The sequence below is a fragment of the Prionailurus bengalensis genome, chromosome A1 (assembly GCF_016509475.1).
Source record: "Prionailurus bengalensis isolate Pbe53 chromosome A1, Fcat_Pben_1.1_paternal_pri, whole genome shotgun sequence".
In the NCBI taxonomy this organism is placed as follows: Eukaryota; Metazoa; Chordata; class Mammalia; order Carnivora; family Felidae; genus Prionailurus; species Prionailurus bengalensis.
The window spans coordinates 39,563,544-39,707,722 of NC_057343.1; the positions used below are offsets into that span (position 1 = coordinate 39,563,544).

At 34.6% G+C, this 144,179-nt stretch overlaps 1 long non-coding RNA gene and 1 pseudogene across 1 annotated transcript; both read right to left on the reverse strand.

Moving 5' to 3' along the window:
* Positions 1 to 20,331: 20,331 nt before the first annotated feature.
* Positions 20,332 to 91,012, reverse strand: LOC122483328. Its single transcript, XR_006297388.1, has 2 exons — positions 90,298 to 91,012; positions 20,332 to 20,480 (listed from the first exon to the last, which is right to left on the reverse strand). It is a non-coding gene; the product is annotated as an uncharacterized LOC122483328 (long non-coding RNA).
* LOC122483319 lies at positions 80,984 to 82,041 on the reverse strand (annotated as a pseudogene).
* Positions 91,013 to 144,179: the final 53,167 nt, after the last annotated feature.

Sequence of the window (144,179 nt, forward strand, 5' to 3'; positions counted from 1 at the left end):
TTGAATTGTTGCATTATACACCTGAAACCAACACTGTATGATAACTACACTGGAATTAAAATAAATATTTGTAAATTGGAAAATTTCTAATATGTCATTTTCAACAATCATTTAACATGTAAAATAAATCCATAATGATCTAAAAAAATCACTTTGTAGTTTCCTTTATAAAGCTTGACACTTGATTTTTTGTGCATATATGCAAGCATCTGGGCTGTAAATATCAATATCAAATTTTATTACAGTAAATAAAGGGGAAAAAGTAAAGCACATGTGTCCATTAATGATTTTAACATGTATGCCTGTGTATGACAAGCAATTTCTATATAAGAATTAGAATCTGATGGACCAAGTGCATTGAAATAGCAGAAGAGCTTATTGAAATATTATTAAATTATAATGTATTTATATTTGATATTTTCTAATGCCATTGCATTAATTAGCAATAATACATTATTTTTTGGAATTAAGTTATAGTGTTTTATAGAGTAAAGTTTAAGCTGCATTGAGGCAATATGGACATTTTAATCATTATAATTTTGCAATAGTACATTATATTTCTAATCAGAAGTGCTCCTGTTTAGCGAAGCTAGCTAAGTTCAGAAAGGTCTTTTCTTCTCTGTGCATCCCACAACAGATTGCCACAATCAGTGCAAGCAGTAGTATGCTCCAATGAGGGTGATCTGATTAGAATGACTCGACTCATTTGTAATTGCTAGAAACAGGACTATTCATAGAGGGAGTAAGTGGAAATCACAGAAGCTCAACATCATGCTATTATTTGTATACACTGGAATCAAATAAACAGGTAACATAATCACTTGTTTTATGTATCTGCTGGGGCTTGGTGATGTGCTTTGCTCTTTGTAAAGATTCTGGCTTATTAGAAGTGTAAACACCAGAGTTCTATGTTTCTGCCAAAAATCATGGCTTAGCATCTGCCACAATAATTTACGATGTTGGAACAGGTAGTCTTTATCTTGAAATTTTTGGAGCCACTTTACTTTTAGGTATTTTGGGAACTCTGAGTTTCAAAAGAAATATATTACCTTCAGCATCATTTAGTTTATCATTGCATATTGTGGAAAACTACACTGTTCATTGATATAAACTGTTACCTACATCTCGTCGTCTCTACAATTTATAAAGCCTAATTCTAACAATAAACTTATATATATTTTTATTAGAAAACAACCTATGCGATATATAAACAGTCACTTTAGTGGAAGATAATCAAATTATTTAGTCAAGTATAGATAAAAGCAACATTTACATGAATGTTCCTTATAATGTTATGTTTGCATATGCAGTTATAATATATCATTTTTATATGCAAAAATTGCATATTTTATTCATGGTGTACACAGAGGCATTACTTTTATTTATAAATATCAGGATTTAATTTTTTGGTTTAATACTTTATATTTCTATAAATTGGGTTTTTAGTAGTAAATTACAAGTCCATATTGTGAGCTGATGAAGGGTGGGTGTATATAATAACTACTTTTGTATAACAAATACTGTGAAACTTAGCAACTTAAAATAACAATTTTATTTTTCTCAAGATGTTGTAGGTCAGGAGTTTGGAAAGAGCTTAGATGTTAGATTTTTCTTGGGATCTTCCATGAAATTATAACCAAATCTTAGTGGAAGCTGGTTCACCTGTAGGCTCAGCTAGGGAAATCATTTACATGGCCAGAAGTTGATGCTGGCTGTCAGCCTTCAGCTCATCTGGGGACCTTCATGACTGCCTACACAAGGTACCACCATAAGTCTTGGGCCTCCTTATATCATGGTGGCTTTTTGATAATGAAGCTTCCTGGAGGGAAGCTTAGGGCTCTAGCAAATTTTCCAGTGAACAAAGTGAAAGGCCCATTACCTTTTTTTTTTTTTTTTACTCAGCCTCTGAAGTTACATAGCCCAATTTCCACAGGACTCTAATGATTTAAGAAGTCACAAGTTCACTCAGTCAAGAAGAGGATGTACAGACTTCACCTCTCAATGAGAAAACTCAAAGGCTTTGTGCCTATTATATTTTTAACCATTTCATGGAGAAATGAAAAATGTTACATCAGGAGTATCTAAAAACACAGTAGTTTGCAGAATTTACGGTTGGAGTGAAGCAACTGGGATTTGAGTTTATGTACTCACATTTAAATATAGAGTTAAATCTACAAATCATTCTCTAGAAAGGAATGCCATTTAGCAGTGGCAGTGAGCTCACTATGGCTTTCACCCTAAAAATAGATGAAAATGTCAAAAAAAACCCTGAGCCCATTTAAATTGGAATTTATATGATATTTGGAAACATCAACATATTTAAACATGAAATGATCCAGATTATCATGGTTATAATAAAAGGCCAAAAGTAGTGTGGTGATTGAGCAAATTTACTAAAATCAAAGATCATTTTTTTTTTCTTGAAACTCCAGCCATCAAAGAAAAATGTGGAAGATAGTCCCAAGATAAAAAAAGGTGGATTGGTATAGGATAAAACAGCCAGGCAGAAAGAAGAAAGAAGAAAACAGAGCCCATTCCTTTGGGAAAAGAAGATAAGAGAAATAATCAGTTACTTTTGGGGGAATCTCAAGAACTGTATATAAAGGTATAAGTAATTCTTCATTTGTTGCTTCATTCTCAGGAAAGATTGTAAAATCTAAATATCTGTTTAATACTTTTACTGATTTCCATCCAACTTCAAATCCTTATTTTGAGCACATAGTGAACTACAAGATTTATAGAAATATGGAAAAGCTCTTCTATATAAAACTGATATGTTTCCTACTGGTATATGATTACAACTAAATGCTATTAATCTGAGTGCTTTAGAACTATACCTATTACAGTCAATATTTGAAACTCACTATCAATAAATTTGGAAAATATTTTATTCACAGTATTGCTAAATCTGTCTGTGCATAATGATATTCCTTGAACTATATTACAGTATTTGGCAAATGCATATGTTCCTTCCTGAAGAAAAGCCTCATCATTTATTTCCTTCCACTAAAATCCTCCCTCTTGAGAAAATGTTCATATTTCTTAAAAAGCTTTATAAAACCTTTATGCTTTCACCCCATCCAGCATTACATTGTAGTTTGCAGAAAATTTTATGATTTTGCTTTTTCCTGGTTTTTGAACAAGTTCCATCTGGTCCTTTCCCTTGTGTTCTTTTTCTGAATAACTCTTATTTGTTGCTGAGGTCATAAAAAACCCTCTACACAATTCTTAAACTTTCCTTTATCCTTTAAAGTAGAGGGAAGTGCCACTTTAAATTGTTCCCATGACAACTTCTACAAGTGCCATGGTAACACTGGGATTTCCTAAACCATACTAGCTATGTTAAAATGAAAAGTTCAAATTAATATCAGAGCTCTGACGCAATACCATGAGTACAATGCAACTAGTCATTTACATTTTTTTTTATTTGTTTACTTTTTATTACCTTTATAAGGTAAGGTGATACGTTAGAAAAGCTCTTCAGATGATGTCATAGTCAGTATTCTAATTCCTTGATTGTGCTCATCCAGGTAGATGATATACCTTTGAAGCCTTTCCCTTTATGTTGATTTACACCTTACTTACATAATTCCATATTCTCCAAACCTTTGTTTTTTTTACAACACCTATTACATTTCATATTGCCGTATACATAAATATATTTCATCTCCTTTGGTGGAGGAAATTGTATCTCATTATTTATAATTGTACATTTTACTCACCAACATACTTCCCAAAAGGACTTGTCTAATGCCTTGTACTTGGCATGCAATGAATATTTGTTGAACTGATTCAAATTGAATTAAATATGAGTCAGTCATCAGGATTCATGGCATCACTTTCATCCAGGGCAAGTTAAGTTATTGAGTCACAGATTCATTCAGCTCATCGTCAAAATGGAATGAAGATAAGAAGGTGATGTATTTTTTCTAGATAATGAATTTTTTATAGAAATGCAGGGGTTTTTGTTTTGTTTGTTTTGTTTTGTCTTGGTCTACTTGTTTTATAGTCAGATAGACTTATATGCAGGAGAATGTGTAGAGTTTTTAATCTCAGTCTATTTTTTATTGCCTCCATCATCTGCTGGACAACTTGCACATGATATAGTATTTTATCATGTGATAAAATCCCCAGTTGCCATTACTCGTGATCATGCAGCTCAGAGCAGAAGAATGAGAGACCTACAGAAGGGTCAACCACATTGCAAGGCTTTCAGCAGGAAGCTCTGAAACAAAATACTCTGGAAGAATGAACTTCCAAGAAAGGAAATGGTCTAGAACAGCTTGTAAACATTATTCTTCATGTTTAGACTTTATTCTTCAGAGTATAAATGCTACTCACTAGTGGAAATATTCACTTTCTGTGACTTTAATTCTATCTGTAAATATACCATACTGTCACAAGTTAATATTCCATAATAACTAGCTACATTTTCAATTTTAGTAAATTTTTAAGCCATTATAGGAAAAGAACTTTATTTCATTCACATAACTTCTGATGGCCCGTCCACTGGTTACTGTAATACTGTCAGGAGTTTTCTTCAATATTTTTTTGTAAATGAATTGTATTATCTATTTTTTATCTTATATTTGTAGACTAAGACAGAAAAATAATAGCTTGAATTGGATGTATCTTCTCTTTTGCAAATAAGTTTCCATTTGAAGTCGAGTTTGGTAGTTTAAGCAATTATATTATTTACTTATGATTTATATTAATATTCTTTATATATTATGTGATTCAATAGCACATACTTAAGTTGTTATGTGGTATGCATATAACTCAGTATAAGAAGGATATTAATTTTTAAAAACTAACTTAATTTTGATATGAATTTGATAAAGCTTTTTAAACTGCTAAGCAAAGGTTCCTCTGAGTGGAGAAGATCTGTGATTACATCCACAGTTGTGTTTATTAAGAGGCATATATCAAATAAGTAGTCCCTTGTCTTCTCCTGATTTGTCTTCTGTCCTTGTGCAATGTGAGCTTTTAAGGTCGAAAAGGAATCTAACTTCTAATTAATGATGACAATTTGACATATATATTATTTTCCCTCTTTAAATTCCACTAAATTTAAAATAAAGTTGAAGACATTATTAGTACACAAGGAACAATAGGATTATGAAACAGAGTAAACAAATAATTGCAAAAAATGTTGGATGATAGAAGACAGATGCAATAATATAAATGACTTATAGGCAGCCATCCAAGTGACTGAAGTGAACCAATTAGCTTCTGGCTTCCTACAGTCACAAAACAGGCTTAAAACTTGCAGCGAACAGTCCTGCTGTAGATTCTGATGATATGTAAAGTTCTATATGATGAACAGGAGAAAAAAATCAGTCACTTATACTGAATAACAGCACCTGAGAGATTGGCCTGCAGACATAAGACAGCTGGAATCACAAAGGAAAGCACTCAAAGATGCAGTAGTATTTGGTGGTCTCTTGACAAAAGAACTTCCCTCACTCTATCACGGTACTCTGAAAGTACTTCTCTTTTTCCTCTGAAAGCAGACTTTCAATCAGACATTGAGTTCTGGGTTTTAAATATGAAGTCAGTTAAATGACAACAAGTATCACTAGCATTTCAAAAAATTCTCCAATGAGAAAGGAACAAGAAACCTACTACCATGATAAAAGAAATGTTAGGGGCATTCAGGTGGCTCAGTTGGTTAAGCATCGGACTTCAGCTCAGGTCATGATCTTTCAAGCCCCACAACTGGCTTGCTGCTATCAGCGCAGAGCCTACTTCGAATCCTCTGTCCTCCCTCTCTCTGTGCCCCTCCCCACTTGTGCTGTCTCAAAAATAAACATTAAAAACAAAAAAATGTTAAGGGAGCAGAGACACCATTGAGAGTAAGAAATGTAGCTTCTCAATATTGTACAGTATTTATATAGTCACAATAATAGAAACATAAGAAAATGATTTAATTAATACTGGAATGTAGTCACTCAGGAAATTCAGGGACAAGTAAATGAGAAGTTGAAAAGGATAGGGGCTGACTATTGCAAATTTTTTATAAGCAGTGGACCTCAAAGTCTGAAGTTTTAGAAGACCCCTGCTCCAATTGCTACGGTTGTGTCTGGTGGGTGTAGAGGTGCTCCTGTGGAGAAAGAGGGTAGAGACCCAGGAGCGGGTAGTATGGTCTGAGGATCCCCTGGGTGACACAGGGAGAAACAGTTCTCCTTATTGGTGTGCATTTGGGAGAGGTAGTACTGCCTCTCAGGGGACAAAAGAGAAGGCAGATAACATCGAGTGGACCCATTAATTAGCATAGCAGCAGAGGCGTCTGCTGAAGGCAGCTACCCAGCTTTTGGCTGCACCTTACCACAAACTCCTAGTACCATGCAGTTATGCGACTATTTTTTTTTGGCACAAACCAGCACCAGCTACAGCATTGTCAGACCTTCCCCTTAGAGGATCAGCATGGGTCTGTGCTGCACCTGGTCCCTAAAATTTGGAGCTTTGAAAACCAGTCATGAGCCTGAGTTAAAACACAGGAGTGTTTTGTTATGGCAGAGGGATGGCTTGGACACAGATAGGGTGAAGACAGGGTTCTGACAAAAGCTAGGGACAAAAGAGGGGAAACTGTTTGCTTTTCTGTTAGGGTTTCCTGAACAGTGGTGGGCACGAACTCCTCACTCTGGGGACTAGAGCATGAGGCAACTCAATTTCCCCCCTTGCCCATCAGCACTGACCAACTTCAGTGAGCAACACAATGCCACCCAGAGGAGACTGGAGCCGCTTACACCAAGTCCCGCCCCACTGCAACTGCAGGTGCATTTTTCCTAGGCAAGTCCGCCTGAGAACGTGTGCAGTAGGCCCATCCATCTCTCAGAATACAAACACAACCCCCCCTCCTGCCCTGCACACACCAAGTCTACTGATGATATAGTGCCATAAAGTTTCAGCTCTAGGGGAAATAGGATCTAGCTTTTTCTAACAAGCAGACCAAAACACACCTAATTAAAACTCACCACACACTGGACCAAATCCAAACACTCCACACTGCAGGCAAGGAGAAACTCTGCAGAGATCTGATCTGAGGGAAAGAACAGCCAAAACACAACAGCAGAATACACACAGCATATGCCACCCCCCCAAAAAAAAAACCTCCTGAAGCACCAGATCCTGGACAGTATATGACCTCTTCTTAATATAGCCATTACTTTCAGGAGCAGGAAATGTAACAGGTTTTCCTAACACACCGTAGACAGAGATCTAGGCAAAATGCCAAGACAGAGGAATTCATCCCAAAAGAAAGAACTGGAAGACATCAGGGCTGAGGATCTAATCAGAACAGATATAAGTAATATGTCTGAACCAGAATTAAAAAAAAAACAATCATAAGGATACTAACTAAGCTTGAGAAAAGCATGGAAGACACTAGACCTTTCTGCAGAGATAAATGAACTAAGAGCTAGTAAAGCTGAAATTAAAAAAAAAATGCTATGACCAAAAGGCAAAAAACAACTGGATGCAATGAAAACAAAGATAGACGAAGCAGAGGAAAGAATCAATGATATAGTAGATACAATTATGGAAAATAATGAAGCTGAAAAGGAGAGAGAAAGAAAAGTATTGGATCACAAATGAAGACTTAGGGGACACAACAACTCCATAAAGCATAATAACATATATATCATAGGAGTCCCAGAAGAAAAGAAGGATAAGGGGCAGAATGTTTATTTGAGCAAATTTTAGCTGAAAACTTCTCTAATCTGGGGAAGGAAACAGTCATCTCACTCCAGGTAGCACAGAGAACACACAGCAAATTCAACAAAAGCTAGCCAAACCTGAGACATATCATAGTACAATTTGCAAAATATAGAGATAAGGAAAGAATCCTGAAAGCAGCAAGGGAAAATAAATCCTTAACCTACAGGGAAATACAAATGAGGCTAGCAGTAGATATTCCCACAGAAACCTGGCAGGATGTAAAAGAATGGCAGTATATATTTAACATTTTGAAAGGGGAAAAATATGCAGCCAAGAATACTTTATCCAGCAATGCTATCATTCAGGATAGAAGGAGAAATAAAGAGCTTCCCAGACAAACAAAAACTGAAGGAGTTCATGACCACTAAGCCAACCCTGCAAGAAATATTAAAAGGAACACTTAAGATGGGAAAGACCAAAAACAACAAAGACTAGATAGGAACAGATAAAAATCTCCAGAAACAGCAACTCCACAGGTAATATAATGGTACTAAATTCTTATCTATAAACAATTACTCTGAATGTAAATAGACTGAATGCTCAATCAAAAGATACAAGGTATCAGGATGGATTTAAAAAAAAAAGACCCATCTATATGCTGCCTACAAGAGACTCATTTTATTAAAAAAATAATGTTTATTTATTTTGGGGATAGAGAGAGACACAGAGTGTGAGTGGGGGAGGTTCAGAGAGAGAGGGAGACACAGAATCCGAAGCAGTCTCCGGGCTCTGAGCTGTCAGCACAGAGCCCAATGCGGGGCTCAAACTCACAAACTGTGAGATCAGGACCTGAGCCAAATCAGATGCTTAATCGACTGAGCCACCCAGGTGCCCCCAAGAGACTCATTTTATACATAAAGACAAATGCAGGTTGAAAGTGAGGGGATGGAGCACCATCTATCATGCTAATAGATTTCAAAAAAAAAAAAAAGAAAAAGAAAAAGAAAAGAAAAAGCCAGAGTAGCCATACTTCTATCAGACAAACTAGATTTTAAACCAAAGACTGTAACAAGAGATGAAGAAGGGCAGTATATCATAATTAAGGGGCCTACCCAACAAGAATATCTAACATTTATAAATACTTATGCCCCCAATTTGAGTATCCGGATATATAAATCAATTAGTAACTAGCACAAAGAAACTTATTGGTAATAATACAATAATAGAAAGGGACCTGTTTTTTTAGACGTTTATTTATTTTTGAAAGAAAGAGACAGAGAGTGAGCAGGAGAGGAGCAGAGAGAGAGAGAGGGAGACACAGAACTGAAAGCAGGCTCCAGTCTCTGAGCTGTCAGCACAGAGCCCAAAGCAGGGCTTGAACTAACGAGTGGTGAGACCATGACCTGAGCTGAAGTGAGATGCCCAACTGACTGAGCCACCCAGGCGCCCCAAGGACTTTAACACCCCACCTACAAGCAATGGACAGATCATCTAAGCAGTAAATCGACAAGGAAACTGGCTTTAAATGATATACTGGACCAGGGGGACTTAACAGACATATTCAGAACTTTTCATCCTAAAGTATCAGAATACACATTCTTTTAGAGTACAGATGGAACACTCACTAAAATAGATCACATACTGGGTCACAAATCAGCCCTCAACAAGGACAAAAATATTGAGATCATACCAGGCATATTTTCAGACCATTACACCATGAAACTTGAAGTCAACCACACAAAAAAATTTGGAAAGACCACAAATAAATGGAGGTTAAAGAACATCCTACTTGGGCACCTGAGTGACTCAGTCAGTTAAGCATCCAACTCTTGATTTTGGCTGAGGTCATGATCTCACAGTCGTGGGATGAAGCCCCACATCAGTCTTCGCTCTGGATGCAGAGCCTGCGTGGGATTCTCTCTCTCTTTCTCTCTCTGCCCCTCCCCTGTTGTCTCTCTCTCTCTCTCAAACAAAATAATAATAATAACAATAATAATAATTTAAAAAAGAGAACATCCTACTAAAGAACAAATGGATTAACCAGGAAATTAAAGAATAAATAAAAAAAAAAAAAAACGCATGGAAGCAAATGAAACTAAAAACACGACAGTCCAAAACCTCTGGGATGCAGCAAAGGGGGACATAAGAAGGAAGTATATAGCAATATAGGCCTACCTCAACGAGTAAGAAGACTCTCAAATCAACAATGGATATATTTATATATGATATAATAAATAATATATAGTAGTATATAATGGATATATCTATATCCATTAATCCCTTGAATGCCACACACTTACCTGATACTACTCTCTCGTTATATATATATATATAGAGAGAGAGAGAGAGAGAGAGAGAGTGAAATTTCAGGGTACCTGGGAGCCTCAGTTCAGGTAATGATCTTGTTGTGATATCGAATCAACAATGGATATATATATATATATATATATGGTATAATAAATAATATATACTAATATATAATGGATATATATATCCATTAATCCCCTGAATGTCACACACTTACCTGATACTACTCTCTCTCATATATATATATATATATATATATATATATATATATATATATATGTAAACAATATTACCCAGCCATCAAAAAGAATGAAATTTCAGGGCACCTGGGAACCTCACTCAGTTAAGTGTCCAACTCTTGATTTCAGCTCAGGTCATGATCTCACTGTTGTGATATCAAACCCCACACTGGGCTCCTTGCTGGTGCGCAGTCTGCTTAAGAGTCTCTTTGTTCCTGTCCTTCTGCCCCTCCTTTGCTTGCTTCTTTCTCTCTCTCGAACAAACAAACAAAAAACAGAATGAAATCTTGCCATTTGCAAGGACATGGATGGAGCTATGCTAAGCAAAATGTCAGAGAAAGAAAAATACCATATGATTTCAGTCGTATGTGGAATTTAAGAAACAAAGCAGATGAACATATGGGAAGGAAAAAAGAGAGAGACAGAGGGAAGCAAGCCATAAGAGACTCAACTATAGAGAACAAATGGAGGTTTGATGGAGGTGGGTGGGGATGAGCTAAATGGGTGATGGGTATTAAGGAGGGCACTTATTGTGATAAGCACTGGATGTTAATATATAAGTGATGAATCACTAAATTCTACACCTGAAATCAATTTTACCATATATTTTAACTAACCAGAATTTAAATAAAAACTTGAAAAAAGAAAAAAATGTGTTTGCAAGTGTATGTGTGGAAAAAGAAAAAAAGAAAGAAATATTGAGGCAGGGCCCTCAAGAAGCCAGTAGAAATTGTTAGGAGTAAGACTGAAAGAAACACACTGTTAGTATTGTAATGTTTATTAATAACTTGTTAACAATGTATTCATTAAGTTATATATTCCTTATAGTCATTCATGCTATTGATGGAAATGTAGACTTATTTATTCTAATACAAAATTGAATTAATTGAGTTTCTTAAAATATGACTGGCATTATAATTTAAGAATATGAAATACACATTTTTATTGATGTTTAACCCATAAAAATGACATTACCAAAGTCACAAAGGCTGTAAGTGTTCTCATATATTTCTTAAGTCTGGCTAATAACACTGATCACACTCTAGACTTTGCCTTTTTGTGGTTATGGGGTAGGGAGGAGGAGAAGAATAAGGGAGTAATTTAATAACTATGCACCCTTTGTCAAAATCGAGTAGCTCATCTTGTTATGGGAAGGATCATTAATATTATTATTAACAATTTTAAGAGACCTTTCCAAAAGTATTCCTTTCAATTGATGAGCTGTTGTGGTGGTATAATAAAGATTAAAAAGTCACAAACTGAAGATGAAAACTTTCTACCACTTGAATAAAATGACAAAGATTCAAGAGGCTTTTAACCTCCTACGTGTCCCTGGTACAGTTTAGGTTTTGTCTTTAATATTTTCTTAGTTATCTCTATCTCAGCATTCTCTTGGGTAGAAAAATTAAGGAGACAAAAGTTCCAGTTGTGCTTACTTGTTCTAAGCATAAGAAATAGATAGGCATACTAGTGATTCCACTGAGCAAAAACTATAACCCATTAATCCCCTGAAATGTCTCATACCCGATACTACTCCCTCATTTGTTATGTTGAAATAAGTGTATAGAATAGGTATAATAAATTTAGGAAAGCAATATTTATCTATAGGAACTAATCAGAGACCAACTAATAGCCTTTCAGTGATGAATGGAATCCCAGTTTTTCTCAAGTTAAATTGAAGAGCATATCATCATTTTCTTGTGTAATGTTATTGCCATGAAAATGCATCCAGACCCTCTCAGGGAACTCTTTCAGCATGGTGCTGACTGACTACTTTAGGCAGCCTCCTGTTCATTTGGAGAGTAGATTTATTAGTTAGAAATTCATTAAAAAAAAACTAAGGAGAAGAGTCTCCTTATTGATTATGCCTTCTCTTCTTACTTTTGTCTCTGATGAAATATAGATTAAGTGGATTCCATTATCCCAATGACAGTTTCCCAAAAATTTGAAGAGAGTTATTTGGCCCATTTTAAATATTCAATGTTAACTCTACCCTGTTCTTTCAATCATTTTTTGTGTGTGAAATAAATTTTTAAGAGCGCTTAATATACTGCCTGCATTCCACAGAAAGAATTCTAGTTTATCAATATTCACTTCGAATGTAGTGTACAAAATGAATAATCTTATTTCTACTAACTTCAGAGTCATCACAGAGCATACTAGGGATGTTTCAAATTTTATCCCTTAGTGCATGTATATTTCAACTATTAGATGCTATTATTGTGTTGGATATTTAGCAAAATTATTCTCTAGAAATTTTTAATAAAGAATTTATATTTAATTTCAAATTTAAAACTTTTATTCCACACTAATATATTGTTTAACCTTCTATTTTATATGATTTCATCCAAAAGTCTTAAAAATTTTTAAAAAAGGATTGACATTTATCTCCAGTGATAGGTATTTTCTGTCCCTAACCCTGAATGCATTGGGAATATGAACACTATGTGATAATGGTAGGGTTGATTTGTTTTGGTTTTTCATTGTGGTAATGTTGGATATTGTGTTTTGATGTTCTGTCTTATGCTACATGCAGAGCTCCCAGTTAGTGGTGCCACACTTATCTATATATTCCCAGATATTTATCCCCTAAAATATTGTTTAGTGAATAAATGAAGGGATATGTAAACAAATGAATAAAATTATATGGCAAACTATGCACCAAACTCTATTAATCATTTATAAATAAGCTTTAATTTGATTCATTTTCTATTTGAATTAAGCATTACTTTTCTTATTGTACACATGAATTGAATATGATGTTTATTAAGTAGTTTGGTTAATACTTTAGTTGTCCAGTAGCACATTCATTTAAGCATAAATACATATTTAATGATATTGACTCAAACAATATGTTAAAACTGATACTTCGGTTAAAACTGTCAGTAAATCCATGATAGGGAAGTGGGACGATAAAGACATGGAAATGGAAGCAGGTATAATAAGACCATATGTCTCATGTACTGTATATCCTTTCTTCTATTTCTCTTTGGCAAAAAAAAAAAAATCAATACCAGAAAGTTTAAATTTAACATTCAGAATAATTTGTTCCTCATGAACCATGCTAAATGTCTAGACAATGGTGAAGTCAGAACAGCCAATATCAATTTTCCAGGAGACAATTTCATATTCTTTCATTATAAATAGAACTGAAAGTATCTGTTAATGCAGCTGTTACCTTGCAAGAGGTTTTTTAAGGTTACAAACTTTTTTTTTTTATGTTTTAGAGTGCTAAACTGTATTTTGGCTTTAATGAAACTTAGAGTGAAAAAGAGAGTAAGCCTTAATTTAAAATTCATTTAATTTGTATCACTTATATATTTTAATGATCTTTTAAATATTCTTATATTTTCTAATAGTTTAAATTACTTTTAGTAATGTTATTTTAATCAAATTAAGTCTTTGATAGCCTTGTTGAGCAAAAGAATTAGAGTTCTAATAGTAGTGAAACTACACCCAAGGAAACATGGTATAAACTCTCCAAATCTATTTATGTTTTTAGTCAAGATTTTATGCAAGTTGTTTCCATAAGTATTTGTTAAATATAGTGAATCAATGCAATACAGGGGCTTATTATTTGAGTTTTAATCATTAATGTATAAACCTAAAATTATATTTCACATTGAATTTGTAATTTTACTGAGACTCAAATTTCATTTGCTCATGTGTGGAAAATCAGTTAACTGGAAATTGAGTCTTACAAACTATGTATACATTTTGTATTGTTGCCATAATAGATTTCTACATGCTTAGTGATATAAAACAAGCCAGATTTATCACTGAATAGCTTTGTAGGTTGGAATCCCCCACAAGTCTCACTGGACTAAAATCAAGGTATCGTACAGATGCATTTCTTCAGGAGTCTCTACCAGGGATTTCCTTGCCTTTTCCAGCTTCGAAAGGCTTCCCTCATTCCTTCGTTCATGACCTCTTTCCTCCAACAAGGTAGATTCTTAAAGTCCTTAACCTTAAACTCATCTGTCATTTGTTGCTGTGTTTGGTTTGGTTTGGTATGTTTTGTTTTTGCCATGTTAAGTAACATATTTAAAAATTCCTGGGATTAAGGCATGGATATCTTTGGAAGGTTTGTTATTCTTTCTACCTCACATAAAATCCATTAGAGTTTCTTCTTCTTTTTTTTCTATTATGATTTTAGAGCAAAAAGTGTGTACTTTATTAAAACTTATCTACTTTATTTTAATAAATATATTTTCTTAAAATTTACATTAAGTGAATGGTACAACCTTAAAGTTTAGGTTATGTGAGAAAATGCCTAGAAAGTAGATATAGAAAAAATGAACATAAAGGAACTTCTACATATTTGGGGATTTTCAATCACTTCGGTTTAAACCTCTTCAGGCTATAATGGAGGAGTTATAATTGAAAAAAAAGAAAGCAATAAAAGATAAAAAATAATACTTTGAGAACCTGCTATAAAGTAAACATTAAATTGGAGACTGTATAATTCACAGGACATAAATATTGATTTATTCCTTCATCTAGACAATATTATCTTTGATTTTTTGATGTTGATGCCATGTGTCCACCAATGCAAGTTTCTAGGGGTGCATGTTAAGTAAGTCAAATTTTCTACCTTGGAAACCTCCATAATATTGGGATGTACAGAAAAGTTAATACATATTTGCCAAATTATCTAATAAGTGTTATAACCTAAATATGCATAATTTGCTATTTGAAAAATGAGTACAAATAGTTATCCTTGGGTAGCAGAGAGGATAGAAATTAGAGATACTGTTCAAGGCTATTTGCTGTTGTCAGAAGCTTTTAAGCTTCTTATGAGAAAGGAATAGATCTTGTTAAGATTTGTGTCTTCATGGCCTATCACGGTGCTAAACACACAGTAGATATTCAACATTTGTTTATTATTAAAGGAGATTATGGTTCAGGTTGTAGAGAAGAAACTAACATTAGTTGATTATTTTCCAAGTGTTGACACATATCACATATTGTTGAATCAGTGACCATATATAGAAAAGAAGGGGACACCCATTTATTTTAAGGAAGATTTGGAAGCTCAGAAATTTAGTGACTTTCACTGCTCCTAAAGGTTCATCTAGTAATTAAAAGGTAGAGTCAGAAGTTTTGTAATTGTTTGGCAAATTAAATTACATCTCATCCCAAAAATTATGTTATGCCCATTTTATTAAAGTATAAAATTTTCTTTCTATAAGTAGGCTTCACACCCAGTGCAGACCCTAGTGCTGGGTTTGAACTCATAACTCTGAGATCAAGACCTGAACAGAGATCAACAGTCAGACACTTAACCAATTGAGCCACCCTGGCGCCCCTAGAATATCATAATTTGGTGGTGGTGGGGTCACCTGGGTGGCTCAGTCAATAAAGCATCCAACTCTTGATTTCAGTTCAGGTCATGATCTCATGATCATGAGATCAAGCCCAGCATCGGCTCCACACTGGGTGCGGAGCCTGCTTGAGATTCTCCCGCTCCTTCTCCCTCTACCCCTCCCCCGCTCATGCTCTCTCTTTTTCTCTAACTAAATAAATTTTTAAAAAACTTTAAAAAATAATATTTTTAAAACATGTATTCCTTTATGGTAACTTAAAATGTTGAACTTTCTCAGAATTACATACATTTCTTCTCTTCATGGGAAGAACCCCTCCCTGGTCAAAAATCAATTCCAAGTTTAAAATTGGTGCTTGATATTCAGCTGCTTATCACCAACTGAGAGAAATTTGTTAACCATTGCTCCCTTCAGTTTGCATGAAACAAATATTTTTATTTAAAAATTATGTAATTAAATTCCTATCAAAATCCCTGAAGATTTTGATTTGCCTTTCCTTGGAGTACACTTTCTTATAATTGATAAATTCTGAGGCACGCCTATATACATACTTCAGTGAATCACTGAAAATCATTTTTGTGGCGTTTAGTCACAAAATAAATTATGAACAATTATCTAGGATAAATAATAACAATAAGAAGAAAAGTGTGAAAAATTCCAGATTTGTGAGAAATAGCATATTTTGAGAACTGGATATTAATGAACTTCAGGGAGTAGAAGAAATAAGGGAATGATGCCAACTGATAAATACTTAATTGGTTTCTACCAATAAATGCCAAGCAATTATCTGAGGACCAGAGATCTGGTCAGGTAGTAAAGAGACTATGTACAACCTGCATATGTATATGTATAAATGTATAGGTGCTCATATAAAGATATCAATTTGCACTCAAGCAAGTTAAAATCCATTTCAGAGTTAATTAGAAATTTATTTTGGAAGAATGCTCTTTGGAACAAAACACTAAAGAGTTGAGCAAAATAAATGAGGTGATTCAGAGAAGGCTCCATGGAATGTGAGTTTAGAGCTTGACTTTTTGTTGTCATGATGATAAACTGCCCAAGAAATTGGAAGATCATTACAGTCAAGAACAGTTGTATGACATAAGGTATAAAAAGTAATGTAAAAATTATATAGCAGGGGCAGTGAGATAACTGGCCTAGTTAATTGTGTTGCAAGGTATAATGAATTTAGAAATATATTTTATGTGACACAAAGGTATTTTCTTACGTGTCTATGTAATTTTTAAAGCTAAACATATTCTAGTATTTTTAGTAAAAACAACTAAATAATTAATTCTGGTATGAAGCTATGTCATGGTAAGTATGAGAATGCTCGGTAATTATGTTTCTCTTCACAGAGACCTGTATGCCACATAATATCAACCTTCATTGCAGGGTCTATAAAGCCAGAGTAACAGCTTGGCAATATAAATTTTCTAAAATATAAATTTATAGATTATACCACACACACATGCATGCTTGCCTATATGATATATTTCAATATAGATATTTTAAGGAGATTATTATATTAAAAAGATAAAAAATTCTGCAGTAGCATAGATAAGAACATTATACTTTCAATAATTCTCTATATATCTGCTTCTCTATTTCAATTCTCACTCTGATTCTAATGCCTAACGCCCTAGGTGCTTTCTGCTTTAGCTTTTATTACGTTAGTCATGCCTCAATCAATTTGATGTTATGAAATTAACATTCAGAATGCTGAGTTTTCTGAAAGCATTCTTTTTGATGTGAATAATTTCTGTTTCTCTATGATTCAGAATTATCGTCTTTGTTATAAAATTTTATAATCTAATTTTCTATAATTGTGTGATTAATGCTTTCCTTTGGAGGAAAAGCATTGATTTCTATATTAAAAAAATTGCTTCAACAGTTAGATATATTTTACCCAGCTGCATTATAATTATTTCAGGTTTATAAAATAAAAACCGTGACTTTTTACTTTTAATTGATCTCAAATAGCAAAGGTATCGTTTTGAATTTTAGGGAAAATAATATTCAGTGCATTTCTTTCTGTGTTTGGGTATAGAATTAATTCTTTTCTCTTTGCTGTTAAAGTTATTTCTAGGTTTACAATAATAATCTTAAAGTTTAAATGTTTTTCCTCAAGATGAAAACATTCGGCAATTGTATTGTAAAACCATTTAGGTCTTATTGTCTTTTAGGTTTCTGATAGAAATATATTGTTATTATTTTTGAATCTTGGTAGAGGAATAGAATCTTTTTTTTTTAACTCATTTTCATCTTTGGTTGATGAATTTGTAATCATGTACCAATATTAGAATGAACTTTAACTGATTCTCTTACTTTAGTTTAAGGAACTATGGAAAATAACTGTTTGCAACCCTTTGCATTACAGTTAGGAGAGAGACAGCTTATCATTCATTCTGTTTTGGAAGCATAATAACTCTTCAAGCTAAGTGATATAGTGGGTAAAACTACACTTAGGTTTCAAGATCACTGTACCACAGACTAGCTATGTGACTGTGTGCCTGTGTTTCTTAAATGATATGATAAATGAGATGTACATGGAACTTAATAAGTAATACATGAATATAATTTTCATTTTCCATAAAAATATAAATAAATTAGAGGGGCTGTTTCCTCACTAGTTAATATTATAGGAAGTGAATAAAATTTTACAAATTTGATGTAATGCTTACCACATATCAGGCAATGTGCTGAGATTTTCACATTTTGTTAAAAGGTAGAGAATTCCAAGTCTACCCTTAATTCACTAAAATATCCTGAGTGTGATGCCTTTGCAAAAGGTCTGTTCCTAAATAGCACTGCACACACTCATAGGTTTTTCAGTAAGGCTGTTTTGTTTTGTTCTGTTTTGTTTTATTTAAATCTGCCATTGGCAAGTTTACGGAAAAACAAAAAAACTATATATACACACATATAATTAAATGTGTGCAATTTTAAGAACTGGGATTTATTTTAGTGCTAGTTGTTCTTATAATACTGGGATAATAACAACATGTTCAGTTACTGATACTGAATGGTATATTGTTATTGTTATTTTTTAATATTTTCACATAGGAAAATTAAAACTTGATAGAATTAAATGTATTTAGTCCTCTTCTGTTTTCATTCATTCCTTTCTTCCTTATTTTCTTCTTTTACTCTTTCATTATTACATTTATTCATTTAGAATGAGTAACTGTTCTACATGTTGTGGATAAAGCAGTGAACAACAACATAATAGTTTTCATGAAACTAACACTCTAATAGATGAGTAGTCCAGGTAATTCTGGCTGCTGTAACAGCTAAATCTAAAATACTCAATGGGTTATACAGCTTAAGGTTTGTTTCTTATTTATGTCACTGAACATTGAGTGTATTCCTGGTTGGGGCCTTCCATGTGGTTAAATCAAGCAAACAGTTTTCTTTCATCCAGAGGCATCCCTCAAAGTCATGGGTTACTTTCCATTCATCTGACCAATGGGGAAAGAGAACATCGAGAAAGCACAGCATCCTCTTAACTACTTCAGATTGAAAGAGACAAATCATTTTTGCTCTTGTTCCATCATTGAGAACATGGCTCACGTTCCCAACATGGGGAGCAAGACATGGGAAGAGGACTCCTGACTTTACAACTGATTCCAAGCAAAATTAAACCCTGTGAAGACAGCAAGATGCGTATGATCAACTAACTGTCATTGCCACTGTTCACCATGGTGATAAGCAAATCTGTCTTCTACTTTTCTTCTGAAACACAGAATGTCTTGTACTTTCTCCAAAGAATACAACACAAATTGCCTCTAATAACTGCATCTGATTTAAGGTCCAAGTAGTGAGAAGTCATCTCCATAAGATCTGGATGTGGTTCTTCTTGAACCGGCAAAGTGTGAGCTAGAATAGATACATGTCTGCAGCTCCAAAATTCCAAATATACAGGAGTGGAGCTGAGACAAGGTAAAACTGTAATTAAAACAAAACAAATAACACATTTGAGGAAAGCAAAGAACTGGGACCACGTAGCACTTACTCACAGGGATGATGAAATCTGAGTTGCAAAGGATGACAGCCTTACCTTTTAGAATAGATATTATTTCTTATTTTGGTAGAAATTCTTTAATCCATTTTTCTCTGTGAGTCCTTGCTCTGGATGGCAAGGGGAGCAGTTCTTCCTTTTGCATTATCCTCTTTTGTAACATCTAAAGCTGTAGCAAGAAAGGGTGCCTTCCAAACCAAGAAACAGACTCTTAATTACAGAGAACAATGTGATGGTTACCAGAGGGGAGGAAGTGGGGGATGGGTTAAATGGATGAAGGGGATTAGGGAGTGTACTTGTTGTGATGAGCACCTGGTGTTCTATGGAAGTGCTGAATCACTGATTTGTACACTTGAAACTAGTATAACACTATATGTGAACTAACTGGAACTTACATAAAAACTTTAAAAATAAAAAATAAAACACTTATATTTTAATGAAGTAAATAAAGTGTGCCTTCATGAAGTGCTGCAAACTTTTTCAGCTTCTGGCCTTAGCAAGTTCCATGCTGAGAATTGTTTTAATGCTCAAAAGTCAAAGGTTTATCTTTGAGTAGGATAAACAAGAGACATAACTAGCATTCCACTTTCCAACCTCTTTGCTTAGATCTGTAGTTCAGTGAGTGTGTGTTGAACCTTGAATGTTATATCAGAAACTTTGTTTCATTTCATGTCAAAAACTAAGCCAATGATATGGCTAAACTTTAAGGAACACATTTCATTATTATTCATTATAATTGAGGTAATTCTAGATGTTGTAAAATATAGATTCTAAATCCTCAGCAATTTAACACAGTCAGTCTTTATTTTGTTTTTATGTCACAGTCTACCAAGAATCCTCCTGGTTGAGGGGTCTTCGCTTGGCTATTTTTGGAAAATGATCTTCCATATTGTGGCTCAGTCCTCTTCTTGGTCTTCAGAGTCCTCTCCCCTAACAGGTAAAAAAAAACAAAACAAAACAAAAAAAAGAACAAAAAAACACACCTCTCAGGACAGCACACGTGCTTGTTAATTCAGAAGACACAAAAATATCATGTATGCTTAAATTTCATTTGCTACAAATAATCATCTAGATATAATAGGTGTTTGGGAATATAATCACAAATTAGCACCATCTTTCAATCACCAATCTTATTAATGAGTGGAGTCTGAGTCTGATCAGTTAGTTGCTTTTAACGTTGAATAAAGACATGAAAATTTAAAATACGGGATGCCTGTTTCTCTCAGTTGGTAGAGCATACAACTCTCGATCTCAGGTCATGAATTCTAGCCCCACGTTGGGCATAGATCTTACTTAAAATAAATTTTAAAAATATTAATAAGGATTACATAAGTATGTCAAAATATGAGACATCCTACGAAGCAAAACAGAGTTGGTTAAATGGATAAGTGATAATGAGAAAGGGGGCTGTTATTTTATCTCAGAGGGTAAGGGATCCACTGAGGTACTTCGGGAAATGCCTTCCAGACAGATATAACAGCACAAAGACCTTTAGGCAAGTCAGGCTTGGAATTTTGGAGGAGAAATTTTAAAAAAGGATAGTGTAGTAAAAACTGAGGCGAGTATGAAAGGGGGTTGATCAGATATGTAGCTAGGTCTGGATCGTGTAGCACCTTGTAGACCAGGTAAAAACATTTAATAATTTGCTCTGAGTGAAGTGGAAAGTTATAAGATGATTTTAAGCAGAAAAGTAATATGATCTTACAAAAAAGTTGGAAAAATGATATTCTAAGAATATACATGATATTCCAAGAACCATATATATATGGTATATATATGTATATCTTTCACTCAGTTTCCCTAATTTTACATTTTAAATAATTATAGGACACTTATCAAACTAAGAAATTAACATTGTTACAGTATTATTAACTATTCACAGATATTATTCAGATTTTACCAATTGCTCCAATAATGTACTTTTTCTGATCTAGAGTTTAACTCAGGACTTCACATTGCTCATAGGTGTCACATTTCCTTAGTCCTCTTCAGTGTGGGACAGTTCCTCAGTTTTGTTTGTCTTTCACAGCCTTGACACATTTGAAAAGTACTGGCTGATTATTTCATAGACCATCCCCTGATATGGATCTATATGACGTGTCCTTAGACTAGAATGAATTGTGTAATTTTGGCAGTAATGTAAAGAAATGATGCTTTGCTCTTCTCACAGTATCATATCAGGAAGTACAAAATATTCATACTACCTATCACTTTTTACTGGTAATATTAAATTTTGTTCAGATGGTACCTCTCAAGATTCTCTGCTATAAATTACTGTATTCCATTAGTAATTAATCACTATCCTGTGGGGAGATATTTTGAGACTATGAAAGTATTCTGTTCATCTTTATACATTTTACCCACTTAATTTAACATCCATCAATTATTCTTGCCTTCCAACATTTATAACTGGTATTTGCCAAATTGTGATTGTCTATGTCCATCATTCTTTCTACATTCATTAATTTGAATTCTACTCTAAGGAAGAATGCTTCTTTCTTATTCATTAATTCATTTGCTTCATTATTGGTATCAGTTTTTAGTCATGGATATTTACTTTATTCTATGCATTATAATCCTATAACAGTGTTGTTTATTTTTTTGTTCAAAAAACTCTTATTTGGTCATTGATAGATCCTTCCTAGTGATTCCTGTAATTTTTTGATATGCTTCTGTCATTTATAAAGAAATTTCTTATTTTCTGGTATGCCAAGATGTTCCAGGCTTATCTGGGACTTTCCCAGCCACAGTCCTGGAATTTTGTTCATTTTATTGGGAAATGGTATTTACAAACCAATATTTAAATGCTAGATGTTCTCATTAATTGCAGGATGCCATTTTTTGTAAGGCCCCTTAATGGACAGAGGTAGAAAATAGATGTACAAATACACACACACACACACACACACACACACACATGCACAAAACTGCCTCCATTTCTGTATATATTTAAGAAAAGAAAGACTAGTATAACTGATGTGTTGCCTGTGGACACAAGAGTGAAGTGAAATGAGGTTAAAATAAACAAGGAGCTAGGTAATGTGTGGTCTAATACACCATGACAATTCTAGGTTTTACTGTAACAGTAATGGGAAGCCATTGAAGGGGGTGAAGCAAGTGCAACATGGGATTCATGATAACAAAAGATGATCTGCCTGTGAAAAGAGGATTGGAGTTTGGATCTACTGGGATGTGAGATTTAAAATAAGTAAAGGGCAAAAAAGAATAAGTGATATTAAAAAATAGTAGGAATAGGATGTAGAGGAACTGACGCACCATTATCTCTCTCTAAAAATTTGCATTAATATTATGGTCAGAATTCATAAGCTTTTCTTCTCATGGCAGGAAGGGAAGTAAAAGCAACTTTAGCATAGAGAAGAGATAATGCAGAAATAAATGCCTAGAAGGTTTTTATCATTTTGAGTAAAAGGTTCATGACTGAACTTGTGTTGGAAAAATAGTTCCAATGTCTCATCCTATAGCAATGTAAAATGATTATGTGGAGTAAAGCCTAGCTCAGGAAAGATAGAAGTCTTTTCATCCAATCTCTCTCACACACACACATATACACACATGCACACAAGCACACACACATGTGCTCATGCAGCCTATGAATAATGATTTTTGTTGTCTCAGCTGAGTCCTCTATCTGAGTCTTAGGAAATGAAAAAGATAGAAAGGCAACAATGCACAGACCTCAAAATACTGCTTGAGGTCTAATGGATAGTCTCAAAGAAGTAGACGTGGAAAAAGTAAAATACATCCATATTTGGCAAATGGAATGAATTTGCTAAATATATGGGAGACATAAATAACCCACATAATTATTTTGCAAAAATGCAAAAACACAGGAAATAATTTCAAAAGATAAGTTCAAATGAAAAATAAAGAATTCATTCACGGAAAATATTCTCCAGGAAATATCATTTTTTCAGAACAAACACATAGTTTCCTAGCTTCAAAGGGAAGAGGGGAAGCGAAGTTGTTAAAGAAAAGAGAAAAAAAAATCAGGTGAACAATTATAAATGGCATAATGAGACATAGTGCAACATTGATAAGCTTGATAAACGTAAGGAGAAAAATATATTTAAAGATGTAGGGCACTTGGGTGGCTCAGTTGATTAAGCATCCAACTTTGGCTCAGGTCATGATCTCATGGTTTGTGAGTTCAAGCCCTGCATCAGGCTCTGTGTTGACAGGTCAGAGCCTGGAGCCTGCTTCAGATTCTGTGTCTTCCTCTCTCTGTCCCTTCCCCACCCTCATTCTGTCTCTCTCTCTTTCAAAAACAAATAAACATTAAAAAAATCAAAGATGTAATGTTATAACAAGAAGACATACATACATACACACTTCATACCTAATTTATATTTGTTTTATATTTTGTTTTATTTTATTTTTTATTATTTTTTAATGTTTATTCATTTTTGAGAGACAGAGCATGAGCAGGGGAGGAGCAAAGAGAGAGAGAGAGAGAGAGAGAGAGAGAGAGACGCACAGAATCCGATGCAGGACTAGAACCCACGAACCGTGAGATCATTAGCTAAGCCGAAGTCAGACACTTAACTGAGCCACCCAGGTGCCCCTGTTTTATATTTTGTTTTTAAATCCAAATTTTGAATATGAAATAATATAAACTTAGGTAAGGTTGTGGATTCATAGGATCATTCATGTTTCATTTGCGTCAGAAAACAAGCAGGAGAAATTCTTACACAGGCCATGCATAGGTGTGGTTATGTTTGTATAGGGTATAGTAGCGGGCCTTTGGAGTCAGGCTAGAGTCTATCAGTGTTGGATTGAATGACTATAATGTGGTAGTGTTGGCCGATGTCACAAAAAATCAATGAAATTTGTTTATATAGAACAAGTTCAATAGGACTGTGAAATTATTAGTTGTAAGTTAAAAAATACATATATGGTACTAATTATAACCATACATAAAACAATAAATGTATGTATCTGTTTTTTAAGAATATATACTGATATGTTCACACTTTATTTCAGAGTGAGTGCTAAGTATGTGAAGGAGCAGATAATGGGAAGTAGGAAAGAGAGATAAAAATACTACAGTATTAAAATAATTTAGTTATGCTTTGGTTGGATCAATATGGCAATTACACAATGACCTCATGAGTTGATTAACTTAATACTGTATACCTGACACTCGCAAGAAATAAAGAAAAAAGATAAATGTATATATGATGGATATTATCCTCTTACCTGCGATGGAATGACTTCTGTAGCTATTTAAATGCATATTTACATTTTGGATTTTCATCAAACACTGTAGAAGCCACCAGCCGTGCCTCTGCCCCCATCTCTGTCTCTGTCTCTGTCTCTGTCTCTGTCTCTGTCTCTCTTAAACCAATAACTACACACAAGTATTTTTGGCATTTTTTCCCCACATAACACAATATATATTCATAACCAATGATTAGTTACTGATGTAACTATAAACATTGCATCTTAGTTTGATTTTATCTTTGCAAGGGGTATGTCATTTGTGAGATCAGTTGAAATGAAGTCATGGAATATTTTGTTAAATACATTGACAATTAATTTTGTGACTTACAGCAGACCGTTTTTTTAAATCACTATTAAATTTTCTAGAAATGATTTCTCTCTCTCTATTTTTAACTTCAACATTCCCTGTTTTTTTGTCTTTTCTTTTGGTAAATATTTAATTATGAAATTAAATGTGTTTCTATCAAGAGAACAATCATAAGGAGAATCCTCAGTAGGTGCAAACCAGGCACATTTCCATCCTGGGACTTTGCACTTGCCGTTCTGTCTGCTTAGCACTATTTTCACAGCTATCCACCTGACTCACTCATCTTTTCTTCAAATCCTTGCTTAAATGGTAGGTACTCAGAAGGACCTTCCCTATCCACCTCATTAAAAACTAGCCATTAATTAAATCATATTTGCTTATTTGTTTATTCATCTTTTTGCCATGTTATGCTGCAAGTAAACTGCATGAAGGCAAATATTTTTCTCAGTCTCCAAAATCTGCAAATGTACCTTATATATAGGAGATAATATGAAACACTTGCTGAATGAATGAATGAATGAATGAATGAATGAAATCCCTATTGTAAAGTTAAAAAAAAAAGAGGAAAAACATCTTGCTTAGAAATAAATACACATGTGATGAAAAAAGTTTTTGGCATACTTAGTCCATTGTGAGAATTTGCTTATTATTTACTGCCCTTAGTGTCTTAGTTTCTATAACATTAAACAATAGGAGTATAATTTTGCAACCACTTTTGTTGGAATGCATCAGCACCAGATGCAATAACTAACTACTTTACGGAATCATCTTTTGAGAGAAATATTTTTCTTGAGATATTGACAGACCTGACCTTTGACAGTCAGCAACATACTGCTTCAAATAAATGATGATATTGCTTGACTTATTATCGTGTTTTAGAATCTCTGTTCTACTATTTCACTACAGATTTTCTACATCTTAGGGAAAACGAAGAGGTTTAAGCTGTGGAAATTATGATTAACATAATACCCTTCAAATCTTGGGTCACCTGCCCAGGCTTCCTTAAAGTTTAGCTGCACTAATTAACTTCAACTTATTTTACATACAAACCCACAACCCCTTCACATGGAGGAAATAAAAATATTAATCTGTTAAAGGCCAAGAAATGACATTATATAAATGCTTTGGAAGTAATAAAAATAACTTGCCACATAATTCTGAGGAAGTTATAGCCTCTGAAAATGTGTTATCTACTGTCCAGTCCTACATGGTCTGATAACGCATACAAAGCCAAAGATTCATATGCCGCCTGCCATCCCTAATGTGCCGAAGGAGCCTCTCAACTATTGAGGTAAATGGTGAAATTTAAGTAGTCTCAGTGACTGTTTAAAATATTTATCACTTACCCTGGATTCTTACAGCCTAATATATAGGACATTTTTACAATGATTTGTGTAAACTTTAATATGTGTGTCACCTGGATTTTTAAAATGTGACTCATGACAAAATAGTGTGTTATAATTGTAAAGGCATCAAACATAAAGAAAATAATGCTAATTTACTAACATTATGTACTCATAAAGCCATGAAATTGGCATTTTAAATGGCAGCGCTGGCATTTTTGCAAATACTCAGCGCCAATAATGGTTTTGATAAAAAGGTTAGGAGCAGAGAATGTTATTCTGTCAATTATATTGGAAAAACTAGTAGTTACAAACATTCAGATCAATAATAGACTGGAATTCACTATATACTGTGAAAGGTTCTTATAACTTTTATGACATATCAGTTTAAAAATTATGATGGTTGTGTCTCAATAATTGAAAATTAAGGATTGAATCTTTCTAATTTATTCCTCCTCCCTCAAAAAAATTCCTGACATACTAACCTCACACACTTTAAAAAATAATCACAAGTTTCGTGAAGATTTTATTTATTTTTAAAGAAACATTAAGGAAATGTTTTAAAAATTGTCTTTGAAAAGAAGCAAACATGGTTTTTCAAAGTGCTCATTTCCTTCTTATGACTGAAGTTTCTACTCAGAAATGTTCTTGATTTTCCAAGTAACATTCATCGATGTAATTTTTTCTTGAAAAAATATTAAACCATTCATTGACTTAAGTTTTTGTCGAAACATATTCATGCATAAATCAAACTTATGGAATATCCATTCTCAAAGTGACACAAAAAAATAAGCAAAGTTGTCAGAAGTCATTCTTCTCATCTTTCCTTTCTTCTTAGTAAGTGGATTCCAACGTCTTCACTCCAAGGAACAGGCTTTGAGCATATTCAATTCAAATTCGTACTTGCGGTTTTAAAATGGCCACTTAGTCTAGGAGTAACTATTAATCAAGGCCATGATGTTTATATGCCAGTGATGTCAAAGTAGACTCCCTAATATTACTGAAGCCATGTTCAGACAGCAGCTGGGAGACAAGCAGTAATTGAACATATTTAAATATCCACCCCATGTACTGAACAGATTTCAATGTCTGCTGTGTTTAAGGTCCACTGGGTTGTGAAATGGCTGCTTCGTTCACACAGATGTTAATATCTCCAGGCTTTTCTCTAGCTTTGTAGCTTCTCATTTACATATCTGCAGTAAGTTTGGTGTTCATGAAGTGAGATACAGCTCCTTGTCACTACTCTTTGTTATAATAAAGCATGTTTGATACAAAATACTAGCGACTGGAATTACAGCTCATTAAGGCTTAAGAAGAAAAATAATAAGGAACATAGCAATAGGTATTCAGTCACCAGTGCTTCATTAGTTCTTTTACTGTTTAAATACCTGAAGCTGATGAATATAAATTACTCGTGAAAATGCAGTTTAAACAGTTTTATACTCTTACCTATTTTTTACTCTGTGTACACAGTGTATAAGATGATAATTCTTCCACAGTTGCATCCTTATTTTTTATATGTCCAGCATATTTTTCATATAGATATGTATGTGGAGCCATTCCCCAAGCTATTTAAAAATCATTTCAAGTAAGATCAGGGGTTAAAAAGCCATATTAGCTATTTTTATTTCACATTCAGGGACAATGTTGCCTCTTCTGAAGAAACTGAATATACTAATACTTGAACTGTATTACCTGCCACACAGCTGGCATACTTCAATTAAATCTATTGTCTTTATGTACACAGTCCGTTATTTTCCTACAGTGCCTCTTCTCCAGTAAACCTAAACGCACCTTGACAGTGAGCTGCTCAATCTTGGAATTCATCAGGACACACTCGAATGTTTCCTCATCTCAAAAACTAATAATACTGCTACTTTTGATTTTGGCTTTGCAGAAATATGTGTTTAGAGTATGCTACGGTCTGCTTTGTAATCCATTTGGTCAGTTTCCTTAGGAGCACTTTGCCAACCTTTTTTATATGCCTACTTAAAAACAATACTTGTAAACAAGACTTACATGTTTCTGATTTTGATATTTTGTGTATCATATAAATTATACCACCACATATGTATTAGTACTCAATGAGAATGATCATTTATTAGATTTTGAAGAGAACACAGAGAAAACACTTCTCCTTACATTGAAAAGTTCATGAAAGAATATAAAATGTTAATACCATAGACATATGCTTAAAGATATATCTAATTTAGTCATCTTTAACTCTGAATCTGTATGTGTATATATATTGAAAATATACATATATATATGAGAAAAATATATTTCATTTTATTCATAAAATTATCAACTTGGAAAACACTTCTATGATATTTCATATTTAATTATTATATTACTATGTACCCTTTAAATTTGTTCAAGTTATATTTCAAATGCATGTTGTTAAAATACATGCATATACTTAAAAGGCATATACTTAATGCATATAAATTAATTTAATTATATATTATTAATACAAATGTACACAATGTATATACTTAAAATATATGCATATACTTTTAAAAATGCATATTATATACTTAAAAGATAGACTTCAAATGCATATACTTAAAAAGACGTGGTTTCATACAAAATTTTCCAGTTACAGTGGTAGTAACAACCCAGTTTATATTTAGTATTGATGAAGTGTTTGTGATAGTTTTCCAGCATTGGCTTATATAAAGGACATCAGAAGAACATAATATATTTTTTCTTAACTATTCTGTAGACTATTACATAAGCTGACTTTCTAGTTTATAAGAAAATTAAGTTTTCTGTTAACTGTTGAACCACAAATATAAATATTGCACCATTTTTGCCCTGAGAATCCTCTCTGTTGGTTTATTAACGTACTTCATTACATAGGCAAAGCTAAATCTGAAATAGCATGGGTCAAAAAATAGACAGAGATCAAGCAACCAAGCAGAAGTAAGGGCAATGAAGGTGGGCCTCAGAGTATAAAATTACCAGTCAGATCCGAACTACGTGACCCAAGCCTTGTCACTGAATCTCATGTCTTGCAACATAGTTTTGGTAATTAGACTTCTAATTTCTTTGAGCTTAAGTCCTGTTTTACCCAATGATTACAATTTTATTATATTAAAAGAATACAAATTATAATGAGCCAAAGGAAGAGATGTGTAAGGTGCACTCTGGGAAGTATCCAAATGTGGCTTCCATTGTCTTCAAGGATGCTTTACTCTTCTAAGTATCGATGTACCGATGTGTGGCGATATGTGTGAAGCATTTCTAACATGAGAATCTCACTGAAACTTCAATTTGAGAGTTTTTATTGAGGTTTCATCAAGTGGATATTGGTTCATTATCCACATGGTCAAACTCCATCTCTAATACCCCATCCTTCCCCAGAGATGTCCTGTGGCCTAAGACCCATCCTCTAGTCTTAAGGTTATTCTGTCTTGTGAGGCCAGCTGTTGCCCTACATCATCTCCCTAGCATAACTATTGAGGGGTCCATTGTGAGTCAGCTTGTTAGCATGAACTGTCTATCAGGTATGGTCAGAGAGACCTTCCATGAATAACACTCCCATCACTTGGGAAACTCAAAGCATTTAGTGCTTACCTCCCAGGAACTGGGGCAATTTAGTACAAAATGATCCAACCAAGAACTAAAATGAGAGTCTGATCTCCCACATAGGTAGACTCCTGCTATCCACTGCTTTGGTCAACCATGATGCTACCCCCATATTAATCTGTCTAACCAAATCATAGACTCACCTGTGCCCAACCTTGTATGAGAGCACTCCATTTACACCCAACACCTGATGAAAAGTCAAGCTCCCTTTTTGAAAATTTAAATGATAAACATAGATGATAGATTATTCCTCCTATTTGGGCTAAAAACAAACACAAAAAATTTACTTTAAAATTCACATAAAATAACTTTTTTGATCATTTATTGCTATTTGTAATGCTGCAGCTTCCATTTTTGTTTTCTCATAGCCAAAATATTCTACAAATAACAGAATTTTAAAATTTGTTTTTAATTGAATTACCACATTTTAATAAACTCGCTCATTGGCTGATAGGCTTCCTTATGTTATGGCAAGAGCATCAAACATCCTTCCCCTTTTCAATAATTTGAGTGTTTTTTGTTTTAATATGCATGTCACTGCTCTGGATTCAGCAATAGGCCCAGATGTAAACATGTGCAACCACATTCCTTGCCTACACTGGCAGTGCAGTTAAGTTTGAAATACAATAAATGACTCATTACATGAACCCTGTCAAAAACAGAATCAATGTCTGTCTACACAAGGGTAGATAGACGGTAACTCTGAGATTTTCACAGATAATGACTAATGTCTGTTGTCATTGTGAATACAAATTCTAGTTACATTAGACTCAGTAATTATATTCACAGTAGTTTTTACTTATATTTAAAATAAGTGTTGAAAGTTGCTTAGGTGCTGAATCATATTGATTATGCCATTAGTAAATAATGGATAGAATGTGAATACCTTTACAAACTATGCAGCTCTGTACACAAGGACCTTGAGCAATGACTCACCCTGAAATGTTTTATCCTTAACACTTTTTACTATAAAATGTATGCATTGGTGTAAATGTATGGAAATTCAAGAATTTTGAGATATGAAAGAAAAAAAAGTCTTAAGAAAAGTATTTGTTTTTTTAATATTTATTTATTCAGAGAGAAGGAGACAGAGAGAAAAGAGAGGGCTGGGGAGGGGCAGAGAGAGAGAGAGAGAGAATCCTAACCAGGCTCTGGGCTGTCAGCACAGAGCCCAAGGTGGGGGGAGGGGCTCTGTTTCATGAACCATGGAATCATGACCTGAGCCAAAATCAAGTTGTTTGCTTAACCAACTGAGCCACCCAGGCTCGCGGTCTTAAGAAAAGTTTTAATTCAAGCTTGAGGAATTTGAAATCTGAAACATCTAGTGCCTACCTAGAGTTTCACTGACGGAGTAAGAGATGTAGCCTGAACAAACTTAACTGAGAGGATAAACAGGTACAGTTTACATTACATTTGCCCAAAACAACAGACTAGGCACGGTGGCACCAGCTAGACAAAGTCTGCAAAGATAGCCTCAATTGTTTGTTTAAAGGGATGAGATATATAGGATATATATGTATCCTTGGATAATGTTAATTATAATAATGGGGTGACAGTTGTGAATCAGACAGTTCACGGGGAATGCCTGATTCATAATTGCTACCCCATAATTATATATAAAACTATTATGTCACTTAAGGTACATAGTCTACAAAGCAGAATAATAGGTTTGTTGTGGTTTGTTAAGTAATAGATACTGACTCTGTATAGTCCTTACTCAGTTTTGATGCCTTTATGTGTAGGCACTACCTTAAAATGCATTTCTGTTTGGGATTGTTTACTTGTTCCCCATAGGTTTTCCATCATAAAGACTAAGATCCTTACTATGTGGTAGACTGTTAGTCTATTCCAATTTACTTTCCTGCAGTACTTCTCCCTGATTCTTCCCCATCCCATTAATGTTGGTGTTGACTTTGTGACCTGCTCAATAAAATATGAGAGAAAATGACATGTGTCATTGCAGAACAGAAGCTTTAAGAGCCAGCATACCCTCTGCCAATTTCCTCCTTCCAGGACTACTACCAGCAACACTCCAGATAAAGGCTGCTCCATCACCTACGACCCAAAGTTAAGGTGACAAGGGACCGAGCTGCAGCTGACCTGTGTAATAGCTCTGTAACATAAATGAAAATTTTACGTCTGCTGTGTTAAGCTGCAGAGATTCTGATATTGTTTTTTCCTGCAGCATAAATTTAACTGATTCTGAGAGACACATTTTGACTTCTGATTTTGGTCATGATCTGGTACTTTATTTTCCAGCCACTATGCTGTATCACCGCTAGTTCTTTCCTCGATACCAATCAATATTTTGTAACTCAAGCCATTCTAAATATTACAGCCAATGAAATCTTTTGAAAGAAGTTTGATTTCATAACTAATAAAATTAATTCAGAGGCTAGAGAATGTCTCATAGTCTACCCCGTACTGACTCACATCTGACACCTGATCATTCTCCAGCGTCCCCCAGATTCCTCTGCTCCAACAGTAATGGCCCTCTTATGTCCTTGATCACTCCCTACATACTCCATTCTGACACAGGAACATTGTCTAACATCTGCCTGGCATGAATTCTCCCCTTCCATTTGGCATTCTTCTACTCTGCTTTCAGATCTCAACTGAGTCATTATTTCTCAGGGAAGCACCCAAATTTCCTAAGCAGAATAAGAAATCTTAATCACTTTTGAAGTCACAAAACTGAATAATAGAATTGATAGAATGATATGAGCTGTAGCTAGGTACTCAAATTGGAAATGAAGACTATCATTTATATTAGTCTCACTCTTTTAATGTGTATTTTTAAATTTATTGGATCAAAATGGGATATCACATATTGTTTAGAATATTTGTAGTTTCTGACTCCAATCCTTAAAAAAAAGAAAAGGTATATGAGATATGTTTTCCTTATCACAGGTAAGGACAGTGGGTTTTAGGGATGCTCAGTTACTTGCCAAATGTTATCAGCTTTCAGAGTTATTAGAATTCAGTTTTCTCTGTGTCAAAATTTTCTTTCCAGTATAACATACACTTGAAGAAACCAAACAAAGGTTATTTTATGGATAAATCTATTGTTTTATTTTCCTCAATGAAAGCCAGAGGGAAATTACAAAATTTGTGGTTGTCCTGACACTTGCTGAATTACTTAGATCTTAAAAAGTGAATACTGCTCTATAAATGTCTTAGTTTGAGTCTTTAGTTCCCCTGCTCTGAATCTTTTGTGATATTTTATGTCAATCAAATCCAAGTAGTAATTCAAGTGAGATGCATACCATAGTTTAGAAGAGTTCATTAGACTTGATGGCCTCAGGTTTCTTAAGTAAACTGGCTTCTTACTAGACCCACTATGTTGCCTTGACTTGTGTTCTACTGAAGATATATCTCTGTCTCAAATTTCCACAATCTGCCGACACTGACTTGGCTAGGTAATTGTCTCTTTATAGGTCTTATTAATAATTCAAATGAAAATTTTTCTGTGTTAGTACTGAGAATGTACTTTTCTTCTAGTGGCCAGACATGAGTATAAGGTTACTGTGATATGTGGAAAACACAAACAGGACCCCAATTAAATTACTGGACACTAAGGAAGAAAAGACCAGGAAAATATGTATTCTCTTATACCCAAGGCTGTAGGCTCCATGAAAGCAGGAATTTTGCCTGTTTTAAAATGTCAGTATTTTAAAAAAGCTAACTATATGAGGTATGTATGTATGTGTTAATTAGCTTGATTGGGGTAATTTATTTTACATACAAGTCATTTTGTATGCCTTAAATATTAATTTTCAATAATACGTACTTAAAATTTCTCTGTTTTTTAGAATGTTTTGGTACCATATATTATAAGATGTTTTTATTACTTAGTAAAATGTTACTTAGTACAAAAATACTGGTTTTGGTCACTATTTCCCCCGAAATCCCAGTCTTCCTTTCAGTTCCCCCGAAATCCCAGTCTTCCTTTCAGTTCCTAAAGCATTGTTGTGATAAATTAAATATCAAAATTAAGGCATAGACTACTGAAATATACTTTTATTGTGATACCTAGGTATAGGACATTCTTGTGCATTTTGAAAATAAAGACATTCAAAAAATCTCCTAATCTCAAATATGTTGGGTAATTCTTAGGTAGGATTCTTCCTACAAGGTAATATCAGGAGCAAAGTATCCCGTGCATGCTTCATAGGTACTAGAAAGGCATATTTCTTTCAAATATCCACAATGAAGCACATATATGAATGTCATAGCTTCTTTTTCTTCCTCCTCTATCTCCAGACACTTTCTCAATTAAAATATGAAGCAATTTTCAAACATAGATTTAAAATGATAGGAAGCATTCTAAATTATTTAATTTTAGATAATAAAGGCAAATATTAGCTTTGAATTACTTATTAAGAGGAAATGATTACTTTACCTTAGAGTTTTAAAGCAAAGTGAGAGCATTTACTGCTGCCTTGAATAGAAATGCACACATACACACACAAACTTCCTTTCAGTAATATTCTCTCATTCTCTCTCTACTTTCACCTGAAATCTTTATTGCTTGAGTTATTCCAAATTTTTCTACTACACAAATTCTGATTTTAGCCATTTTATACAGATGGCCTGGATTTCCATTGTGAGGGTGAACATTAGAGGAAGTCAAATATATCAGAGGTCTGGTTGTACAGAGTTTATGTGATAATAATGCACAAATGGTATGTGTATAATTCATTAAGACTATTGGATATTGCCGAGAATGTGTGTTATCTGGTATTTCTTAAGTTTATTTTCTAAACAAACATTCCCTGTATTTCTATGAGAGCATGATGAGGTAAACATGTTCTTTTGTCTAATGGCGACATTAATATCTGATTACATCTTAAGGCGGTGGTCCAAAAGTTATGAAAAGAAGCCATGTTGAGAAATCTAGCTCATGCTAACATCCAAGTACTACACTATCTGTTTCTGGAGATGAAAGATCTAACTTTTTATTTCTTGTTTTGTTTTTGCTGTATGGATCATAATAGCTCTTCTATCCATTTGTACATGAGACATTTCATGTCATTAGTTTGGTAGTAACATAGTGAACCCCTATCACAAGCTGAATTTGTCTATCATCATGTATTCCAGTGCATCCTTTCCCTTTAATCACTTCATTAAATCTGGGACTATTTCTGCATCTCTGTGTGTACACAGATGGAAACCTTATGGGGAACCCATCCTCACTTTCAAACAAAGCTGTTTATTCCCATTAAAAATTTCTAATATATATTGTGCTTATGGTTGGGTGCTCACCATATTATAGAAAATCTTTAACAAAAGAAAAACATATTTCAAATTTGTTTCAAACATTTGTAGTGATGTCACAAGAAGCATCACCAAAAAACCAAAACTCGCCTGCATCATCTTCTCCTATTATTTATTTATTTATTTATTTATTTAGGGCTATTTAGCTAGACAAATAAAAATCTGGCAACCCTCCTTCAAAAAATAGGCCCTAATTTTATATACATCATTATAATTCATTTATTCCTTCAATAAGCATGTATGTTTTGCTCTGCACTACATTCTAGTCCATGAAAAAATAATTTAAGAAAACAGTCATATGGCATTGTGACTGGGTTTCCCCCAAAAGAGACCCTGAGAAAAGAATGTCAATGCATGTACATTATTTTGGAGTTGCATGGAACTCACTTAAGGAGGTGAGCAAGTGGGAAGGAAAACTGGTAAAGGAAGGGAGTCAAAAAAAGAATGTTATTTATACCATACGGAAATTCTGGGAAATGCTGTAAAACACCATTGAGGTCTGAGTGGTCTGAGTATTTAGGTACTTGGGTGGGTTGAGAGGTAAAAGACTAGGAGGGTAAAGGGTGGAGAGAGAACTTGGCTGGATGGTGGTCTTGGTAATTCACAAGCACATTTTGTCGCTCTGGCCGAGAGAGCAGGCATCTAGTGTTCTAGGCAGAAGAGAGGGAGAGAGAGAGAGAGATGCATGAACTGGCCAAAGTGGACTACAGGGATATGGACAGGACATTTATGTCATCTCCTACAGGCCAACTGGGGTCTTTAGTATGTGTGTTTGTATCCTCTGGATAATGACAGAGAACCTAAAAGATGGAAACATTAGTCTAGGAGTTAAAACATCCAAATTCTGGTTCCACATTGACAACTGTAGTAGGCTTTGCTGTTCTTTTCTTTTTTATTATTTTTATTAATTTATTTATTCTGAGGGAGGGAGAGGAAGAGAGGGAGAGAGAATCCCAATCAGGCTGTACACTGTCAGTGCAGAGCCCCATGCGGGGTTGATCTCAGAAACCATTAGGTCATGACCTGAACCAAAATCAAGAGTTGGAAGTTTAACCAACTGAGCCGCCCAGGCGCCCCCTGATGTTCTTATTTTTATGTAATCTGTGCTTCTGAGATACTATTAATCTTGATCCTCAAACATTCATGATAGAAAACAAAGGTGATTTATATGATGTTAATTGTGAGAACTGGAGCTCCCTTCACACCTCTGCCAAATCATCGTTTGATCATCTAAGTGGTTTTTCACAAGTTGGCATCCTCTATTCTCCTTTCCAGCTTAATTTCACAAGAGTGAAACCTTACACTATATTTTGAACTGAAAGTGGCAAATACAATACCAATGACTAGTGAAAAAGTGCTGCAGCTACTGACACCTTGCTAATGCCTAAGAATGGTCTTGTAAAGTCACTGAAAGCCTACATTAAAAGTGCAACCATGAGCATTCTCTTGCTGCCTTGCTGTTGGATTAAATAATAAGAATCAGAGGTTCTCAATATCCCAACATTCACTTTTTTTTAAAACTCTTTTTGTAAGCCTCTTGCCTTTCTACATGAGTGCATGAGAACTGGGTTTGAGGGTCATTTGTGTTAGATACAACATTTTATTAAACGTCTCTTAGCCATTCTTTCTTTTCTTGAAAGGTGTGTATGCCACTCTCCCAGGATAAAGGTTGACTTACCATAGAGCCTCTTATTTAGGTTTCTTGATCAGCTCAGTCATTCAGTAATACTCAAACATGCTACAATGCCAGGATAAACAAAGGTCAAGCAGTTTGCTCTGATTAGACTGTGACACTAAAATTCTATGACTCTTTATAGATATTTATGCCCCTGCTTGCACTATGCCATGAAGTGTGAGCTGGCCTGTGTGCACTAGTGGCTATGATCTTGCTGTGCTTTAGCTGAGAGAGTGGAGATATATATATATATCCAGATATATACCAGATATATACATCAGATATATACACAGGCTGAATACTGAATACACCTGAATGAACAGCAATATAGTGAATTAAACTTCATTAGTCTCTGGTATAAAGGTATCATATGTTTTTCAAATGTCAAAACCAAAGTGATATGTGTGTCAGTTTAATGACTATTCAGAAAGAACAAACTTGAAAATACCCTTCTGTGAGTTTGCTGCTGACAGTTTATCATGATTGAAAATGGAATGTCTTGTGTTCATGAATTTTGAACATGGATAAATAGTGTGTCCTTATGTTCTCCTTCAACTAAGATGCTGTTGCTGACCTCCCACATTTCATATCCATCATGAGATGAAACCCCATTAGCAAAGTTCACTTCAGAATTTGTCCTCGTCAACGCAAGTTTGTCACAAAACATTCCATTCTCCTGCGTGAGACTGTGAAGGAGTCATTATAGGGAGATGTGTTGGATAAACTTAAAGCAACAGCGCATTGTTGTGATGAACTCATTAGCATTGCCACTGCTTCAGGAATTTTTTATATCATCTATAAGAGGACAAATAGATAAACAAAATCTCATTAAAATCTTGATGGATATCCAATACTAAGCAATTTATTCCCCTTTGTTCAAAGGAAGGCGCCACATGTGCATTTTTGTTTCTGACAAGGAAGATGAATTTTTCTGTATATTCTATTTTCCCCATACTTTTCCTTATGTCTTGACCATGCTTATCTGAATGGGATCAGTTGTACTGAACCAGCAACCAGTGCTTTAATAAGAGAAAATTTGTACTCTCTTTTGAGTCTTGAAGTGTTTTTTGTTTGTTTGTGTTTGTTTTTATTTTTTTTTAATATCAGGAGAACAGGCCAAAGTGTGACTGACAGATGGAGGCTGGAGCCTTGTAGGGTAAGGCACAAGTTTCATTTAATTTGATCCTATACAGAACAAAGCACAATGCCAAGTATAATGCTTTCTGATGGATTTTGATTAGCTGTGCTTGGCTAGCTCCTCTTTACATTACTTCAGTTCACACTCATTTTGAAGACTAGATGGAATTTCTTCATAGCAGTGGCATGTCCATTTGGGGCAGGGGATAATCAAGCCTGGCTACTATTTCCCTTGCTTACTCACATACACAATAACCTGCTTTCCCTGCTGCTTTACAAGAATTATTGAAATATTTTCTCCCTATTGCCAGCTGGATCAGTCTCTGTGACTTCCTTATATTTGATTATAAATATTGTTTCAAAAATAAATGCATTATTCCTTGGAATACAAAAATAGGATGGGAAGTCACCTTGAGTTTTGCTTGGTGTTTCTCTTGTCTTCAGTATAAAACACAATCTGAGTCCTCCCTGAGAATGAGAATCTTATTCCTAATGACCTCAAAGAAAGAAGATTCCATAACCTTTCAAAATTCTACCCTCTATTTATCAAGCTGCAATATTGACTTTTTTTAACCTGTTTCTGGAGATTAGGCTTATCTCACCCTATTTTTTTCTCCACTCAGTGAAGATAGGAAAAATATGTCTGTGTCTGGGGTTTTCTTTATCAAGCTTGTGTGCTTTATTAATGTTTATAAGACTTTTAGATAAATTATATTTAGCCTATTTATTTCTTCCTTTTCTTTTCTTTTTTTATTCAATTATTATTCTATTCTTATGGCAACTAAAACAGCCACTTTTGAATAACAAGGAAATGAAGTCATTATATTCAACTTAATAAAGCTAAGTAAAAATTATATTTCTGCAGTTAAGTTTGCCTGAAAGTTTAAAGGATCTAAACTGTTAGGGCAAAGATTGATACTTAACATTTTCTATATTTGATGTGCATCTTTTCTCATAATTTCCTTGAAATGAGAGATATGGGGAGACGTCATTTGTCTCAGAAAAGTAATACACTGTTATTTTAAATTTTTTTTTTCAACGTTTATTTATTTTTGGGACAGAGAGAGACAGAGCATGAACGGGGGAGGGGCAGAGAGAGAGGGAGACACAGAATCGGAAACAGGCTCCAGGCTCCGAGCCATCAGTCCAGAGCCCGACGCGGGGCTCGAACTCACGGACCGCGAGATCGTGACCTGGCTGAAGTCGGACGCTTAACCGACTGCGCCACCCAGGCGCCCCAATACACTGTTATTTTAATACATACATCAATTATTTTATTTCAATTTCTAGTTCAAATATAACACACATAAAAAATCCACAAGGAGAGAATTGACAGTACTAGCAATTTGGAAATAGAAACTTGGAGCTGAAGAGGAGGTCTGGTCTAGACATGAAGATTTGGTAACCTTAACATTGATGTGAACAAGTAGCTTAGTGCACATGGATGAAGACTGAGATTTCTGAATCTCAGAAATCTGCTCACAACAGTTGGTGATGAAACAACCCAGGCCTTTTGACAGATCCCTTCCTCTCTCTCTCTTTCTCCCTGTCTCTCTCTCCCGTGCATGTATGTGCATGCACATACGTACACACACACACACACACACACACGAGTAACCTATTAACCTCCAAGCCATCAAGAACTTTGAAGGGCCTTGCGCCAGCTGGCTCAGTGTTTTTTTGTTTTTGTTTTTGTTTTGTTGTTGTTGTTTTTTTTCCTGGTGATATAGTCTGCAGGCTGTTCTTATTTTGCACATAGTATGACCCCTTGTTCTCTATACTCACTTCTTCAAGAACAGAAAAAACATGACATTTTTTTCCATTTTGCTTTAGAAGATCTCCATTGATAAAGACCAAATCCTCTGGGTTTTATTACCATGAATTTTGCAATAAAATGTTTGCTATTTGCTCACTTAAATTCAGGTTTAATATTCTGCTTTTCAAGTTCTTGCCTACCTGGCTAAAATTGCTTATGCTTCTGCTGGACCCTAATAAGATGTGTTTGCTTACTAATGTAGTATATTTGCCTTTCTATATGTATTTTCTCTAAATGCAATTTCAGAGTGTAAAACCTCTTACATTTTGCAGGCTGTGAGGTAAAGCCAAAATAATTTGATCCAGACCATTTTAGAAGGTACAAGAAGGGCAACTTAGAAGCTGTGTAATTTATATTAATTGCAGAGATGTACGAGTCATAATAGTCTGGGTTCAAATACCAACTTAATGCCATTGTGACTTTATATCCATCTCCCAACTGCTAAACCTCATTTTAGTCATCTCTTTAATAGATAAAAATGTCACACCTCATTGATTAGCTGGGACATTTATAAGAAATATGCAATCCCTAGTAGATAGTGGATGTTCAATAAATGTGCGTTGTCTTTTATCTATGTTGCTGTTTCTGTATTCAAACACTAGGCCTTCTTCCATCCTATTAACCTTTATCAATAAAGGGAACCTTACCCCAAGATGACAATTCAGATATAAATATAATATTCATAGGAATATGTGTATGTATTTGGAGAAATTAAAAAATTGAATTTCATACATGAAGTTTTATTATCTGTAGGTAAAGAGAATCTAACGATCTTAAAATATGGAAGGTAATTTAGATTTATGATATGATAATCTTAAATATTTTTATAACTTATTGAAAATTGATTTTCTTTAATTGATTACATTGCTTTACTAATGATTTCTAATTCTTAGTAGTGACTAATTTTATCCTACTGTTTACATATAAATATCACTCAGATACTAAATAAAATCTATTAAAAATTCTTTTTTCCTAAAATGAGGTTCCATGGCTAAATTTAACTATAATAAGAAGTTTGTAAGTAAGCAAATATCGTGACAGTTTTACCAAAAATCTCCTCTCCAATAATAAAATGGCAACATGGATTCACTGTACTAATATAGTAAGAAAGCTACCAAACCCATCTCCATAATGAATACCATTTCAATTTTGGTGGAATATATATGACATAAGAATGATCTTAAGGATGGACTTAAGTTAAATTGTTTTCCCAGAGTCAGAGACAACAGGTGTCTACCAGTATACCAAGAAGCAACATTTTAATGTTGACCGTGTCTCTATGGTTATTCTGACATTGACACATGTACATTAGTCTCTTCTTCAATTGCACTTCATGAGCAATGATTAAAATTAGTATTACTATTTTCTTACAGGACAGGACAAAATCAACCCTGATTTTGCCACTCCTGTTTTGCATGATCTTTTTTGTTGTTATTGTTCTTGTTTTGTTTTTTTAAAACACTTTGTATTTTCTGATCTACTTTACCCCCATATTTGTTAATCTTCCTTCATTCTTAATCTTTTTGTCTATTTGCTTTAGATTCCTGTATGTCCATTGCTCCCTCATTACTATAAAGCACATTTTGCTTTTCCCAATTGATTTCTCTAACTGGTCAATTAAGTAAAAGTCTCACTCCCTCACTGCACTATTCAGCCTGACTAATCTCATGTACAAATGAGGCATGATTGGCTAAAATGGCAGGGGAACTTCCCTTTATTTGTTAGGCATGATTCTGATCAATCAGAATTATAAGAAGTAATTATGAATACAGGCACCATTGCTAGAATGTATGTGAGTACCTCAAGTAACACTACAAGAAGTTGCCTTGACTTGAAATTTTGAATGCAGGTATGTGTTTGACTGCACTAATAGTGCCTTAAGGGAAAAGTAGAAATCATTTTGTGCCTCTGTTTGTAAAGCAAAAGGAAAATACTGAAATATTAGGATATTCTTGAGACATATATCACAGACCAAATAGGGAGCCAGAGCAAAAACATGAGATAATAATAATGGGTTAATCATCAAATACTGTTTCTATGTGTTTTATAAATAACAAATCTTAATTTAATCCTCTTAGCTTCCTCAGGTAATAAGTATATCATTGACACCAATTTTATAGATAATAAAACTCAGTTTCAGAAAAATAAGAACAATAGGCTAAAGAAGTTCTGCTTTGGTCTTAGTGACATTAGAAGCATTGGGGCCATAAAGACAAAGGAGTGGCATTCGTTGGCTTGTTTTATGTCAGAGTCACTCTGGCTATGTTTAAGAATAGCATAAAAAGGTAAGGGAAGAAGCTGGAAATTATTAGGAGGCCATTGTAATAATCTGGACAAGAGAAGAGAGTGGCTCAAATTAAGAAAGTAGCAAGTGTGATGGTGAAAAATGGTCAGATTTGGGAAGTGCTTTAGAGATAAGGCCTATAACATATGTTGAGAGAGTGAATGCAGGCTCTGAGGGAAAAAGCTATATCCAGAATGTCAACTGAGGTTGTTATTTAAAGTAACTGGAAGGCTGCCCTTGTCAGTAACTAAGATAGGGAAGATTGTAAGAAGAGCAGTTTGATAGGGAAGGGAGAATGGCAGCTGAATTCTGGACATGTTAAGTGTAGATGTCTATTAGACAACAAAGTGAGTATGTTATATAGATAATTATATATTTAAGATGGGAGTGATCAGGGAAGAACTTAATGCTGGTGATATCATATTGTTATAAGAATATATATGGTCATTTAAATAGAAGAAATCAAAATGATTGCAAGGAGGGATGAGAGAAATCCAAAAAGATGACAAAAGATAAGTAATCACTGAGAAAGAAGGAAGACAGAGCAAGCATATGTCTCCAAAACCATGTGAAAGAATAATTGTAGCAGAAGAGAGTGATAACATATTTCTGATAAATCAGGTAAGGTGGAGGCAGAGAATTAACTATTGGATTTGGCAACATGAAGGTCACTGGAAACCCTGACAAGAGGATTTTTTGACAAAGTAATGATTATGAGAGCTTGATTTGATTGATTCAAAGATAATACTCTTAGATATACTTAGAATACTCTAAGAATACTCTTAGAAAGAGTATACAAAGTAAAGTAGTTCCAAGAATTTTTTTCTGTAATAAAAAAAAACGTTTAGTAGTTAAATACAGGAATAAGGTGAAAAAGACTCTTTAAAAATAGTGGAGATATAACAGAAGGTTTTTACGTTGTTAGGAAAGATAGAAGAAGTTGCTGAGAATTCCTTCAGCCATGTCCTTTAATCAGAAGAGGAGATGGGATCTCTTGGGTAGAAGGGGTTGTCCTTTGCTGATACCTGGAAAAGTACCTCAGTGATAGATGAGGCAGAGATGGGAATTTGGTGATGGGGGACTGTGGAAGTTCTCTTCAAATTATTTTGGTCTTCTTAGTAAGATTGGAATAAAGATCATCATCTAAGAGTAAGAATGGAGCAGGAGTTTTGGAGGTCTGAAAATTGGGGTAAAATTCCATTATGTCCTCCTAAGTGTTAGATCATGAGTTTAAAGTGAAACTAATCAACATGATTTTCTCCAGCCATGCTTGGTGGTGAAGATTTAGCATGGAAGTAGGCAGAAATGTATACTGAAGTAGTTGGTGTCTCTGGCTTAGAAAATATGATAAATGGGAGAGGGTCAGAAAAGTTGAAGGTGTTTAACGAATTAGGGATTTAATCTGGTTACAGAGAGAACTAAGAACATGATATGGCTAAAGGGAAATGGAAAGTTAGCAAGGACAATAGATTATTATAGCTCTTGATGTAGTTACAATATCACTGTAATTACATTTGTATCTTCTTTAACTGAAATCAGCTTGAAACAAGGAAATGTGACATGTTTGGCCACCAAACATTTGTTAAATATATGTTTATAAACAAATAAATACATCATAAAACTGAATAAAAAAGTTATTTTACATTATTTTCTCAAATTTACAAATTCCTTATTAATTATTTTTAGAGAAGAAAAACAATTTCGCTATTGAATACAGTATTCTACTTATAAGATGAATAACTGCTGTTATACAAATAAATATATAAAAATAACAAAATAAATAGAAATAAATAATACCACTCTATATACTATGATATATTAGGCAACTAGATTGGGAATAGAGATGTGATAGAATTATTGTACCTAGTAGAAGCATCTTGCCTAGTTCTGAGTTAGGTGGACATTACATATGGCAGGTGAGAAACTCCTTCGCAAGTATGCATGCTGGTGGTCATTTGTAGAGTGTCATCAATGCTAATGTCTTATATCTGTGCTTTTAAAATTTATGAAGTACCTCCATATTTGTTTTTCATAAGAACACCATGTATTAATCAGCACAGTCCTACAAACCAATCTTACAAATTATTCTTTTGAGACTCAGGGAAATTGAATTATTGCCCAAGATCATGTAGATAAATTTATAGCAGATTTAAATCTAGTACACTGAACTCTAGTTTGTTGCAGGAATAATATCTCTTCGGCAATATTTGTGAGTAGATCAATTAAAGCATAGCTTTGCCACCACAAAAGGAATCTAAATGTTCCAAATTTTCCCATAATGTTCACTCAAATACATACATACACAGACATACACAATATTTTGAATGAATACTTGTTAGGATATTCTAAACATGGGTTTTGAAAGCCCTTATAGACATTGATCAGTACACTATTAATATATTTCTCCCAAGTAGTGAAAATGTATTTTGAAATTATATACTCTTCTCCATCATAAGGACCTAAATAATGACTTGGATAATTACATGTGGTGGAAAGAAAAGGGGACTGGTCTGTGCACACATATATGCATGAAGATCCACACATCATTTGGGGATATAGAGAAACAGAGCTAATGATTGTACTCAGTAAACGTTATTGTATTGCATTTATTTTAGGGTTGCTAGCCAAAGAGTCTTAGTCTAACTCAAGCAATGCAGATGTATTTTAAAAATATGTGTAGACACAATGGCCATAAAATCTCTTAACAGCAATAGCAATAAAACTTTGCATGTAGATAACAATATACCCTCAGGAATGGAAGTGTTTAATATCACTTTACGTTATATAATTTCTTTGTCATTAGAAATTTGCAAATCTCTGTCATCATTGGCATTTCTCTTCCCCTCATTCTTTTTTTACTACATCTGTCACTGATACCCTGTATAGATTCCTGACCTTTGGCTTTTGCTTATTTGTAGTTTCTAAATACTCATAACATAAGCCCACTTACTGTCAACCATTGCCTCTCCTGTTTCATCCTTTACATATGTACCCAGTCTCATTGTCTGTTCTGATTAGGAATTGCTTGACTCTTTCATATTTTCTAGTTATAGTTGCCAAAGGAGATGATCTCCCTGTGTCCAACATTGTCCCTCTTTGAAGATATAAATCTTTTCATGCCAGACCACTTCATTTGGTGCTGGCTGGCTTATGATTATGGTTCCTGGATTCATTCAGTTGTGGCCAAAGCATATGTGATGGAATGTGGCCCCTAATAGTTTCTCTCAGGTAGAAAACTTGCTGTGGGGCAGCATCTTTGCTAAGAGAATATGAGTATGGTAGCTGCTATGATTGACCTTTATATGATATTTCAATGTCTGGGGAAGATTTATAAAAAATGAGGTCACATATCATAATTATTACTCATTTTACCTGGTCTGTACCCTGCATGGAGCAGACAGAGTTCCAATCTTATCTTTTATCACTTATGTTTGCTGGCATCTACATAAAGGTCCTTTTTGAATTCCTTTAAATAACTCAGATAAAATAATAAAACTCTTATATTAGGCGCTGGATAGCAAAACAATGTGATTTAAAAAGTTGTTGAATTCCATTAAGCTATATTAATTTAAAGTAGTAAGTGATCCTGTTCTTTCGCTCTACATACTTTCTTTCTACAAACTACTAGCATCAGTGAAAGTGGAGATTTGTGTATAGCAGTTAATACGCATATATCATAGTTTGGGGAAAAACAGAAACAACTTAAGAAAGATGGATCACATTACAAATGCTAAAGTCTTTTTTGAACCAACAGATCTTTAAATCATTTTTTCAGGTTTTATTTGCATATAATATGGCAGTGCACATGGGAAGTCATAAGCACTCTGATACAGACACTGGGATAATTTGATCTTGTATTTTCCCCTTCATATGGACATAAAAAATTATGAAATACCAATAACAACTTGATGTCACTTTATTCAGAATGAAATATGAGGTTGAAAAATAGAAATTGTGATTATGTAGGTATATTATTTACCTTTAGCAGCCCCAAACATAACCTTTAAAAAAGCAAACTTTTGCTACCTCAAATTTTCTTTCAGTCAAGAACTCATAAGTAGCTTAGCTGAAGTGACTCATCTGTCTTTCACTGTTTCAGAGAGTCTAATGGAGTGGCAATCAGGCTTTGAGATGGGCTGCTGTGAACTATAAGCTTGCGTGGACTGAAGTTTCCTTTCACTCCCAAGGGTCTTGGCACGAGGTCTGAGTTCCTTGCTACATGGGCCTCTTGCTGCATATGAGGAGCCTCACATTCCTCCAGAGCATGGGCTCCAAAAGAAAGGACACACAGGAAGGTGTGATGCCTTTTATGACCTAGTCTGTAAAGTTGTACACTTTTACTTTATTATTATCTCCCAATGTATGTATTTTTTGAAAGTGAGTATCAAGTCCAAGTTACACTCAAAAGAAGAAGGCTTCTTCTTTTTGAAGGGAGTTTCAGAAAATGTGTGGGCATATTTCAAACTACCATAAGGAATACGGGCACATTTACTCAGGATTTTTTTTTTCCGGGCAGAAGATGAAATTCTGTAAAGGTAATGCCCTTTCTCTGAACAAAGTGGCTAAGGTAGTTTTCCTTGCATATATGGCATTGCTGTTGGTCTGTGACTTTGCTTCCAAGGCCACAATTTCATGGAGCAAAGATGAGTGCTGCCTACAGCAGCTAGCTGGAAGCCAGACAATGACACGGACTCTGGAGCACTGTGCCAATTAAGGACACAATCTATGGAATGCATACAACCACACCTATTCACTGCCCTCCTTTGGGGAGCGTGATTTTAAGGCTATAGTAGGTTTTTATTGCTATTATAAAACATAATCAGATCATAAAAACACAAATTTATTATCTCACAGTTCTGTAGTTCAGAAGTGTAGATTAATTTGGCAGGTTCCTTTGCCTGGAGTCTGACAGGGTCAAAATGAAAGTGTCAGCTGGCCTAGGCTCTTATCTAGAGGCCCTGAGGATGAATCTCCTTCCAATCTTATTCAGGTTGTTGGCAGAATCTAATTCTTTTCAGGTATAAAACTGAAGTCCTCATTTCTTCATTGGCTGTCACCTGGGGTTCATCTTTAACTTCTGAATGCCCTTCTCTGGTTCTTACTCATGGACCCCTATGTCTCAGAGATAACAAAGGGGTATCAAATCATTCTCCTACTTGAAATCTCTCTGAATTTTCTTTTTGCCACATCTTTTGACTCTAGCTGGAGCAAGATCTTTGTTTTAATCTCATGTAATTAGATTGAGCCCAACTGTGGATATAATTAAGGTTACATACCTCAAAATAGGGAGATTATTCAAAGTTTCATACCAGGAGGGATGACTTTTTAGCACCAGAAAATATTCACATGCATCCATGCTTGTCACGTGTATCTTTCCAATAGTCTTTGATTCTGGGCATAATTATACCTGAAGATATTTCTGCTCCCAGGATCCCAAAGGAACTTCACAAAAATCTCAGAAAATAAATGTGTGTGTGTGTGTGTGTGTGTGTGTGTGTTGTGTATCTGAGGGGCAGAGAGTATATTTCTCTTAAGACACACATGTATGTGGTAATGAAAGTCAAAGGTGGCATCTGTCCACCTGAAATATCTTCCTAATTGTGTCCTTCCCTTCTCTTTAAGAAAAAAACACCATCAGTTTTTGCAAAACTCTTTTAAAAACAACTAATTATGTGAAAACCATGGTAAATATAACATAGAAAAGAACAAAGGTACAAGAATTCTTAAAGGCCCATTAATAATTGTCACCCTGATCTTCATTGAAATGTAAATAGAATTAGATTTGCCCTTTTTCAGTTGCCCTCTTAGTCCTGCACTGATTGGCCTCCTCCTATTCTTGTCTTGAAATTTCATCCTGCCCAGCCCTTTCCCCCAACATACTACTCTGTGCATACATCAGTGACAGCATTTATCACTGTCTCTAATGATCTTGACTTCTATCTCTCCTAGTTTTGTTTTTTTTTAACTTCACAATATTAAAGGACAAGAACTGTATCTAATTCATTTCTCAATATCCAGATCCTAGCATAGTAACGGGAATATATTAAGAATGTATGTGAGTAAATGCATGAATGAATATACATTGGATTTTCTCTCCTCCCTTTGGTAAGTCTCAGTCTGGATATACTACCTTAGCCTAAGGAGGCACAAAAGGTAATATGTGTCAAATGTTTACATGATAGACCCAAAGAGATCAAGGAAAGTAATTTACATCTCACAACAAACTCCTCAGGACTGTACAATCTAATACAGCAAAGTTATCCTAAGTGTTTGTGCATATGTTCTATGGAATCTCATTTTTAACATATTGATTTTTTTTGCTGAAAATGTATTGCACATAGAAGCACTAAAATGATCTTTGACTTAAGCATAAATAAAACAAATTATTTCACTTTCCTTTTTATTATCAAAATGGTCACTTTTTTCATTTAAACTCTTGGTAGGGTCATACGGCTTTGACCTATCAAGCTTTCATTTCCTGCTGTCTGAAATGAAACATCTCTCCCACCTGTAACTGACAAGAGTCCCATTTCTTGTGGGATTGATTTCTTTCATCTCCTTTTTCATACCCTTATCTTTCTTTTACTTTCTTCCTTTCCTTACAGTGATAAGGTCTCTATATTTTCTTGTTGTGTTCACCTTCATGCTTTTGTCCTTCATTTATCAGTTTTCATCTTCTTAATTTATATATTCTCTCTCCATCTTCTTCTCCATTTATTTGTGGTTTTATCTTGTCTTTCTCTGTTTTATCTAATTAAGCCACTTCAGCTGTAAAACAAACTAATACTTTATGTACTTTTAAGAAAAATTTCTATTAAAAATAGTGTCAAATAAAGTATGGTAAGTCATCAATTATTATCAGACATTACAATTTTAGAGATATTTAAATATGAAAATGTGGCCCTTAGAACTGAAAAATTCGATTTTATCATGTGGACTCTAAAAAAGACATTATTTGATATTCAAAGGTTTACCCACTTTTGTTGTGGTTTTTATTCTTATGTGAAATAGAAGATACCTTCCTTTGATGATTCTGCATTGACTGTACTGATCTAGAAAATGCCTGGCACGCAGAAAGCATCAATAACAACAATCCACTAAGACTATTTGAAGTCTAAATCAATTAATCCAAGTAAAGCATTAAACGTGATGAACCTCAATCTATGAACTCATATTTAATTTCTTTAAATTAATATAATCCTGATTAAGAACACCTGTGCATAATAATGTGGAAAAATCCATATTTTTGATTATTGAAGCCACTTCCACTTTCCTTTCTAGAATATGGGATGTTTAATTGTTATAAGCAATTTTAATCCATCAAATATGATTACTACTAAAATATCTCTTGTGGAAACCTTTAGTGCTCCTTTGATGTGAAGTAATTTTCTGCTTCTCTGTGGCCAGTGAGAAACTTTGCTGAGGACAAACACCAATGCCCTCCTACTACACAGACACCTTCCCTGAAGTCATACCACAGCCCTTTTCTTCCCAAGACCCACTGAGGTACTAGGGTTCAGAAGTTTACTTCTGTTCATTTCCCAGGGTGTTTTGCTTTCTCCACTCCCTCCAAACCATCATGCATAATCTTTCAGGGAATTTGGGCTGTTTATAAAATACTAAAGATAGAGTCACATATTTAAGGCAGCTGTTTCTTCCTACCCTTTCAGTGTTCTCCAAGCAAGAATAAAATAATGCTTGAAATGACAATCAAGGGATAATGCATGCTAGCTATTATTATAACTATTAGTCTCTGTATTCCCCCAAAAGAATAGCTTGAGACTGTCTTAGCTGCATGAATTTGCTTTGTGGGGTGAAACAAAATGAAGGAATATGGAAATGGAACAGGTAGGGTGAGGTACTGGTGGAGAAAATGTTAATAAATGTATGTTACAAAAGTCATTGTCATAGGGTCTCTGAGTTATGAGCAGAGCTCCTCCCTGATCCTTTCTTCCAAAGGATGAAAGGCTAGAGCATATGTGCCTTTTCTCCCTTCTCCTATTATTTGAGTATAGTCCCTGGAGTTAACTTTCTCATTTCAGAGTTGGGCCTTCTTAAACTGAGCAGCATCTTGGACTTCAGAGGGGAGCTTTGAGGCAGAAAACATTCAATCCATTGTATTAGTGCTTTAGGTATCGCTTGTCAGTATGCACCAAGCTCTTTTCCACATTGATGGATGAAATCAGAAGTGGTCCAAGAGGATGGAAAAGTTGTACCAAATCATTTGCTGGAGTTCATCTCCAGCTTTCTGTACATGGTCTCATGACCCATACTAAATCCACACTGTTACTCATTTTTCCAGTTTTGCCTAGCTGCAATTTCAAATACAGATAATATCAAAATCTAGATGAATAAGTTAGTCCTACTTATGCTGTTGTTCCTGAAACTGTAATTGATATTCATCATTTTTCCTTCACCCACCCAGTCTAGATTTCCCTCATTATCAGCCATCCAAATCTAGAATTGGTGGTGAAAGAAGAAATAAAAACAATTAATGCCTCAAGATGAGCTGCAGAAGTAGAAACTGTAGCTCATTCCAACCTAGTTTTCTTGGCTAGCCTACTGTAGTCATAAGGTTAAAGGAATGAGCTGAAGGATAGATTTAAGTAACAAAGGTGAGTTACAAAGGGGTCTGGGCTAGTCACTGAAATCACTTAAATGTTTTGCCCTTGAATCTTGGCTTCAATTCCAAATGCATCATTTTTTTTTAATGTTTATTTTTGAGAGAGAGACAGGGATAAAGCATGAGTGGGGGAGGGGCAAAGAGAGAAGGAGACACAGAATCTGAAGCAGGCTCCAGGCTCTGAGCTGTTAGCACAGCGCTTGACATGGGGCTCAAAGCCACGAACCGAGAGATCATGACCTGAATTGAAGTCGGACATTTAACTGACTGAGACACCCAGGCGCCCCGCAAAGGCATCATTTCCATGGTACAATGGTTTGCTACAATGATTGCCTGATAATTATGATTCGATGGATCAGAAAATACATGCATAGCTCATTTTTGCTAGTTCCATCCTTTGCGGTCCAATGAGAAGGTATCGTCTCTATTACAAACTTAGGAGATCTTTTACAAGAATTAGGTTCTTCTCCATTGTAAAAGGCATGGCTTTGTTCTAAACCCTTAGTGATTGGTGTTTTCTATTTGGTTTTTCAGAAACTCCATCCATTGTACTCATATCCACAAAGCAAAGATACTTATCCACTATCTCTCATCTCTCTTTTACTAAATGTTCCTTCAGAGACATTTAACTCTTCTCCCATTCAGGGTTGTAGCTATGTATGTTGAACAAGTTCCTGTATAAGTTTGGAAAAAAGCCCTGAGACAGAAAACAGACTCACTTCTCTGTCCAAGTCAGTGTGCACTGAGCAGTCAACTGTAGCTATGTAGCCAAAATCAGAGGGAAGCCATAAAGATGTCATGTAGGCACCAAAGCTTCCCAAAATTTGTAACAGAAATCTATATATTTTTCTCATTTTTAAAGATTTTCAATGAACTGCATAAAATTATTTCCAATGTTGTAAAATGTTTAGCCTCTTCTCAATTGAAATTCACTTATTAAATATTTTGGATATATTTTGTTGATCTCTTAGCCTTTTTTCTTCTTGGAATTCATGACAAATATATTTTACTCCTTGGAATCTTGATATCAATATTGAAGAAGTAAAAATGGAATTTCTCACTTCTTATGGGGCATTCTATGTAAAGGTATATCAGCAGAACAAAAAACTGCTCACCAAATTACATATAAGCAGATCCTTCTAAGAGTGAGGGATAAAACTGGCCGCATCTTTATTCCTATCTCAAACTGTGGGCCAGGGGTATTTTCATTAATTCTTTAATCTTTTACTTACCTAGCTTAGGAAATCTGTGTCAAGTATTTATTCCTTAATTTAACCCTTAACATAGAACTCCTAACTGGAGCAGTTGGCATTTGTGACTTCAAGTGGTAAGAAGGAAAGGAAGAATTCAAAGTACAAAACTTATATTCATCAAAGCTCAACTCAGTCAGTGTGGACACCCAACTTGATAAAGAAGGGTCAAAGTGGGTCGTTTTTTATCAGTACATGGATAATTTCTTTTTCTATGTATGGGTGAGCTTAAAATGTTAATATCATATTGGACTTTGAGGTAGAATTCTGAGTTTTTCCACACTGCATCCATTTTCTAGTAGATAACTTGCACTTCCTCCATTTCCAGCCTATGTAGTTTGGCTGAGGTAACTCTCACACCTCCCTCCAGGAGGTGACTATAATCTGATCAATGAGAATACAACAATCACTTGCAATGAGTAGTTCTGTTCAACATGAAGTTAACTTTGCTAACATTATCAGGGAGAACATGATCCTATCATTTACTTTGCTAAACAATAGGATATACCACAGGAAGTAGCACTTATCTTTGGAACTATGTATAGGTCTCAGGCATGAAGAATCCACCTCAGGTTAAAGTCAACACATCAGACACAGAACAACTGAAAAATGAGATCTATGATAATGAAATGGTTGGAATCCTGGATTCATTTATACCTAATCTACATCAGTATTTTTTAGTTAAGTGAGTCAATGAATCCTCTCCCACACCCTAGTTTTTTTTCGGTTTTGTTTTTGGTTTTTTTAATGGTTTTGGTTTTGTTTTGCTTTAAGTCAATTTGAGGTGGAATTCTCTTCTTTAACCTGATAAATCATCCCTTCCCCCTATTATAAAGTAAAGCTTTGTGGTAGATAATTGTCTTTCTATTCTCTGGAATTTGGTCTAGTCTTGTTTGTGGTAAGACAAAGGATGAAAGGCGCTTGTCCTTTTAAATTAAAAAAAAAAACAACACAAAAAAACCTACAGATTTCATAGTACAGACATCAAGTAAGAACATGATAGGTAATAAGTATAGCCAGTACCCACATGTATGTTTATTTCATCAAATCTACTTTGATGTAAGTATATCAAATTTAGTGCACTTAACTATTAATTTACTAAATGGTACCTGAGTCACCTGAATTAATGGAGTATGAAAATGTACATTACTTATTCTATTTTATGAAGTGGAAAAAATCTGGGTCATTAAGTGCCTAAACATTCATGATGAGGTGATATCCATCATATGTGAATATAAAAATTTTTAAGTACATAGATTTTTTTCAGTTGCTCAAACATCCATTTTTTCAGCAATTAAAATGTCTACAGATACATATTTTTAGTTTTCTAATGCTCTTCTAGCCAAAGGCAAGGGATGGCAATGGTGTATTAATAACTCTTCCCTAAAAGCTCTTGGAAACCTGGCAAAAGTGGCAAATTGTGTGTATTCTTTCCGAAAGAGCTTTGTTAATATTTCAAAAGTAGAGCATCAAACCTGTTACTTGGTAGCACAAGACTCATCTGTATGCAAAAAGAAGACTTAGGACTTGCAGAGCTATTGACTGAGTTAATGACATCAAATCAGGGAGCCAAATCAACAAATGTTTTATGACGATGCACTATATGGAAATATTTATTCCCACTTGAGCATTGTGCAGCTGCTGTATATTTTCTGAAAGAACCCCACACCATACAAGTTCACTCTAGAAAATTCCTCGGCATCCATCAAGTCTCAGTTCTATCATTTCATTCTTTTGCACAAGTAACCAAATAAATTATTTATAGTGTGATATAGGACATGATGAAAGAAGTATGAAATACTAGGAACTCATCTGAGGACAATCATATCTAGGGGTGTCTGGCTGGCTCCGATGGTAGACCATGTGACCTTAACCTCATGGTTGTGAGGAGCCCACTTAAAAAAATAAAATTAAAACTTAAAAAAAAATAAAGAGAGTCATATTTAAACTTAGTGGTGGTGGTAGTGGTGCGGGTGCTGGTTCTGGTGTCAGGGTGTGTGTATGTGTATGATCATATATTGCTTTATGGACAAAGTACTCTGAGGATTATCTAGCATTACTAGAATTTGATTTCTGTGAAGAGAGAATTTCTTTCTTTCTTTCTTTCTTTCTTTCTTTCTTTCATTCATTCTTTCTTTTTTTTAAGCTGTTGTATCATCCATCTAAATATGTATCCTAGAACAAGACAGGTTACTCAAAAAATGTTGACTATATGAACCAATAAATTTTTAAAAGAAAAATAAGTTATATTTGAGGTATACATAGGGTTATTTGGGTGAAAAGGGAGGATGCATATTTTAGAAAGGGTGAACGGAAACAAGCAAATATATTGTAATTTCTGCATGGAATTCTCAATAATGATTATGTCAGAATGTTTGCATGTATGCATGGGTTTGTAGAAAGATACTGGCAAGGCAGGGTTTGGGAAGTGACATTTGTTAAAGATGTAGAGGGGATTGACACTGATGAAGTACCTTTAATTTATTTTGAGAAGCAACAATAAACCACCTGAGTGTCAACTAAACCCAATGAGTAGAAGAATAGCTTTGGATGTAGACAATAAATTGGTTTAAAGGATTTATTTTGCTAGCTTTATGATAAAGTAACTATTATGTTTTTGTTTTAGAAAACTTTTTAAATTTTTATTATGTAAGTATAGTTAACAAATGATACATTTGTTTTGTGTTCACAGCATAATGATACAACAATTCTATACATTAGGCAATGTTCCCCAGGATAAATTTAGTTACCATCCATCACCATGCAACATTATTACAATATTACTGACTATATTCTTTTTTTTTTTTTTTTTTTAATTTTTTTTTTTCAACATTTATTTATTTTTGGGACAGAGAGAGACAGAGCATGAACGGGGGAGGGGCAGAGAGAGAGGGAGACACAGAATTGGAAACAGGCTCCAGGCTCTGAGCCATCAGCCCAGAGCCTGACGCGGGGCTCGAACTCCCGGACCGCGAGATCGTGACCTGGCTGAAGTCGGACGCTTAACCGACTGTGCCACCCAGGCGCCCCACTGACTATATTCTTAATGGTGAACTTTTCATCCCTGTGACTTACTTATTTTATAATTGAAAGTTTGCACCTCTTAATCCCCTTCACCTATTTTGCCCATTCCCTCAACCCCTTTTCCTTTGGCAACTACCAGTTTCTTCTCTGTATTGAAGAGTCTGTTTCTGTTTTGTTTTGTTGGATTCCGTATGCAAGGGAAATCCCATGGTATTTGTCTTTGCTATTTCATTTAGCATAACACCTTCTAAGTCCATCCATGTTGCCACAAGGAGTGGAATTTCTAGGAGTGGAATTTGCAAGTCATGGTAACTCTATGTTAAACATTTTGAGAAGCTGCTAAACTGTTATCCAGAATGGCTGCACCATTTTACATTCCCACCAGCAGTGTATAAGAATTACAATGACTCCACATCGTGATCAACACTTTATTATCTATGTTTTTATTATGGACTTTTCAGTAGGGGTGAAGTGGTAACTCATTGTTTGCATTTACCTATTTTTTATTTTTTAATTTCTTTTTAATGTTTATTTATTTATTTTGAGAGAGAAAGAGAGAGGGTGAGTGAGGGAAGGGCAAAGAGAGAAGGAGAGGGAGAATCCCAAGGAAGCTCCACACTTAGCACAGAGTCTGACATGGGGCTCAATCCCACCATGACCATGAGATCATGACTTGAGCCGAAATCAAGAGTCAGATGCTCAACTGACAGGGCCACCCAGGTGCTACTCATTTCTCTATTAACTAATGATGTTGAGAGTATTTCCATATGTCTTCTTTGAAGATATGTTTACTCAAATCATGTTTCTAATTTTGAAATTATATTGTATTATTATTGAGTTGTAAGAGTTCTTAATACATTCTAGATACAAGTCCCTTATCAGATAAATGATTTGCAAATATTTTCTCACATTTTATGGATTAAATTTTCATTTTTTGATAGTGATCTATGAAGCTCAGTATGTTTTAGTTTTAATTAAGTCCAATTAATCAGTCTTCTCTTTTATCACTTATACTTTTTGAATTGTAGCTAAGATATTGTTCAACACATGATCACCAGCATTGATTCCTCTGTTTTTTTCCTAAGATGTTTATGGATTAACAAAATATTGTGTATTTATACAATGGAATATTATTTGGTGATAAAAAAAGAAATGAAATACTGATATATTCTACCATATAGATGAACCTTGAAAGCAATATGCTAAATTTAAAAAGCCAGACAAAAAAAGGCCACATACTGAATAATTTCATTTATGTGACATGATCAGAATAGGAAATTTATAGACATAGAAAGTATATTAGTGGTTGTTAATTAGTGGAGGTGGGGGAAAATGGGGAATGACTGATAAAGAGTTCAAAATTTCTTTTGGAGACTAAGAAAAGTTTCTAAAATTAATATGGTCATGGTTGCACAACTCTGTAAATGTACTTAAAACCACTGAAATGTACACTTTAAATGAGTGGATTTTGATATAAATGATATGTCAAGTGGCTTGTAAACATTTTGCTTGGTAAAAATTCAAACGTTTCTAGTCTTAAAAATAAAATTCTTATAAAGCATAAGAATTCAAGAAAACAGAACTTTCAAAATCGAATTAGGTTTTATCTTTTGGTATATTTTATCACCTTAATAAACATAATGGCAAAGATAATAAGTTTAAACATGATTGTCGTTAACTTGAGAGAATATTCCAAAGTACATGTATTCATGTGAGCAGAATAAAGTATTAAATTGACCATTTAAGTGTCCATTTTTCCCCAACAAAGAGAATGTTACCACTGTAGGCCCTGTTCTTACTACCAGTCTTGGTAGAAGGAACTTAATTCAGAGTGAGTCAAATTTATAAGCTGGAGAAGAGGGATAGAAAACTACCTTTTTTTTCTTTATAAAGATAAGATTTACACAAAATTTTGAAGCATATGCTTGAGAATTGAGGGATTTGCTAAGAACAGTTGGCAAATGAAAGGTTCTTTAGGGTGTGATATATGAGAAAATTGGGGGAAAAAAGAAATGGAGCTACGCAGAAGGATTGCTGTGGTTATGAATTAGATGTTTTTAATGTTCCTTGACAGATGTGAGTTAAGAATAGAATTCCTTTTTAATTATCCTTGCATGGCAAACTGTGTGTAATGTTCAGATTCTGAGCTCTGATGTTTGTCAATGCATTTTCTTTAAATAGTTAGGTATCTAGCAGATTACCAAGGAGGTGAAGAATAAACATTAATATCTTGTATTTCATAATGCTCTAACAATTCAAGCATCATCTCATATGTTAGCTATCCCTGGTTTCATCTTTTGAATTTATCTGCAAAAACAAGAGAAGTTTATTCAAACAACATTTAAATTCATCCCTACTAACTTTCCACAAAGTTTTTTGGAGAATTAATCAACTGCAGTGGCTCTTGAATAAAATGCTCACAATATAATATTTTAAGCCACAGCTAGCCATTAACACTCTGAAAGATGAACTGCACACATGTTTCATGAAGATTTATATGAAGGGCTGATCTGAAAAATAAGAGATGCTGATAGAGAATTCACCTAGCTTCTAAATGAGGCAATACTTTCCCTGAATTTATTTATTACCAATGTATTTCAATTGTGAGGGATGGTATAAGAACTTGGAACCCACAAGCATCTGGATAGAAATATGAAGATGGCTTGACCTTGCCGATGATGAGTTATTCGCCACTGCTCTTGGGTATTATTCCATCTGCTGTAGGTAAACAGCATGATATTGCCAACAGGGGGAGCTACAGACAGAAGACAAATGAAGCCGATTTTGTTTAGGACTGTAATTTAGCTGAACTGACAATATATTATACCTTAATGGCCCCTCAGAGTGAATTTAATTGATGACCCAACTTAGATATTCTCTTAGAGTATCTTTGTATTGGATTGGATGCAAGCTGGGTGCTTAAGTTTGCTTTCCTGCTGTTAATAGAGTCACTGCCATCTGGAGAAGATATCAGCTAATATGTTACTGGAATTTTTTTCCATTGTTGCTGCTTCTGTAAAGAACTCAAAAAACTGCTGATAAGCCAAGAAAAAAGGACAAAACTAATGCTTTTCTCAGTGAGATCTAAAAAGGTTTAGTAAATAGACAAAGATCACTAACATTTTAAATGTAGTTTTAGTTTCACTTTCAGTCAGGTTAAGTGAAAATAAAGTTTGTATTGGATAATAAAATTAATGTTTTTAGTGTTGGAACTGTTATTGACTTGTGTACACAAACACCAAATAATAATCCAGAAAAAAATTATAATAAGGAAAGCAGAACTGAGTAATCTTGCTTGATAGCATAATTTTAAAAAGTAATGGCAGATAAAAAGAATTATTCTTACAATTAAGAGTAGTCATAAAATCATTGGTAATCCTTAATTATCAGAAACCTAATTCTAATAATCTTGTTTCTGAAACAAAGAGGAGTGGAAACAAAAGCTAGGACTAATCGGTTTTATCTATTTATGCATATACTAGAGAGCTTGGGCATTCCATACTGTGACAGTATACAACAATACTAATTAAAAATGTGGTGCAGTTCCCCACGTCAGGTTTACTACACCTCAGGTGTTTTTCTGATGTGACATTCATTCGTTTATTTACTCACTAAGTGTTGATTAAGCGTATTCTATGTGTCAAGTATTAAATTATGTGCAAGAAACATAATGACTCAGAAATGTCCTCTGCCTTCAAAGTGCATATATAACTTAGTAGGAAGAGACAGTTATTTAAATATATGACAGCAGTAAGATTATAGATGCTAAGGTAGAAACATGCATAATATATACAGGACATAAAGGAAGCAGTTGTAGTGCTTATTTGTCGATTGTGTTCTGTCTAGAACCTATACTATAAGAGACGTATTAGGCACATATCACTTTGAGACTCTGTGATTGTTGTTTAGAATACAAAAAGGTCATGCCCTTAAGGAACTCACACATTAATGGAATCACAATATCTTAGCACACTTCCAAGTCCTTGGTGATCATCTCCTTTTTGAATAGTCCTCTAATGTCTTAAAGTCAATATGTATCAAACTAAATTTGTCTTCCTTCCTATTTTCCTACACTTGCGTTCCCATCATTTTTCTACTCTCCAAAGCACAGAGATTCAGAATTATTTTCTTCTTCTCAATTACTAATCTTGTGCATCTATTGACATGCTCTTCTATATCTGTTATCACTACGTAGCACAGGACTTTTGTCATACTACCTAAACTCAACATCCTTAGGGTTTTTCCTTTCCCATTCCAATATAATATATATATAATGTTTATTTTTGGAGAAAGAGAGAGCACGAGTGCGAGCAGAGGAAGGACAGAGAGAAAGGGAGAGAATCCCAAGCAGTCTCCAGTGTCAGCACAGAGTTCGATGCAGGGCTCAATCCCATAACCCTGAGATCATGGCCTGAGCTGAACTCAAGAGTCCAATGCTTAACCAACTGAGCCACGCAGGCACCCCTGCAATTTAAATTAAATTCACCTCTAAATGAATTATTAGAAACATGGTTCTAAGCTTACTTTTGTTTTCTTTTGATTTCAAATAATGTTAATGGTTTCCCTACACATTTAGAAAAAAATCCTGGCCTGCTATTTAAAATACTCCATGCTCAAGTGAAAGAAGGGAAGTATGATGAATAGCTCCCTGGCTGGCTTGTAGAACAAGATGAAAGATGGTGTCCTGTTTGTATGAGGGGCTATTGGAAAAAAACAAACCAAACAAACAAACAAACAAACAAAAAACAACTAAGTTGTATTGGAAGACCATGAGTTCATTTGCTTGGCTGAATCTGAAGAGTTTTTATGGCCATGTATCCCAGCTCTCCCTAAACATGATCATCACATAGGAAGCTTTTGAAAATATCTCTAAATGTTCTGATTTAATCTTTTTCTTTATGGGATAGATATGTCAATAATTTTTAGAAGCCCATTAATGATGTAATTCAATGTAGAAACCAGATGTTGTATAAATGTAAACTCTCATGCATATTGCTTAAGCATAAAAATCTAATAAAATAGTATTAGAATATTAAATATGTAAAATGAGATTATGAAAAATTTATGATAATGAAGAACCCTTTTTTTCTAGTAAGAGACCATAGTATTAGCCAAGAATTTCATCCATATGTTGCTTTTTTTTCTCCCTGGAGAATTTAAGTATTAGTTTTTCAAAATATTTTCCTCCATTGGTAATGTTGAAATTCGGATTCACTTCACATAAGTTTCTTTCTAAGCATGGAAATGTCTTTTCTCTTCTGGAATTGATGTTTTCTGTTTAACTCCCAAATCTTGTTTTCTTATATTTTTCTCATTCTTTATTTTATTTCATTATTAATACTTTCAATCATGTAAAAATATTTCTTATGGTCTTATCCTTTCCTATGTTGTTATTAGTAAATTCACTAATAAGCTATTGCTTTCATAACTTAATTTTACATCAGGTATAGATTTTGGAAATGTTTCATTTTACTCTGACTTTTTAATATAGTCTACATTAAAAGAACATCATAGTGTTTGCTGTTAATCATAGTTGAAAAATAGCTTCTACAACATTTAATGAAATAAATTTAATACTTTAAAAAAATAAATAAAAAATAAAAATAAAATACTCCATGCTCATACTCTTTATCTAGCCTGCTTTCCCAATATGTGTCTCATTACTTCCTGGTGTTTTTCAATATTCCATTTAAAGAGAATTATATGGTATTTCCTCTACCTATCTGGCAATTTCCTGATTCTCTGCTTTTTTCTCTTGTCATTCATTCTGCAGGATATTTCTCCATAATCCCAATTCTCCTTGTTAGATCAAAAATGCTTTTACATCTATGAGACTTTCCTCATTTCCTTATAAATTCATAAGATTTTAGGGGCACCTGTAACAAAGAAGTGATTATTTGAGGTTTCTATGGTATAATACAAAAAGCATTAGATTTAGAGTTAGATCTTGAGGTTCGACTAATGTGAACCTACCACTGTTACTATTGCTTTTGTGAATTAGCCAAATCCCATACTGTCAGTCATCGCAGAAGTAATAATAGCTATTAAGAATAGTGATTATACTATCATTAATACGTGATAATAAAATAAAATAATTGCTAACACAAATTGAAATATGTTAAATATAAATGGGAGATAGTTAAACCCTAGGTTTTAATCTTTGGTTCTCATCTTCTATATGAAAAGATAATTCTTTAGGGTTCATTTTCTATTACCATTGGGTCTACATGAGTTACTGTAGCTTTAAAGTAAGAGTAAAGGAAAATGTGAATAACTGGTCTTTATATTTAATAGGCACTTCAATAAGTGACTGAATGAATAAATGAACTTCAGTAAGAGATACTATATCTCTCCTAGATAGCATTAGGTTGTATATAAAAGTCACTAACATTAGGTTGTATATAAAGTCATTAGGTTGTATATAAAAAGTCATACATTATATATGTAGTAATTTTTTTAAAAAAAAGAGAATAAAATTTGGCAGTTAATAGCATGCTCAAAATCATCACTGGTGAGTTTTAATTTTTTCAAAAGAAAAGGGGCGCCTGGGTGGCGCAGTCGGTTAAGCGTCCGCCTTCAGCCAGGTCAAGATCTCGCGGTCCGTGAGTTCGAGCCCCGCGTCGGGCTCTGGGCTGATGGCTCAGAGCCTGGAGCCTGTTTCCAAATCTGTGTCTCCCTCTCTCTCTGCCCCTCCCCCGTTCATGCTCTGTCTCTCTCTGTCCCAAAAATAAATAAACGTTGAAAACAAAAAAAAAAATTAAAAAAAAGAAAAGAAGAAGAACTTGGGCTGGGTTGAGAAGAGCAAAACCAGTTTTATGCTCTCGACACCTCTCCTAATTAAGATGAAATATGCTAAATGAAAAAGATATGCTTGAAAAGGGAAATAAACAAAATTACAGAGTGATAGGCTATTTTTATTTTTTAATTTTTTTAAATGTTTATTTATTTTTGAGAGAGGGAGAGAGTGCGCGCGAGCAGGGGAGGGGCAGAGAGAGAGACACAGAATCCGAAGCAGGCTTCAGGCTCTGAGCTGACAGCACAGAGCCAGGTACGGGGCTTGAACCCATTAACTGCAAGATCATGACCTGAGCTGAAGTTGGATGCTTAATGGAGTGAGCCACCCAGGCACTCCAGGAAGCTATTTTTAAAAAGGCCACAGGTGGGGGTACTTGGCTGGCTCAGTTGGTAGACCATGCAATTCTTGATTATGAGTTTGAGCCCCATACTGACAGTAGAGTTTACTTAAAAAAAAAAAAGGCCATAGGTAAATGCTTCAAAAAACATTTATTGAGTTCCCACTATGACCTAGACAATATGGTAAAATTTAGCTTTACACTGATCTTAAATTGATGGCTGATTAATTATTTTGCTTCTCTGTTGATCTGTTAGCACAACGGTACGCTCCAGAAACAAAACAGACAAAAATGAAACCTAACCCAAACAACTGTTTATATCCTCACTGTCATTTCTCCAGTTTTCAACTCACACTGCCGAAAGGATTGTAAGAAATATGAAAAATCATGGCATATAAAAATATAACACACTAGATGGGAACCGGGAGACAACATTTTCACCGGAGAGACTTGAAAGTGATAATAAAATGGAAGACATATTTCCTCTCTTTAAAAAGAAAATAATAACCTAACTTACAGTGTTTTAGTTTTTCAGTTAATACAGATGATTATTCTGTATTTATTCAAGTGGAGTCACTTCCTTTAAAAAGCTATGCACAGCTGAAGCTAAAGAACTTTAGTCTGAATTCTTACCTTAGGTCTGTTTGATATGAGGATGACTCTGAGAGCAGAAGCATCCTCTGCATAAATGCCAAAATGCGCTTTGATTGAACATGCTTCCCTGCACCCAAGACACATACTCACTCAACTACCTTCAGTGTGTTGGGGATTCCATTGAGTCTCTTCTTACTCTACTAATCTGCAATACCTATTTCATATGAATTAGAGAATTCAGAACCTAAAAGAAAGCTTCCTCTAGTTTGACCCTGTCTATTTACAGATAGACTTGCCTGAGGTTAAGTAGCTTTCTACTAAAAGAGGAGTGAAAACTAGGATTCTCTATCTCTAATTTTAGAAAAAATACACAGTATAGTCATTTTTTTAGTCCTGTCTGCTGGCACCATGTAATTGATCTTTCCAGACTTGTGTACATAAAAAGCATAAGATATAAGGTATCCTTCATAAAACTATGAAATAATTCCATAACTCTAAATGCATATAAATCTTGAATTCAATCATATACTATAGAAATAGACATAAATATGGATTTTTTTCTAGAATTTGTTTTACTAACAACAACAAAAAAGGAAACAGATACATTAAATGAGCCAAATTTTAACCTAAACAGGAAGCATTTCTCTATATTCCTTGGGATTTCTCTATTCCTTTAAAGCTACAACACTTAAGAATGTCAGAACCATTTGGCAATAATTGTTGAAGATACGCATGTGACACATACTTTTATTTTTTCTTTTGTTCTGTTTTATTTACTGCTGAATTATGGTAAAATACATTTGGGGAAAAAATAATCATCCACAGACGAGAAATGTAAAATGAGCTGTAGGTATGTTAACAACCTTTCAGTTAAAGCAACTGTTGTTTGGCATTAAAAAACAAAACAAACAAAAAAAACCTTCAATGAGTTACTATCTCTGAGATCTCATTTAATCTGAGATACAGTTTTAAACTATTAATATTTTAATTCTATACTGTTCTAAATTTATATACCTTCTATGGCATTATAAAATCAGATATCTTAAGAAAAATAGACTTTAAAAAGTCCAATATTTATTAGAAGTAAACTGAGCAATGATAAACTATTACTTTCTGTTTTAAAAGTCCATTTATTTTCCTTCTGATAAGACATAATTTAAAAAAATTTGAAGGAAACATTAAGAAACAAAAAAATAAAATATTATTACTTCTATTTTAGCATGGATGATTAAATCTAAGGATAATTAGGAATTATTAAATCCTATAAAAATGAATGTGAATACTTTTATCAGTGAACAAAAAACACTTATAGTGCATCTGGGGATAGTTCCTAAATATCAAAAAAGTATATTTATAAAATGTAATAATTCATTACATATGTATGTGCTTTTAATTTAATAAGCATATTTTAATGTTTCTCCCTTTTGATATTCACAAAAATAATAAAGGAAAAGAATCAAGCAGCGCAATTACCTCCAATATAAAGAAAAAGGAATAAAAGAGAATGACTACAGATTTTTATTCACAAACTGTCACTTCAACATTTCTGGGCTTACCCCACAGGTTGTGTGACCGACTATACACAATTCATGGCAGCCTCTAGTTCATTAGCTAATGGAATCATCTAGGCTTCCATCTATAAGTTCTATAGAGGTTGCTCCTAATGTTTTAAGAGCCTTTTAGCTTTATATTTTGTATTACTTTATAAATATTGTTCCATTTTTTAATTAAGAAATTAAGCTCTGGACAAATCTTAAAATCCCATAGAAAATAGCTACTTTTAATGGAACTTTCTTGTAAGACTAGAAGTGAGATCAAATAGTGACAGAGCAACATATTCAGGGGATTGCAAATTGTATTTCACAGTCCTTGGACTGCTTTATTCAATGAGTAAAACTGATAAAAATCATTTTTTGAAGAATGTGGGACACTTGGCACTTATGTGGGTTGAAAACCATTGATTTAGTTTAATCCAGTGGAACAGTCTTCTTAAAGTATGTGTGGTGAAGTACTAAATTTTTGTTTTACCTTTTTCTTTGTTTCTCCTGTTTTTGTAAAATAAAATAAAAATAAATAACTAGAAAAATTCAACAAAAGCAAAGATACAAAATTTAAATCCTCAGTGTTCTAAATATTAGATTTAATAAACTGTATATAATATTTAAATTAGTAAATCAGAAAAATATCACAGAATGAAATATGTAGAATGTACACATATACAGAATATATGTGTAGATTATTGAAAGCATCCTAGTAGATGTATAATGTGGAAAATTATTACATACACAGCATTTTGTTGTTAGGAGTGAAATAAAGATTCTGAATGTTGAATATCTATACACTTAAATTGAACAAACACATTCCCAATTTCTTTACATATCTCACCAGTTTAGTGACAAACTGGACTGCCACTGGTCTGCAGAGCATGCTTAGAGTAGCACCAGCCCAAAAGACAGTTATTGGTTGATATCCAGTATCTATACTCTGTTCCCATTTTCCCGTTCAGACTTTCTTTGGAGAACAAGTGTTTTCCTCTTATTAAAGTCAACTTACAGTTTGTGTAGAATTGACTCATTTCCTAGACTTATTTGGCCTAAATTAAACCGTGTAATTCCATCCCTTATACAAATGTTGGTTCAAGTTTGGGCGCTTGACTTAAGTTAGCCCAATCAAAATAAAACTCAGAAGCTTTTCTTTATTTTGTAATTGTTAAGTGATACTCTATTAGTGTGAATACAAAAACGTGACTTTAGAAGCTATGGCACCAGAAAGAGAAGGGACCTTAGAATGACGTTGTGATTGCAAAAGGCAGAGAAGTGATCTAGAAAGGCATTGGGTCAGTGATATATTTTACCTTAATTAAAAATGCATAATATGGAACAGCAGTCTTTTGCAAAAGTACATAAAACAAAAGGTACACATTGCATACCTTTACACAGCTGCCTAGAACATGGAGTAGGAAGGAGAATGGGAGTGAAAATTGGGTTAAAATAGAAACAGTTATTAGATAGGACTTACACAGAGAAACAAATATGCTTAATTGAAAACTCTGAACCCACTGTCATGCATAACTCTACCTATACCAACGTCTAAGTCCATATCTGCATCCATAAATACCACTGTTTAGAAAGTTGTGTTCATGTTGACATTGGTGAGTGGCTGGATAAAACCAACTTTGAAACCTTCCTTGTTAACAGTCAATAAAAGGAAACTGTGAACAACATAACCTGTTGGCTACTGTTGTGTACTTTAGTTCATTTTATAACCCCAAAATAAAATTTAATTTTGTTTCTACAGTCAGCATTCACTTATATCCATCACACGTTTATTAACTTGTTCTTCATTCCTTTCATTTTACAAAATTTCCCATTTTCGATTATTGTCCTTCCATATGAAATACAACTTTTAAAATATTCTTTAAAGAGGTCTTTTGATGGCAAAATTTCTCCATTGTTCTAAAAATAAATTTTTTGTTGCTCTATTATGAAATGTAATTAAGTTTTAAGTGGAAAGTCATGTTTTCTAAGAAAATTTATATATGTATGTTATCCCACTGATAAGAAAACAGCAGTAAGGGGCGCCTGGGTGGCGCAGTCGGTTAAGCGTCCGACTTCAGCCAGGTCACGATCTCGCGGTCCGGGAGTTCGAGTCCCGCGTCGGGCTCTGGGCTGATGGCTCGGAGCCTGGAGCCTGTTTCTGATTCTGTGTCTCCCTCTCTCTCTGCCCCTCGCCCGTTCATGCTCTGTCTCTCTCTGTCCCAAAAATAAATAAACGTTGAAAAAAAAAATTTAAAAAAAAAAAAAATAAAATAAAGAAAACAGCAGTAAATGTAACATTTTATCAGAAGACATTTTATCATCTTTCTTCCCTACCCCTTTACCCCTACCCTCTGCCACTTCTATTTGTTCTCTAGATTTCCTCTTTCTCTTCTTGAATTTGTGTTTTATTGGGATGTTCTAGGCGTAGATTCATTTTTATTTATCTTTCATGGTTTTATTGGGATCTATGGATCAGAATGTCTTATAAGTTGTGAAAAATTTTCAAATCTTATTCTTCAAATGTCCTTCTGATTACTTTTTTTTCTTTCTTTTTTTGTGTAGAACTCTGATTAGATACACTAAGAATATAGCTATGTCTTCCCAGTTCTGTAAATGGATCAGAGGGAGGTGCTCTCCTCAATTGAATGCCTCCTTTGGGTAAATGCTGGCTTTTGTCTTCTATGTTTCACAAACTACCACAAAACGTATACTGTGCAGAGACCAGAACAAAGTGAAATATTGAACACAAAGATAATTTACTGAACTGGATAAACTAAAGTTTCAGTTTTCATAGGTTCAAAATTTGTGAAGGTGACATTTGCAGGTTTGGTCGGGGTATAGGTAAGCAGAGTGCTAGAAATGAGAGTTCCTCTTATTCATATTTAAAATATTTAAAATGATATGTAATTATTGAAATGTATATATGCACATTTAATGTTTTTGCAAGAGAATGTGCTTTGTACTGTTTAAAGTAAACTCATTTTGGTTTACATTCTCCGTGAATATGAGTAAGTCTTTTAGAGACTTTACAGCCACCTGACAGCTTACCACTTTCATTTAAATCTAGCTCTAAGTTGCTTCTGTTTATATGTGAATACGTACACACATACAGACATGCAAAAACACACTGTCTCTTAAAGTGGTTTAAAATTTCACTTTCTGGTAAAATGTATAATGATACCAATAAGAATGAACATGTCAAAAGGAACAATGGTTCTTAGCATAAAATGAAATTGGGGGTAATATTAAAAGCTGCTGTAGCTTAGATCCATGACGTTAAAATGTTTTTGAGGTGATGGAATAAGTACAAAATTTGGGGGGAAGGGACAATGGTGGTAAGCAAAATGAGTGCTGTGAAAGGGCTCTAATTAGAAACATCTTAGGGAGATTGTCATAACTCATGTGCTTGCTCCCTGCTTTACTTTTTAGAACATAAAACTGACTTGGAAAAGTAGAATGGAGGTGGAAAATGAGAAAGAGACATGCATGACATTTTCTGTTCTGTAGAAGTATTTACTCTATTTAAAAACATGAAGTGAATTTATGCTATAAGAATAATTTATTTCCACAAATCACTGTTATTTATCTTTGTGAATAGTATGCATATGACCTCTCGCTAAAAATTGGATGAATAGCCTCTTACATTACTTAGTAGATATGCATGTGTGCATGTGTGGTTTTGCACCTTTATGCTTTTGTTTGTTTTTCTCGGTTAAAGCAAATAAACATATAAATGGGCTTTATATAACTACTCATCCTGATATTGGTTATAATAGTTATAAGTAGATGAGGTTTTAAACTAAATCTAAAACTCACCCACCCTTCATACTTAATACCAAATTTGTTGAAGCAGTAATGCAGTTCTCCTTGCCCATCATATTTTATGAGGGTATAAGGATTGAAGTTACCTTCTCTGAGTCCATTTTTAAAAAAAATATGTGGCTTTAGCAAATTAAATCCATGAACCTCCACCATCAGTTTAACACATAGTTGACATTGTCTCACAATGTGAAATTTGCTCACCCAAAGTAGAATGTGATGTAGAGAATAATGAGTTTTTAGATTGTTTGTTGGCAGAAAAGTGACATGCTGGAAATGATCTGTTCTATGTATCCAATAGTATTCAACTGATGTTCAATGAAATTTAGGCCAGAAAAGATATGGAAGTCATTAGTAAATGAATTGAACTTGACAGTTCCATATATAAACTGCTCTAAATGTATCTAGATAGAGGCGGCATTAACAAATAAAACCTATTTTTTAAAAACTTGAACATACCCTTCTTTCTCAACTGTATAAAGCTAGAATGTAAATTGTTGTGTTATAACTAATGTATGCAATAGAGCTACATAAAAGCTCTAAAATTAATAATAATATTAATAATATGATTATTCAAAAAGATAATGTATTCTCTGGTTATTTGAAACCTTCAGTCATTAAGTACATCATCTAATATTTATCTTATTGAAACGCATATGAATAAAATCTGGAAATCACGGCACCTTGTTTATTTCTTCATCCACTGATTTAAAAGAATCATCAAGATTGCTTTGGCTATTTGGGGTCTTTTCTGGTTCCATACAAATTTTGGGATTATTTGTTCTAGCTCTGTGCAGAATGCTGGTGTTATTTTGATAGGGATTGCATTGAATATGTAGATTGTTTTGGGTAGCATCGACATTTTAACAATATTTGTTCTTCCTATCCAAGAGCATGGAATCTTTTTCCATTCTTTTGTGTCTTCTTCAATTTCTTTCATAAGCTTTCTATAGTTTTCAGTGTACAGATTTTTCACCTTTTTGGTTTGATTTATTCCTAGGTATTTTATGGGTTTTGGTGCAACCGTAACTGGGATCGATTGCTTGATTTCTCTTTCTGTTGTTTCATTGTTGGTGTACACAAATGCAACTGATTTCTGTGCATTGATTTCATATCCTGCAACTTTGCTGAATTCATGAATCAATTATAACAGTTTTCAGTGGAATCTTCTGGGTTTTCCATGTAGAGTATCATGTCATCTGCAAAGAGTGAAAGTTTGACCTCCTCCTGGCTGATTTGGATGCCTTTTATTTCTTTGTGTTGTCTAATTGCAGAGGCTAAGACTTCCAATACTATGTTGAATAAGAGTGGTGAGATTGGACATCCCTGTCTTGTTCCTGACCTTAGGGGGAAAGCTCTCAGTTTTTCCCCATTGAGGATGATATTAGCATTGGGTTGTTCATATATGACTTCAAGCTATACTACAAAGTTATAATCATCAAGACAGTATGGTAGTGGTACAAGAACAGACACTCAGATCAGTGGAACAGAATAGAGAACCCAGAAATGGACCCACAAACGTATGGCCAACTAATCTTTGACAAAGCAGGAAAGAATATCCAATGGAATAAAGACAGTCTCTTCAGCAAGTGGTGCTGGGAAAACTGGACAGACACATGCAAAAGAATGAACCTGGACCACTTGCTTACACCATACACAAAAATAAACTCAAAATGGATGAAATACCTACATGTAAGACAGGAAGCCATCAAAATCCTCCAGGAGGAAGCAGGCAAAAACCTCTTTGACCTTCACCTCAGCAGCTTCTTACTCAACATGTCTCCAGAGACAAGAGAAACAAAAGCAAAAATGAACTACTGGGACCTCATCAAAATAAAAAGCTTCTGCACAGTGAAGGAAACAATCAGCAAAACTAAAAGGCAACTGAAAGAATGGGAGAAGATATTTGCAAATGACATATCAGATAAAGGGTTAGTATCCAAAATTGATAAAGAACTTATCAAACTTAACACCCAAAAAACAAACAATCCAGTGAAGAAATGGGCAAAAGACATGAATAGACACTTCTTCAAAGAAGACATCCAAATGGCCAACCGACACATGAAAAAATGCTCCACATCACTCATCATCTAGGAAATACAAATCAAAACCACAATAGATACCACCTTACACCTGTTAGAATGGCTAACATTAACAACTCAGGCAACAACAGATTTGGTGAGGATGCAGAGAAAGAGGATCTCCTTTACATTGTTGGTGGGAATGCAAGCTGGTGCAGCCACTCTGGAAAACAGTATGGAGGTTCCTCAAAAAACTAAAAATGGAACTATCCTATGACCCAGCAATTGCACTACTAGGCATTTACCCAAGGGATACAGGTGTTTTGTTTCGAAGGGACACATGCACCCCAATGTTTATAGCAGCACTATCAACAATAGCCAAAGTATGAAAAGAGTCCAAACGTCCATCGATGGACAAATGGATAAAGAAGATGTGGTATATATATGTGTGTGTGTGTGTGTGTGTGTGTGTGTGCACACTGGAGTATTACTTGGCAATCAAAAAGAATGAAATCTTGTCATTTACAACTACATGGATGGAGCTGGAGGGTATTATGTTAAGTGAAATTAGTCAGAAGACAAAAATCATATGACTTCACTCATATGAGGACTTAAGAGACAAAACAGATAAACATAAGGGAGGGATACAAAAATAATGTAAAAACAGGGCGGGGGACAAAACATAAGACACTCAGAACAAACTGAGGGTTACGGGAGGAGTTGCGGGAGGGGGGATGGGATAAACGGGTAAGGGGCACTAAGGAATCTACTCCTGAAATCACTGTTGCACTATATACTGACTAATTTGGACATAAATTTAAAAAATAAATAATAAAATAAAAATAATAAAAATAAAAAAAGAAACACTTCAAAATAATTAGCATCAGTTGCTTTTTATACATGGAAATAAAACTTACTTCATCATCTGTGTTAATGATTCAATCTTAAAATTTATGATTCCTTAATTTAATTTTTCAGGACAATTTTTTTATCATTCTCTACAACTTCTTTGTATGTTGGAAGATATAATTTAGATAATTGTCTTTGGTTACTTTATATTGTTACCACTAAAACCTTCTCTATTTTGTTATCTTTCTTGAAGAAACTAATATACAGGAAGTAAGAATGTTTTGACCAATGTAAAGTGGCAAAAAGTTCTTAGAAAATACTGGTTAGTTCATACCCTATTAAATTTTTCAATTTAGATATTGCACTGAGTATCTAAGTTGAATATAAATTGATATAAAATAATATGGCTGTAAAGTTTTTCTGTTTTTTTTTTCCCTTGGGTGTTTAGTATAACATTAACAGAGACAGTTAAATATACACAATTATACAATGCTACTTAATTTTACATTTAATAGTTACTAATTATAATTACAAAGGATGGCCTGGCTAGGGCTGATCAAATGTCCTCTTCCCTGGGGAAAGGTGAAATGCAACATTATGCAAATTTATTTCACAGTGGCTTCTTGGTGATTTTTTTTTCAATTCTTGGGCCTTTTTACCTCTATCTTCTCTGACATGTGTTCCTTCATGCAGAAATACCCTTCTTTTCTAAATTTTTGGAATCTCTTGGACATTGGCATTGTTTTGATTAATGATCTCATTTTTATTCATTCTAGTTAGATCTTGCTGAACAAAAATGTCCTTTTCTTAACTTTAGCAATGACTTTTTATTCTTAAGGTTACCACTGAGGCACTCAAACATTACTCTATGCAAGTTCTCAGACACCTTTATAAAACAGAGCTTTAGAACTCAAGGCTCCTAATCAGCAAGTCCTTTCTTTTTGTTCAATAAGAACATTTGCTATTAAGTAGCCGAAATTTAGAAAGAATTTTACTATCTTTATTTAATCTACACAATAAAATTGGTCTGCTAAATTCAACATTATGACCATCATACAATGAACACATTATCACTCATAATACCTCAAATCCATAACCATGCATGTATTTGTTCTGTTCATTTTTACTCTAATGCCTTTCTATTTTCAATAATTATATTTAAAAAGAGGAACTTAATTCCTTACTGTGTCACATAGTGTTTTGGATGTATTAAATATTTTATATGCATTATAGTGAGACATATTTGATATTCTTGTTTGGTGAAACCAAGGTAAATTGGAAAAATTTGTTTAACCTCTCCTTCAGAGGAATTTACCGAGCATATTCAAAAAGAAGAGAACATGACTGTATTTTCATTGAGATATGCACATCTACTTGCCTGTAACCTGATGGAAACATTCAGAGTTGAATTATATTTTATGTTTGTAGGTTGAACAAAAGGTGTTTTTTATATTATTTAGTTTTCAGGCACTGTATGTATTCACACCATTAATTATTAATTATTCACAGATTTGCTTAATAATTGTCAAGGCTTTATTCTGAGTTGCACTGGACAGGGGCATGTCAATTCATTTCTTTTGTCTGTCTATATCCTTTATGTATATTGCTGCAGTCAAATTGCTCAAGAAACCATGGCATCAATTGTTAAGGTGGCCAAACGAACTGCAGTATTCTCTAGCTAATGCATTTTTCACAGAAATGTTACAATATAGTGACTTTGATCTAAAGGCAATTTAAATATAAACAAATTCAATATTAGTTCAGCTACAATCTGTCAATTATCTTCGTATTTCCTATGTGAATACATTTTCTAATATAATACAGCTTCTATGAAACAAATAGTGCTATTTATTTTCATGCTTTATCTTAAATATAAAATATTAACTTTCATGTAAGCAATCACTGGTACAGAGAGAACATTGGGAAACATATTGGAAATTAACATAATTATATCAAGAGTTCCCTAGCGGTCAAGAGCATTAGTACTCAAATTGCATTATGAATATGCAAATCCAATATTTTTGATTTAGGTCATTTGTCACTGGTATCAGAAATTGCAAGTCACTGCTGGGCTGTCTAAACTTCTGAAAGAGCTTCAGATGACTGGTGACTTAATTCAAAAGACCCTTCTGGTACATCAACAATCTATCTGAACTGTATAAGATCCACTGATAGGCAAATTTCCTTTATGTTCTCACTTTGTTTAAGCACTAGCACACAATCCCCCTTTCCATTCGTCTTACGTTTTGGAGTGATGGAAAGGCACTGAATGAAGAGCAATTCCTCTGAAACTGGTCTTTATCAGAAGCAATTATATTTGGGTAAAATATGAATTCAGAATCAAACTTGCATTCAGTTTGCTCACCTAGCTAGTGCTTATTCCTCTGTTGTGCAAGGATCATTACTTTTAAACTGTGAGTTTAGATCATTAATTTATTAATTTTTAACTGTGATTACAGATATTCAGCTTGCAGCTGGATTTATATAGCATGCAAACACTTGTATAGGGCATAAAATTTGAACAGGTCATAAGTGCAGAAGTGGTGTTGCTAGATACTTATCGTATGCCATGACAAATGGGTGCAGCTCAATGAATCGGATATTAGAATGTAATTTTGCAGCATACTTCAGCCACTTCCGTAGAGACAAGGCTGCTGTTAGTTGCATACTAAATATTGTTCTGACTTAGATCATTCCATCCAATATAGACAGGTAAAAGAAAGGAATTAAACTAATAAGTGATAAATAATTTTCAAGATAAATAAAAAGAAAAAAACAATATTGGCTACAAATTTGCCTCTCTTCAGGAACTTACCTGTTTCATAACTTTGCTGAATTATATGACCTCTCTAAGATTTATTTACAGGATGATTATGAGAATTAAATAGTATTCATAGTAAGCAATTAACAGCATGCTTGGTATATAAAAGATACCAGAGAACACTTACAAAATAAGTTTATTGTTATAAAACTGTGTATTTTTTGGAATAAGTAGTGCCTAGTGTTTTGAAATTATCCCTCCAATCTCATTTTCTCTTGACATCCAGCTCACTCACTCCCACTGCAGCCATATTGGATCTCTGTGCTTCTTGAACACTCCAAGTATTCACTCTTCACAGGGCCTTTGCCTTCAGCACTCTGTCCCCATGCAGCCATGTGGCTCACTTCCTCTCTTCTGTCAAATTTTTGCTCATATCACACTCTAGCAATGAGGTCTTCTCCTGGCTACTCTTTATACCCTAGTTACAGTGCTTTTGAAGTCTTTATAAAATAGCAATATGCTCACACCTGGCAGTTTATAATCTCCCTTACCTAACCTGTTTTTTTTTTCTTTTTAGTAAATTTAACTGTTTAGCTTATAATAAATTTAATCATTCATTCATTTATTATCCTCTTCTCCCACTCCTCATTCCAAATAAAACATAAATTCCATAAGGCTAAGAAAATTATGTTTCCTTCAAAGCATTTTCTCTAGCATCAACAGTGCTGGACAAAATCTATATTATTTTTAAATGAATGAATAAAGAATAAATGCACTTTTAATTTTTACATATTAGACATAGTTTAATACTATATTTAACAATATTACCTAGTCTCTATCTTTTAATCCAGAACAATGCAAATCTAGATTCTTTTATCCCAGGGATAGATTTTCACGTGTTCATCCATTAATTATTTTTAAGTTAGGGCTTAAATTATAATTTTCTTTGTATTTAATGAATACAAAATATGTCTGTGGGCTTTATCCTTACAATAAACAGCTACTCTCTTGCCCCATTTCTAGGAAATAATAGGTATTGATCAGTAGTCTCCATCTGGAATCAAAAACTAAAGGTAACTTCTCAGAAAAAAAAAAAGATCGTTCAAGAATGACACACTAAATTCACACAGTATTTATCAAGTACCTACTATGTTTGCTATAGCTCTAAGAGCTACAGAGAAAATGAAGATGAAAAGAAATACTATATCTTTGAACATGTTTAATATTTTTGAGAATACGAGAGGCACATGATAACCGTATAAAAGATCTTAACAAGTCAACCATTTCTCCTTTCTTTTCCTAATGTCTTGCTTATGTACTAAATATATTCACAGAGTAAACACATTGAGAATCTCAGTAAGTTCAATAAAAACCTCAGCTCCTCAACAGAATCACTACCCTGGAGCTGTTTGTAGTTTCCAGCATACAAAAGTCAGTACTACATTAAAATTAGATGATCTATATTAAAAATCTGTATGAATGAAAACAAATAGCATCAAAGGAAAATGTTTACCAATTGGGTACCCAATCTTCACAGGAACTTATATTCCTTAAAAGTAAATTTAATATTGTTAAAACATTTTTCAATGATTAAACGAATTCAAAAATGTTTATTGTGGTCTCAGTAAATATTACTAATATAAGAAAGCTTTGATTTTTTAATTAATTAATTTTAATAAGCTATATTCTTTAGCTTACGCAGAAGACCATGATGTTTTAACTGAAAAATGGTCAGAGTATTTCCAAAAATCTTGTTGATCCTAAAAATGTTCTAGATATGTTTATTCTTTTTGGTAAAGCGTCATGTAAACTACTACTCATAAATATGTCATAAATGAAGGACATGGCACAAGGTGAGAAGTTCTTAGAAAAGGAAGTGTGTAAAACCAACCTCAATAGTGAAAGACCTTTCTAAGCACTCTTAAGTTATTTGCTTTTTTTTCCCTCCAGCATATACACTTCTTAGATCTAGTACATCAGCATTAACTAATAATTGCCTTTACTTTATGTTTCTCAATATAAGAGAAACATACAAACATACTCACCCTTAACCACCATTAAAAAAAATGTTGCTTAAAAGTTATCAATCAAATCTCAAATTGACAGATTCTTACTAAAATTAAAGATTCAGTCATAATGGAAAGCTCAAATCTGTTTCCTTATTCAAAAATAATACAGTTTTCTTGACTATTAAAAAATGATACCAATTTCTCTTATCATGTAATTACTTCAGTTGCCTCTACCACACACTTTTAGTAAAATTATACATCGTCCTATCTTGTTGTTAGTTATTTTATTATGTTAATGTCATTTCACAAGATGATATATTTTTTAAAAACCTGTTAGCTTTATAAACCTATATCTCAATTGCTTATTCTTTATGAACCAAAAAAGTTTGTAGTATTCCTTTTAAAGTGTTTGCTAGAAGACAGGAATCAGAAGATATATAAGATGTAGTATCCTGTCTCTGAAAGATCCTCAGGATCATCCTACAGGTGTCTCTGTGTTCCTTGAACAGGCCAAGGTCTTTTCCTACCTCAGTATTTTTGCACTTGCTGCTCTTACTTCCCAGAATGCTCTTTGATTGGATACCATCAATTCATCCATATTCCTATCCTTTGGTCTTAGGACATATCCTTAGCAGGGTCTTTTCTGATCGTTTTCCAGAAGATTGATGCTTTGAATATGCTTCACTCAGTCACATATTTTGTCATATATTACCCAATTTGTTAATTTCATGACATTTCTCACAATCTGCAGTCATCTTGTTTATTTACTCTAACTTCTCCTTACCCCATGCATGTGAACCCTATTAGAAAGAGAACATATCTCTCTTAACTTACTATATTTTCTTGCTCAAAACCTGTGCTGACACTCAATAAGTGTATTAAATTAATAAACAAATGTTGTTAAATAGTATGAGGAAAACAGTTACTCTAAAGGAGAAAGCTTGATAAAGCTTTAGAGACTTCATGACATTTAAGTTGATTGTTACAGAGTGAAGGGAACACTTCCAGGTTGAATAAAAATCATTCACTACTTCATAGAAGTAAAGAAAAACCTATGATTTAGTGGAAGTATGTTTCTATTATTAATACATGAGACTTTAAAGGATTTTCTATCTTAAGAAAATATAAATCATTTGGACCAGAAAACTCAAACTATTTAGGGGGGGGGGAATGTCCACAAACTGCAAGGAAGTTGAAATGTTTGTCATTTGTCACTTAAATTATTTTAAGATTTTGTGGTTTGCTATACCATTCACTGTCAGTCATGGAATTATTATTATTGTTGTTGTTGTTACTGCTATTTTCAAAGTGACATAAGTCTACTGTAAGCAACTTCCATGCCAAAGATTTCTGCTGTGACATTACTCTTCATGGGGAAGGAAAAACACCCTGCATAGTATTGTCTTCTACTCTGCCGCCATCAGATATATTGGGTAGGAAATGTCATTAGGTTTTCTTTCCAAATCTCATTACCAGCAAGGAGTATATGTCAGGCTGAATAGCAAACATACCAGTTACCATTACAGGCTGATATCAACCCAAGGTAAAGACAGGTAGCTTTGGACAGCAGTCCTAGGTAACAGATTTTGCCTGGTGAAATCTGATGTCTTATTCTATCCCACTACCATTGACATTATATCTATGGATGGAAACAACAGTAGGATTTTTCACCTGCTGCTTTTTTGCCGGTGATGAAAACAGTTACATGACTTGTAGTTTTTCATTAAGGAAAAGAAAAACGGTATTATTAAAGAACAAATACTTCAGCTTTTGGAATTATAAATTAAGAGTGTAATGTATATCTCTACCTATATTAATCTATGTTTAGTAAGTCAATATAACTTAAAACCAAATTTTATTGCACCTGTGAAAACAGCATTTACTATAATAAATTCTACTGTTTATAGTGATTTTTTCTGTACCTTGCAGAGTAGTTCCTTTATAAATATGTTTTCATTCAGAGTTAAGTTCACAATAGAGTAAATTTTAACATTAGGAAATGTTATTGGGAGTCGAAATGCCAAAGATGTACATGAGGTGAAAGCTCAAAGGAGTGTAATTACTGGAGAGAAAATGATCCCATCTACATAAAATGCAGGGCCAGCCAGTGTTTCCGTGGATAGCAGTATTTCCATTGAACCATAGAGCTACCTATTGCTGTTGGCTTCTTTCAGAAGCATCTCTCAGCTTGCTACAAATTCATGGGCAACTTCTAGTGGTCACAGACATACCTCTGGATGCAGCGATTGCATTTTGCTCAGCGCGTGTTTCTCTGAGGGATAGAAGAATTGAGGAATTCATTCTAGCTGGCTATCTGCTTTAGAGAAATTGTATTTTGGTAGAGAAAATTTGCATTTGTGTCTGATTATCAGAGATAATCTAATAATGCAAACTGTTAAAGAGAAATAGATCCAGACACTTGTTGAAGGCAGTAAAGACAAATTTTATCTGGTACTTTTTCTTTTTTTTTTTTTTTAATTTTTTTTTTTCTTTCAACGTTTATTTATTTTTGGGACAGAGAGAGACAGAGCATGAACGGGGGAGGGGCAGAGAGAGAGAGGGAGACACAGAATCGGAAACAGGCTCCAGGCTCCTAGCCATCAACCCAGAGCCTGACGCGGGGCTCGAACTCACGGACCGCGAGATCGTGTCCTGGCTGAAGTCGGACGCTTAACCGACTGCGCCACCCAGGCGCCCCGATCTGGTACTTTTTCAATAGGAAGGAGAGATTTTGGTGTATCACTGAACTCAACTCTAAGTTCAGCAAGCACAATTTGGAATTCGTGGCCAAAGAGAAAAGTGACAGGGTCAGTAGATGGAAATTTTCTAAGAGGAGAGAATCATGAATAGGGAGATTTTCAGTAAGTTGGCTTAACAAGATTCATGCTAAAGGCAGGCCAAAGTGATCAGATATCAAGGGTTGTAATGAGGACTTTAAACAGATATCAAGGGGCATCAGATATCAACAATGCAGGCATTTGGGGGAGATTCTCCTTATACTTCCTTGGCAAGATTCTTGCCAAACTGGGCTAAGCAGGCTGAGGACAGGTCCAAGATGAAGCCTAATTGAAAAGAGGACTAAAATTGGTCAGTGAGACAGTCTTCATCAAAACTCACATATCAAAGTCAGCATGTCCAAATTGGAGCTCTTTTTTCCCCCTCCTAAATCTGTTTCTCCCCAGTCTTTCATTTTATTTAAGGATACCACCAACCATCTTGTTGCTTATATAAAAGTCTCTGAAGTCTGATCCATTAGGAAATCCTGTGAGTGCTACTCAACAAGTATAGTTTGAACTCTCTACCTTCAATGACATAACCCTAATTCACAATACTATCAGTTCTCACATTGTTTTCTACACTTGCCTCCTTCCTGGTCTTTCTTATTCCATTCCCACCACCCCAACCTCCCAGTGAGAAAGTGTTTTAAGTGTAAACCAAACTCTGCTCAGACTTTTTAATGGCGTATGCAAGGAGAATAATAGCCAACATATTATTGAGTCTGAAAAGACCCTGCACAATTTGACTCCAACCCAGCCTCCAATATCAATTTCTTTCTACAGTCTCTTCTTCACTTTTGATGCTCTGAATATGCAGCCTCCTTAGTATTTTCATTAATATTCAACAAGCTTTGCATTTGCTGTTCCTTCCTCCTGAAAGTCTTACCTTGGCTTTTTGCAAAGTTCCCTGACTTCCTATCATTCATGTCATAATTTAAATTAAAATGCCAGGCAACTTTTTGTATCTGCTTTATTCTGCAGATTAAGATTTCTAGATTCTTCCTCCTCTCAATACCTATCACACCCATCTTAGTCACCTTGGGCTACCAGAAAAAAAGTACCATGGACTGGGTGGCTTAACAACAGATATTTATTTTCTCACAAGTTTGAATGCTGGGAGTCCAAGATCAAGATGCCAGTATGATTGGGTTCTTGTCAGAGCCTTTTTCCTGGTTTGCAGACTGTTGCCTTCTCACTGTATCTTCACATAGAAGAGAGAAAGAAAGCCCTGGTGTCTCCTCCTCTTCTTATAAAGGCATATTCCATCAGGATGACTCCGCCTTCATGACCTTATCTAAGCTTAATTACCTTCCAAAGGCCCCACTAAATACCATCACACTGAGTATTAGAGCTTCAATATATGATTTTGGGGGGAACATAAATGTTTGGTCCATAACAGCCCAAGTTAATAAAATTAAAAAGATATGAAATCCCATCTCATTTAGACCAAACTAAAAATAAATGATTGCATATTAAATATTGGTAATGTAAACCCTCAAGTTTTCAAATTGCATTCAATCACATTTGAATGTGAATGAATCACATTTGAATCACATAGCAAAATTGTACAGCTACCCTTAGCATTCAGTACACATACACATATACATGTATGAACACCCATTTCCTCTGATCTTACTCTACATTCTCTGTAAAATCATTCCAAGGAATAGGCAATGTCTTTCCTGCTACTCCAGGATTAGTAAACTGGTATTATCTCTCTCTCTCTCTCTCTCCATCTAGATGTAGATAGGTATAGATATAGATATAAATATCTCCGTGTGTGTGTGTGTGTGTGTGTGTGTGTGAGGGGGGGAGATTCTGTCTTTTTTTTTCAAGTTTCATTGAGAAATAAATGACATACATCACTGTATCAGTTTAAGGCATACAACATAATAGTTTGATTTACAAATATTACAAATATGATTACTACAGTAGGTTCAGCTAATATCCATCTTCTTATATGGATACAATAAAAGGAAAAGAAAGAAGGGGAAAAATGTTTCTCCTTGTTGTGAGAACTCTGAGGATTTACTTTCTTGTGTATATCACACAGCACTGTTAGGCATAGTCATCATGCACATTACATCCCTAGTATTTATTTACCTTATATTTGTAAATTTGTACATTTTGACCACCTTCTGTTAATTTCCCCCAATTGTTTGTTTAATAAACCAATTCAATACAAGATTTAACTTGGAACATTGATGTATTTTTATTAGATAACACTTGTGAATAATCACCTTACCCAAATAAGAACTATTAGGTATATTTATAGGGAGAAGGTAAACAATGACTTAATAATTTTAACCATCATTACAATAATGACTCTGTTTACTCTTTTTTTTTACTAGGCAAAGAACTTTATTGTCTCAAACTTTATTCCCAGGCTTCTTCAGCTTAATTAGCTGCAAAGAATGAATTGTGTATAAGCAAAAACTGAAAAGAGCTGCAGTATCCAAGAGGCTTGGGCTTAAAAATATTAGAGATCTAGAATTTATCAGATCCATGAACAAGATTTTTAAAAAGCAGTCATAATATAAAATAGCAGCTCCCAGTAACTTCTTCAAGTTTTATCTTCTTCAGAAGTTGACTCATCTCCGTTTGCTTCATTCTTGGAAGCGTCATCAAAATTCTCCATAAGATCTGGAACTTCATCATTATCCTCTCCGGTAGCAAGTGGTGCCTTTCCATCCACAGATTGGGCAGAGCTTCAGCCAGCCTTCTTAACCTAATCAGACTGTCTGCACCAAGTTGGTTTAAGATAATGGGCAGCATTTCTGTCAGCTGCTTTGTCTCAGCGCGGCCTGTAATGGTGAAAGTGTTCACTGCCAGGGATGCCTGAACTTTAGGGTTGTTAAAGTGGTCACTGTTCCGTGGTTTGTGAACATACTTCTTCAAAACCAGAGATATTGTTTACCCCTAACTTCTTTTTTTTTTTTTCAACGTTTATTTATTTTTGGGACAGAGAGAGAGCATGAACGGGGGAGGGGCAGAGAGAGAGGGAGACACAGAATCAGAAACAGGCTCCAGGCTCTGAGCCAGCAGCCCAGAGCCTGACGCGTACCCCTAACTTCTTTAAGGAGAACTGAAGTTTTTTTTATCATCTGCTGTAGCTGTTCTATGAACCACCTTCTTCTTTCGCGAGCAGTTCCTTTCCCACCAACGCACACTTGTGCTTGCAATTTGGTGAGTTTCTCTTGGTTCTTGATAGTTTCTTTCATCTTGTTGGAGCGGAAACAGGACCGCGCCTGGGACTAGGGTTGGCGTTCAGGGGGCCTCGGGTGGGCCAGCTGAAATTAGGTGCCTAATTCTGTTTATTCTTCTGCAAGTATCATCCTAAACACTTTTACATCGCATTTTTTGTTTGCTTTAAATTGTTCAGTACACACACAGGTACACAGAAACACACAATGAAGCAGGGGCTACTAGGAAATATTACTTTTAATCAATGAATAATTTAGAACGTACAATAGGTTTCTGTTGCCTTTCTGTTATTGATTTCTAGTTTTATTCCATTATCATCAGAGAATACGCTCTGTGGGATGCCAGTTCTTTTAAGTTTATTGAGGCTTGTTTTAGGATACAAAATATGACCTATCTTGGTGAATGTCTTATTGGTGCCTAAAATAAAATTGTGTATTCTGTTGTTGAGTGGATTGTTCAATATATATATCAATTAGATACTGTTTATTGATTGTGTTCTTCAGATCATCTATGTCCTTTTTAATTTTCTTTCTAGTAGTTTTATCAGTTTCCAAGAGGGGTGTTGAAAACTGTAATTGTGGATTTGTTTATTTCTCTTTTCAACTCAGTTTTTATGTATTTTTGAAGTTTTATTTTTTAGTGTGTACACTTTTATGTCTTCCTGCTGAATTGAACTTTTATCATTATTTAATGTCCTTCTATGTCTCTTATAATTTTATTTGTTCTATGGTCTAATTTACATATAGGTATATATATATATATATAGCCATTTACGTTTGTTTTAAATTAATGTTTTAAATTTTTCTTTTTTCAACGTTTTTATTTTTTTTATTTTTGGGACAGAGAGAGACAGAGCATGAACGGGGGAAGGGCAGAGAGAGAGGGAGACACAGAATCGGAAACAGGCTCCAGGCTCTGAGCCATCAGCCCAGAGCCCGACGCGGGGCTCGAACTCCCGGACCGTGAGATCGTGACCTGGCTGAAGTCGGATGCTTAACCGACTGCACCACCCAGGCGCCCCTGTTTTAAATTAATGTTTTAAATTAATGTTACATGGCATTTATTTTTTCCATTCTTTTACTTTCAATTTGTCAATATTATTGAATTTGTAGTGAGCTTCTTATAATTTGAATATATATGGGACAATTTTTAAAATCCAATGTCTGGTTTTTGATTTGTGTATTTATATCTTATACATCTAAAGTGATTACTGATAAGTTAGTGCTTTACTCTGCCATTTTTATTATTTTCTTTATTTCTTGTTTCCTCTATTCAAGACTTCCTGTGTGTTACTTGAGTAGTTTTTTTTAAAGATTTTGTCTTGTTTTATCCGCAGATATTCCTTAATTTATGATAGGGTTATGGCCCAATAAACCTAGTGTAATTTGAAAATATTGTAAGTTGAAAGCACAGGTAATACACCTAACCTACAGAACATAATAATTATCCTAGGCTACCTTAAATGTGCTCAGAACACTTGCTTTAGCCTAGAGTTGGACAAAATCATAAACACAAAGACTATTTTATAAGAAAGTACTGACTACCTCATGCAATTGATCGAATACTATACTGAAAGTTAAGCACAGAATAGTTGCACAGGTACAGAATGGGTCTAAGTGTATCATTGTTACCCTTGTTACTGTGTAGCTGACTGGGAGCTGTGGCTTGCTGCCACTGCCCAGAATCACAAGAGACTCTACCAAACATTGCTAGCCTGGGAAAAGATCCAAATACAAAATTGAAAGTAGTTTCTGCTAAATGCATATCAGTTTTGCGCCATCATAAAGTTGACATATCCGAAATTGAGCCCTCATAAGTTGGAGACCATCCGTACAGTCAGTGTTTTTGAGTATTGTATTTGCGTTGTATCTGTTGTGCTTGCTATGGGTATTACAATATACATGTGTGACAGTGCAATCTACATGTTCTGTGTTTTACCACTTCAGGTCAAGTATGAAAATTTCATTTCCACTTATATCCCTTGACATTCTCTAGTAAAATATTATCATGATTATCAGATGTTATAAGTTTAGTTTCAACCATCCAACATGACATAAAATCCACGAGGAAAGGGCACTGTAGTGTGTGTGCGTATACTTCTGCCCTACGTACCACACTGATCCTCTGGGACTCTCTTTCATCATGTCTTTGCTGTTCAAAGAACTTCTTTCAGCCAATCTTAAAGTGGGTCTTGTAGCAAAACATTCTTTAGTTTTCCTTCATCTGAGAATTTCCTCATGTCCCCTTCATTCCTGAGGGTATAGTTTTCACCAGATACAGAATTCATAATAGGTAGTTGTTTCCTTCCAGCATTTGGAAAACTGTGTATCACTTTGTTCTGCCCTCCATGATTTCAGATGCATTCTTTGGCATTCAGTTCTCTGACATTCTTTACCTACTGGGATTACATCATTTCTCTCTAGCTACTTTCAAGGTTTGTGGGTTTTTTGTTTTTTGTTTTTGTTTTTGCTTTTTGTTTGTTTTTTGTTTTGTTTTGTGTTTTATCTTTTCTAGCTTTTAGAAGTGTAAATATGATGTGCCTTTGGCACAGATTTCTTTGGGATTATCGTGTTTGGGATTTGGTCAACTGCCAGAATGTATAAATTTGTGTTTTTGCCAAATTTGGAAAGTTTGCATCTATATTACTGCTTAAAATAGTATTTTAATGTCATTTTTTTTCTTTTCCCTCTGGGATTGTGATGTTAGGAATATTGGGAATTTTGTTGTTATCCCACAGATCCTTGAAACTCCATTTCTTGTCTAGTTTCTCTTCACTGTTCAGGTTGGGCAAATTTTATGAATCTGTCCTTAAGTTCACTGATTCAGTCAACTGTCATCTCTACCACTGGGCCCTTCCATTTTGTTATTTCTGTTCTTGTATGTTTTCATTTCTATAATCTGTGTTATATATATATATATATACACACACACATATATATGAAAATTAAAATTTTTTAATTAATAAACTTTATTTTTAAAGTAATTTGAAATTTTCAGAAAAATTGAGCAGAAAGTATAGAGCTCCCACATACCACTTCAATCTGACCCCCAAACATATATACAGTTTCCCCCATTATTAACATCATGCATTAGTGTGGTACATATTGGTTACAATCAATGAGTCAATATTGACATATTATTATCAACTAAAGTCCATACTTTACATTAGGGTTCATTCTTTTTGTTGTAAATTCTATGGGTTTTAACAAATGTATGGTGACTTGTATCCACCCTAACAGTATCATATTGAAAAATTTTACTACCCTAACAATTCCCTGTGTTTCATTTATTCATCCCCCTCTCCCTTCCCTAGAACCCTTGGCAACTATTGATCTTTTTTTTTTTAATTTTTTTAACATTTATTTTTGAAGGAGAGAGAGACAGAGCATGAGCGGGGGAGGGGCAGAAAGAGGGGGAGACACAGAATCCGAAGCAGGCTGCAGGCTCTGAACCATCAACACAGAGCCCAGTGTGGGACTTGAACCCATGAACTGTGAGATCATGACCTGGGCCAAAGTCAGACACTTAACCGACTGAGACACCCAGGTGCCCCAAGCAACTATTGATCTTTTTACTGTATCTTTAGTTTTCTTTGGTCAAGAATGTCACATAATTGGAATTATATAGTACATCACCTTTTCAGATAGATTTATTTCTTTAGCAATACAAAATTAAAATTCCCATTCTTTTCATGGCTTGATAGCTTTTTCCTGGAGGGGCACTGAATATATTTCTTCTATCACTGTACAACAATTTGTTCACCTTGAAGGGCATCTTTGTGTCTTCTAAGTTTTGGCAATTATGGATTAAATTGCTATTAAACATTTATGCGCAGGTTTTATGTGGACATACTTTTTAATGTATTCTAGTAAACACTAAGGATCATATGATAATTATGTTTAGGTTTGCAGAAGACTGCCAAACTGTTTTCAGCGTGGCTGTATTGTTTTATATTTCCACCAGTAATGAATAAGGGTTTCTTTTGCAGCATATTTTCTCCAGCATTTGGTGTTACCAATGTTCTGGAGTTTGGCCATCCTAATAGATGTACAGAGATACATCATTGCTTTAATTTTCCATTCTCTCTTGATAGCTGATGTTGAATAATACCTCATATGCTTATTTTCCATTTGTGTAACTTCTTTGGTGAAGTATCTCTTAGATCTTTTGATCATTTTAAAATTGGGTTGTTTAGGGGCACCTGAATGGCTCAGTTGGATAAGCATCTGACTTTGGCTCAAGTCATGGTGTCCCAATTCGTGAGTTCGAGCCCCACGTTGGGCTCTGTGTTGACACCTCAGAGCCTAGAGCCCAGTTTGGACTCTGTGTCTCCCTCTCTTCCTACCCCTTCCCCAACTTGCACTTTCTTTCTCAAAAATAAATAAACATTTTAAAAATGGTTTGTTTGTTGGCTTATTGTTGAGTTTTAAGAGTCCTTTGTGTATTTTAGATACCAGTCTTTTACCAGATGTGAGTTATGCAGAAATTTCCTCCAGTGTGTGGCTTGTTCATTCTCCTAAGGGGTCTCAAAACAATAACAACATACAGCCTTATTGTGATATAATTCACATACCATACAGTTTATGCCACTGAAGTATATAGTTTTCTCCATACTTTGGTCATGCTAATATAACTATATCCACACAATACAGAAGTACGTGAAATTTATCTTGGTGTATGATTTTTATTTTGCTTTCAGAATTTATACTCATCATAAGAAATTAAACTCATAATGAAATAGATTATATATATATATATATATATATATATATATATAAATTAATAATTTGAAATGTCCAGATACATCTGTGTGTATTTGTGTAAGAGAGGCAGGGTAGAAAAGCTTATCTATCACAATACACCTTTCACTTTTTTTCATGTTTTGAAAGCACCATCTATTATAACACCTCTTGGACGTTTATATGCTAAAGTAGCCAGCCTAATTCACAGCAGGATTGATCTGCTTGATTCTGACATTCAAACAAAATGAAATTCTGAGATTCCAACATAAAAAGTACACACATTTAACTTTTATTTTGGTAGAGAGCTGAGCAAGCAAGGATTTCTACCAGTAATGCTGTTTCTTGTGTTGCTTTTTGAATGCATAGAATACTGCTGTGGTTTTCATGGGAAGTGCCTTAGCACAAGAATCTTTATTCTAAAGGTGCAAGAGTAAATTCATCTTGGTACAGTCTAAAACTTTAAACTCTAACTCATCCAGAGTTCAGGTAAGCCAAGCACATGGACACCATGTCCCTATTAACTAATCTGCCTTAAGTATATAAACTATCCTCAGATCTCTAGCGTAGATTTTAGGTCAGTCCTCTAACTGGGTCCCTGCCTCTAAGAACATATATTAATGTGTTACTTTTCTTTTTGTTTCTAAAGAATATTAAAATATCTTCTTATATAAAGTGATATTTTGTTTAAAGAAGTTAGGTAAACAAGTTAGGGCCACTTTAAAATGCATAACTTTTTTTTTTTTTTAATGAAGGCATCACTCTTTCAGTTTCAGTGAAATAACGGTAGTGGGAGTAAAGCCTCTACTTGGGTCAGTGCTAAGATGCCAGCATTGATTGAAGGACCCCCATGTCCTTGGAGAGCTCAGTATCTCAGCTCTTAGTCCAGAAGGGGAAGTCAATGAGGAAACTGCTAATTACAACAAAGTGTGATACGTATCAGGATAGAAAAGGAAGAACAGAGTTCTGCATGTTCACAGACATGGGAAAAATGTAACAGGCATATTTATTATCCAGTATCACTGATACATATACCTCAAATAGCAATCATACACAAAAAGAAGGAGAGATAATCTTCTTAGTGTTAAATTTAGGGAGATGTCTCTGTCTAGATATTTTTCATTGTGAACTTCTATGATGTGGGTTTGTGATGAAATAAATCTTGAACTCTAGGTATTAAGTTTGGAAACTTTTGATAAAGAGCAGTTTGGGTTGGCTGAAGCTTTTTCTACTTGAGTATGAAATTTTATCCCTGGAAAGCCAGAGCTGACCTTGGTTTAGACTTGAAGAGCTAGTGAATATATTTTGTGATGGGTTTATTCTAAGATCTATGTTTAAGGAGTTCTTCAAAGTGTTAGAAAGAGGTTCTCTGAAGAGCCATCTAGAATATCTTCTCTAGTACACCAATGCAGAAAAAGATGTAGAAACTCAGAATCCCTTTGCAAAAATATGTTTGTGTACTGGGAATGGTAGGCGGAATTCTAATATGGAACCCATGTTCTCCAATTGCTGGGTGTTAGTCCTTGTAAATACTCTCCACTTGAGTGGATGTGAGACATGACTCACCTGTATAAGTAACATATGGCAAAGGTGATGGGCATGGGATGTCATCCCCATGATTTGGTTATACATGATTATCTGTCTGTATATGAATTAGGTAGACTCTCCTGCTGGTTTTGAAGAAAAAGCTGCCCAGGGGCTGAACTTCCCGGGGAAAGAGAGCAACATGGCAAGCTATTTTGTTTTTTTGTCCTACAATGTCAGTGAACTGAAATGTGCCAATAACCATGCGAGCTTGAAAGAGGAGTGCTCACTTGAGCTGTGTTGAGACTTCTGACGCACAGAAACTGGGAAAGTTAATAGATATAATAAATTAGTAGAGTTAGAGAAATAACAAATGGTAAATGGTGTGGTTTTAAGCCTCTAATTTTGTGATGATTTTCTATGTAACATAGAAAAACAATATACAGTAAAACCTTGGTTTGCGAGCATAATCCTTTCCAGAAACATGCTTGTATTCCAAAGCATTTGTATATCAAAGCGAATTTTAAGAACCATTGACTCAATTGTGATCATGTGACATTTGGTGTCTGGTTCTACTCGTATTACAAGACATCGCTTGTTCATGAAGTTAAAATTTATTAGAAATATTTGTTTGTCTTATGGAACACTGGCAGAAAAAAGGTTACTCTCAATCCAAGCTTTTATGTACTTACTAAGAATGTTTCTATGTATCTCAATCTCTCCCCAAACTACACTTGGTTAAAGGTGGTATAGAATTCCTTTGTATTAAGAATTGATTTCAGTAGTATGTTGAAGGAAACAAAATGAAAACATTTTAAGTCTTGAATTTATTTTACTTTCATATAATGGAAAAGTCTTCAAGGAAATACCGAAAGCCGCTTTGATAACTCGACTGAGGCACTGGGGACCCAGGCTCCTTCCAGCCCTCTTCAGCCTTTATCCTGATGTTTACAGGATGACTGCTGAAGCCTAAGACATATTCATGGTCCAGGAAGCAAGAACAATGAGACATGGGCAAAAGTTTCCATAAGGGGACAGTCCCCTTTTTAAGGAACACTTCTAGAAGGACAACTCAGCAACTTTTACTTCTATTCCTTTAGCTACAATTTAGCCAACTAGCCGTCCCTATTTGCAATAAACACTAGAAAATATAGCTTTTTATTCAGGCAAGTCTTTCTTCCAACAAACCTGGATTTCCATTAGTAAAGGAGAAGAGAAATATGAGATTCTGGCACATTAGGTATATATTTTATATCAATATGTATTTCTTATCTGAAAAAGTTTTGAATAATGAGTATTATTTTATATAATAGAAACATGAGGAAAGTTTTAAATATTTTTCTTATGTGAAAAAATTTAGGTTCTGATCATATGAGCAAGTAATTTACTAAATACTCGTTTCTGCAAATAAACTGATTTTCAATTATGAATAATGACTTAGTAGGCTATAATCATTCCTTCTTTGCAAATAGAAATGCATTTTTCTTCATACCTATTGAACTCATTTATTCTGATTTATTGGGAAATGTATTTTGTGATAATTACAAATCATCTGTGATGATTCAATGAGTATCACATTGGTTTTAATAATTTTCTCATTTATCCTCAGTATCGTATGTTTCATTTTCAATAAGTAGGAATGCTGGAGACTAGAATATATTTCTTGTAATGCTCTTCAACAGTAATTACTTCTTAACATCATTAAAAATTAAAACATATATTTTTAAAAAAATATTGATAGATTGACTAAAATAAAACATTGCCAAGCAAAACATCTACTTCATCCTCATTCTATTTCTACTGTATCCAGTGTCCTCTCACTGTTAAGATTATTCAAAATTTTAAATTGGGTAGAAGTTTTATATTTTTTCAACAATAATTTGGTGAAAGTAGTGAAGAGTGTTTCTTGGAGAATGGTTATAGAAATAGATGCTGGGAAATTATTTATTGGCGCTCTTTTGAGGGTGACAAATAATTACACCTCTGCTTTGCCCATTCCAAGGCTAAACCCAGTTGAGAACTAAGAAATGCAACTTGAGAAATGAAGATTAAATATGCTATATTTCCTGATAAACCTGATTAATAACATACCTTAGGTTTAAGAGAAGGCGTGCTTCATCAGACCTCCATCACTGAATTGAATTTACTCATATAGTTGCAGGTGAAGAAGGACAACTGTAGATGCTACCCAAAGGATGGTAGAACACTTACCTCCTGGCAGAGGTGAATACGTGCATCCAGGATCAGCTTCTCCAAAGATCTCCGAAGAGAACTCAGGAGTTCCTAAGCTACTTACTCACATGTGTTTCCTTCTGTTCAGTTCTGACTGAACTAGAGAGATTTGGCATTGGGTGGAAACTAGAGCTGCTCTCAGATTTTTTTTCTTCTAGAGAATTGAAGTCAACTCTCCTCTATAGAACACAGAGAGCAGAGGATATGTGTTTCTCCCTAGAAATTTTATGATATTAACAGTGCTGCTTTTAGTTAAGTTCTTTAAGTGTTTGAGCACAAAGTTCTCTTAATATGGTACATATTGAACCTTAGTAATAATAACTTCCTCTAAGTGAAGGTTTATTTATTTACACACTTTGTTAAATATTATGCATTCAATAGGTCACTCCCTGGTTGTTGTTGTTGTTGTTATTTTTCCCCTCAGATGATGAAACTGAGGCTCATTCAGATCTGACAAGAAAATTCCTCAAGATTTCATGTAACTAAATTGTTAATCTAAGCTCCTGTTAGTCTAATTCCAAATTCCATTTCTTTAAACACTATACAATCTACTCCACCCCACAGAGGACTAACATCACCAATAAAACTTGGAATTGCCATATTGGAAACTGTTTCAAATAAATACAGGAACAAAAAAATGTGTTTGTTAATATTATTCAGAGTCTTCAAGAATTTCCAATTTTTAAATGGTCTTTAAAGCCCCCTGCGTTTATTTTAAAAAGTAACATTAAAAATAGGGGCGCCTGGGTGGCGCAGTCGGTTAAGCGCCCGACTTCAGCCAGGTCACGATCTTGCGGTCCGTGAGTTCGAGCCCCGCGTCAGGCTCTGGGCTGATGGCTCAGAGCTTGGAGCCTGTTTCCGATTCTGTGTCTCCCTCTCTCTCTGCCCCTCCCCCGTTCATGCTCTGCCTCTCTCTGTCCCAAAAATAAATAAACGTTGAAAAAAAATGTTTAAAAACATAACTGATGGATGAAAAATATACATATATGTATCTATATCATTTCCATTTTTCATATAACTGCAAAATGAATGTAAACTTTGTATGTTACAATATGAATTTTAGGGACACCTGGATATCTCAGTCAGTTAAGATCCAAATCTTGATTTCAGCTAGGTTATGATCTCACTGTTGGTGGGATGGAGTACCAGCTGACAGTGAGGAGCCTGTTTGGGACTCTGTCTCTCACTCTTTCTCTGTCCCTCCCTTGCTGGTACACACACACACACACACACACTCTCTCTCTCTCTCTCTCTCTCTCAAAATAAATAAATAAACTTAAAAAGAAAAACAATTTAAATTTTACTTTTAAAACATCTTAGGAATTTTGAGACATGATATTTCTCTATAGAGCAGACTCAGAGTTAAACCTTGTATTTCCAGTCTACAGGCTGGTATTATAGAAGAAAAATGTCTGGAGAGAAGAGACTCTGCTAATGGAGATGACTAGGAGATGACTTAGGAGATGACTTAGGAGATGACTAAGTCATTTTAGGAGATGACTAAGTCTTCATTTCTAACACTATCACTATAATTTTGTTGAGAATTCAGAGAATAGAGAAACAATACACAGTATTCCTATTGCCCAAGAAATGTATCAGCATCCTATGAAGAGTTGTACAAGATTTATTTTAGGGAGTAGTACCACAAATGCCTAGTTATAAGGTCAAGGTGCAGTAGACAAAATCAGAGTTGAATTTCATGTTCTTCACTTATTTGTGACCATGCTACAGGTGAAATGTGCAGATGTGATGAATAAAATTTAGGTGATTCAAAGCACTTGAGTGAAGCTTAAAATGTATGATTCAGAAGTAGATGTTTAAAAATTGCACACAATTTTTGAGGAAAAATCTGAGATTATATAAATAGTATTTTGACCAATCTAGAACCACTAGATTCATATTTTCATTGATTTTGTTTCTAGTGCCAATAATAAAAACATGATATTTAGAAGACTGCAGATTAGGATGCATTTTTAATTATCCAACAGGCCTACTAAAATGTGAACAGATGGTAAACGCAAATCTTACTTAATTGGAAAACTGGCGTTACGAGAAATAACTAAGTAGGAAAATATTTGCGTTAAATATACTTAGCAATTGAATTACATCATATTTGTTCATATCTGTTTATGAAGGCATCTTTAATATTAAACAGGTTCTGATTTTACACTAACCTGTTTTAAAGAGTTAATATTTATTTATGGGGAGAGGGATTGGTAACTAGCAAATTGGAATGGGCACAGTGATATTTAAGAGGATCACTTGATAATCCCCCACAGATTGGAGCTACCATTCCCAATTCTTTTATTTCCTGTTGCCTAGAAGCAATAGCGAAGTATTTCTTCTCAGTATCATTTGTGGGGCAGAAGATGATCAAGTTTTATGGATACACATTCTACAGTCTCATTTCCATCAGCTCTGCAATTGTTTCACTGATAAGCACTAACAGGAGGGAGATAGAAGTAAAATTTATAACCCTCTTCTAAATCTTCGTGATTCCTGTGAACGGCAGCAGATCACTCTTGCCTTGGCTGACACAAACTACCACCATGATCAAAAGGCTATAATAATGCTGTTTTATTAAGAAAGATAGCAGTCAAAAAGGTGAGATTCCCAGAGGCAAAGAAATAAATAAAAACAGCAGTAACAGAATGAAAGAAGATGGTATAAAGTACTATTTAGGGCAATAACCGAGTAGAATGACAGACAATATGCAAATCTTGTGCTGGGAATCTGAATTGGATTTTTGTAAACATCAGTTTCTGACTGTAATATCCCAGGAACTAGTAAATGGTGACCTTGGTATTAACTAAACTGAGTACTGGGGAACACAGAACAGAAAGCTTGCGTCACAACTCCACCTTAACAAAGATAGGGATGTAGTAGGAAGAGTGGCTACGCTGAAAAGTGCCATTGAGTATGGCTTCACTGGGGTGTCCTGTGTGGGTTCAGCTATCATGTGTTAATACTATATTTTTCCCAAACAAATATACATTGTCAAAAGCCTATTAGGAGAGTAGCAATCCGCGCATATATTTTTGGATCGTGGGGGAGTAATAGCATCACGTAATCATATGGAGCTTTCATTAGTTCATTGTTCAAAGTATGCGATAGTATCAACTAGTAGATCCCCAGAATTCAACTTGGCTTTTTTGAGCTGAAAATGCACAATATGATGATGTTTCCTTTAAAGGTCATTCACCATTATAAGGCAAAAATTCAAAAGGCCATATTGATTATGAGGGGGACTTCCATCATACCTTTAGTCACCTATATTACATTCTGAGGCATTTAGCACAATCAAAATCCATCATTAAGTACTGCTTCAGCCCCGGGCAGTACCTATTTTCGTTTCACATTGACTTAAATGTTTTTACTAATTTTTAGTATCCTTGGAAATTGTAGCAGATTTATTTTACAGATAAGAAGACTGAGAACCATTTCATTGGAATAATTGTTCAGCATCACATTAGTTGATTATGGGATGATAACTAGAAAATAGTTCACCTTGTCAGCCACTCATATCTTAATTACTTGTGTGTTATTGAGCTCCAACTCTTGTTAAAATGTAAGCTCCACAAGGCCGGGGGCAGGTATGTGTTTCTGTGCTGTACCCTGTATACTTAGCACCTGAAGTACAGATGCTTAATATTGTTTCAAAGATTGCACGGAGGTTGATATTCATAAGAATTTTTTATCAAAATTGAGATTTGTTACTTAAAAAAAGATCATTGAGATTAACTTTGCTTTGTTTTTATATGGTGTCAGTTCCTACACACCTGTTTTAAAAGAACTTTAAAAGTGTAAGTATTATTGAATTAAGCTGTAGTCTTGCAGATATTCTTAAGAATAAAGCATTTGAATATCGACATTCCGCAGAGCTGAAAGGTGGAGATTCTTGTGGAGCAAATGCGAACAAGGACTAGAAATGTTAACATGAGCAGGGGACACAACTAAGAGAGACCGCATGTTGCAATTATAGACCTCCATCATGCATTTGTAGCCATGAGAAAATTTATCATCAATACGTTATCAGTGTGTCTTTCTAAAAAACAATTTAATTGCTAATACAGTGGGCAAATTCAGTTATTTTACTTCATAGACTGTCAATGGGCAATTATAAGGCAGTCCTAGGAATAAAGCATTATCTTCCACCAAACCAATTACTTAAGTTTAATCTTAGGCTTTTTTCCTCATTTACTTAACTGCCTTGCTATTTATTCTCTCCCTTAAACATAACACCTGACCATTTGTCTCAGTTATGTTAAAAAAATGAATTATGTGGGAAGAAATTCAACTGGTTGTTTGGCAAGACAGAGACAAAATAAAACCATCAATTAAATGACAAATATGTAACTTTTCTAATGTTGGTAGTGGGAGATAGATAGGTTATTTTGAGCTAATGTCTAACATTTTTTTGGTTATCTAGACAATTCTAATGGGTCTGTTTTTACATATGTAATTTGAAAACCTCAAATAATAGAAATTTAATGAAATACACCATCTAAACTTGGAAATTTTCAAATTTCAATTAGTATTTTAAACATACCTCATGGAGGAAATGCAAGGTCATTAAGAATATTCTCTTAGGAAAAAATAATATTCTATTAGATATATAAAAGCAAAGCGCAATATATGTTACAAAATAAACTCTGATAACTTTATTTTAAAGTCCTTTGAATTTTTTTCGAAATTGTATAATACATTCCTTACTCTAGCAGTATATATGCAAGCCTTCATATTTTTTCTTGGAGGCGAATATTAAGGAATTCAAATCATCAGCCTGTTTACCATGTTTTTCTGTGATTTATCAGGGAAGTCAACAAACCACTTCAGTTTTCTTCTGGCAGTAAAATAGGAAACGAGTGTCCAGGGAACATAAATCTACTGTGACTTTTCTATCCAATTTCAGTTGTTCTGCCACCATTGATTCCAATGTGTCACACTGTGTGAGAACAATGGAAATTAACACTATGTTAGGACTGCCAAATTCATTTCACACAACAGTAATCACAATAATAACCAAAATAATATATAATCACCCATGAGAATAAGCACAATTCCATGAATCAGAGTCCTAAAGAAATCAGTCTCAGTCAAAAGAAAATCAGACCAATGTTTTTAAAGAGATTAATGATTCTACCCCATTCCTTGTTTTGCTGGTTTTCATGAGCATCTGTTACGTGGGAATACATTTTGTTTTACAGGTTTTTTTTTGTTGTTGCTGTTGTTGTTGTTTTATCAGGCAGATGTTTGTATTTTCTCATCCTAGTAATTGGAAGAGCAATTAGAGACAATGAGAAGGCAACAAAGAGGAACTTTGCCAAAATCTCTTGGTTAAGCTGAATTTCCAACAAACTACCTATGAAATATATTTTACTCTATTTGGCTAAGCAGAATATTCAAGAACACTTCATTTTTACCCTTTGGCAAACAACCACTCTGGCTGTGAAGTAGGTGAAAGGTATTGTCAGTTTTTGAACAAAAAAAAAGTTTAATCGGGATAAATCCAATTTATGGCAGCCTGTGAAATTTCTCTTCAGTTTAACCTTTGTATTTTTATTTTCTCTTCTTTCATTTATATTCATCTATAAATCTTTTTTTTTATTCTGATGCAAAGCCTTCATGTGCCTCAGATTCAATGTATATTAAATGCCGTATTGTAGTTCCATATCCAGGCCATCTCATATCCCAAAATTGTATCACTGCTCCTCAAAGAGAACGTTGAGCACATGGAAATATATATTCCAAGAGTCCTTTCTGAAGGATATTATGAAATACTGTGCTAAACCTGAAACAGCTCAGCACAATATACAAATATTGGGTTAGGCAAATTTATAAACAATATTAAGATATATTCTTATATTGACTAGAGAGAACAGCTGACGAATTTATGAGAGAAATAAATACAAAATGCTTGATATTGGGAAGTGTACACATTCAGTCTAAGGAATATTTTCTTGAATACCTCAAAAAACATTAGCCTTGCAGAAAAGATTTAAAAAATAACTATATTAAAATGTAACTCCTTTTTATAGTATATAAGATACATACAAACTTCAAAATTAACTGGTAGACTGAGAAGAGATATTTGCATTTTACATGACATGTGAAATAGATAAAATTTGTATTAGTAAGCATACAACTAATGCAAATATTAGTAAGTTAATATCTAGAATATATGTAAGTTCTCAGAAATTTAAAAGTAAAATGTGTATAATCTGGAAGAAAAATAGATAAAGAAACAGCGCATTTGCAGAATATGTAAGTGAATGGTCAATAAATATAAAGAGGTGCTCAATCTCACTATTGATCAGAGGAACTAACAATAAATTACCTGTATTTACCCAAATAAACTTGAAAAAATAAGTCAAATTAGAATCTAGAGACAGTAAGGCTGTGAAAAAAAATCATACTGCAGGTGTTCATGTAAATCATTCATTTATAACAGAGAACTGTGGCAATTTCAGTTAAGGAGGAAATGCATACCCCAACAATCCACGCATGCTAATCCAGAAGTTTTTACACTGATATGCAGAATATATACAAGAATACACATTGTGCCATTGGTTATAGACTTAAAATATGGAAATAATGACAATGTTGTTAGTAATGGATGGATAAATGTGGTGTAGACATACTGTGCACCATATAGGAATTAAAGGAAAATACTTCTGTAACTAACCACATGGATACTACTCAAAATAAAATGTTTAGTAAAAATCAGTTGCAAAATACATTGAAATTTTGATAACATTCATATAATTTTAGAAAAGTATACTTAAAATATCACAATGTGTGTGTGTGTGTGTGCGCGCATGTGTGTGAAGGTAAGGAGGAGTGTCTCATAAATTTGTAATAGGGACCCCAAGTTGGGGCAGTGAGTGAGGTTGGGAATAGGAAGAAAGATTAGAAAGAAAATAGTGATAATATGCCACTTCAAAATGAACTGTTTCAGTAATCAAATCCGATGTGTATCTGTATCCATTAATATAGTATTAGTATTAGTATTAGTATTAGTATTAGTATTAGTATTATTTAGGGAGACGCCACCGTAGGTGGAAACTAGATAGGAGCAGTGGATAGAATGCACAAGTCAGAGTCCCAAGTCCTTGAGGAGGGAATGATAGAGACATGACCTGGAGGTAAGGATGGTGATAAATAGGTTACACATTAGAAGCCTGGGGACACAACATCCTGACCTTGTGGCTTCCTAGACCATGACACTAATAGGCCAAAAGAGCAAGGGATTTCCTCTTCCACCTCTGCCCAGAGTAATCCCTAAGACTCAATGGAGAAAGGCTGTCCTGACAGTTTGGCAAACACCTTGTGGGACCAAAAACTCCCTCTTCCAAACTGTGGGAGGAGTCCCCCAATGACTAGAAACAGCCTCCATTAGAGACCACCTCACGGCATGTCACAGCTCCTGCCAGCCCAGAAAGACCCAATAAATATGCAGTCCCCAAACAACTTAGGTGCCAGCTCTATCTGGGACACGGCCTGCTCTCCCCTAGAGAGTGTACTGTTTCTTTAATAAACCTGTCTTCTGCTTTCACTTTGGACACCGGTCTCTTAAATCTTTATTGCAATGGGGCCAAGAGTGGAGACACAACGCTTTTCGCACCAACACCACCTTTATTAAGTGGGACTGGAGGTTTACTCAAAGTTCTCTGGACAAAGAACATCAGGGAACCACTCTTGAGGAGTACACACACGAATTGATAGCCACCCCAAGAGATCTGCTGTCTTTCTGGAGGGTAAGAGAAGTACATTCTGAGAAGTTCATGACGCACAGCAAAGGAGACAAAAACTGGACTTTCACGGTTCAAATTAGGACACAACCACTTGAAGGGAAGGTCTTGGAAGGAGTTCACTTATAAATCAGTTAATCATGGCAGATATGATAGGGTACATAAAATTTTAAAAGGAGTGAATGCTCTCCACATTAAGAAAAAGTATTTAAAAGGAAGATGCAGCATTAGAATACAGGAAAAGGATGCTATAAATTAAAGCTTTTAGCCAGGCAAGAGCAACCTAACCGATTTTTAACCTTTTTGCCAACTTATGGAAAATTTTAGTTTTAATAAAATAATTGATTTGATTTGCTTTAGGACTGAGAAAGGGGCAGTTTTACAGATAAGAATTTTACACGAGCTATCTCTCCTCTTTTGATATTCACATTTGCACATTCTAGAAGTAAACCAGAAGAGAAGCCCAAATATATTCTCTGTTTTAGCTTTTCCAGATGTAGATTTCAGTAATAGCTGCAAAAGCATCACGTCATAAATAAGTTCAGAGAAGGATGTGAAATGTACCTTTCAAATGCACTCACTCTAAGTTATGGAACTGGTTTAAAAAAAAAACTTAGTTTTTTAGAGGATTACTAGACAAGTATAATGACTGATTTGCTTACTTTATATAGTAACAGTGGAAATGTCATTCATATTCAAGAAACACTAACTGAATCCTGCTTGCATACTCTGAGTTTATAAATTTATGTCAAGTATGTACATTGGCAGAGAAAACAATATTGAGGAATATAACAAGCATCTTCTATTATAACAGACATAGACCTTTCAGTCAGTATTTTCTGCCCACCTCCACTTAGTTTCTCTTCCCCATTAGTCTCTATTCTCCTATCTTGCTTTAATATTCTTCTGTGGTCATTACCACTCGATTTTTATCTGTCTTTCCAGCCCCTCATCTCCCCCATAGAATATAATCTTCATGAAAGCAGAGAGTTCATTTTGTTCATTGCCATCTCCCACACCAGAGGCTCAACAAATAGCCATACTTTGTACCTTGAATGTATTAGACACTATCCTCAGCAGTAAAGGTATGGTGCTGAATAAAATAGATGCAATCCCGAGGCACCTGACTCTCTCCATCAGTAGAACATGTGACTCTAAATCTCATGGTTGTGACTTCAAGCCCGGCACTGGATGTGAAACCTACTTAAAAAAAATTCAAAGAAAGGGGCGCCTGGGTGGCTCAGGCAGTTGGGCGTCTGACTTCGGCTCAGGTCATGATCTCACAGTTTGTGAGTTCAAGCTCCGCATCAGTCTTTGTGCTGACAGCTTGGAACCTGCTTCGGATTCTGTGTCTCCTCCTCTCTGCCCCTCCTCAACTTGTGCTCTATGTCTCTCAAAAAATAGGGGCGCCTGGGTGGCGCAGTCGGTTAAGCGTCCGACTTCAGCCAGGTCACGATCTCGCGGTCCGTGAGTTCGAGCCCCGCGTCGGGCTCTGGGCTGATGGCTCAGAGCCTGGAGCCTGTTTCTGCTTCTGTGTCTCCCTCTCTCTCTGCCCCTCCCCCGTTCATGCTCTGTCTCTCTCTGTCTCAAAAATAAAAATTTAAAAAAAAAAAAAAGTTTAAAAAAAATAAATAAATAAATGTAAAAAAATTTTTTTTTTAATTCAAAGAAGAAAAACATATAATCTTTGCTTTCATGGAATTCACTCTTATTTTTTAGGGTGAAAATAAGTTATCAAGCAAATATGAACATTTCAGAAAGTGATAAATGGTAAAAAAAAAAGCATGAAACAAACAGCAAATACTGTATATTAAGAAGTGACATTGTGACATTTGTGAATGCAGCAAATAAAAGGAGTCAAAGTGGCATTAATAGCTTAGTCAAGGACACATATAGAAATAGTAAAATACTCAGCTTGTTCTGACACTGAATATTCCTCACCATTACTTTCCTGTTATGAACACATTAAATATAAAGACTGGTTGGTTGTATGAAGAGGAAAAAAATTAGGTAAAACAGAAAGCAAAAAAGTCTTGAATTTTTTTTTTTGGCAGTATAGTTCTATAAGTCATGTTTGAGTGACATTTGTTTAACATTCAAACATTTGTTTCTGGAAGATGAATGCTGTTTCCCTATGCTCTATTCCTAAATGGGTAAAGCACCTGATAAAGGGAGGGACGTTTTTCCTCTATGACTGGATCATCCAAAAAGGTTCCCAGTGTCCTAGTGAAGACATTTTGTCATAGTATGGAACAGTACCAAGGTATCATGTCTTTATGCTTATTTGAACCATGTTTATAAAATTAAATTTCCCTCCAAATCATTAGTATTAACACAATATATGTATCTGCATATGCACATATATATATACATATATGCATACATATATACACCTATATATCAATTGTGCTTAAAATTAATGGCAAATTATGTTCCTTTTTAACCTTCTCCATTTTTGCTTCATATTTACTCTTACAAGTGTCATTAATGCAAATGAGGCATTTCAGTTGACCCCATAATGCCACAAAATGTTTTAAGTAACTGCAACCATTGGGTAATAAGGTACCCATATTTTTAGGAACAAGAATGAGGTGGTAGAAAGGTCTCTAGAACACTTAATTCCCAGATATTTTGTACTATTTTAGTCATGAATACAGAAATCATAGATATTATAAATTTCAATGGAAGCCCATCTCTGATTCAGAGCGATATATACATTAAATTATGCTTGTTATTGCCAACGGTGTTGTATCTGAAGTTGAATTTTCCCAATTTCTCAGAAGTGACAGTTAAGTTATAATCTCAGCATGTTCAGCATGCTTAATGAACTCCTTGGGGAGACCAGAATATCTGTAACACAATTAACTTCCCATTCTTATGTAAATGAGGAGTTTCAGAGTCCCTGATGGAAGGCTGCTTTTTGGCTACAGTTAGCAAATGTATGCTATTAAATGACACACGGAGCCTTAAGCTGAAATTTAGACTTCACTAATTTGTGCTGTGACATGTGCAAAGTGCTTTGGAGGAAATATGAAACCCAGTTGTTTAAATGTAGCTGATGAAATAGGGATTATCACCCTTGGCTAAACTGTCAGCAGCAGCCTGACTGCTTTTACCAGTTTCTGCACTTTCAGAAGGAATATTCAACGTGTCTTTCACTGGCAATATTTGCTCTAATATTACCATTCTCTCATTACATAACTGAAGTTATTTTTCTCAGATAAAACAAACATAACAGCAGACAGTATGTCTTTTCCTCAGTTGACCTCGAAGTGAATATACACTCACCCAATATTTACTGAGGATCTAAAATACAACATTTACTACAAAAGTCTTAAAACTATACTTAAGAATTTTAAAGCTAAATATCTTAATATAAAGAATATCAATTGGAAAATGTAATGCACGAAATTAAGTATATTCTTTTTGTGCATACTTGAGCATGCATAATATCTGGACAAGTTTTATGAAATCTAAATGTTAAATCAAAACACAGACCTGAGATTTAAAATGTATTTCTTGTGTAGGCCATGCAGGGATAATATTTAAAATAAAATCATCTAGCAAGAGTATACCTACAAAATAAACAAAAGAACATACATACCAAAAGAAAAGCCCTTGAATACCTTGCGATATTAGGAAGTAGAATGACTGCTTAAAGGACAGGTTTTTTTTGGAGTAATGAAAATGTTTTGGAATTAGAGGTAGTGGTCGTACTACATTATGAATGTACGAAATGCCCCTTTATAATATTAATTATAAGTAATTTATAAAACTATTTTTTCTTGCCCTATTCAGAGGCAAGAAGTTTATGTCATATAAATGTCACCTCAAAAAAAAAAAAAAAGACAGGTAAACTAGTCCCAAATACAATCCTAAATATATTGTATTTACCTTAAAATAAATAAGGAGTTTAAAATTTAGAAACACTGTGATTATTTAATGTTCTTGAAATAAAAATAATCTTTAGAAATTAACTTCAGAAAAAATGCCTTGCTTCAGTTAAAAAAAAAAAAAGGCAACATAGTCTTTGACATCTGCCCATCTTTTCCCAGATCTTGAACGAATTTTTTCTTCAGGCACAGATTCTGGTGTTCGGGAATTCTTAAAGATTTGTGGAACTCCTCAGTGGCTCAGTAGGTTAAACATCTGACTCTTGATTTTGGCGCAAGTCATGATGGCTCAGTTCATGGGATGGAGTTTCCCTGTCAGTGCAGAACCTGCTTGGTATTCTCTCCCTCTCTCTCTCTGTCCCTTCCCTGCTTTCTCTCTCTCAAAATACATAAATAAACATTTAAAAAAAAGAATTCTTAAAGATTTATAAGATTTGTATTAATTCATGGTGGCAGGGCTAAAAATAAAGTATTTCCCATGAATGTGGAAATAACACTGTCTGCAATTGTTAAAATATAATTTTATCTATGATGGATCGGAACTGAATAAATAGAACTATTTTTTTATTATTTTATTTTATTTTATTTTATTTTATTTTATTTTATTTTATTTTTATTTATTTTGAGAGAGAGAGAGCGGGGTAGGGGCAGAGAGAGAGAATCTCTGGCAGGCTCTGCACTGAGATAAGGCTCCTCCCTGGGATCATGACCAGAGCCAAAATCAAGAGTCAGGCACTCAACCGACTGGGTCACCCAGGAGCCCAAGAACATTATTTTAAAAAGGAAGAATGATTCCAAGTGAGATTCTGACTCTGATCCCACTTTTGATCACTAAGCGTAGTTGTTGATTCCATTATATAGGTTCCACCTCACACATTAGGTAATTCTCTAACACCAGCTTGCTGTCTTACATTTCAACTCAATTGTGACACCAGGGATCTACCCAGAGATAGCTTCAGCTCCCACAGTTTAAACTCAGTCCCACAAGAATGACCCTCACTTTAGACTTCAATAGAAAGTCTAAGTTGTTACCTGTGCTTCTGACCTACTGACTAAACCAGAGGTTCCCACATTTCTTACTTGGGTTTGATTAATTTGCTAGAGCTGCTCACAGAACTCAAAGAAGCATTTTACTTCCTAGATTTCCAGTTTATTATAAAAAGATATAACTCAGAGACAGCTAGATGACATAGGGTGAGGTATAGGAAAAGGGCATAGAGCTTAGAAAGGGCACCACTCCACATGTTTACTAAAGCAGAAACTCTCCAAACACCATCTTTTGCCTTTCTATGGAGTTGTTATTACATAGTCATGATTGATTACCAAATTGGCCATTGACAATTGATTTAACCTCCAGAACCTCTCTTCTCCCCAAAGTCATGGGCATTACTGAAAGTTCCAACCCTCCACTCACAAGGTTGGATCCCCTGGCAACCAGCCCCCATCTATACATTATCCAGTTGGTTTCCAAAGTCACCTCATGAACATAACAAAAGGCACATTTATCACTCTCCTCAGATATATATATATATAGATATATAGATATGGATATATTTCTTATTATAAATTGCATCACACCAAATTTGCTAACTTCTGTGTCTTGATGAATAAAATATTTATGTCCTGCATCATCAGAGTCTACCAACACTCAAAGTACATACACACACACAAAAAAAAGGAACATTAGGGAGGCAACTATTAGCACTATTTATTCTTAACCCTATTCAGGGGAGAGGAATCCTTGCCCTCAGGGCTCTATAGGTCCACGTCAAGCAGTAGATCTGTATTAAAGAGGTGAGTAACATCTTTCTTGGATCTGATTTCCATCCTCTCCACCATGCGTACTCTTCCACTTGTAATTGGTTTCTCATTCATGTATTTTGTGATTTTTGCTCTTGTGACCCTGTCCAGTGAAAGAAATTCATTATTTTTGTCTTGCTAATTTAGGTTTTGAGAATGAAAGTCTGAAAGCCTCAACCCTGTGACAAATCATTTGCCAAGATGATGCCACCCAGGTAAGAAATCTATTGTTAGAGTTAATTGGGTATGACCAGTCATATCTATGTTTTGCTGATAATTTCCATTTGGAATATACAATCCCTTAAAAGGCACGATGTATTTTAAAAATGTAAAGATTAGAAGTGGCATATTTGGAAAAAAAACTATATCAGTAGAGTTTATGCAGAAAGTAAGAACCTCCTAACCTATGTCACAGGTTACTAGAGGAGGGTAAGAGAGTGTGCAGTGGAATGGGGCCAGAGTATCTGAGCCCAGCCTAGATAAGCTAACCTCCAGCCCATTTTTTTTTAATTTTTTTTCAATGTTTATTTATTTTTGGGACAGAGAGAGACAGAGCATGAATGGGGGAGGGGCAGAGAGAGAGGGAGACACAGAATCAGAAACAGGCTCCAGGCTCTGAGCCATCAGCCCAGAGCCTGACGCGGGGCTCGAACTCACGGACCGAGAGATCGTGACCTGGCTGAAGTTGGACGCTTAACCGACTGCGCCACCCAGGCGCCCCTAACCTCCAGCCCATTTAAGAAGAGTGCTTAGGGGAGCCTGGATGGGTCAGTTGGTTAAGGGTACCACTCTTGGTTTCGGTTCAGGTTATGATATCAGGGTTTGTGAGTTCAAGCCCCATATCAGGCTCTCTGCTGTCAGCACAGAACCTGCTTCCAGTCTTCTGTCTCCCTCTCTCTCTGCCCCTCCCCTGCTCATTCTCTCTCTCTTTCTCTGTCTCTCAAAAATAATTAAAAAAAACAAAAACAAAAACATAAGAGTGCTTCAAGCTAAAATCAATAAAAAATGCAGACACTGAGTTTTGCAGTGGATTGTTAAACAACAGTAATAACTGATACAGTGAGATATATTAAACAAAAACAAGTGATCCTTGTTTGAAGAGAAAAAGGGGGAGGGGAGGGAGAAAACAATAACTGAAAATCACAAGGCAATTACAGAAATTTGAAGACTGATTGCTTATTTAGTGAAGTTAATAATAATTATTACTTTCCCAGGTGTGAGAAAATATCTGTGGTTGTTCTTATTAAAGATTTCTTCTCTTCTATTTATACAGCCTCTAATAATGGTGGATAAAATGGTGGGGGAAGGGAGAAGCCAGTTGAAAAAGGTATATACGTGAGTTGATAACTATTTATGTGGATGGTGAGTACACGGAGATCCAATGTATTACTGTTTCTGCTTTTGAAGGCCATCAGAAATGTCTATACTAAACATGTAAAATAAAATCCACAGTAAAAGCACAGGAAAGGTGAAGAGATACTTTTGCCATGATCATAGAGCACTACATGGATAAGCTGCAGAAATAGTGACACAAATGGAGCACAAGGGTAAAAGAACCCAAACTCTACAGGCATTCTGACAAAGGTAACATTATGAGGGGAATACAAGGACTTTAAAATCAGCAAAATACGCACTTTTTTACTACATAAGTTACTTACTGGTTTTGTGACCAAGTATTTAACTTTCTGAGTCATGGTGAACTACTGGTAAAATAAGGTATACTTTGCAAATGAATATGTGGATTACGTTAAAAAACAGAAATAATGCAAGCACTAAGTTATATGGCAGGTGACATTTATGCAAAAGTTAGAGCTATTACCACTGTTTTTGGGTCTGACCTATAATATCTGCGATATACACAAGGAAGTTCAGCTTCTTGTAGTAAATGCACTGAAACCATTATAAATTATGTCTCACATAAATAAATAAATAAATAAAGTCTGTATTATTGTATATAGTATCCAATAATGAAGCTCGCTATGATTAAAATTTAACTTGGGACAAAGGATGGACAAGCATGTCTCTAATTTTTTATATTATATAGAGAGCTAAACTCCTAATTTAAATGTACTCAGTGTAAGCTCATGAACATTCCTGTGGAGTGGCAATGCAAGTTTAAAATTTTTTTTAGTTTTATTTTTTATATTTGAGAGAGAGAGAGAGAGAGACAGAGCATAAGCAGGGGAGGGGCAGAGAGATGGAGACAGAATCTGATGCAGGCTCCAGACTCCTAGCTGTCAGCGCAGAGCCCAAGGCAGAGCTCAAACCCATGAACCATGAGATCATGACCTGAGCTGAAGTCAGATGCTTAACCAGCTGAGCCACCCATGCGCCCCATGCAATGTATTTTTTTAAATGCCTTTACTAGTTACACCCCTAATTTGTAAACATTTGTTTAGGGCATCATTGTTTTGTTTTGTTTTGTTTTTACTGAGACAAAAATGTCAGTTATCATTTCCATCTTTTGATAGAGAAGCAAACATCCACAAATAACTGCTGGTAGTAAAACCATCCCATTTTGTGTGTGTGTGTCACTGAAGTGTTTTTAAAAGCACTTCAAGATGCTTTATAGATATTTTCAATCTATAAGTGGTTGCTTTAGACTAAACTAGCAAAGTTCAAATAATAAAATACTTAACTTTAAATATTTTCTATTATGAAGGTAGGTCATTTTAGGGCGGAGATTCTCTATGAGGGCTGTAAAGGTGTTTTCCCCAGCTTCCATTACTAAAGCAAGGGGTTGAGACACAGAGGAAAACAATATCTTTAAAGCACTGCTCTGTATCTCTTTGTCAATTGCTGTGTCACACAGTAATGTGTACTTGCTGAAAGATTTAATAATATCCAATTCTACTATAGGGAACAAGAGAAGTGAACATGAGGAACAAATAAAGAGAAAAAAATGAAAGTATAGACAGCAAATAGCTTGTAAATCACAGGTGAATCTTATAAGCTGTGTTAAGTACTGATATAGAAAATTATCTCCAAATTATAATAGAGATTGAATAAAAAGAACATATGTAAGAAGAACCAAGGGGTAGACAAAGTAATTAATTAATATCAATTATACGTAGGAAGGGATGGCCATACCAAATAAATATTAAATATTCATAGGGGACATTTCATATCACTTCCATCTTGAGAGCTGTGACATCCCTAAATTAACCACCCAATGGTGACACTCATTCTGGCCCATATGTCTTCTGCCTAAAGCACAGCAACAGCTTCAATGCTGTCATTAGGCTATCTGCAGATTACTATTGTAGCCAGATTTGCTTGCCTCTGCATCTTTTCTATTGAACAAGTGTGACTTGAGTTTATATATCTTCAGCCACTAAGGCCACTCACCCATGGTGAACTCTGATCCTCAAAAATCACACTATTAGTGGAGAAAGCTGATGCAGCAGATAAAGGACAAGACACGTGGACACTGTACAATATGGAATTCAGGCAATGTGGTTCTTCCATCCTGCTTGAACCCTACCTTAGAATTTTAACCTATCCATCTCCTTCTTTCTCTTTGATTATTTCTCTGCTTTAGATAGATTCAATAAACCATGCAATTTAAATTGGAATTATTTATCTGTGATTCTTTCTGTTCCACGACCTCTAGAATAGCCTGCTTGGTAGTATATGGATCAGTATATGTATATATATGCATACATACACACATAAAACACACATATATATATACATATCTGTGCATATATACAGACTTGCAAATACATAATATATACATGTTTACATATTATATATGAAAGCATTACTGTATATATAGATATATAGAATAATATTTGATATAGTATTTTTAGAAAAATGTATTTTGTGAGGGGCGCATGGGTGGCTCAGTCAGTTGAGCTTCCGACTTCGGCTCAGTTCATGATCTCGGGTCCATGGGTTTGGCCCTGCATCCAGGCTCTGTGCTGACAGCTCAGATCCTGGAGCCTGCTTTGGATTCTGTGTCTCCCTCTCTCTTGGCCTTCCCCCCGTTTGCACTCTGTCTCCTGCTCCCTAGAAAATAAATAAACATTAAAAAAAGTTTTTTTTTAAAAAAGTATATTTTGTGATTAAACCAGGAATGTGCGATTCTTATCACATTGTTTCTGTAAAAATTAGAGTGGAAATTTTTATTTTTATTTTTAAACCAAAAAAAGTGTGAAGCATAAATCAACATTGCATTCTTGTGTACTTTTTATCCTCATTACTTTTCTTTTTTTTTTCAATTTTTTTTAATGTTTATTTATTTTTGAGAGAGAGAGACAGAGTGTGAGCAGGGAAGGGGCAGGGAGAGAAAGACACAGAATCCGAAGCAGGCTCCAGGCTCTGAGCTGTCAGCACAGAACCCAACGCAGGGCTCGAACCCACAAACTGTGAGATCATGACCTGAGCTGAAGTTGGAGGCTCAACTGACTGAGCCACCCAGGCGCCCCAATCCTCATAACTTTTCATAAGTACACAGGACAGATCAGTGTTAATATAATTTTACATGTAAAATTCTGGAATGTGTTATGTACATGTAATATAGTACTTCAGTGCATTACTTAGGACATATCATTAATCCATCCTCTTCACTTCATTCAGAAGTCTGGGGTAAGCATGGCTACTTAATTGATGATGTCACTGAGAAATGTTGACTTTTGACCCCATCTGTATGCCATGACATGTTTGAAGCAACCATATTATATGTTGCACTGTATTCCTTTCAGATTATCTTGGAGCTTTGTGAACAGTTGTGATTGTATTTCCATAAACATGTGCTTACTGGATAATCAACTTCATTTTAGCAATGAAAATCTTCTTTGACTTGTTAAAAAAAAGGAGGGGGGTCAACATTAAAGATCAAAGTAGCAGAGTACAAACTGCAGAGGAGTTTCAATAATAATTTTGACCAATTCCTAGGCATAGAACAACCTGTAAAATAAATCAAATTAACAAATATATTTAAGCAAATGCAATAAAATATTTTCAATATTTAAGAATCCAGATTCAAAATGATATAATATTAAAATCACAGTTTGATCACTATGTAATTCAGCAAATAATTTGATGCACTCATGTTATAAAATGGCTTTTATTGTAAAACACTTCTGAGCTCTTTTCCAAGATATTCTATTATTTTCTTACATACTCTGCATTAAGCCCAATAGGTCTATAAAATGTCTTTATCCAGTGGTGATAGAGACCATAAAACCAGCTGAATAACTGAACATTTCATTTCACTTCACCACTAACTAGTCTTATAAAGATCACTGAGGGAATGCCATTTTTATATTTTTTTCCCAATACTAAACTTCTTTTCTGAAATTTTAATGCCTCTTTTGTGAAAGATTACTTTAAATCCCATTTAGAGCTATTAGATTTCTCTGATGAATATTTTAGAGATATGTCTCATGACACTCTTAAAATTAAAAAAAAAAACAATACTAAGGGAAAATATCTTTCATGTCAAGAAACTGAATCATTCAAAGTCATTTTAATCAAGGCATATCTCATGTATAATTTTAGATATCAATCCACAAAACTTTATAAAGCATTTTTATATATGAATGACCAATTTGTGAAAAGTGGAATGAACGTTGTAGATAAATCTAAAAGATACATAAAAATTATTTTACATAAAACATCAAATCATTATTCCATGCTGTTTGCATTTAATTTTTTGAAAATAAACATGTTAGTTAATATTTGACAAAGATAAGCATGAAGCTTTATGCCATCAACGATACAGATATGAGTCAAAAAAATCATACATGATGACTACATTTCAGTGTTGACTAAGTCACTATATTGGTTTGCTAAGGCTGCCATAACAAAGGACCACAGAGTAGGTGGCTTAAATAATATAAATTTATTTTGTCACAGTTCTGGAGGCTATAAATCTGAGATCAAGGTGTTGGCAGGATTGGCTTCCTCTGAGACCTCTCTCCTTGTCTTATAGGTGGCCATCTTCTCCCTATGTCTTCACATGGTCATCCCTCTGTCACGATATGTGTGCAAATGCCTCATACTGGGTTAGAGACCATCCCAAACAACCTCAGTCTAGTGTAAGTACCGTTTAAGGTCCTACCTTCAATACAGTCACATTCTGAGATACTGGGAGATAGGACTTCAGCATACAAATTTTAGGGGGACACAAAGCTGCACATCAAGACAAATTTGCATGAAAAAAACCTATTACTGTAAATTTAGTCTACTCTTTGAGCTAGAGAAGTGTGCATCTCTAAGTGTCTGCCTGATGCACATAACTTTATGAACAAAATTAATAAGGCAGCTTTTTATTCAAACCACTAAGAAGCACAGATTTACCTTTTGCATTCGTCTGAGTCCTTCAGAAAAACAAAATAAACAGGACACACATGCACACACACACACACACACACACATACATGTACACATATAGTGAGGATGAGTCATCTCGAGATCTGCAGTCAATGACCAAGGCAAACTGATGGTATATTTCCAGTCTAAATCTGAGTCTGAGGGCAAGACCAGGGTCCCAGGTCAAAGACAGCAGAGAGAGCAAATTATCCCTTGCTCAGCCTTTTGTCCTATCCAGGCCTTCACAGATTGGATGAGATCCAGTGACATTGGAGAAGGCAAACTGGTTTACTCAGTTTACGAGTTCAGATGTTATTCTCACTCAGAAATACCCTCACAGACACAGTCATGAAAATTTTTAACCAAATATCTGGGCTTACTCAAGTTGACACATAAAATTAACCATTATACCTTTTAACTCCTATATTCCTATCTCCTAACACAATGACAGACAGATTTTGTGAGTTCTAAGGCTTTGACAATTTTGAGGGACACTTTGCAGGAAAATAAAAAAAGATGGGATTAAAAGTAAAAATAGACACAAAATGAATAGTAATTTAGAATGAGAAACCAAATCACATCAAATAGAATCTTTAAAAATTCCAAATAGTAGTGATTACCATGAAGAGACCAATTCTACTCCTTCCTAGCTAGGGCCTTCAAGAAAAAAAAAACAACCTGCCCTTTCAGTGCTGCCACTGATCTCTTTTTTTTAATGTTTATTTATTTATTTTGAGAGAGAAAGGGAGGGGAATACAGAAAGGGAGAGAGAATTCCAAGCTGGCTCCATTCTGACAGGAAGGGGTGTGTGTGTGTGTGTGTGTGTGTGTGTATCCTATTTGTTTTTCTGGAGGACTCAAACCAATACAAAAGGTAAATCTATGCTTCTTGGTGGTTTGAATAAAAAACTGCCTTGTTAATTTTGTTCATAAAGTTATGTGCATCAGGCAGACACTTAGAGATGCTGACAGCGTGGAGCCCGAGGCAGGGGTAGATCTCACCAACTGTTGAGATCATCACCTGAGCCAAAATCAAGAGTCAGACACTTAACAGGCTGAGTCACCCTGGCACCCCATCACTGATCTTAACAGTAATCCAAATAAACACCATAACTTGAGGAGGTATTGTGTAAAGATTGGGCTTTATTAGACAAATGGAAACCTCACAAGACCAGTCATCAGGACAAAATGTCCAAGAATATGTGTGGCAGTACCAGGAGATCTGTAGCAGTTAGCATGAATTTCATTTCACAGAGAAACCCACCTCCCCATATGAGTATTCTGTAGGAGAGCTGTATTTTGCATTTAGAATTTCAAGGTCTCTTTTGCTTCCACAAGATCAACTGGCCAGAGTAGCAATTGCTTTTGTAGTCTGTGAATGTGTTCTTTATCCCCTATAGCCCAGGGCACTTCTACCCCAAGGTGCTTTTGTACTTTAGTTCACTGCTAGCCCACACTAACTGGCCCTCTTTGTTTTTCCAAATGATTTCCCTTCTTAACATGACAAATCTTGGATTCCTGAGTAATCTTTCATTCCTAAAAAGATTCTGGATTCCAAAGAGACAATGCAGCCACCAGATTATTATTCCTCTTTGGGCAGAATAACATGTCCCTTTGAGGACTATAATAACCACTTAGTACAACAGCTATTCTGTAATTAACTTTCCAGTATCTTGTCCTCACTCCAAACGGATTGACTCCCAGACCCAGGGATGTTAGGGTGATTCCTGATTGTTAAACTCCTGTTGATTCTCACCCCCCAGCCCTAAAAATAGCCCAGTGATTCTTTTTGTTTTTGTTTTTGTTTTCAAAAGGTCTTAGCCTAAAGAGGGTGGAATTCATCTGTTCTTGGTCATCACTGGCAGGCCAGTAGCATCTTTTAAAGACTATCATCAATAATACAATGAATCAGGATGAATTCCTCCATGTATGAAAAATGAAACAGTTGAAATGTGAAATAAAATTGAATAAATTGGAATCAATTCACCCAATGAAACTAAAACAAAATTGAGAACAGTCCTTAATGAAATATTTAGTCAGCAGGTTTATATCATTCCTTTACAGTCTGAGTTCTATTCCTTATACTATTTCTTATAGCCTGAGTTCAATGTTAATTTCAATAATTTTTCAAGTTTCTGAATTTCCTATAGCATATCATTAATATGGCAGCAATACTCAGGGTATATGGAGTTTTACAAAATTCCTTAGATAATCTGCTATTAAGTATGATTTTCCTGACGTGTTAGAAAAAAAATTCTCTTCACTACTGTAGATGACTCATGAATATTTAACATACTTGCTAGCTAGTATTTAAAATACTCACTAACACAAATAATAGCAAAGTACAAACAATCTTTATTTTAGCCGAGAGCTCATACTTATTCTTGCACAGGAATGGTTGTGATTTGTTTTGACTGCCTGCCATACAATGGAAAGATTGTTAATAAGCATTTCAAAAGATCCAATATCAGGAAACTAGAGACAGAAGAAAAAAAATGTGATTCACATACATCTGAAAGTGAATAAACAGTCTTTATAAAAGCAATAGTTAACCATGTTAAACCAGCAATGTAATTTCATAGATGAAATCATAGGTTTTCATAGCAAAACACTATTTCTGTGATAAAAATGAAGGTTGATGTATTATTTTTATTATTTATCATAGTAGTCTAGAAAATAGAAACATATGCATTTTTTATCATCTGAAGTATCTGTTGAATGCCTTTTTAATTGCCACAAAATATTTTTTGGGCAAAATTACTTCACATACTTTTTGATAATTCTAAACAGAATGGCTTCTTTTTTTGTTTTTAAGCAATTGTACAGAATAATAAAGTTTGTAAAGTCAGCTTTCAGGGTTTATATTTCACCCAGTTCATTTCTAAGTATCTCATGAAGGGATTCATCTTCATTAATTAAAATCCAAGTCTTCCATACATTAATTGAATTGTATTTTTATATCTTTTTTTTATACAAAGATTCCCAACTCTGTATATGAATGTTATTTATGACATCAGAAATGAAGACATACTTTTAATTAGATACGTTTATGTTAAATCAGAGTATTGATACCTGGAACAGATCAAATACAGAGACTTGGAAATATACTCATATGCTCCATGCAAGAATCTTTACTAGTGAAGGTGAGATTGAAAGAATCTGGAGACTTTATCATTTTCAGATTAAAGAAATCTTGTACTATTGAACAAGTACTAAAAAACAGATTCAAATTTATACTTACTGAGCACCAGTATGTTGCATACATTATATGGAGGTAATTTGCAATTGCTTATTCCATTTAATACCACAACCACACTGTGAAATTGTTTTAATTATATTAAGTGAACTAGTAGTGTGGTATGAATGTGGCTTTTTATTGTTGTTGTTGTTGTTTTAAGAGAGAGCACAAGTAGGGGAGAGGGACAGAGAGAGAGAGAGAGAGAGAGAGAGAGAGAGAATCTCAAGCAGGCTCTATGCTCAGCACAGAGCCTGATTCAGGGCTCAATCCTACAACCCCGGGGATCATGACCAGTGCTGAAATCAGAAGTTGGATGCTCAACCAACTGAGCCACCTAGGCACCCCGAATTTGACTTAGTTTTTGGAGGGGTAAGGATTTATGGCCTCACTCTATTCATACTTTTGAACCTGTTTCTTTATCCCTTCTAGTACATTCTATGAATTACTCACTTTCACCTTAATAATTCCCTCTGCTTAAATGTCAAAATTTGAATCATTTGCTTATAGAGTTCTTGCTGATAAACTACTCAGTCACCAAGTGAGGCTGATTTTAGTTATGTAATCATTTTTTTACAGTGTCTCTTAATCTCATGTCAATATGAACCTATTTATACATCAATTGGTCACCATTTGTAAATTGGCCTCCAAGTTTGTTTCCATACTGATCAGTGTCTTATTTATATCTATTAATCACACTTAAGACAGAACAAACTAATGTTGTATCCCTTTTTCCCATGCTCAGAAGACTACAGTATTTCTCCATTGCTTAAAAAAAACAAGGAGAAAATATAAGATGTATGTTAACATTTTATATCCATTACTATTTCTAAATTTTTAGAAAATTTATTCTACACAAAATATATTTTATCACTACCAACTTTGAAACTTTTCCCATGTGATTTCTTTATATCAATGCCCTTCATCACATGATATAAAAATCCACACTATCTCTCAGTGCCTAGCATAAGTAATATGTATTCAATGATTCTTTCCTATTTCATCAGTACACACACACACACACACACACACATGAATTAATTTGTCTTATGTTATTTTTATCTAAACTTTAAGTCCTGGATCAGAATCAGTCCTTAATCTGCTGTTTACCAATTAGTTGTATCAACATTGCTAATATTTAGAAACTTATAAAAAAGTGATGTTATTACATTCAAGCATGGAATCAGTGGATTTTCTCACTGACAAGATGATATCACATGTGATGTGATCTAAGTTCCAATCATATGTATAGGGACCACCTTATAGCATGTGATGTTTTAATATTAGATTGCCTACATTTACTTAAAATTATGAGAAGATGTAAGTAATTTGTTCTTCTTTTTAGTAATTTTCTCTTTTAACTTTAATTTTTCTAATCATTTTCATCAAGTTATTCTTTTTAAATCTATATTTTAACATTATTAGCTAACGTAGAGAAGCAAAACATGTTTGACCATATTTACTAACAGTAAAAAAGCATCTCTGAACTTGTCAAGAAAAGACACAGTTCTTAGGGATGTGAAAGAAGTAAATCAACTAGTGATAATGGAAATGATTCCAAGAAATAAAGACCACACTAGATCAAACTAGTTTTGATTGGGAGTTCTATTCTTCACGTAGCTGAGTTTTGTTTTTGTAGCCATAACTGAAGTGAAATGTTAAAACTAACTATGCTATTTCAAGATATAAAAATATTATACAAAATCATAGAATCTAAAGAGGTATTTATATACAAAGTATACAAATATACTTAAAGCCCAAATGAATTATTTGAAATAGTAAATGCTGCTTTAAAATCTGTCAGAAGCAGATATTCACTATTTAACATGTAAATATTAATGGTTTACAATTTACCTATAAAGTAACACTCTTTTTTTGCTAACACTGAATATATATGATTGCTGAGACATTAGTAAAAGACTATATCAAGGAGATATTCCTGGAAACATTGGGTTATGACTCTGAGGCAAAGAGAGTAACTCAAGTCCTACTTTCCAATTGAGCACTACAGCCCAATCTATTCAGAAACTGCCTGATAGATAATATAAAGACTAATACAGGACAAATAAAATTAGCAAAGTACTTTTTATTTACTGTTTAATGCTGACATAGCTATTGCTAAGTTTTGTAATTTATAGATGATGTGTAATTTATGGATGATGTGCTTATGAAGAAAAAATTATTTTCTTCCCCAAATGTAATGACAGTAAACAAGACTATTTCTGACCTGTATAATGAAAACTTACATTATCAGCAAGTGTTTGGAGTGTAAATTAAAAATGAAAATGTTCTGACAATGCAGCTGCAATAAGAAAATAGGATAGTTACCATTTCAGGAAACTTGAAGAAAATGCATATCAGTCAATACATGTCTTCTTTCATCAAGAAGGTCATAATAAAATCAAACCAAAACAAAACATCAGTTGAATTCAATAGGGTATTTAGTGAACTGCAAAACAAATACCATATTAAATTTGGCATTATTTTCTTTATGACATGATTACGTAGTATCTGATCATTAGTAACTATTTTTACATGCTTGGGTACAATGGCTATCATGGAAAAAATTCTGGAATGAATTTTTCACATAAAAAGAAACCAGTTTGGCCCCAAATTTTAGAGATATTAGTTGGACAATTGGCATTGCTTATTAGCCTGATATATTCAATGATTTTAATGAACTTATAACTTCCATTAAAAGAGGAATGCAATATGATTTTCAAAGGTAGATAAGATCAAAAGGCATAAATGAAAATTAGTGTAAGGACAAGTTTTCGTCATATTTTATAGACATTATTAAGAGATACTCTGTAATTTGACCATAATAATCAAAGAAGTAAATGCTGATCCCTTAACACTTTATGTTTAATGTAATGTTTTGAGTTTATTTTCAAATTAAAATAAGAACACCCACACATTGGAAATTTAGCATCTGGAATCAATTTATTTCATTGAAAGAAGATTTAAATTCAACTCTAATTTTTCTGCATAAATTGCAGAACTATCTACTAATTAAAGAATGAAAATATACATTTCATTTTAGATAAAAGTTAAAACTGAATATATTAGATTTGCTTAAAATGCTTTAAAATCTTTTTTCACCAATGATATATTAATGTGATTAAAACAAAACAAGGAAGTTCTGATATGATAGAAGTTTTTTTGTTTATTTTCCTTTTCCTATATTAGGCTTGTTCAAATTATATGTATTGAAATGTAACTTTATGTTTGTTGAATCCAAGAATAAAAGGAATAGTGCTTCTATTTTGTATGTCTAATGTTTAATCTCATTTCAATGTTTTTATAGCTTTATTTTCATTTTTTATAAAAGTATCAATCGAGAAATGTGGTCTTTCACCACAAAGGTACTGTCATTACCCTTCTTTGCTGTGTGGTGATACCTATATTTGTCTTATTTCATTGCTACATTATAGCCATTTGCACATACTCTGAACTTGTAGCATTATACCCTGAGTGTTCCCTGCTTTTGGAAAAGATTAAATGAGTGAATAAACATCCAAGGCACTTACATTAAGCAATTGATACACAAAATTGGTTACAAGTGGTGGTCTTGAGCTCTAGGCACTGCAGGTAACAGGAAAGAATCATAAATTTGTGATGTAGCCAGGATGAAGGATAATTCAAGGTCAATTGTATAAATGGAATGTGTGCATGATATTTAAAGTTAGTCAAATTTCAGCTTTTAAAAAACTATCCTAGCCAAACAAAATATGGCTTCAAGCTCAATCTATGTTTCTGTTCACCTTTTCAGGATCTCTGATTAGAACAAGGGGTTTATTAGTAAATAATTGGAGACAAAATAATGTAGTGAGGGACACCTGGGTGGCTCAGTCAGTCAAGTGTCTGACTTTGGGTCAGGTCATGATCTCATGGTGGGTGAGTTGGAGCCCTGCATCAGGCTGTGTGCTGACAGTTCAGAACCTGGAGCCTGCTTCAGATTCTGTGTCTCCCTCTCTCTCTGCCCCTCCCCCCTCTCAAAAGTAAATAAACATTAAAAATAATAATAATAATAATAATAATAATGTGGTGAAAATACCTTCATTTTTTTCCCAAAACTCTTCTTTAACTGAATTGTATATAATCTGTTTTCAGTATTTTAGTATGTATGTATGTTTGTATGTATGCTTGTATGTATGTATGTATCTATCCATCTATATTATCTGTATCTACATATATCTATATATCCTAAATCTGTATGTAACTACAGCCAGTCTCTTCAACTGTAGTTCTCCATTTCCAATTCCCTGCAAGACTCTGTCCACCTGGTATCCAGTCTGCATCTCAAACACCACAGACTAAACCTGAACTCATCATCTTTTCCAGAGTCAGTTCCTGAATGCGAATTTTACATTTTATTAGTACCATAATATTTTACTCATTCAGATCTCCAAATTCGTAGTCATCCCTGACTTTTACTACTATCTTTTCATATGCCCTATTGGCAGGCAATCCCACAACATGCCCAGGAGTGCTTTCTTATTTTATGATCTGCTTGCATAATTTCTGTCTCCGATGTCCTTCATCCGTATTCATATGTGCAGATCATAAGAAGCCTTTAAAGCCCAGATAAAATATCATAACCTGCCAGTTTCCCCTAATTCTCCCAGTATGAAGTAGTCTCTCCCTACACTTTACTATTTTAACATTCCCTTCTAAGCATCTTTTGACAGTGCTTTGGGGCAGTTATACTGTATACTGTCATTTTCTTTGTGGAGGCAGAGGTTGTCATTTATGATTTTGTGGACACCGTGCCATCATGAAAACAATCTCTCACTGGTAAGTGGCAAATGAAAGTTTGTTGAAGGACATTTAAGCAAAGATATTTTAAATTATATTTCTCCATCATTTTAAGCTCATACAGAGGAGGAGAATATATATGTTTGAACCTTTGGCTTAGACCACTAAAGCAGGCAAATACAAAGCATCATATTGATATTGAAAATGCCGATGATTAAACTGTGAACAATTTATGTTGTTATTTACTATCAGAACAATAAAGTAGTCTTAAACCATGGGGGGAGGTGCATCAAGTAGGAGCTGTGATGAAAAAGAAGCAATTATTGCAGAACAATAAATAAATGTTTGAAACTTATGCACGAATCAATGAAAAATGTAGGAACTATCAGAAAGGAAGACTTTCCTTCAGTGGCTTGAATCTACACAGTCTTGAGGGAAGTTTTCTACTCTATCTCATGTAAAACTCTTATGTCACTAGCAGTTGCGGATACATAGGGAGAAGAATAAAATATAAACCCTCCTGTAAACATAGGTTTTGTTTTTTGTTATTACTATGTTTTTAAACAAAGCAACTAGATAAGAAGAAAGGCAATAATAATGATGTTATCCATTTCACTTCAAGAAACATTGTGCCAATTAGGAATGGTTTCAATTCCCTGAAAAAGAGTTCTAAATTTTAATATAAACTTTATAGCATAAATAGTAAATGTACCATATATTTTCAAAAGTTTATAAACTCTTGGTAATGGAAAGAAAGATTGAAATCACATTCTCCTGCTGTACACAAAGAAATGTACAACCCTTTTAAAGAAGTGAAGATAAATCCAAATATGTATATTAATTCTGAGTTAAATGTTTATTGGTTGGTCAATTGGTTGGTTGACTAATTCAGTGGGGTTTGGTGGATAAAGTATTTTATACCTTGTCCTCTCCACAGCATAACAACATTCATATGACATAACCCATTCCTCAAGGATACAGTCTTATAGAAGAGACAGACACATAAACTATAATTTGAAGTCAGGATAACATTTAAAAATTTTCTTTATAATGCTCTGGAAGCATAAAGAAAGTAAACTAACTGAGGATGAGAGAAAACAAGTCTTAAAAAATATCATTTTACAGAAGAAGTATAATTTCAACGGACTCTTGAAAGATGTGTTAGTATCAATGTTCTGGTTGTCTATTGCTTGCAAGTTCTTAGTAGGTTAAAATAATAATTGTCATTCTATTACATCTCACACTTCTGGAGGTTGCCAGTTTTATCCAGGTAGGACTCTTTAGGGGTCTATAATGAGTTCATATTCAGATGGTGGCTAGGGATGGAGACATTGAATTATTCCTTCCTCATGTGAATGTTGGTTGATGCTGTATGTGGACTGAGACCAGAGCTAAGGCTTTCAGTTAAAAAAGAACAAAAAACAAAAAACCCTACATGAGGTCTTTTCATATGGGTTTCCTCATGTTGTGGTGACTTGGTTCCTGGAGTCGGCATCCCCGGAGAACAAGTCAGTTATCTGGCATTTTTAAGAACTAGCCTCACATGTCACTTAATCTCACTTTCACTATATTCCTTTGGTTAGGTCACAAAGGACTGCCCAGGTTCAACGGGAGGGCTTTGTAAGAAGAACACTTGGAATGGAACATACCATGTCAAACACGTTTGGAAAATATAATGGACCATACCATGTTACATGTTGAATGTGTAAATGAACAAAGGGAAGAGAAACAGGACATTCTTGTCATGTTAGCAGCATGTGGAAAACATTGTGGTGATTTCTCCAGCATTCTCTGAATCTTTCCTTTATTAGTTAGCTGCCCTTCTCGTTCCAGGGGCCAGGGACAGTTTAACTGACCTGAGCCAATCAAAAAAATTCTCACCCCCACCCCCCCCCCCCATGCCAAAGTGATTGCTTCAGGATTAAGTACTTTCCCCAATATGCCAAATCTGGAGGAAGTTCAGGACATTTTTCATGATTAAAAATCACATTTCCTTTTTCTCAAATATGGATGAAGATTTGTATAATCTAACATCTATTTGAAGCCATCTTAAGTTCATAAATAGAACATGCATTAAATAAATTTGAAACTAACACAGGCAGATAGGACAAATGTGAAGAAATTATGCCTTTGCTACATTATTGATTCACTGGAATGAGCAAACCCTGAAGACTGTTCTACCTTCCAAGTATGTGAGTTAATAATTTCTATACAATTTAAGCCAATAGGAATGGAGTTTTCCAGAAAGCTAAAAATACCACAGTGAGGGATTTAGACTTTGTGCTGTAGGCAAGATGATACAACTAATTAATTTGTAATAGTGAGAGAACTGATATTGGCTTTAGAAGGATCAGTTTAGAAGCAGTGTGGAACATACATCGAAAAGCTGCAAAACTGTAGGGTAGTTGTTGGATGACTGCAGTGACTCATGCACATGAGAACAGAGTAAGTTACATTTTAGGATTGGGATGGAGAAGACATGTTGAGGAGGTACATTTCATTTTACTTTGTGTTTTAACATATTTTATAAAAATAATAGTGGAATTTAGGGTAGATGTTTTCTGTTCTTTCTTCTCATACCTTTTATCTTCGTATTTCATCACTTAGTCGTTCTTTGCATGTCACAGGAGAACTGAGGTGGGCAACATAATTAACAGAATATCTCCCACGCTCCTTCTTAGAGATAGGATTAGTGTTCTCTACATAAAAATATTTATAAATATAAATAAATTTTCTAAAGCCTTCCAATTGCTGAGGAGAGGCCAAAGAGGTCTCAGGCAATTCTTTCCTGGGGCATGCACTGGGGAAGATTATGTTGCCCTCCCAGGCGTTTAAACAATTTCCTGACTGGTAAACTGTAATCCTGGATAAAGTGTGCTTAGAGATTAGCAGCATGGGTTTGCTGTTATTGCTGTTGTTATTTTCCCTGCTGAGTAGAAACTAAATATCATCTTCCCAGGTGACAAATAGGTCCCAGCCTGGCAATGTGCACGAAGTCTCTTAGATGTAGTTTCCAAATTGTATGGACAAATTTGGCACAAGTTAAAATATTGTGAAAAATTGAATAACCTTATCTACCTGAATACAATGGATTAAGAGGCTCTGCTGTGATTATATTGTGGCTGCCTCTCTTCTTACTCAAGCTCTTTCTAAAAAAATTCTCTTAAAGTGTCATCTGAGATTTAATCAAGTCCTGGAATACAGATATTGTCATTTTTTTCTCCTAACTAATATGGGGACACCAGAGGAGAAAAAAAATTATAACCACCAACACGGTTTAGATTTTGATGAATCCAAAAATTATAATACAGTGATGTAATTTTGATCCCAAGTGGTAGGTCTGGAAAGAACAACTTTGGATTCACTTGTTTTTCCCTTGAAACATCAAGAGGTAACAATAACTAAGAAGTAAGAAACTGAGGGGTGCCTGGGTGGCTTAGTCAGTTAAGCATCCAACTTTGGCTCAGGTCATGGTCTCACAGTTCATGGGTCGAGCCCCACATCGGGCTCTGTGCTGACAGCTCGGAGCCTGGAATCTGCTTTGGATTCTCTGTCTCCCCCTCTCTCTGCCCCTCCCCTGCTCTCTCTCTGCCCCTCCCCTTCTCTCTCTCTCTCAAAAATAAATAAACATTAAAAAATGAATTTAAAAAAATAAAAAAAAGAAGAAACTGAAATCTTGTCCCTCAAAGTTTCTAAATGTTATTGTATTGATTAAACTTGATATTAGGTATCTCGAAGAACAATAATGCATTGTTCATTTTTTTAATAGATATATAAGAAACCACCATATGCAGTCTATGTGCACTATTTTCCTCCCCAATTATGGCAAATCTATAAAACCAATTGTCTTCCTTTTCAATTATTCTCTTAAAGAGGTTTTTATTTCCCTGTGGATACTCACTGATCTCTGCTGAATATACATGAAGATGATTTGGTCCCTCATATGACTTCTTAAGCAAGCCAACACTAACTACTACCACTGTTACCAAGTCTGCTCCGCAAGCCAAAGTGTGTGTCTCCCCAGATACAGTTTTAAACAAACATAACCCTGCAGGTGTCTTTGAACAAGCTTGAAGGAAAACTACATATAATTAGGCATTCTACTTTGCCCCCAGAGTTTGAGGAAGCACCTTTGTTAAACTAATTAAGGTGATATTGGTGGTGGCAGGGGACAAGAAACCAACCAAAAAGAGAACCTGGAAATCTAATCTGGCTCTTTGTACCCAGGGAGAGATTCCATCAAAGTTTGGAGGATTGCAGTTCAAAGTCCCCATCTCAGTCAAAGCATATTTTGAAAATGCCTTCTTTAGAAATTTTGTATTAGAGAATTTCTTCACAGATAAGGAATAACTGAAACTAAAATTAGTTAAGTAATTTATTGAAGACACTGTAATGCAGTATTGCTTTTCTCTGTTGAATCTGGTTGAATTCATGAGTTAACTTAAGATTCCATCAAGGCCTTTGACAGAAAAGGTTTAGTTAATTACATTTTCAATTCAATCACAAGAGACAAGGATGTTTATATTTTCTGTATCATTTATTTATGTCCCCATTTCCTATTAATTTTTCACTGCCCTAATAGGCATCCTCCCCTTTGGGTTGTTTTGTTCAGATTTATTTTAAATCATAATCAATGATATCTATCTATATATCTCATTCAGTATATATATTTTTCTTTTTCATTAAGCATTGTGGGGGTATTTTTTGTTTGTTTGTTTGTTTCTTTGTTTATTGAAGAATAACTGACATACAGTTTTGCATTACTTTCAAGTTTACAACATCGTGATTCAACATTTATATAAATAACAAAATGATCACCACACTAAGTGTGGTTACCATCTGTGTGTTCCCACTGTATTTTAAATTATGGTGTTGGGTGTGCATTGAGTTTCATGATTCAAACAACTACCTGGTACTACATGGCAGAAACCCACATTGCCACCTACAACTCTACCACCACAAACAAGCACTACAAATATCTTTGCATATATACTTTATAAATCTATGTGCATATTTCTCCAGAACATTATTCAAAATTAGGGTTACTAGAGTATACATGCACACACACACGCACACACACACGCACAAACACACAAATATTCCCAGATTGCTCTCGTCAGTGACTAAACCTGCCTGTATCCATTCTCCATTAAATATATATATATATATATATATATATATATATGTCAAACTAAAAATAAAGGTATTTAGTGATCATGAAATTGATAAAGGTTTAAATTAAGTAATTAATTATATATTATGTTAAGTATCTTCAATTATAAACTACTTTCTGGCTGAAAGATGTCATCACATGGCAGTATACTAATGTTGAAATCCAAAGGACACATAGTCAGTATACATTCAATATATATGTTTTATAGAATACACACACATATTCATATCAAATGCATGGAAAATCAGAAAAAATATAAATCATATGTATGAAATTTAATGGAAAAAACTACCTGAGAGAATATATGTGTGTTCTCCATCAAATTTAAAGTGTATGTGTGTGTGTTTGTATGTGTATGTATTTATTTTGTTTTAAATTTATATATGTCTGTGTGTGTGTATATATGTTATATATATATATACATATATATATATTAATAGCACTTTGAAAATTTAAGATATATGGTTAACAAAAATATCTTCTTTCTGTCCATCATTCTTTGAATTACTCAGGTAAAAGTAAGCAAAATTTATTTCTGTGGCAATTCTATTTTAAACTGGCAAGGGTAATACGAAAAACAGAAAATAACTCCTACATTTATTAATTTTTCTTTGGTAGTTTAACTTGCTGGGTTTGCAAATTGTTGAGCCTGAGAGCTATATATCAACTTAAGAATGCTCCCTGGGTTCCTTTCTAGTGCATTTATAGTGCCAAGGATAGATTGATCAAATGCATAAACCAATAAAGTTATTTTAAAAGAAAATCATTAATCCAGAGTTGTGATGTGATAAAGTTCCAGACAGAAAAGGGAAGAATTATTCCATTATATGTTTTTAAAAGATGATTTATGGAATAATTCAAATGATAGAACACTAGGAATAAATATTTAAATAAAAAAGAAATACTTCCTAATCTTAATTTTCTTAGGGCTTTTTAAATGTCAAAAAATAATAATTTTTTCAGCATAAAAATATCATTATATGATATAAAATATGGAAGTAATCAAACATACAAACAAAACCACTCATAAAAGCACTATACTAACAGAATTACTGTAGCAGGATGAATGATTATTCTTCCCAATTTTTCCCTTCTCATGGAGTTGTTATCATAGGATATAAAATTTTATGTACTTTTTTTGCTTCATAGTAATTTGTATATACATTTTCCATGTTTCCATGTAGTCTATTAATTTCAATTTTAATGTATGCAATCTCAAGCTAAAGTAGGCATACTCTGATCCTCTGAGTTAGTTCTCTATTGTTGGATATTTGGAAATTTTCCTACATATTTATAATTACAGATAATATAGTTTGAAATATCTTCTTTATTTAAATTACATTATTTTCCCTATGACATTGTATAAATTGTTATTAGATTTGAATTATTGGCCAAAATGGTTCTCTTAGTCCATTTCAGACTGTTATAGCAAAATACCATATAGTGGGTGGCTTATAAGCAACAGATATTTATTTCTCACAGATCTGGAATTTGGGAAGTCCAAGATCAAGGCACTGACACATTCAAAGTCCAGTGAAGGCTCCATGCCTGGTTTATAGACAGCTGTCTTCCAGTCTTGTAGTGCTGATCTCACATAGGATTAGAGAGCTGTGTGCAGTCTCTTTTGTAAGGCACTAATCACAATTATGAGGGCTCCACCCTTATCTAATCACCTCCTAATACCATCACTTTGGGGATTAGGCTTCAATGCCTGAATTTTGAGAGGACACAAACATTCAGTCTAAATGGTATAAATGATTTAAGGTTTTAAGGCTATGTTACCAACATATTTTCCAAAAAGTTATTTGTATCTATAGCGTCAATAGAAATGTGTCAGTAAGGTATGTTTCTTTACTCTGAAATTGGATGTTTAATTTAAAAGCTACAATAAGCTTGAACATTTCTTCTTTACATCCTTAACATTTCTTACCAATTATATTAAATTTGCTTTATCAATGGTTTAATAATGTTTTTATTACCCTGTTCATTTTTAAATTATTTTTTATTTTGAAAGTAAATTACTCTCACATATAATGAATTGCTATCTAATTATGTTTAAATAATTCAAAATATATCAACCTATATTTCATTGCTCAGATGTGATCTTTTTTATTCTGAAAACACATTAATGCCAGTGTTTGTGATATTTAAAATCTAATTATGATTTTTTTACTAGAAATATTCTTACAATAATAGTCACCCTACATAAATAGAAAATATATTATTATCTATAATAATAATAGTCTTTATTGCCAAATATCTATATAAATAGATATATAATATATATATCTATATAAATAGATACATATACCCTACATAAATAGAAAATATATTATTATCTATAATAATAATAATAATGTCTTTATTGCCAAAGTGACATCTAGATCAGGCTCACAGAAGTGTATCTGGCTTGGAGTAAAAATTGTTATATTGTCTTCGCAGTTGCAAATAAAAGGTTTAAAAATTGTGTGGTTTCTGGTCATATAAAATTTCATTAATATGATTGAAAAATCCAGGTGAAAGTGTCCCTTTTGCCAGTAAGTGTATATGCAACTATGTCTTATTTTTTCTCCTTGATCACATCAAGTTGTTTTTAAGATTACTGGCCAGCATAATGAGGGGAGAGAAATGAGTACTGTGAGCCACAAACAGCTTTTAAGGTGCATAAAATGCCTTAAAAATCTGAACAAAGTTGTTGATCATCCAGACTCATGAAATATTTTTTCTTCAAAATATTGGGTTTTTTAAAGCATAGTTGACATATGTGATATTAGTTTCAGGTGTACAACATGGTGATTACACAAATCTGTATCTTACACTATGCTCACCATAATAAATATAGTTACCATTGGTCACCATAAAACATTATTATAATATTACTGACTATATTCCTTATGTTGTGTTTTTTATCCCCGTGAGTATTTTACAAGCTAGAAGTTTGTACTTCTTAACCCCTTCACCTATTTCGCTCATTCCCTCACCTTCCCTTCCCCCTTTGGCAACCACCAGTTTAATCTCAGTATTTATGAGTCTGTTTCTAATTTTTGTTTATTAATTTGTTTTGCTTTTTAGTTTCCACATATAAATGAGATCATAGAATCTTTGTCTTTCACTGTCTGACTTATTTCATTTATTGCAAATACTCTAGAGATCCATCCATGCTGTGGCAAATGGCAAGATCTTCTTTTTTGTGACTAATATTCCATAGTATAACTATATACCACATCTTCTTTATCCACGCATCTATCCATGGACACTCAAGGTGGTTTGCATATCTTGGCTATTGTAAATAATGCTGCAGTAAGCATAGGGGTGCATATATCTTTCCGAATTAGTGCTTTTGTTTTCTTTATGTAAATACCCAGCAGTGGAATTATTGGATCATACAAGATTTCTATTTTTAACTCTTTGAGGAAGCTCCATACTGTTTTTCGCAATGGCTCCACCAGTTTTCATTCCCACCAACATTGCACGAGTCTTCCTCTTTCTCCACATCCTCACCAACACTTGTTGTTTCTTGTCTTTTTGATTTTTGTCATTCTGACAAGTGTAAGGTGGTATCTCATTATGGTTTTGATTTACATTTTCCTTATAATTAGTGATGTTGAACATCTTTTCATATGTCTGTTGGCCATCTGTATGTCTTGTTTGGAAAACTCTTCATGTCCTCTGCCCATTTTTAATTGGATAATCCAGAGGATTTTTTGGTTAACTCAGTGGTCATCTACCCAACAAGTATTTATTGCATATCTACTATATGCCAGGTACATCAAAGACAAAAGCAAATAGTAACCCTCATGGAGCTTACATCTTAATAAAGTAGATATAAAATAAACTAGTAATATCAGATAATAACAGAGAGTAAGAGAGTGAGGGTGGTGTGTGTGTGTGGAAAGGAGATGCAGAGAACAATTTTCTATAGTGTGTTTATTGAAAGCCTGCCTATCTAAGGAGATGACATTTGAGCAATTTTTCTAAAGTTTTTATTTTAAGATATTATGTAAGTAATTATGGCTTTTTAAAAAATAACCTAAACTCAAGCATAGTTAATGAGATGAAAAAAGAAGGAACAGGCTAGTATTGCTGACTACGACACAAGGAAATTTAAAATTAAAAACACTAAGTGAAAGAGGAGAGAGTATGTAATACACATGACTGGAAGCTGCACTAAAAACTTTTTGGACCAGCTGTCTGTCACATACAGTTGTGCAGATGATGTTTACATCCTGCATAATGCTAACAGGTGCCATCCATAATGCAGGGGCTAGTATCTTGGCCATAGATAACCTGTGCTAGAGCCTTTTCAGAGAATCTGTAAGGGTGCAAGTTACAGGGTATGAACTTCTCCTTGGATTGTTCCTGAAGAGAGGGAGAAGAGAATGAAGACATGCAAACTAAGGTCATTTACTTCCCTTTACTATGGAAGACTATACTAGAAGGCATCAAGTCCCTCCATTTACCACTCCAGAGTCATGACTCCATCCGCATTATCCATTCTGGCACTTTCACGTCCCATCATGTCAACACTGCAGAAAGAACGGTCTGTTTGGGCTATCTCCAAGCACTTATGCCCTGTTTCCTTCCAGATGCTGCCTCACTCAAACACCACTTTCTCCTACGTTTGTAAGTCTCTTCCTTTCTATCACGTGTTACAAGAAAAAAAAAACACCTTATAAGTCTGTTCAAGCCTTGTTCATTTTAAATAAGCCATAAAAATCCTGTCTGAATAACTCACTTCACTTTTCTTTATTAGCCTTTTTAAAACATTTTCCTGGAAAGAATAGGATAAACTCCCAATTTTCGTTTCCTCACTTGCTGGTATTTTTCTAATACCATGTTTCAACTTTGATTGCTTTCCAGACTTTCCTTCCACCAGTATTAAATTTTAGTCACACAGCGTTACATGCCCGTTTCCTTGTACTATTGACCTTAAGGAATAAATCTTACTCGATTTATCTAGACTTACTCGATTTAGTAAGTCTAGAATAGGCATATAGTGGGAGTTCCATAAATATTTGATGAATAGATTGTTCGAATGAATGAATGAATGAATGAAAAAATGCTAAGTGGCTAGATGTCAGCTATATAGCCTAACCACTATTTAATTCAGCACAACAAATGAGAACCTACCATCTGTGAGACACTCTGATATGACCTTGTAGTGTAAAGGCAAACAAATCAAAAGTCTTATAATGGCTTTGGCATTAATTTAGCAGAAGAAATAAAAATGGTGACATAAGTCACAAATGCAGTGTAAGTTGCTACAAAGAGACATACAAGGAATTACTCGACACTCCAGAGGAAAGATTAATATATCTATCAGAAATGGACAAATAAGACCATGTGGAGTAAGTGATATTTGAAAAAAAAACTTAGAGAAATAGATGTTCTCCAGGTAGATTAACATACAAACCATTCAGGTAGAGAGAAAGGCATGTAAAAAGAATGCTGAATAAAAAACTGCTACATAGGGAGCAATGGCAAGTGAAGTATGGAGGTGCTAGCACGAAGTTATTGGTTATTTATTATATTTATTACTGGTTATTTATTATCTTAGTAGGAGTTTATTAAGAGTGACTTGGTCACACCTGTATATATATTTTAAAAAGAGATTATTCTGAAAGCAAAATGGGGGATCAGGAAAGTAAAGAATAATTAAAATTTACTATTTTTCAGGCATTCTGGTAAAATTTTCCAATTTATTATTCTACTTTTCATCCTAGCACTTATAATTACACAATATTACAGATGAATAATCTAGGGGATTAAAAAAATACTTACCAAATATACATAGGAGTTTGGATTTGAATTGTTATTGCTGAATCTAAACTATGTATTTTAAATAATCAACTATACTACCTGTCACAAGAAAAGTCATAGCCATTTAGAGAATATCTGTCATGAAATTCATTCTATGCTAGATTTTTAAATCTATTCTCACATTTTGTCTCATGACATGATCATATGAAAACGATGAGTATTCCCATTTTATGGATGAGCAAACTGAGATTTGATGGTTGGATAACACACTCAGGTTTATACAAATAGTCAGTTATAGCCACAAAAACCTGTCTGTTTTCTAATTCCAATGCTTACTCTACTCTAAGACATCATAATAAATCACAAGCCATAACTAAATTGGAAGTAGATGAATAGAAAAAAGATAAGAATTACAGAAATGTGCATTTATGCAGCAAAATTAGATTGCTATTTGAATGAATATTAGGAAACAGGTGGGAAATAAGAGGAAGAATGAAGTCAGTAATATGCTAGGGGTGTCTATGAAAAATGAACTCCAATCAAAGTAACGATATATCACCATATTTGATTTGTGTTGTTGAAATTGTTGATTTACAATATTGATGCAAAACATCATACTAATTTGATACAATTTTTTTCAAAGAGAAAAAAAGCCTCCTGGAAATTGTAGAGCATTTCTCACTGAGTTACTATTTTGCAGCAAGATAGATACAAAAGTATATTTGTGATCAATCTTTTTGACTATTGAAACATAAATCATTCTGCACAACCAATTATATTTTCTGAAAATAAGTTAGGTAAAATGTATTAAAACTATTTTTAAAACTCTTCTGACTTCTGGATGAGTGGCATTCTCAAAACAACAGTCAAATTTAAATGTTTATATCCCTGTTTAGCAAGAATAAGAGCTCAGCATATTACTGACATAATTCTTATTTGCAGTATTACCTAGTTGATAATTAAAATTGTCCTATGTGAATCATATCAAAGATGATGTTGTTTTTTAAATGTATTATATGAATTTACCATTTTATATATTTGAAAACTTGATTAATCACAGTTGAGGTAAACTTCGTAATTAGAGTGTCTTACTTGTAAATATCAAATACAAAATACAAAAATTAACAAATTCTAATGACTAAAATCGAATTTTCACATGAACTCTCAATACATTGAATTTTTAAAATTATTTTTTGAAATATTTATAAGAATGTATCCATCTATCCATCTGTCTATCTATCATCTACTTATCTATCGTCTATCATCTATTTATCTATCATCTACATAAAGTGCCTCAGGAACAAAGTAAATCAGAAGGCAGTAGATGGACATGGCATCACAGAATGATAATTTTGAATTAAATTCAATGTCAGAGGCTACTGTATTCTATCTGTTCCTCTATGAATATAGACACAAAGTTCCTCAACAAAACACTAACAAACAGAATGCAGCAACATATAAAAATTTATATGCCATGACCAATTGTAAAGGTAGATTAACATCTGAGTATCACTGAATGTAATACATCATAATAATATAATATAGGACAAAAACCACATGCTTATCTCAAAAGTCACAGAATATAATCATTTAACAAAGCCGACGAACCCCCTATGATGATAAAACGACTCCACATAACTAGGTAAATGAAACATCCTCAATCTGGTAAAGAACCTCTAAAAAACCCACAGGTAGCATAACCCTTAATGATGAAAGACTGAATGCTCTCACTAAGGTCATGATGAAGGCAAGCTGTCTAATACCATAATCTTTCGAAAATTATACTAGCAGTAATAACCTGGGAAATTAGGCAAGAAATAATAAAAAGAAATTTCCAGGTTTATAAAAATATTCTAATAATTAGAGCTGCTTCATCATAAAACTATTTACCTTGACATTTACACTTCTCCACTGGCCCCAAGTTATATTTTGGTTTTATATTACATGATTTTCCCATATAAAATACATCTTGGCAATAAATAACTATGTTTATAGAAACCCCACATCTTTTGGGGGCTTTTCCCCACTATATTTTCTTTGACTCTGCAGTTTTCAAGATTGTATATTACTCTACAAGCTAAAAATGAATTTCATCATTTTGATACCCTTCCTATTGTCCTATATCCCAACCCTCATTAAAATTATTCAGCCATATCTTCTGTGACATATTTATCAGATGTGATGTTATGTGATATTATGTGAGTTACAAGTGTTTTATTTATATTTCAAAATAATGTTATTAAAATGTTTGTTGTTTTTCTCCCACATGCCATTGTACAATAGACTGCAAATCAATCACATTTGTATTCTTGGTAAATAACACCATTCCTGGTACAAAAGAGTGGTGGGGGGAACATAATAGTGAAGATGGAATAGACCCTCGTCAGGAATTATAGAAAAAGGACAACTGATAATGGATCAGATTGTGGTTTAATATATTCTAAGGAATTTTCTTTTTCTATTGATTGATTGATTGATTGAGAGTGTGTGTGTATGTGTGGGTGTATGTGTGTGTGAGAAAGAGCAGAGGAGGGAAAGAGAGAAGCCCAAGCAGGCTCCAAGCTGGCAGTGAATAGCACAACGTGGAGCTCGATCCCACAAACCGTGAGATCGTGACCTGAACAGAAATCAAGAGTTGGAGCTTAACCTACCGAGCCACCCAGATGCCCCAATTCTAAGGAATTTTCTTTTTTTTTATTTATTTATTTATTTATTTATTTATATATTTTTATTTTTTTTTCTGAAATTTATTGACAAATTGGTTTCCATACAACACCCAGTGCTCATCCCAAAAGGTGCCCTCCTCAATACCCATCACCCACCCTCTCCTCCCTCCCACCCCCCATCAACCCTCAGTTTGTTCTCAGTTTTTAACAGTCTCTTATGCTTTGGCTCTCTCCCATTCTAACCTCTTTTTTTTTTTTTTCCTTCCCCTCCCCCATGGGTTCCTGTTAAGTTTCTCAGGATCCACATAAGAGTGAGACCATATGGTATCTGTCTTTCTCTGTATGGCTTATTTCACTTAGCATCACACTCTCCAGTTCCATCCACGTTGCTACAAAAGGCCATATTTCATTTTTTCTCATTGCCATGTAATATTCCATTGTGTATATAAACCACAATTTCTTTATCCATTCATCAGTTGATGGACATTTAGGCTCTTTCCATAATTTGGCTATTGTTGAGAGTGCTGCTATGAACATTGGGGTACAAGTGGCCCTATGCATCAGTGCTCCTGTATCCCTTGGATAAATTCCTAGCAGTGCTATTGCTGGGTCATAGGGTAGGTCTATTTTTAATTTTCTGAGGAACCTCCACACTGCTTTCCAGAGCGGCTGCACCAATTTGCATTCCCACCAACAGTGCAAGAGGGTTCCCGTTTCTCCACATCCTCTCCAGCATCTATAGTCTCCTGATTTGTTCATTTTGGCCACTCTGACTGGCGTGAGGTGATACCTGAGTGTGGTTTTGATTTGTATTTCCCTGATAAGGAGCGACGCTGAACATCTTTTCATGTGCCTGTTGGCCATCCGGATGTCTTCTTTAGAGAAGTGTCTATTCATGTTTTCTGCCCATTTCTTCACTGGGTTATTTGTTTTTCGGGTGTGGAGTTTGGTGAGCTCTTTATAGATTTTGGATACTAGCCCTTTGTCCGATATGTCATTTGCAAATATCTTTTCCCATTCCGTTGGTTGCCTTTTAGTTTTGTTGGTTGTTTCCTTTGCTGTGCAGAAGCTTTTTATCTTCATAAGGTCCCAGTAATTCACTTTTGCTTTTAATTCCCTTGCCTTTGGGGATGTGTCGAGTAAGAGATTGCTACGGCTGAGGTCAGAGAGGTCTTTTCCTGCTTTCTCCTCTAAGGTTTTGATGGTTTCCTGTCTCACATTTAGGTCCTTTATCCATTTTGAGTTTATTTTTGTGAATGGTGTGAGAAAGTGGTCTAGTTTCAACCTTCTGCATGTTGCTGTCCAGTTCTCCCAGCACCATTTGTTAAAGAGGCTGTCTTTTTTCCATTGGATGTTCTTTCCTGCTTTGTCAAAGATGAGATGGCCATACGTTTGTGGGTCTAGTTCTGGGGTTTCTATTCTATTCCATTGGTCTATGTGTCTGTTTTGGTGCCAATACCATGCTGTCTTGATGATGACAGCTTTGTAGTAGAGGCTAAAGTCTGGGATTGTGATGCCTCCTGCTTTGGTCTTCTTCAAAATTCCTTTGGCTATTCGGGGCCTTTTGTGGTTCCATATGAATTTTAGGATTGCTTGTTCTAGTTTCGAGAAGAATGCTGGTGCAATTTTGATTGGGATTGCATTGAATGTGTAGATAGCTTTGGGTAGTATTGACATTTTGACAATATTTATTTTTCCAATCCATGAGCAGGGAATGTTTTTCCATTTCTTTAAATCTTCTTCAATTTCCTTCAGAAGCTTTCTATAGGAATTTTCTAAACCCATGAATGGAAGTGGTAATTGTGAGGTTAGTATACATTATTTTCCAAATAATTATAACATTGTAATTATATTCACGTGGCCTGCAGAGTTATAATATTAAAAGCACAAATAGTGCTATGAGCATGTGATTCTGTAGTAAAACACATCTGGAATTTATTTTGATAAAATTTCATACGCAAGAATAACATGTATATAGAAAAATTCATGAAATGTGCTTCTTGATGAGTGTAAGAGTGAATACTACAAAGTAATCGCTACTCAAGCCAGGAAAGGGAGAACTAATAGAACTACAGGTTTTTTCCTCTGCTTGCCTTCAAATGTTTCTCTTTGCCTTCATTTTTCTGCAGTTTGAATATGATATGTCTACATGTTGATTTTTTTGTATTTATCCTTCTTGGTGTTTTTATGGCTTTTGTGTATCTATGGTTTTGTGTTTCTCATTAATTGCAGAAAATTCTCAGCCCTTATAACCTCAAATATTCCCTCTTCTTTTCTTCTGTATTCTTCTTCCAGTATTTCCATTATGGTACAGCTTTTGTAATTGTCCCAGAGTTCCCATATATTGTTTCATGTTTTTTTCAGTTTTTTCTTTGCTTTTCAGTTTGGGAAGTTTTTATTGACTTATCTTACACTATTACAGAGTTTTTGATTCTTAGGCTTTCTTTTGATTCTTTTGAGAGTCATTTCTCTCCTTACATTACCCATTTATTCTTGCACATTGTCATCTTTTTCTCTTAGAGTCCTCAGCACATTACTAATCACGTTATTTTAAATTCCCTGTCTAATCATCCCAAAGTCTATGCCATATCTGAGTCTGGTTCTGATGCTTCCTTTGTCTCTTCAGACTGTTTCACGCCTTTTAACTTCCTTGTAATTTTTTGTAGAAAGCTGAACATAATGTACTGGGTAAAAGGAAAGAGGCCTTTAATGTGAGGTTTTTTATTTATTTGGCTGGGAGTTAGACCGTTTACAGTCTGTGCTACTGTGGATGTCAGCGGCTAAGATTTCCTCTGCTGCCTTTGTTTTCTGTTTGCCCTGTTGCCTTTGAGTTTCCCTGAAGACTTCTTAAAAAGTACCCGAGCCTTGAAGTTCTTTCCACTGCAATCTCCTGTTATATTATGGGAGCCTGATTGATGTAGACATAAGGTGTCGGGCTTTCTGTTGGAGTAGAGGAAAATTGTTTGCTAAACCACTAGCACTAAATGTCAGAAGTTGCCTCGATTTCTCCAGTAAAGAAGCTGCAGCTGGACCAGAAGTTACACTTGTAGTTACCTATTAACTAAATTCCTGTACACTGTGGTCATTCTTTAAGAACCATCTCCCTTCTGTAGTGGCAGAACTGTTATGGTTCGACAGGGCCCTGATATTAGAAGGAACAGTATTGTTTGAGGGTCAGAATGTATTATTCTTCCACCACCAGACTGGAGGCAGGATGTCATGAACAGATACATCTTTCCAGGACAGGGGCACTTAATTCTCATCCATGCTGTGCTAAAAAGTGGTGTATTTTCCTCAGAGTAAATATATGTAAATGTTCACAACTACTCAGTTTGCTTCCTAGTTTTCTTTTATTTATTTATTTATACATTTATATATGAAATTTATTGTCAAATTGGTTTCCATACAACACCCAGTGCTCATCCCAAAAGGTGCCCTCCTCAATACCCATCACTCACCCTCCCCCCCCCCCCCCATCAACCCTCAGTTTGTTCTCAGTTTTTAAGAGTCTCATGCTTTGGCTCTCTCCCACTCTAACCTCTTTTCTTTTTTTTCCTTCCCCTCCCCCATGGGTTCCTGTTAAGTTTCTCAGGATCCACATAAGAGTGAAACCATATGGTATCTGTCTTTCTCTGTATGGCTTATTTCACTTAGCATCACACTCTCCAGTTCCATCCACGTTGCTACAAAAGGCCATATTTCATTTTTTCTCATTGCCACGTAGTACTCCATTGTGTATATAAACCACAATTTCTTTATCCATTCATCAGTTGATGGACATTTAGGCTCTTTCCATAATTTGGCTATTGTTGAGAGTGCTGCTATGAACATTGGGGTGCAAATGGCCCTATGCATCAGTACTCCTGTATCCCTTGAATAAATTCCTAGCAGTGCTATTGCTGGGTCATAGGGTAGGTCTATTTTTAATTTTCTGAGGAACCTCCACACTGCTTTCCAGAGCGGCTGCACCAATTTGCATTCCCACCAACAGTGCAAGAGGGTTCCCGTTTCTCCACATCCTCTCCAGCATCTATAGTCTCCTGATTTGTTCATTTTGGCCACTCTGACTGGCGTGAGGTGATACCTGAGTGTGGTTTTGATTTGTATTTCCCTGATAAGGAGCGACGCTGAACATCTTTTCATGTGCCTGTTGGCCATCCGGATGTCTTCTTTAGAGAAGTGTCTATTCATGTTTTCTGCCCATTTCTTCACTGGGTTATTTGTTTTTCGGGTGTGGAGTTTGGTGAGCTCTTTATAGATTTTGGATACTAGCCCTTTGTCCGATATGTCATTTGCAAATATCTTTTCCCATTCCGTTGGTTGCCTTTTAGTTTTGTTGGTTGTTTCCTTTGCTGTGCAGAAGCTTTTTATCTTCATAAGGTCCTCTTGTTTTTTTTCTACTCATAAATCTAACTGCTTTGTAATACTCTTGCCATTTACCCATTCCTCTAAGAGGTGCCAGCTTCCTTTAAAATATAATTCAGGATTTGAAATCTTAAGGCAGGACATTCAGTGTGACACTTGAATTCAGGAATAGGTTTACAAGTCCATCTTTATGTGAATTAGAAATGAATATTTATTGAACTAAGCAATAAATTGGGTTTTTTTTTTACATCTTACTTGCATTACTTTAGCACATACCCTCCCTTCTCTACTTTTCATTCTTCCTAGAATAAGCCATTGGTTGAGTACAAAAAAACTTAAGAGGGCACACTCACGTTACTATCTATCCTGCTTCCAAATTTACTCTTCTCTTTTTTCTCACCCATCTGCTGTCACCAACCTTACTGTCTCCAGCACCTTTCTTCTCTTTTCACTGCTGGTAATAATAATGTCATGCCAGCTTTTACATTTATGTTAGAGTTCTCTGTGTTCCTTCATTATATAATGTTTCCCTTGTGCAATCTGCATTTCCACTCTAACCATTGTTTCTCATGGCACGTACGAGGTCGATAGCCACCTTGTATGCACCAGAGGGCAGCAGTTTGCTCCAGTGTGGTAAGGGTACACTTTCCTAAATGAAGTCCATGCTAAACCAACTGTTACAGAAATTCAACCTCATCCAGAATCATGTGCCTAAAAGATAAAATTTATAATGGAGCAGTGCTTTTTTCTAGATTACATTGTTCTGATATTTTTATTTCAGTTTATTTCTTACTGAAGTATTTATGTTTTACTTTGAGTTAAGCTAGCGTGCACAAACAAAAGCATTCCCTACCCCTCTTAATAACTAACTGTTAGTTAAGTGGATCTGAAAACAAATATTTTCCTGGAAGCTCCAAAAATACTGTCAACTATAAATATTGTGTCTACTTAGTAAAAATTCAAGGCTATTTCTTAACTCAGCACTTTAAACTTCACTTGAGCTATTTCCCTCAGTTCCATAAAATGAAAAACTGAACCATCCAAGATTTTGTCCACAGTAGAAAATCCTTGAGTTGTGAGAAGACAATTTCTTTACAGCTCCAGAAATTTAATGACACTTTGAATCAATAAAGATACATGAGAAGAGGGGTTCTAAAAATAGCAAGCCAATAACTCTAAACCAAGATTCTTAAATCACTCCTCAAGGATAGGATTACTTCAAAACTTGGTACCTTTGTCAAGGGCTTTTTAATAAGAGTGCCAGAGCTTGAATCAACCTTAGAGGTTCATCATTCTGTTGAAAAATAGGGAGGTCGTCAGTCCCACTGACATATCTTGCTCTTGAACTGAAATAATGATTTTTCTTAATTAAAAGCTTTGACTGACTAGTCATAGAAACAGACTTCAGCATATATAGGAGCAAAACATGGAGAGCGAGATTTGTGTGAATTGGTTACTTTTACTACCTGCATAATTACACAGGAAGGAGGTCTAATTCTTATTGAGTATGTTTTACCCAAAGGCTATGTCTTCTGTTTTTCTGCACTAATATTTAAAAGTGTATGATTATAAACAACAAGACAACAATGTCCTATGTGTTTTCCCCTTACTTTGTTTCTATGTTACACTCTTCACAGAATAAAACTAGGTACAGACGACCTTTGATTTCAAACCAAAAAATAAAATAAAATAAGATAATAACAAAAAAAAAACCCAGAAACAATATTGTCTTTTGCTGTAATTAAAACAAGACATAGCATTTCTGTACTTCAAACACACTGGATGATTTCCAGTGTCTCTTGCAGTGCATTTGCCAGATTTTGTACACTGGATTAAGACAGAAACCCCATTAATTCCTCCCTGAATAAAGTCACTGAACTAGTACATGAATTTGAGTAACACTCTCACCCACCCCCCCTACCTCCCCCACTGCTCCAAGAAGCACAGTAAAATAATACAACTTTTGGAACTGGATTCCTGTCATAGCTTCATCACTAACCAGGTGTGTGATCTGTGGTGTCCCCCTTAAACTCTCTGTGCCTTGTGTGCTGATCTGTAAAATTAGAGATAATAATGCCAGCCTCACCAGGTTACCAAGAGAGGATTAAATAGAATAACACATGTCAAGTCCTGCTGTAGAACTTGGTGATCAAAAAGATTAATTCCTATCTAACTCAGTGAGAGACAGACAAGCAGACACACACACACACACACACACACACAATCACAGAACAAGTAAATTCAGAACCGCTCCCCTAAACTTTCTTATTCAATTTAGTCCAGGATGTTTAAGAAATAGAAGGATACTCTGTCAAAAAGAAAAACTATAACTAGTTGTAGTGCTCAAGGTCAGTTGAGGGGATGTTGGAATACAATGGAAGTGTCTTACAGGCTACTAAATAATTATTCCCTGTGGAAACGATATTGTAACAGAAAATTCTAGGAATAGCTGCTGGGCTCATATATTTCCTCTTTCTGTGAATAGCCAATGTAGCCTGGGGTGGGTTCCCAAAGTCATAGCCATAATAACTGACTTTAGGCCAGTTACATTATCTCTTATAGAAATTAACATTTGGAACTAATTGTAAGATGGGGAATCCTTGATATATATATTATATATCCACATCCTAATGCAGACTTTTTCAAACTGCAGGGGGAAGATCCATTGGTATATGATTACATCAATTTACTGGTTAAAACCAGAATTATAAAAATGAATAAAATAGAAGAGAAAATAAAGCTCATATATTTCAATAAGGGTCTTTTTCCTGATTATTTGATTCATTATAAGTATTTAGATAATAATAGATACACAGATTATATATATATATTATTTTATATTATATTATATTATATATATTACATATATAATATTATATATATATATATATATAATCATACATACATACATACATACATACTGGGCTGCAATGTAAAATATATTCTTTATTCCTTTCCGTCAAAAATGTAAAAAGTACTTCCCTTATAAAGGAGAATTTTAAGAAACATTTGCTGAGGGCTCTGGCAAAGTTTTGCTCATTGTACCCATTCTAAGGTTTAGTTGTTAACCTTCCTGGTGAAATAGAAAATGTAGTTGCCTTCCCTCTACTTTGATCATCCTCATTTGGTCTATAAATCTCCATCTATGCATCCTGTGTACTTTGGAAGAAACTAACCCAAATCCATGCATTCTCATTCTGCAGTCACAGTAATTGCTCTAAGGGGTGGGGATGTGACCCAATTCACAGCCTAGATGTGTCTGGATAAGGTTTTTTGCTGTTGCTGTTTTTTGGTTTGTTGGTTTGTTGTTTTTTTTTTCACTTTTCTAGGAGAGCACCTTACATTATCTTTCTCTCTTTTGGAGATAGACAAGGACATATGCAGCAACTGGATTTTGTAAGTCATCTCCTGAGACTATGAAGAGAAGCTAGTCTGAAACTGGTGTTAATATGGATGGAGGACAAGAGTTTCAGTCTGGGAAATGACTGTTTTTCTATCCATAGAATGGTCCATGCTTCAATCCTTCTTGTCACTTCTCCAGGAAAACGTAATAAATTCTATTAGCTCTAATTTCCTAGAAAAGGCAATGGTTTGTGACTGTGGGTATTATAAGAAATTTTAGCCCCAGAGCTTTTCAGCTAAAAGGCGCCTATTTCCTAGACCCGTTGTCCTCATACACGAGGCATTTAAATTCCTCGTCACAGGCCTTTAAAACCTATGACCATGTCCTATGATCATTGAGAAATGTTAGCTTCCACTACCTACACTTCTGACTTGGATTCCATTTTTACGTCTACCTTGATTTACCTGCCTCAGTTTTTGCATGAAGTATGCATTGATTACTCTAAAATGACCCACGATACTGAAAAATATTCATACTCATTGAATAACTTTCCTATTCAAGCAAAGGATTTAGGACACGAGCAGTAAGAGAAGGGTTGGCACTGGAAAAGGTGTCCTGAGATCTCAGGGGCAGGCTTGGACATCTTTAGCACTGCTGCATCAAACAGGTTTGCACATCACGAACCACCTTCAGCATGTGTGTTTGCCCTTTAGTACCAGGACGTCCAAAGTCTGCACGGGGCCAGGATCTCTTTTGTAAGCTGGTTATGTAAGCACATTCCAGTTACATGACCAACCTAATCTGTCAAAACCCCTCAGGCTTCACCAAAACCAGGCTCAAATCAAAAGTCCAGTCACTGTTACTAATTAATGCTGACAGGGTGGTACTATAGAAGTACCCCAAGCAACTCACAGACCTACAGTTACAGAACATTATTTATTTTTATTGAATATATTACACAGTATTGGCCCAAAGGCCTTGTAATGCTCCAAGGAACCTCGGAGATGAGCACGTGGTCAATCCAGAGTGGCAAAGAATATAACTCATGTTAGGTAGTCTTGGATGTGAATGTGTATCTAAAACTTATTTTTAAATTCTTTTTTTCTGGGGTGTCTGAGTGGCTCAGTCAGTTGAGCGTCTGACTCTTGATTTCGGCTGAGGCCATGATCTCATGGTTAGTGAGTTCAAGCCCTGTGTCGGGCTCTGTGCTGACAGTGAGGAGCCTACTTGGAATTTTCTCTCCCTCTCTCTCTGCTCCTCCCCTGCTCTTGTGTGCTCTCTCACTCTCTCTCTCTCTCTTTCTCAAAAATAAATAAATAAACATTTAAAATAATTATTTTTTTCTAACGTTTTCATCTGAAATTAGAAAAATGACTTAGGGAATACAACCCTTTAATATCATTCATATATCACCTGTTCTATTGCCTGGATGTCTTTTAATTTCTCTTTTTTATATCTGAATAAACGAAAGCTGAGAAACGGTCAGTTACTTGTTCGAGACCACAAGGTGGTGATGTGACCTGATTATTTAATTATTTAACATTGTTATGGAACATTACTGTGTCAGAGAACAGGGCTGGATCTGTATGTAACAGGGTGAAGTCTTCTCATATAAAATCTTATATTCAGTCTGTGGGTTTGTAACACGGAGAATTTGGATGAGAATACCATGAGTGTTATTTTCTGACCTTGGATCAAAGAGAAATATGACCTTGTGATCCCCTAATCTGTGCTACTCGTACCATGGACACCTTTGATTAAATAGCATCCTTAATGAAAGGTTACATGACACCTAAAACTGTGCCTTGTGTATATAAGCAATTCAAAAATATGTATTGAACTTAATTTCAAAACAATAAATAAATTGGACAAAACAATAAATAAATTGGAGTAGAAAAGTTCACCCCAAGTATGTTTCTTTGAAAGAATACTTTAAGAAAAGCTGCAAAAGACAACCTAGAGGAATTAGCGTTTATATTTTTCCAAGATAGACAATCTTTGGTTCTTTGTTAGAAAAAAATACATTTATGCCTTGAGTTTCCATGTACACAAAAGTGTAATATTTACTACTAATTGTTAAATTCACCCAAAAGGGCTAATTCCTTCAATGCTAGAGGAGATACTTATGCATAGTTAAATCAATAGTAGCTGTAGTGAAATCATAAATATAACAAATAAAATAAAAATTTAAAGTACAGAATCCAATAGTAATCCAAGTATTCTTATAAAAAAACATGCCCTACAAAAATGTAATACACTTGAAGGGAACCACAATAAATGCCGTGTGTAGAAAATGATTCAGATGCAATGGTCAGAGGCACCTGGGTGGCTCAGTCGTTTAAGCGTCCGACTCTTGGTCTCAGCTCAGGTCATGATCTAAGGGTTTGTGAGTTCGAGCCTCACATTGTGATTTTCTCTCTCTCTCCCTCTGTCTCTGCCCCTCTCCCACTCACCCTCTTTTTCAAAATGAATAAACAAACTTAAAAAAAACCCACCAAACAAAAACAAATGTGATGGTCAGTTATATTCAGTTTTGAAGAATTCAAGAGATTTTTAAAAAGAGGTGTAATAGGAATAAATGTATTGACATTAGGTGTAAGTACAACTGACTCTATCACTAAATATTGCTAAATTACACTGTTTTATATTTTCCATTTTATCACATGGAAATACTAACAAAATAATCTTAGCTGTTTAGAATTCTTATAGTAACAAGATAAGTTTTTGATCTGATGTGTCCACCCATAAAACCACTTTTCTGACTATTCTATACCATTTAAATGTCTAACAATGTCCTATGAAAGAATAACCTGGCATGCAAAGTATGGCATCCACTTTGGAAACGAAGTATAAGCTTCCATTGTGTTGTTCATTTTACTTTCAGTCTTTAATTACCAAAGGTTGAGAGCGTGATAGTTAAAGTAAATTACTTATATAGGCAAAATGCATCTTATACAGTTCATCCACTGTTCTAATTGCCTTCAATGCCTTCATCCTAGCTTCAGGATTTGCTACCTTTTAATACTGCATAAAGCTTTCCTGATATCAATTCTATACCCTTTATTGTATCCTCTGTGCATTTTTCTATAGTTTAAATCCCCAGAATCTGGATGGATAACAGCTCACTAATTTGACAGTTTATTCCCTTTGTTAAATGGGTGCTGTTTTCCTGTTATTACATTAATCCCTTACACAAGAAACATCTCTATTTTAAGATAAGACCTTTGGAGAAAATCCCTCACTCTCAAGTATAGCTAAAGTTGCAGAGAACGTTGCAGGCTTGTGAAGGAAAATAATTTTGAGCACCAGTTTCCTTGGTGTTGTTTCCATTATCACAGATGAGGTATTTTAAGAATAACACAGCATTATCTCCTATAAAGGGAAACCTCATTGTTCCAGTTTTTCAGGCCAAAAAACCTTTGAATCATCCTTTATTGGTGTGGCTGTTTATTGAATGTGTCCCCACATTCAGCTGGTTATCATATCCAGTCACAGCTAATGCTGGATTCTGTCAACAAGCGTGTACTATCAATGCCTCAACTGCTACTCTGGGCCAAGTGTCCAGCATCTTTGGCTTGAGTGACTGTGATCACCTCCTAAACTATCCTTTTCGTTTTTCACCATTGCATCCCTTCGCTCTATTTTTTACATAAGAGTCAGAGTGATCCTGTTCAAAAGTAGGTGAGATCATGTCCCTCCTCTGCTTAACATCTTCTCACAGTAAAAGCCAGACTCCTGGCAGAATCCCGGAACATCAGTGCCTTTGTTTCTCCCCCTCTCTCTATGCCTCCTACTATCCCTCTTGCTCATTCTGCTCAGTAACACTAGTCTCCATGTTTCTCAAACCTGTCAGGCACACTCCTGCTTCAAGTCTTTGGTCTCGTTCTTCCCTTTGTCTCAATGGTTTCTTTCCCAGACATGCATGGTTGAATACTTCATCCTTATCAGGTCTTGTTTCATATGCCCCCTCCTCAGTAAAGCCATCCCTGAGGCACACTGTGCGGTTCCCGTTGTCTTTCCCTGTTTGATCATTGTGCTTGGCTACTTCTCAGTGAAAATATGACAATAATTTCCAGAAACTGTTTTTCTGATTGTGAAATGAATGCAGTCAACTGTGAGAATTAAAAGAATGGCCACCTTCCATGCTTGGTGGTGTTAACAAAAAGTATTTTAGCTGCATATATTAGATAATGGTATGTTCCACCCTTTGCAAGTGTTACAAAATTCAAAAATATATTAGATAAAGATTATTTGTGAACTTCCTAGTAAGAGCCAAAGCACCATAAATAAGCTGAATATAACTATGTAAGGCAGGAATAACATTTATTTTTTGTAGAAAAATAACAAGGAAAAGCAGTCTCCATTTAGAATTTGTGTGTGTGCATGTGTGTGTATGTGTGCATGTGCGTGTGTTTGCCTGTGATTATATCACTTTGACTGGAACTATTATTCAATAGAAAAGTCCTTCAAATGTAATTGCAAAGTCAGAGACCTACAGGGAAATGGGATCAAAAGCTCTCATCACTCCAGATGCTACAAAGCCTTCCCTTCCAGATGCTACCGATTTTACTCCCCAGGTATTTTTAAATTAGGAATCTGTCTTAGCTGGTACAGGAAGACAAGAGGTCAAGCTCAATCAGATGATTCACCTAAACCTATTGAAAAAGGAAAGTGTCCTAGAAGTCTTGTCGCTATTGTAAAGGATTATTTAGTGAATCCGATTGCTGAGTTTCTAAATATCTCAGCAGTTTGACAAAACTTGATATCTTGACTCGATCAGAACAGAGTCTGAAAATACTG